The 123,825-nt window shown below is 42.1% G+C and overlaps 4 protein-coding genes and 1 long non-coding RNA gene across 10 annotated transcripts; 3 read left to right on the top strand and 2 right to left on the bottom strand.

Annotated features, from left to right (window-relative positions):
• Positions 1-12,697: 12,697 nt before the first annotated feature.
• Positions 12,698-56,722, bottom strand: LOC138945320 (uncharacterized). 2 transcript variants are annotated; one of them, XM_070316740.1, is made up of 7 exons: positions 56,446-56,722; positions 52,416-52,637; positions 45,765-45,966; positions 45,005-45,237; positions 44,231-44,376; positions 40,005-40,237; positions 12,698-14,289 (listed from the first exon to the last, which is right to left on the bottom strand). In XM_070316740.1, the coding sequence occupies exons 1-7, from the start codon at positions 56,567-56,569 to the stop codon at positions 14,142-14,144; spliced, it is 1,308 nt and encodes a 435-aa protein (XP_070172841.1). In that variant the 5' UTR covers positions 56,570-56,722; the 3' UTR covers positions 12,698-14,141. The 2 variants fall into 2 exon arrangements, with proteins under 2 accessions (XP_070172841.1, XP_070172842.1); XM_070316741.1 differs by lacking the exon at positions 56,446-56,722 and adding an exon at positions 55,924-56,210.
• On the top strand, positions 32,070-36,858 carry LOC138945321 (uncharacterized). The gene is made up of 5 exons (XR_011448956.1): positions 32,070-32,340; positions 32,874-32,952; positions 33,592-33,688; positions 34,300-34,346; positions 35,294-36,858. It is a non-coding gene; the product is annotated as an uncharacterized lncRNA (long non-coding RNA).
• Positions 56,723-71,285: 14,563 nt separating the features above from the next.
• Positions 71,286-75,532, top strand: LOC138945319 (uncharacterized). The gene is made up of 2 exons (XM_070316739.1): positions 71,286-72,939; positions 74,591-75,532. The coding sequence occupies exons 1-2, from the start codon at positions 71,296-71,298 to the stop codon at positions 75,128-75,130; spliced, it is 2,184 nt and encodes a 727-aa protein (XP_070172840.1). The 5' UTR covers positions 71,286-71,295; the 3' UTR covers positions 75,131-75,532.
• Positions 75,533-79,657: 4,125 nt separating this feature from the next.
• LOC138946195 (uncharacterized) lies at positions 79,658-81,547 on the top strand. The gene is made up of 2 exons (XM_070317707.1): positions 79,658-80,810; positions 81,027-81,547. Exons 1-2 carry the CDS (start codon positions 79,658-79,660, stop codon positions 81,545-81,547), a joined length of 1,674 nt encoding a protein of 557 aa, XP_070173808.1.
• Positions 81,548-84,163: 2,616 nt separating this feature from the next.
• Positions 84,164-103,206, bottom strand: LOC138945318 (metallo-beta-lactamase domain-containing protein 1-like). 5 transcript variants are annotated; one of them, XM_070316738.1, is made up of 8 exons: positions 103,014-103,199; positions 102,614-102,716; positions 101,055-101,153; positions 93,741-93,904; positions 89,193-89,307; positions 86,766-88,232; positions 86,133-86,168; positions 84,164-86,096 (listed from the first exon to the last, which is right to left on the bottom strand). In XM_070316738.1, the coding sequence occupies exons 2-6, from the start codon at positions 102,663-102,665 to the stop codon at positions 87,955-87,957; spliced, it is 708 nt and encodes a 235-aa protein (XP_070172839.1). In that variant the 5' UTR covers positions 102,666-102,716; positions 103,014-103,199; the 3' UTR covers positions 84,164-86,096; positions 86,133-86,168; positions 86,766-87,954. The 5 variants fall into 5 exon arrangements, with proteins under 5 accessions (XP_070172839.1, XP_070172836.1, XP_070172835.1 ...); XM_070316735.1 differs by lacking the exon at positions 93,741-93,904 and adding an exon at positions 91,686-91,849 and having other exon boundaries at positions 84,164-86,168; positions 103,014-103,206; XM_070316734.1 differs by having other exon boundaries at positions 84,164-86,168.
• Between the last annotated feature and the right edge of the window lie 20,619 nt (positions 103,207-123,825).

Below are 123,825 nucleotides of genomic sequence, written 5' to 3'. Positions count from 1 at the left end.
CTCTCTTAGTCTCTCTCTCTTAGTCTCTCTGTCTCTCTTTCTTAGTCTCTCTCTCTCTTTCTCTTTCTTAGTCTCTCTCTCTCTTTCTCTTTCTTAGTCTCTCTCTCTCTTCTTAGTCTCTCTCTCTCTTTCTTAGTCTCTCTCTCTCTCTTAGTCTCTCTCTCTCTCTTTCTTAGTCTCTCTCTCTCTCTTAGTCTCTCTCTATTTCTTAGTCTCTCTTTCTCTCTTTCTTAGTCTCTCTCTCTTTCTTAGTCTCTCTCTCTCTTTCTTAGTCTCTCTCTCTTTCTTAGTCTCTCTCTCTCTTTCTTAGTATCTCTCTCTCTATCTTTCTTAGTCTCTCTCTCTCTCTTTCTTTGTCTCTCTCTCTCTCTTTATTTGTCTCTCTCTCTCTCTTTCTTAGTCTCTCTCTGTCTTTCTTAGTCTCTCTCTCTTTCTTAGTCTCTCTCTCTCTCTCTCTCTCTCTCTTAGTCTCTCTCTCTCTCTTTCTTAGTCTCTCTCTCTCTTTCTTAGTCTCTCTCTCTCTCTCTCTTTCTTAGTCTCTCTCTCTTTCTTAGTCTCTCTCTCTCTCTTTCTTAGTCTCTCTCTCTTTCTTAGTTTCTCTCTCTCTTTCTTAGTCTCTCTCTCTTTCTTAGTCTCTCTCTCTCTTTCTTAGTCTCTCTCTCTCTCTTTCTTAGTCTCTCTCTCTCTCTCTTTCTTAGTCTCTCTCTCTCTTTATTTGTCTCTCTCTCTCTCTATCTTTCTTAGTCTCTCTCTCTCTCTTTCTTAGTCTCTCTCTCTCTTTCTTAGTCTCTCTCTCTTTCTTAGTCTCTCTCTCTCTCTTTCTTAGTCTCTCTCTCTTTCTTAGTTTCTCTCTCTCTTTCTTAGTCTCTCTCTCTCTATCTTTCTTAGTCTCTCTCTCTCTTTCTTAGTCTCTCTCTCTCTCTTTCTTAGTCTCTCTCTCTCTTTCTTAATCTCTCTCTCTCTTTCTTAGTCTCTCTCTCTCTTTCTTAGTCTCTCTCTCTCTCTTTCTTAGTCTCTCTCTCTCTCTCTCTCTTTCTTAGTCTCTCTCTCTCTCTCTCTCTTTGTCTCTCTCTCTTTTTATTTGTCTCTCTCTCTCTATCTTTCTTAGTCTCTCTCTCTCTTTCTTAGTCTCTCTCTCTTTCTTGGTCTCTCTCTCTCTCTTAGTCTCTCTCTCTTAGTCTCTCTCTCTGTCTCTCTTTCTTAGTCTCTCTCTCTCTCTTTCTTAGTCTCTCTCTCTCTCTCTTTCTTAGTCTCTCTCTCTCTTTCTTAGTCTCTCTCTCTCTTTCTTAGTCTCTCTCTCTCTTTCTTAGTCTCTCTCTCTTTCTTAGTCTCTCTCTCTCTCTCTCTCTTAGTCTTTCTCTCTCTTTCTTAGTCTCTCTCTCTCTTTATTTGTCTCTCTCTCTCTATCTTTCTTAGTCTCTCTCTCTCTCTTTCTTAGTCTCTCTCTCTCTCTCTCTTTCTTAGTCTCTCTCTCTTTCTTAGTCTCTCTCTCTTTCTTAGTCTCTCTCTCTTTCTTAGTTTCTCTCTCTCTTTCTTAGTCTCTCTCTCTCTCTCTTTCTTAGTCTCTCTCTCTCTTTCTTAGTCTCTCTCTCTCTCTCTTTCTTAGTCTCTCTCTCTCTTTATTTGTCTCTCTTTCTCTCTATCTTTCTTAGTCTCTCTCTCTCTCTTTCTTAGTCTCTCTCTCTCTCTTTCTTAGTCTCTCTCTCTTTCTTAGTCTCTCTCTCTCTTTCTTAGTCTCTCTCTCTTTCTTAGTTTCTCTCTCTCTTTCTTAGTCTCTCTCTCTCTCTCTTTCTTAGTCTCTCTCTCTCTTTCTTAGTCTCTCTCTCTCTTTCTTAGTCTCTCTCTCTCTTTCTTAATCTCTCTCTCTCTTTCTTAGTCTCTCTCTCTCTTTCTTAGTCTCTCTCTCTCTCTTTCTTAGTCTCTCTCTCTCTCTCTTTCTTAGTCTCTCTCTCTCTCTCTCTTTGTCTCTCTCTCTTTTTATTTGTCTCTCTCTCTCTATCTTTCTTAGTCTCTCTCTCTCTTTCTTAGTCTCTCTCTCTCTCTCTTTCTTAGTTTCTCTCTCTTTCTTAGTCTCTCTCTCTCTCTCTCTCTCTCTCTCTTAGTCTCTCTCTCTTAGTCTCTCTCTCTTAGTCTCTCTCTCTTAGTCTCTCTCTCTCTCTTTCTTAGTCTCTCTCTCTCTCTCTTTCTTAGTCTCTCTCTCTCTTTCTTAGTCTCTCTCTCTCTTTCTTAGTCTCTCTCTCTCTCTCTCTCTCTCTCTCTCTTTCTTAGTCTCTCTCTCTCTCTCTCTCTGTCTCTCTCTCTCTCTCTCTCTCTTACTTAGTCTCTCAGTCTCTCTCAGTCTCTCCCTCCCCCTCTCCCTCCCCTGCAAGAGGTCGGTGAAGGGAGAAATTCGATGCACCCACTGAAGTAGCGCTGTGGGTTTACCTGAACCCACCCCGTCTTTAGAGAAATAAACGGTAAAAACCCTCTTTCAAATGTATGGGTTCAGACAAACCCACATCGTCGTTAGAGGAATAAACGGTAAAAACCCTCTTTCAAATGTATGGGTTCAGACAAACCCGCATCGTCGGGAGTGTGTAGTCAAAAGCGGCATCCGGCAAAGGTTAACCTGTGAAGATCTCTTGAGAATCAGAACTCTATTACAACTGATGATTGTGTCGATACATTTTGTGAAGCCAAAAAACGCTCAGAGTTAAATCAGTTACTGATGATTCTGATCTGATACTGTGTCCGCTATTATCAAGTTGGGACTGTGTGAAAGCCCTCCATTCTCGTCACTCATCTTCGCGTGTCATTAATGTGACTACTGGTGTTTCAGTTATTCACTGTCGGGTCATTTTACTCGTGGAATTTGAGTTAATCTGCTCTGGTTAATTCTTGTTACTCTTAAGTCTACTTATTTCTCTTTGTGTAAAGTAGTGTAGATTTTTTCTCTCTTTGTTTTGTCTTTCGTTTGAGTTTGACACCAAGTGTTAAACTCCTTTGGTCGCATCTCTGTGTGTATCTGTGTATAGTATAATTTACTATTTTCTCCTTATCGATTATTGATTACGTTTGGTGTTTTAAGGTAATTTTGATTTCTTTCTTTTCATATTTAGTCAAGTTTTGACTAAATATTTTAACATCGAGGGGGAATCGAAACGAGGGTCGTGGTGTATGTGCGTGCGTGTGTGTGTGCGTGTGTGTGTGTGTGTCTGTGTGTGTGTGTAGAGCGATTCAGACTAAACTACCAGACCGATCTTTATGAAATTTGACATGAGAGTTCCTGGGTATGAAATCCCCGAACGTTTTTTTCATTTTTTTGATAAATGTCTTTGATGACGTCATATCCGGCTTTTCGTGAAAATTGAGGCGGCACTGTCACGCCCTCATTTTTCAACCAAATTGATTGAAATTTTGGTCAAGCAATCTTCGACGAAGTCCGGACTTCGGTATTGCATTTCAGCTTGGTGGCTTAAAAATTGATTAATGACTTTGGTCATTAAAAATCTGAAAATTGTAAAAAAAAAAAAAAATTTTATAAAACGATCCCAATTTACGTTTATCTTATTTTCCATCATTTGCTGATTCCAAAAACATATAAATATGTTATATTCAGATTAAAAAGAAGCTCTGAAAATTAAATATATAAAAATTATTATCAAAATTAAATTGTCCAAATCAATTTAAAATCATCTTATTCCTTGTCGGTTTCTGATTCCAAAAACATATAGATATGATATGTTTGGATTAAAAACACGCTCAGAAAGTTAAAACAAAGAGAGGTACAGAAAAGCGTGCTATCCTTCTTAGCGCAACTACTACCCCGCTCTTCTTGTCAATTTCACTGCCTTTGCCATGAGCGGTGGACTGACGATGCTACGAGTATACGGTCTTGCTGAAAAATGGCATTGCGTTCAGTTTCATTCTGTGAGTTGACTAAATATTGTATTTTCGCCTTACGCGACTTGTTTACATTTAGTCAAGTTTTGACTAAATGTTTTAACATAGAGGGGGGAATCGAGACGAGGGTCGTGGTGTATGTGTGTGGGTGTGTGTGTGTGTGTGTGTGTGTGTGTGTGTGTGTGTGTGTGTGTGTGTGTGTGTGTGTGTGTGTGTGTGTGTGTGTGTGTGTGTGCGTGTGTGTGTGTGTGTGTGTGTGTGTGTGTGTGTGTCTGTGTGTGTGTGTAGAGCGATTCAGACTAAACTACTGGGCCGATCTTTATGAAATTTGACATGAGAGTTCCTGGGTATGATATCCCCGGATGTTTTTTTTTCTTTTTTTCGATAAATACCTTTGATGACGTCATATCCGGCTTTTTGTAAAAGCTGAGGCGGCACTGTCACACCCTCATTTTTCAATTAAATTGATTGAAATTTTGGCAAATCAATCTTTGACGGAGGCCGGGGTTTGGTATTGCATTTCAGCTTGGTGGCTTAAAAACTAATGAGTGAGTTTGGTCATTAAAAATCGGAAACTTGTAATTAAAAATTGTTTTTATTAAACGATCCAAAAACAATGTCATCTTTTTTTTCGTCATTTTCTGATTCCAGAAACATATACATATGTTATATTTGGATTAAAAACAAGCTCTGAAAATTAAAAATATAAAAATTATGATCAAAATTAAATTTCCGAAATCGATTCAAAAACTATTTCATCTTATGCCTTGTCGGTTCCTGATTCCAAAAACATATAGATATGATATGTTTGGATTAAAAACACGCTCAGAAAGTTAAAACGAAGAGAGGTACAGTAAAGCGTGCTATGAAGCACAGCGCAACCGCTGCCGCGCCAAACAGGCTCGTCACTTTCACTGCCTTTTGCACTAGCGGCGGACTACGTTCAGTTTCATTCTGTGAGTTCCACAGCTTGACTAAATGTAGTAATTTCGCCTTACGCGACTTGTTTCTTCTTAAAACGTGAAAACACTGTTTTAAGATTTATCATGAGTAATTCTTCTACCTCATGGCCCACAAAAGAGGGTCTTCGTATTGGACACCTTAATATCAACCATGCAATTAATAAATTACACGAGGTTTCCACCATGCTTTTAAACTCAGGAACACATTTTCATGTTATGGGGTTTACAGAATCAAGACTATCTGACACGATTTCGGATTCTGAGGTTTGTGTTCCAGGTTACAGTGTTGTACGCAGAAACCCCCAACAATGTAAAGAAACTGGATTGCTTGTGTATATAAGTGAATCATTGACTTACACACGTTTAACACATATAGAACAGTTTGTGGAATCCGTCTGGATCGAGGTCAAATTAAAAAAGGCACCTCCAATGCTCATGATTGGTTTCTGCTATAGAAATCCAGCAGAACGTGTAAACTGGACGGACAAATGTTCAGATATGTTAGATGCTGCTTTGTTAGAATCAAAAGAAACCATTCTCTTAGGAGATTTTAATATTGATTTATTAAAACAAAATAAACCATGGTTAGATATGTTCAACCTTTATGATCTCAAACAAGTCGTGAGCACCCCTACTAGGGTTACTGCATCTACAAGCACTTTGATAGATCATGTCTATGTTTCTAACACCCGTAACGTTGCAGAAGTTTGTGTTCCAACCAGCGGCTGTAGTGATCATTTTCCTGTTTGTCGCACGTGGTCAAGAAAGGGTGTACAAATCCCCAAAGTTGGTCACAAGACAGTAAAGTACCGCTCCTTTACAAAATTTAACGAGAACGCCTTTCTTGTAGACTTAAGTAATTCTTCTCTCTCTGATGTTTATAATTATACGGATCCTGATGATGCAATAACACACTGGATAAATGTCTTTACAGAAATATACGATAAACACGCCCCGTGGAGAATTAAGAGAGTCAAGCAAATAGTAAAACCTAAATGGTTTGATACTGAATTACAAGATGCTATTGGCCATCGTGATTTCTTAAAATCAGTTGGCAAGGAAGCGGAGTATAGAGAACAGAGAAATAAAGTAAACTCACTTAAACGAACAAAAGAGATCAAGTACTTTCATGACCTAGCGTCATCAAAGCAAAATTCAAAGAATATATGTGACCCTCCACCACGGAATGAGTCGCATGTCACCTTTGCATGATTTTCATATTTTTACATTGTCCTAAAGAGTTTTTTATGCTCTATCCAGTGGTGAAAACCGTTTTAGAAAAGAGCAAAAACTGTTTGAGTTATAAGCCTGTGACTAAGGTGACCCTCACGCTGTTACCATACTCTCTCCGGACTTACATCAAGCCTAGCGCAGAACCGCGCGAGGTGACATGCGACTCGTTTCGTGGTGGAGGGTCACATATGGAAAGCAATAAATGAACTTACAAATAAAACGATTGCCAGTCATTCAAGTTGTGTTTAGGACATATCCCCTGATGATTTAAACACGCATTTTTCTTAAATAGCTGAAAAAGTTATTACAAATGACAAATCCAATTTGAACAATTTGAAAGTGTTAGAAGAATATTGTGAGTCGAAACAAGTTTCAAGTCAAGCGAATATTCCTCTACTTACAGTACCTGAAGTTTTTTACGCACTTAAACACCTTAAGCAAACAGGCTCCCGGGGAATCGACGGCCTCGATGGTAGGATTCTTAAATTGTCAGCCCCTGTAATTTCTGAAACACTCACTTACCTTTATAATCTTTGTTTAGAAAAAAAATATTTCCCAGTCGCCCTGAAACAGGCTAAAGTCATTCCTCTGTTTAAATCAGATGACAAAAAAGACCCATCAAAGTATAGGCCAATTTCAATATTGTCTGTTTTATCAAAACCACTTGAAAAACACATTAACAAACATATTCTAACGCATCTTAACCAAAACAATTTACTTCACCCTAAACAAACGGGATTTAGAGCTAACCATTCGTGCCATACTGCCTTAGTTTCTCTTGTTGATCAATGACTGGAGAAAATAAACGACAATGAATTCTGTGGTGCCATTTTTGTTGATTTTGCTAAAGCCTTTGACGTTATTGATCACACGTTATTACTGAGAAAATTCGCATTGTATGGCGTCGGAATCGAAACTGTCAAACTTATTAGTTCATTTCTCACCGGCAGACAACAAACTGTACTAACAAACGCCTCGGCGTCGAGCATGCAAGAAGTAAAATACGGTGTACCACAAGGATTGGTTTTAGGACCCCTCCTCTTCTCTGTATACATTAATGACCTCCCCCTACATATTCAAAATGTATGTGAACTTTTTGCAGATGACACCACAATTCACTCCAGCAACACAAATTTAACTCGCTTATCAGAATCACTTCAAAGGAGTTTAAACCAGTTGACAGAGTGGACTGAACTAAACCATAATTATGTCTCTTAACCCAAAGAAAACCAAATATATGGTCATAACAACAAGACAAAAACGCCAGAATATTTGTTCAGCTGGTCCTGCTTTATTGATAGATGGTGAAATAGTGGGAAAAGTCGACCATCACAAACTGCTGGGTGTTAATATCGATAACAACTTGTCTTGGTCAACCCACATAGAGCAACTTAGTAAAGTGGTGTCAAAGAAAGTGTATCTCTTATCTAGAATTAAACACTTCCTGAACTGCCACACCAGAAAGTTATTCTTCATTGCTCATATTCAATCTGTTATTGATTACGCTTCCACTCTATGGGACTCAGCAAGTGAAAATTCCTTAAAACCACTTAGCAGATTACATAAAAGAGCGCTAAAAGTAGTATTACTAAAGCACACTACCCTCACAGAGTTAGACTACATACATTTAGGGATCTTACCTCTAAAGTCAAGACTGCTTTTTAACAAAGGAATCTTTATGCATAAAATTAAATCCGAAACTCTACCCCAAACCATTTGTTCAAAGTTCTCTTTGAAGAATTCACATCACCTTATGAAATGTAACACTCCTCTTCCTAGGATAGACTTATTTAAGTCTAGTCTAGTTTATTCAGGTGGCCGTCTCTGGAACGCTCTTCCGAATGCCTTACGGGAAGCTACCAGCACAGATTCTTTCAAAAACAAATAAATATCCCATTTAATGAAAATTGTATATTCTTGATTGTTATGTCCTTTGGGACACAGTCACTCACTTTTGATTTATAGTTTTGTTCACGAAATTATGATGTTCTGCATACTATCCATTGTCTTGCAGAGTTGAAGTACTATTGCATAGTATTCTGACTCTAATTGACTTGCAAATTTTTGCTTTGCACCTTGTCATGAACATTTATAAACTACAATGTTTCATATAATGAACTTATGTACATAAACTTATACTGTTTTACTAATTATGTAAGTATGTAGTAGTAGTTATTATAGTAGATTTAGTCCCTCATTAGGGCGAGGGCCAGATGCAAAAAAGTAAACCAATGCTTATTCTGTTACCCTCGTAAAATAAAGAATTGTCATTGTCATTGTCATTCTCTCTCTCTCTCTCTCTCTCTCTCTCTCTCTCTCTCTCTCTCTCTCTCTCTCTCTCTCTCTCTCTCTCTCTCTCTCTCTCTCTCTCTCTCTCTCTCTCTCTCTCTCTCTCTCTCTGTAAAGTGCAGCAAGTTTACGCAATTTTTCTGTTTCTCTTTCATGCGCAGACATAGTAATGTGTTAGGTTTCGACGTTGAAAGGCATCTCTGACAATTAACAGACTTGCAAAAGCACAACATGGGCCTTCCGGTGTAACACGAAATTTTTACTCCACGAAAAATTTACTCCGGAGTAAATATTTCGTACGAAATTCTTACTCCGAGTACACTTTTCGTACGAGAAAAGAACTCCCCAAGGCACGAAAAAATTACTCCCTCCACGAAATTTTTACTCCCCATTTTTTTTACTTCCAGTAAAAATCTCGTAAGTAAAAATGGGATGCGGGCGAAGGGATAATGCCAATAAGTGATCTCGCGCACACGAATGTCGCGCTACCCTCCATCCACCCCTTCCACCACCAAGACTAACAGGGGACAAGGGAGTCAAAATTTCGTACACCTGGCATGGGAAGTTAAATTGCTCGTGTTGAGGTGAAGTAATTTATTCGTTATTTATTCGTCAGGGGAGTAACATTTTTGTACGAAATGTTTACTCGGAACTCACCTGTCTTGGGGATTAATTTTCTCGTGCAATGGGAGAGTGCTTTTTTCGTAAAGGGAGTAACTTTTTCGTACGAAATGCTTACTCCGGAGTAAAAATCTCGTGGGAGTAATTTTCTCGTGTTACACCGGCTTTCACGCAAGCCGGCTTTCAGACGCAGACTTTTGTTTGGATTCATTGACGTTAAAAAGTTATCATGGACACGACGGAAACATGAAGTGATTCTTGGTAACCAGATTGCACAAAGTCACTCAATATTGGCAGATTATCTGATAGATAGAGAATACTACATGGCTAGCTGTGTCGTACCAGATTTACACGAGGTTTTTTTTTTCAATATTCGCGAGCTGTTCACTATTTGAAAAAGCAACGAGTGTAAATCTGGTACGACACAGCAAGCCATGTTGTATTCTGTTTATCCTATACATACTGTACTTACTTGTATTTTACTGAAAACTTCCCGCAGTCGAGGCGGCAAAATTGAAGATGCTTCTTTTGAAACCTCGATCTTTTCCAAAGCCTCGTGCAGTCTCTTACGTCAAGGCATGGCACGCATTTTCATTAGAAGACATCAAGTATTTGCGTGTGTGCGTGCGTGCGTGCGTGTGTGTGTGTGTGTGTGTGTGTGTGTGTGTGTGTGTGTGTTCTTGCGCGCTTGAATGGGCGTGTCATTTTGTGTGTATGTTTGTGTGCACGCGTACGTGCGTGCATGCGTATGTGTCAGTGAGCGCGCTTGCGTGCGAGTGCGTGCATGCTGAGATGAATACGTGTGAGAGTGCGTGTGTGTGTGTGTGTGTGTGTGTGTGTGTGTGTGAAAGCGCGCCTCTTTGATTATTTGATTACAGGTAAAAATGGATCGAGAGCAAAAACGCACTGTCGTTTCGGCACCGATGAGCCAGCTGGGATCCAAAGTTAGCTCCCTTTGGTGAACGAGCTTAAAAAAGCAAGTCAGTCTGTGCAGCAGTTGTCTCCCCGAGCATGGGCTAATTGGCATCGCGAAAGCACGTTTGTTCGCCGAGGCATGTTGCGTGGAATGGCAGTTGACCCAATTCGTTTTAACTGTAACTGGAACTGCCTGGAGAAGAAAGGGGGCAAAAACATGGGCAAGACTCTCGGCACAGTTCTTAGGACATCGGAAGACGAGGTGCTAAGGAGCGTAAATAACGGTCCCTAGGTTTATTATGTGGGTTCTTTGTTCCTGGATCTCAGTTCTGCTCTCCCGTTGTTTTTTTTAATGTGTTTGATCTTTTTCATTTCGTTTTGTTTATTGTTATTTTCCTGCTTTGTGTGTGTCTGTGTGTTTATAAAGTTCCTTGGTTTTTGTTTTGTTTGTTTGTTTGAAAAATGCGGCTAAGTGGGGAATCGGGGTGTGTGCGTGCCTGAAGAATGAGGGGTGGGGTAGGGTGAGAGGGAGAAAGGAAGGGGGTGTGAGAGAGGATGGTGGGTGTGGGCAGAGGAGAATGGAAGGTTTCGCAAAGCTTTTTTTTTAATCATAATTTCTAATTCTGATAAAATAGCGAGTCCATTTCGCCTAGCATCAAAAATGATGTTTATTCTGCTCTAGTGTCTTCTTGCATTTCTTTGTTCCTTTCTTGTTTGTTGAATATGTCAATGACCTACATATTGCACAGGCCGTCGTGACATTCAAAGCTTTACCCGGTATTTAATTCCACTTTTGATTTTTGCTCAAAACGGATGAAAAACATGGAGTAGAAACCACACTATGATCGATTCATTATATTATATGAAGTCTTATATCGCGCGCGTATCTCCAGACTCGGACTCAAGGCACAGGGATCTATTTAGGCCGTGTGAGATGCAATTTTTTACACAATACATCACGCATTCACATCGACCAGCAGATCGCAGCCATTTCGGCGCATATTCTACTTTTCACGGCCTATTATTCCAAGTCACACGGGTATTTTGGTGGACATTTTTTATCTATGCCTATACAATTTTGCCAGGAAAGACCCTTTTGTCAATCGTGGGATCTTTAACGTGCACACCCGGGACCTCGGTTTTTCGTCTCATCCGATTATATCTTAGTGTTGAATTGTTGTGTGTAAATGCTGTTGTTTCATGGTAACTACAAAATAATCGGTATTATAAAGTTGATAATGTACCGCAACTTCTATGTCTCTGTCTCTGTCTCTGTCTCTGTCTCAAAAATATGATTATTTGCAAATAGAAGAATTTAACGATGATGACAAGTTCATAAAATAGGTTAGTAAATGGTCTATAATCACATCAAGTGGTTTCTTTGGGATTTTTGTTTGTTTGTTTAGGCCAAAAATCCTGGAACGCCGAAGAAGAAGAAGAAGTTTGTTTGTTCGGAATTTTTATTTTTTGTTGCCTTTTGGTACGATTGCAGTCATGATCATTTTTAACTCTAGCTCTCTTATAAAAATCTTACAACAAAGCACAGCAAAGCAACACACACACACACACACACACACACACACACACACACACACACACACACACACACACACACACACTTGTTTTCGAAATAAAAATATGTTTTATTGGCAGAGATATAGCACAGTTTCCTTTCTACATCATATCCAAATAAACTCATCTCAAATGCAGCAAAGCGCAATCATGGATATATACAGGAACATGCTTGGTCGCCATTATTCAGACAAAAAAAGATAACAAGGTTGTGAAACATAACACACGCCGGTTTATTCTGTTATTACATGATTATGTGAAAGGGCATATTTTGTTGGAAAAGGGAAGCACGAATCATTTAAGAGTTGCACTGCCAAAACCAGTAAGTGAAAGCCTTTTTTTAAATGACCTACTTAGGTATTGGAAATGGCACTAACTACTTCCGGTTATGAAAGGATACTTCAATCGCTGCTTTGGATCAAATACATAAATGGTACAGTTCATGCGGTTCAAAATAAGGCAGTATCTAGGTCGTAGCTGTTATTTCCATTCCGGAGGTGTTAAGATGTGTAGAAAAATGGACGCTGTTGCCTTTCAAAGGGAGGTTATCTTGCACATAGACGAATCAACAAAGGCCGTAAATACGGGAGAAAAGGGGGAGGCAATATCCTGCGTACGTGACCTGAAAGACCTGGCAGAAATTACTTTTAAAAAACACACACACACACTGAGAATTATCACAGAGTTTCGTAAAAAGAGGTCGTAAAAAAAGATACCCAATAAAAGTACACAAAAATTAATCTTCCGGGCAAAAACGACAAGAAAAACACAGGGCGCAATGAAAACTAATATCCCATGGATGTGTTTGTGTAACTTGATGTTCCTTACATATGGTAAGCGTTGCAATAACCAACTCATTCCAAAACCGGTTTGGCGTGAAAGACTTGGTAGTAGTTTGCAATACCTTATCTCATTGTGAAATTTCCACACAGTAAATTATGCTAGGATGACAAGAGATGACTATGTCTAAAAATAGAATGATGATACTTTAATGTCAACGTACGGCATATCACAGCTCTAATTTCTACTTTAAGTAAACGCGATAGTGAAGCCAAACCAAATACCACAATTCCTAAGAATAACAGAAACAAATCGAGAAAAATGGACACATTTGAAGACTCGCACGCTCGCTAGCAAAAACACATGTTCTCGCTTCCTCCCCCCCCCCCCCCCCCCCCCCCATGCCACTTCCCTCTCCCACTATCATCAAAGCAATCCTGACATTAAAGGAAGTGGGTTTATTTTTTTCATAATAGAAATATTGCACCATATTTGAAGCAAAAAACACCTCCCCTCACTCGACAAAATCACAGGCAATTTGTGAGAAAAAGTTAGGATTGCATATGGACAAATAGGTGTCCATGACTACAAAAATTCGTATCACAGTTCTTGGTTTTACTATTAAAAGAAATGTGTGCGGTGTTCCTTATTGTATGCACAACTGCAAGTACCTGAATTTTCCCTCACACGAGGCGAACGAAATGCAGCGCAAAGCCGCCATGTTTGAAATATCAAATCCCTTTTTTTGAATCCCTTGCAGTTGAGTGTGTGCATTTTTGTTCCCGCGCAAGATTCTTACTTCACTCTTGCGTTACAAAGTTTTTTTTCATTTAAAACAAAAATCAAACTTAGCATTCTCATCAAAAACAAAACTTCTCCACAATGTTTCGAAGCATACGCGCATAAAAAAAAAGTTTGACCGTGAACATAACACGATACTTTATTTTTATTTGTTCATTGAATTGTTCAACCATTTTCTGTGAAGTGCCTCCTCTTGCTTTCGGACATCCGTAAAACTGTCAGAAATCGGTGACCTGGGCTTCCGAAGCAGAAACGCGACGATTAGGTTATGACGTCATCAGACGTTGTGACGTAACATGAGACGACATCAACATGGAGATGACGTGGTGGTCCGGTTGGTATCCAACAATGTTGTGACGCTGTATATAATTTCAAAACGTACACGAATTACTTTGAATTTTTATCTTGTGGGACGACTCTCGTGACGTTTGTTCAGTACCGATAGTGTTACGATCTGATTAGTGTACTTTCTGGATTCTTGTGATTTCAATGTCGGACTGTTACACTGTTCGGGGCTCAGGAATCATGTGCTTACTTTGTCGAAAGGTACCTTTACTTTTTCGATTATCTACGAAATACAATATCGAAGATTTCATAATTTTAATCAAAAGATTATATAATGGCCTGTTCACCAATCTTGCTTGTCATAGATCCTTCCAGTGACGCGCCTGTCAAATGTGTAGATCCCGGTGACGTTCAATCCGATGATGTAAACGCGACTCCTCTTCTCGGTTGTCTGTTTCTGATGCTGTCGATGCATTTGTGATGCCATTTCCCTTGTCCTTGTAGGCTGTAGCAAACGAATTGATCTTGAGCAGTCAATTCGTAATTAGAGAATAATACAACATTCAGGCTTCCTAAATTTCATCTCTATTCTCGAATTATGGATCGAAACTGCTGGCGCACTGGATGCTTTTCAAAATTGTTACTGTGATTTTTTTTTTAACTTGAAAATGTTTCTCTGTCAATACATTATTGGATGCATCCCGTGTTTGTTTTGTGTTTTCTCGACAAAGTGTTATGTAGTCACTCGGGGAGGGGGGGTGTCTCTTACGTCACACATCGCTGACGTCAGAGGATATGACATTAGATACCGTATTCGGCCTTGAGCTGCCGCTCTCGGTCACCGTCGCAAACCTTCTGCGGATTTCGGACAAGATAGTAGTTTCCCAGCTGGACTTTTTCTTCCCTCTTCTCCATCCAACTGCTGTTCTTCAATCGGTTTAGCGTGTATCTGAAGACAGAATGCAGATGCCTGTTAAAACGGTATCAGAAATGAATTTTTGGATTTGGATCATAAATGAATATATACGTGCAGCCCTATAATACTTTAACCACACAGTAACACATGGGCACCAAAGCCACGCTATTCATGTGCACCGTTAGCCACGCTATTTAAAGCACCATAAACCCCGCTATTTATGGGCACCGTAAACCAAGCTATTTATGGGCACTGTTAGCCACGCTATTTATAGGTACAGTTAACCACGCTATTTAAAGCACCATAAACCACGCTATTTATGGGAACCGTAAACCACGCTATTTATGGGCACTGTTAGCCACGCTATTTATAGGTACAGTTAACCACGCTATTTAAAGCACCATAAACCACGCTATTTATGGGAACCGTAAACCACGCTATTTATGGGCACCGTTAGCCACGCTATTTATAGGCACCGTAAACCACGCTATTTATCGTTTTTTGTTTTTGTGTTTTTGTAAATAATGAACGAAAGAAACTTGGGTTTCGTGCAAACGTGTCCAAGTTTCCGTAAAAATAGTCACAGTCAAAGTTATCTGTCCAGGCTTTTATGTCACATTTTAATGTTGAGTCATTGGAATAAATTCTTGACTTTTCTACTGATCCCTTCTTTTTCCCAAACTGTAAGTTGATTGTTCCCGAACAATGTTAAGTGTTAAGTGTATTAATGTTAACAATGTTAAGTGTCAAGTGTAATATTAAGTGTCATTACACAATAAAACAAGAAGGGCAAAGCCCATACGACTCACATGCTTGACCTTGACATGACCTTGACCTTCAGGGTCAAGGTCAAATAACTAAACCTAGCAATGACATCATACACTAAGAACTGCTTTACACATTTTTCCTACCAAAATACATGTGACTTTGACCCAAGGTCAAGGTCATCCAAGGTCATGCAACACAAAGCTGTTAATTCAAGACATAGGAAGTACAATGGTGCTTATTGGCTCTTTCTACCATGAGATATGGTCACTTTTAGTGGTTCACTACCTTATTTTGGTCACATTTCATAAGGGTCAAAGTGACCTTGACCTTGATCATATGTGACCAAATGTGTCTCATGATGAAAGCATAACATGTGCCCCACATAATTTTTAAGTTTGAAACAGTTATCTTCCATAGTTCAAGGTCAAGGTCACTTCAAAATATGTATACAATCCAACTTTGAAGAGCTCCTGTGACCTTGACCTTGAAGCAAGGTAAACTAAACTGGTATCAAAAGATGGGGCTTACTTTGCCCTATATATCATATATAGGTGAGGTATTGAATCTCAAAAACTTCAGAGAAAATGTGAAAAATGTGAAAAATAGCTGTTTTTTAGACAACATTTATGGCCCCTGCGACCTTGACCTTGAAGCAAGGTCAAGATGCTATGTATGTTTTTTGGGGCCTTGTCATCATACACCATCTTGCCAAATTTGGTACTGATAGACTGAATAGTGTCCAAGAAATATCCAACGTTAAAGTTTTCCGGACGGCCGGCCGGCCGGCCGGACGGACGGACGGACGACTCGGGTGAGTACATAGACTCACTTTTGCTTCGCATGTGAGTCAAAAACAATTTCTCTCGTTAACATAACCTTGACTCCTTATCAGCGCAAGAAATTTCACCCGGATAACCAGAACCCCGAATTTTCAAAGAAAAGCGAAACTACAACAACCCCGTATATTTACTTAAAACACACACTACAAAAAAAACGTGTTTTCAAAGAAAAGCCAAACTACAACAACCCCATATTTTTACTAAAACCCACACAACAACAAAAACGTGTTTTCAAAGAAAAGCCAAACTACAACAACAACGTATTTTCTAAGGAAAGCTAAACTACAGCAACTGTATATTTTCAAAGAAAAGCCAAACTACAGCAACTTTATATTTTCAAAGAGAAGCTAAACTACAGCAACTTTATATTTTCAAAGAAAAGCCAAACTACAGCAACTGTATATTTTCAAAGAAAAGCCAAACTACAGCAACTCTATATTTTCAAAGAAAAGCTAAACTACAGCAACTTTATATTTTCAAAGAAAAGCCAAACTACAGCAACTGTATATTTTCAAAGAAAAGCCAAACTACAGCAACTTTATATTTTCAAAGAGAAGCTAAACTACAGCAACTCTATATTTTCAAAGAAAAGCCAAACTACAGCAACTCTATATTTTCAAAGAAAAGCCAAACTACAGCAACTCTATATTTTCAAAGAAAAGCCAAACTACAGCAACTCTATACTTTCAAAGAAAAGCCAAACTACAGCAATTCTATATTTTCAAAGAAAAGCTAAACTACAGCAACTCTATATTTTCAAAGAAAAGCCAAACTACAGCAACTCTATATTTTCAAAGAAAAGTTAAACTACAGCAACCCTATAGTTTCAAAGAAAAGCTAAACTACAGCAACCCTATAGTTTCAAAGAAAAGCTAAACTACAGCAACCCTATAGTTTCAAAGAAAAGCCAAACTACAGCAACTCTATATTTTCAAAGAAAAGCTAAACTACAGCAACTCTTTATTTTCAAAGAAAAGCTAAACTACAGCAACTCTATATTTTCAAAGAAAAGCTAAACTACAGCAACTCTTTATTTTCAAAGAAAAGCCAAACTACAGCAACCCTATAGTTTCAAAGAAAAGCTAAACTACAGCAACTCTATATTTTCAAAGAAAAGCCAAACTACAGCAACTCTATATTTTCAAAGAAAAGCTAAACTACAGCAACTCTATACTTTCAAAGAAAAGCCAAACTACAGCAACACTTTATTTTCAAAGAAAAGCTAAACTACAGCAACTTTATACTTTCAAAGAAAAGCTAAACTACAACAACTCTTTATTTAAAAAAAAAAAAAAAAGCTATTAAACTACAGCAACTCTATACTTTCAAAGAAAAGCTAAACTACAGCAACTCTATATTTTCAAAGAAAAGCTAAACTACAGCAACTCTATACTTTCAAAGAAAAGCCAAACTACAGCAACTCTTTATTTTCAAAGAAAAGCCAAACTACAGCAACTTTATACTTTCAAAGAAAAGCTAAACTACAACAACTCTTTATTTTCAAAAAAAAGCTATTAAACTACAGCAACTCTATACTTTCAAAGAAAAGCTAAACTACAGCAACTCTATATTTTCAAAGAAAAGCCAAACTACAGCAACTCTATATTTTCAAAGAAAAGCTAAACTACAGCAACTCTATACTTTCAAAGAAAAGCCAAACTACAGCAACACTTTATTTTCAAAGAAAAGCTAAACTACAGGAACTTTATACTTTCAAAGAAAAGCTAAACTACAACAACTCTTTATTTAAAAAAAAAAAAAAAAGCTATTAAACTACAGCAACTCTATACTTTCAAAGAAAAGCTAAACTACAGCAACTCTATATTTTCAAAGAAAAGCTAAACTACAGCAACTCTATACTTTCAAAGAAAAGCCAAACTACAGCAACTCTTTATTTTCAAAGAAAAGCCAAACTACAGCAACTTTATACTTTCAAAGAAAAGCTAAACTACAACAACTCTTTATTTTCAAAAAAAAGCTATTAAACTACAGCAACTCTATACTTTCAAAGAAAAGCTAAACTACAGCAACTCTATATTTTCAAAGAAAAGCTAAACTACAGCAACTCTATACTTTCAAAGAAAAGCCAAACTACAGCAACTCTTTATTTTCAAAGAAAAGCCAAACTACAGCAACTTTATACTTTCAAAGAAAAGCTAAACTACAACAACTCTTTATTTTCAAAAAAAAAGCTAAACTACAGCAACCCTATATTTTCCAAAAAAAGCCAAACTACAACAAGCCCGCCTATTTCAACCCCAACCTTCACAATCGTGCACAAAAGGCCGACCACACGCAGGAAAGAAAGAAATACTTTTATTTGTATTAAGTGGATGCGTAGGAAACCACAACATCCTTGATCAAATAACCCTCACGAGGCACAAAGTATTTCAATAACTGTCAACAACAACAAAAAGGCGTTCTACATTAAAGCTGCTTATCCGTCAAGAAAGGACAGCCGCCTTCTTTGCCACGGATGCAACAAGTATCGGATTGTTTCACGCTGTTCACACCTGATTGATACCACTAATTAGATTCAAGATTGAAACTGTCAAACAAGAAAAGACAAGAAGAGAAGTTTGAAATCGTAACTTTACAATGGACGTGGCCCTAATTACAGACTTCGACGCTTTTCTACACGTGCTATCGGAATTACGACCTTGTATCAAGGTCATGGACACGTCTCAGCACAACGGAGAAAACGAAAAAAACATACAAAAATACCCGCAAGCTTCGTTGTAACTACCTTCATGTTTGACTAATCACGAGAATCATTTAACCTACCAGGGGTAACGTACGCTCAGCTCCGACGCAAAACAGGCGTTTGCGTCGCACTTGAGGAATGTATTCGAAAGACCCATCTGCCAAATAGCGTTGTCATTTAAAGGTGGTCGTCTACATTTTTGCTTTTTTTTATATTTAGTCAAGTTTTGACTAAATATTTTAACATCGAGGGGGAATCGAAACGAGGGTCGTGGTGTATGTGCGTGTGTGTGTGTGTCTGTGTGTCTGTGTGTGTGTGTGTGTAGAGCGATTCAGACTAAACTACTGGACCGATCTTTATGAAATTTGACATGAGAGTTCCTGGGTATGAAATCCCCGAACGTTTTTTTCATTTTTTTGATAAATGTCTTTGATGACGTCATATCCGGCTTTTCGTGAAAGTTGAGGCGGCACTGTCACGCCCTCATTTTTCAACCAAATTGGTTCAAATTTTGGTCAAGTAATCTTCGACGAAGCCCGGACTTCGGTATTGCATTTCAGCTTGGTGGCTTAAAAATTAATTAATGACTTTGGTCATTAAAAATCTGAAAATTGTAAAAAAAAAATAAAAATTTATAAAACGATCCAAATTTACGTTTATCTTATTCTCCATCATTTGCTGATTCCAAAAACATATAAATATGTTATATTCGGATTAAAAACAAGCTCTGAAAATTAAATATATAAAAATTATTATCAAAATTAAATTGTCGAAATCAATTTAAAAACACTTTCATCTTATTCCTTGTCGGTTCCTGATTCCAAAAACATATAGATATGATATGTTTGGATTAAAAACACGCTCAGAAAGTTAAAACAAAGAGAGGTACAGAAAAGCGTGCTATCCTTCTTAGCGCAACTACTACCCCGCTCTTCTTGTCAATTTCACTGCCTTTGCCATGAGCGGTGGACTGACGATGCTACGAGTATACGGTCTTGCTGAAAAATGGCATTGCGTTCAGTTTCATTCTGTGAGTTCGACAGCTACTTGACTAAATATTGTATTTTCGCCTTACGCGACTTGTTCAATAATCTTATGGTTAGATTTCGCTAAAAAGTTATGTCAGATGATGAATGAACCATGGGGAAAAAAGTTATAGAAAAAAAAATATATGTAAAAAAAGATTTTATTTTTGGGTAGCGTGACTCACGCTTCCAATATTTTGTTTTCTGTTTGCTGAGAACATGTGCTTTGCCTAAAAATACTGACCAATCAAATTCATGTCACTATGCTTATAGCCACGCCCAAACAAGTGTATCAACAGTTTGACACTGGAGCGCTGTCCACGCTTTTTTTTAAACGCACGAAATGCACGGGATTTAAGAGGAGTTTTGCGCTTGGCGTTTTCCAAATAAGGATATCCTACTATGAGTACTACGCTGGAATACTACAATGAATTTTCAAACGGCTACATTGGCTTCGTCTTTCCTGATCGAAAGGGGGTGTATTGTTAATATTTGTAGATAATAGACTCTGCATTTTAATGGTCAAATGGCGATTTCGGTATAAAAATGTAGACAAGGACCTTTAATCGTTGTATGTCATTGTTCTGTTTTGACTGAGTGCACAATATGGTCTTAAGCGTTTTCTGAAAGGGAATTGAGCATAGGATTTTCTTGACAAGGCGTCAGCAAAGAAACTGAGGTTAAAAAGCGCAGGCGAAATAATATAAAGACACGATATCTCTCAAAACTGATACATTTCGTGGCTGTTCTCCTGTGCTGCCCAGTGTAACTTGCCCATAAAGACTTTGCCGTAAGGGTGTAAAACTACTTTTTCATCGCTGCTGTCTGAGTGCACGGTGTGGTCTGCCAAGTTTGATTGGAGGCTGGGAAGAAGCGCATTTTCTTTATAAAGGGTTGAGAAACAAGGCTGAAAAGCATGGGCGGGAAGAATTCGACAGGTTCTGTAAAACCGAATATTGAATACGCAAAATAGCAATGAATTTGTTTTGCAAAATATGTCAAAAGCGTGCATCGTTGTTGTTGTTTTTGTGTGGAGACTCTGGCAGTGATGTGTTGCATGTCCTTATAACACGCGGGGTGTGTGTGTGTGTGTGTGTGTGTGTGTGTGTGTGTGTGTGTGTGTGTGTGTGTGTGTGTGTGTGTGTGTGTGTGTGTGTGTGTGTGTGTGTGATTTTCCTGTATGCCTTTTTCGGTGTAGCTATCAACAGTTTTGACCTTGCTTTTATCGTAATGATCAGATGTTCAGATGCATGAATAAAATGAGCGCATCATGAATCAACAACAAGTCGCGTAAGGCGAAAATACAATATTTAGTCAAGTAGCTGTCGAACTCACAGAATGAAACTGAACGCAATGCCATTTTTCAGCAAGACCGTATACTCGTAGCATCGTCAGTCCACCGCTCATGGCAAAGGCAGTGAAATTGACAAGAAGAGCGGGGTAGTAGTTGCGCTAAGAAGGATAGCACGCTTTTCTGTACCTCTCTTTGTTTTAACTTTCTGAGCGTGTTTTTAATTCAAACATATCATATCTATATGTTTTTGGAATCAGGAACCAACAAGGAATAAGATGAAAGTGTTTTTAAATTGATTTGGACAATTTAATTTTGATAATAATTTTTATATATTTAATTTTCAGAGCTTGTTTTTAATCCGAATATAACATATTTATATGTTTTTGGAATCAGCAAATGATGGAGAATAAGATAAACGTAAATTTGGATCGTTTTATAAATTTGTATTTTTTGTTACAATTTTCAGATTTTTAATGACCAAAGTCATTAATTAATTTTTAAGCCACCAAGCTGAAATGCAATACCGAAGTCCGGGCTTCGTCGAAGATTACTTGACCAAAATTTGAACCAATTTGGTTGAAAAATGAGGGCGTGACAGTGCCGCCTCAACTTTCACGAAAAGCCGGATATGACGTCATCAAAGACATTTATCAAAAAAATGAAAAAAACGTTCGGGGATTTCATACCCAGGAACTCTCATGTCAAATTTCATAAAGATCGGTCCAGTAGTTTAGTCTGAATCGCTCTACACACACAGACACACACACACACAGACACACACACACACAGACACACACACGCACATACACCACGACCCTCGTTTCGATTCCCCCTCGATGTTAAAATATTACACCACGACCCTCGTTTCGATTCCCCCTCGATGTTAAAATATTTAGTCAAAACTTGACTAAATATAAAAACGAGTTGGCGAGCTCTTAAATCAAACAGTCATTTTCATGGAATATTAATCAAACTTGTTCGTGTTTGTGTATAAGTGTGTGTGCGTGCGTGCGCGTGTGTATGTTGTGTGTATATATCAGGCATGGGAATTGAAAATTGTAAAAAAGGCGGAAAATTTATAACTGAAGACGCGAAGCGTCAAGTCGACGGCGCGAAGCGCCTAGCCTTACTAGGGGGGTCCGGGGGCATGCCCCCCCGGAAAAAAATTTCTCCAAAGAACCCAGATGGTGCAATCTGGTGTCATCTGAGCTCCAAGTTTGCCATTAAATTCTGTTTTTAGAATCAGAGTTTTTAGTAAAAAAAATTTACCAATTTTTGCTTTTTTGAAGAAAAAAAATATATACATGTATTATATGGTTTAAATTTGTAAAAAAAAATTGATCTGTTGAGACAAACAGGAAAATGTAACTTGTAACACAATCTGTGCAATCTGGTTTACTTTCAAGCATAAAAGTTCAATAACTGAGGCGGGAGGTAGCAGTGCGTGAACAAAGTACGGAAAGTTTTCGCGGGCTTTTGCGCAAAGGCCAAAGTAACCGGTGCTTTTTTTGTGTGCCTCCCCCCTTTATTTTTTCGGCGGACACTTTTGCATTTTCGGCGGAACAACAAAAAAAATTCGGCGGAATTCCGCCGTTCGGCGGACAATTCCCATGCCTGATATATATATATATATATATATATATATATATATATATATATATATATATATATATATATATATAAAACATCAGAAATTGTGAAAGAAACAATTGAAAGTCAGCAGAGACTTTCTTCCGAGATTTGTTAAAATCTCTTAGCAGAGATAGAGAGAGAAGTAAGTATCCCTTCACAGACAGCCTATTGGGAGCATCAGACCCTCCTCAAGGGGGACCGAGATTTACAGAGCAAAGTCCCTTTATGGGGGACGTATCGCAAGGTAATCTAGTCCTGAGGAGGACCATAGTATTTGTACCTAGACCAGACACGTGTTTCGACACTATTGTGTCTCATCAGTGGTCAGGTGGTACTGATGGCGAGAGTTGTCAACCCATGGTATCCAACTAAGAAGCAAACCATTCTCTGAATGGTAGCTTCTGTTGGCATGGGAGACTACCCTCATCTGACAACCCCAATATATATATATATATGTGTGTGTGTGTGTGTGTGTGTGTGTGTGTGTGTGTACGTGCGTGCGTCCGTATGTGTGTGTGTGTGTATGTGCGTGTGTGTTTAGAGAGAGAGAGAGAGAGAGCGAGAGAGGTACGTGTGCTACAGACTGAGCGACATCATTTATTCTTTCCTGTATAAAACACAACAAGTCGCGTAAGGCGAAAATACAATATTTAGTCAAGTAGCTGTCGAACTCACAGAATGAAACTGAACGCAATGCCATTTTTCAGCAAGACCGTATACTCGTAGCATCGTCAGTCCACCGCTCATGGCAAAGGCAGTGAAATTGACAAGAAGAGCGGGGTAGTAGTCGCGCTAAGAAGGATAGCACGCTTTTCTGTACCTCTCTTTGTTTTAACTTTCTGAGCGTGTTTTTAATCCAAACATATCATATCTATATGTTTTTGGAATCAGGAACCGACAAGAAATAAGATGAAAGTGTTTTTAAATTGATTTGGACAATTTAATTTTGATAATAATTTTTATATATTTAATTTTCAGAGCTTGTTTTTAATCCGAATATAACATATTTATATGTTTTTGGAATCAGCAAATGATGGAGAATAAGATAAACGTAAATTTGGATCGTTTTATAAATTTGTATTTTTTGTTACAATTTTCAGATTTTTAATGACCAAAGTCATTAATTAATTTTTAAGCCACCAAGCTGAAATGCAATACCGAAGTCCGGGCTTCATCGAAGATTACTTGACCAAAATTTCAACCAATTTGGTTGAAAAATGAGGGCGTGACAGTGCCGCCTCAACTTTCACGAAAAGCCGGATATGACGTCATCAAAGACATTTATCAAAAAAATGAAAAACACGTTCGGGGATTTCATACCCAGGAACTCTCATGTCAAATTTCATAAAGATCGGTCCAGTAGTTTAGTCTGAATCGCTCTACACACACACACACACACACACACAGACACACAGACACACAGACACACGCACATACACCACGACCCTCGTTTCGATTCCCCCTCGATGTTAAAATATTTAGTCAAAACTTGACTAAATATAAAAAGATATTGGGTATCAATTCCCCTCAGTTGACCAAATTCACGTACGACGATCGTTCATGACAAAAGCCTCGCCACAAACCCCGAAATCCCATACTTTTTGCCAATGGAGCAAAACCGATGTTACTGGATGTCATTGACGCTTGAACAGCCTCATCAAGATCGAACTACCTCTCTCTCTCTTTTACAAAATAACATGGAAATGGTCTAATTCGGGCGGATTAAGTTTTCCATTCAAACCGTCGAAGCATCCCACGAGTTTGCATCCAATCTGTTTCCCGTTGTTTTTAGAAATCCCAGAAAGCAGCGTTTGCTATTAGATGCGGATGGGCTATTTATTCTCAATACCCTATTTGATCATGCGCGTTCTTGTGCTGTCATTGACGATTTGGCCATCGACCAGAGACTTGCACCTTGAAACAAATTAAATTAAGGACATTACCGCCTCCGCTTGCCAAATGTTGCCACACCATACGTTGGGTTTAGCTATTGTAAAGCCCTTCGCCCCCACACGCTAACACCCGCATGCCAAAGTAAATTGATGACGCAACCCCCCCCCCCCCCCCCCGACACACACACACACAAACACACACATGACTGTTCTCTCTCTCTCTCTCTCTCTCTCTCTCTCTCTCTCTCTCTCTCTCTCTCTCTCTCTCTCTCTCTCTCTCTCTCTCTATCTTTCTCACTCAACACCCTCTCTCTCTTAACCTTCACCTCTCTTTCTCCCTTTCACCCTCCCTCTCTCTCTCTGACACATACGCACACACATATACTCTCTCTCTCTCTCTCTCTCTCTCTCTCTCTCTCTCTCTCTCTCTCTCTCTCTCTCTCTCTCTCTCTCTCTCTCTCTCTCAATAAATTCTCATTAACTACATGACACAGAATTCATCCGAGCTCCGATTTCTGACCTCTGCTGTCCATTTCCTGTGCGCGGGCAACAAAAACAAGAAGAACAGCATTGTTTCGCTGAAGCAGACGGGGTCGAATTCGTATAAATGTCGCAGAAAATGTGCGACAATGAAACGAGACGAAATAGAGTTCACACAACATCCGCCGTAAACAAGTGTTCACTAATACAATACTAGATCCTCACAACCCATGGCAGCCCTAGCCCTATTAAGCGCACAATATTTTGGTACCATCTTTGTCTGGTTCACAGTTCCCCGACGCTTAGACAACAAGAACAAAATAAAGAACGCCTTGTTTCGTTGTTGTGGACGGAGTCAAAGTCGTACAACTGTCGCAGAAAATATGCCACGAGACCAACAAGAAATTCCTCCGAGGTAGGAAAAACACCCCCGTCCTTACCATTCTCACTGCCACCAAGGTTAATTCCCTTTGACCATTAATATGTCCCTCTATAAGTCCTTGTAGAATCTTAATCCACCAATAACTCCCTAACCGTGTGTTTGACTGGTCCCAATTTTTGTAAGGACCGTCTCAGGAATGTATAGAACCTGTTCACCAAGTTTGGTGACGATCGGTCCGTTCATTCTTGAGATCTATATGCGAACACAAACACACAAACAAACAAACAAACAAACACATCGACCGAATCCTATACACACCCCTATACCGGGGGTGTAATAAAAGAAGTCGAGTCCACACAATATCTGCCCTAAACAAATGTTCACATCTACAATATATGGGAACACCACAGCCCAGGGTGAGCCATAGACGCTCTGTATAACTATAACCCACGCTATTTTGGTACCATCTTAGTTTGGTCCGCCATTTCCCTGCACGTAGGCAACAGCAACAAAAATATGAATGCATTGTTTCGCTGTTATTGAAGGAGTCGAATTCGTACAACTTGTAACAGAAAATGTTCCTCAAGAGCACCACAAGAAATCGACTCCACACAGTATCTGCCGTAAACAAATGTTCACATTTACAATACGGGTATCCCACAGTGGGTCATGGACACCATAACCCACGCTATTTGGTACCTTCTCAGTTTGCCCACTATTCCCCTACACGTAGACAACAACATCAACAAACATAATTAATGCATTGTTTCACTGTTGTTGACGAAGTCGAATTCGTACAACTTGTAACAGAAAATTTTCCCCAAGAGCATCACATGAAATCGAGTCAACAAAGTATTTGCCGTAAACAAATGTGCACATCTTTAATATACGGGTACCCCACAGCCCACGGTGGACCATTGACGCCCTGTGTTACCCACGCTATTTGGTACCATCTTAGTTTAATCCGCCATTCCCCTACTCGTAGACAACAACAACAACAACAACACAAATAATGAACGCACTGTTTCGTTGTTATGGACGGAGACGTATTCGTACAACTTGGAACAGAAAATGTTCCTCAAAAACACCACAAGAAATCGAGTCCACATAGTATCTGCCGTAAACAGGTGCCAAGGACGACACCATAACTCACACTATTTGGTACCATCTCAGTTTGGCCTAACAATCCGCTACGAGTGTGCAACAACAATCAGACTGACATCATGGTTTTGCTGTAGTTGGCGGGACCGAATTCTTACAAATGTCGCAAAGACTGTGCCGCCAGAACGCTACAAGATATGGAGTCCACACAAAATTCGTCCTTAACGGGTCGTAATATGTCAATTCCGAGAAAATTGAAGAATGAGTGTCCCAAATTAAATTCTTTACATCAACAATCTGCTGTTAGGCATGCCCCTTGAACATTAACAAAAAGTTAACCGAATGAATCGAATTTCAAAGTAAGCCCACTACGATTTTGGCTCGGCGCTCACTATCTTCAAACTCCAACGGTTCTCTGCGTCTGCATAGTTTGTACCATGCTTCAGCGTGCCGTCATTGAATTTCTGACAATATTCTTGAAATGCAATGCCTACATTCCTTCCGAAGGTCTCTGTTCAAACTGCCTGATTAGCAGAACGTGTGTAGGGTTACCAGAAATCAAAAACAAAACTAGGAAAGTAATTAGAGAGCATTGATCAAGGAATTAAGCCCCCTCCTTTGAACCTTTATAAGACCAGTCTTGCTTTTTCGGGTACATCAGTTTGGAAATCACTTCCATCATCCCTTAAGCACCCCCCGCGGGTTAGGGGGAAGAATTTACCCGATGCTCCCCAGCATGTCGTAAGAGGCGACTAACGGATTCTGTTTCTCCTTTTACCCTTGTTAAGTGTTTCTTGTATTGAATATAATCAATGTTTGTACAGATTTTAGTCAAGCAGTATGTAAGAAATGTTAAGTCCTTTGTACTGGAAACTTGCATTCTCCCAGTAAGGTCATATATTGTATTACGTTGCAAGCCCCTGGAGCTATTTTTTTGATCAGTGCTTTTGTGATCAAGAAACAATTAACAAGTGGCTCTATCCCCCCCCCCCCCCCCCCTTTCCCCGTCGCGATATAACCTTGAACGGTTGAAAACGACGTTAAACACCGAATAAAGAAAGAAAGAATCCCTTAAGCACTTAAAGTCATTGAAAAGTTTGTAAAAATGTGTCAAAAAACACTTAATGTCTGAGTAATTTAACGCGTTTTGATTTACCACACTTAGTATTACGCCAAAGATATGCTGTGCATTGTATATTCTGAACATATTTTTGTTGTACTATTGCTACATGTTCGATTGCTACCAGCTTGTACTTATAATTACTTGCATAGTATGCATTTGATTTTATGAATAACCACATATGTATGCTCTTCATGCCTCATCTTCATCATCATCATCATCATCATCATCATCATCATCGTCATCGTCATCGTCATCTTTATCATCACGTGCTGAAGTTTTCTGACTTTTTAACTTTTTAATTTTTAATTTTTCAATTTTATCATTGTGTGTCTGTGCGTCCCAAGGACAGGTTGTAAGAAAAGGCGTAGCCTTAAATCTTAATCCTTGTTAAATAAAGTTCAATTCAATTCAATTCAATAAAGTTCAATTCAATTAAGCCAGTTGCTGCAGTAAGACTCAACTGGACGTCGTAGTTCGATAAAAAAAAAATGGAACAAAAATGACAGTTGTGAACCAGCTAATGAAGTCAGAAGAAACTATACAAACGATCACATTGCAGAATGTGCAGGACATCAAAAACGAGATTGAAATCAGCATCCTATTTTAATTCTTCTTCCTCCTCTTTCCCGTCGCCACACTGAACTACCAAGGTTGCCGAAATGACCAAGTCTTCAGACGGTTCGCCAAAGGGACTCCGCCCGACATCACAGTTTCTCCCCTTATGTCCCCCGTCTCCGACCAGAAGGTGCGTCTCAGGTCCGCAAAGGAAGCGAGGATATTGATACTTGGCGACAGGCGCAGTGGATAAGACATCGGCCTCCTAATCGGAAGGTCGTGAGTTCAAATCCTTGCCGCGGCCGCCTGGTGGGTTAAGGGTGAAGATATTTTCGATCTCCCAGTTCAACTTATGTGCAGACCTGGTAGTGCCTTATCCCCCTTCGTGTGTAGCCTACACACAAGCACAAGTCCAAGTGCGCACGAAAAATATCCTGTAATCCATATCAGAGTACGGTGGGTTATAGAAACACGAAAATACCAATTATTCATCCCCCAAAAACGGAGTATGGCTGCCGAAATGGCGGGCTAAAAACGGTCATACACGTAAAAATCCACTCGTGCAAAAACAAGAGTGAACGTGGCCGTTTTAGCCAATGAACGAAGAAAGAGAAGAAGAAGAAGAAGAAGAAGAAGAAGAAGAAGAAGAAGAAGAAGAAGAAGAAGAAGAAGAAGAAGAAGAAGAAGAAGAAGAAGAAGATACTCGGTATGTGTCCGCTTGGATGGGTGGTCTTACCCGATGCATCAGACTGGATAGATCTGAGATCGTGAGCAGAATCGATGTACACGAAAAGGACCGAGTCTTTCAGATTAGTTCATGAAGAGTGCAGAGCCGACCCTATTAAAGACCCCTAGAGATTGTGAAGCCAGGCTGGGGGCCCGGGTAGCTCAGGTGGTAGAGCACTGGACTTGTGATCGAAAGGTCGCTGGTTCGAATCCGGGACGGACACGGGTCAACTTTATGTGCAGACCCAGAGACGGTATCCATCTACCACCCCCGTGTCACCACAATGGCACGTTAAAGATCTTGGTCATTCTACCATAAATGCAGATGGTTGATACCACCTAAACACGCATACATCAAAAGCCGTGAGGGCGTAAAAACTCGAATCGTATTAACCAATTCATGTCCAATATAGGCAATTAAGACCTGACGGACAATAAGCCCCTTAAAATTTACTTTTTTTGAAGCCAGGCACGTTCTCTGCCTCCCTTTTTGGGGCTTGCCGACTCCCTTCTTGGCCAGGTCAACTCGACCTGTATCCTTTCTCAGCTACATGGCCAGAGGCAGCACTTTATAACAGGTTTGATTGGGTGAGAAAGGTTCAATGTCGGGTTCAATAATAGTTTTGTCTCCTGGTTTTTGCATTCGTAACTGGGAAATTGCGATCAACCTTAGGGTTTTTTCCCTCGCATCTCTCTCTCTCTCTCTCTCTCTCTCTCTCTCTCTCTCTCTCTCTCTCTCTCTCTCTCTCTCTCTCTCTCTCTCTCTCTCTCTCTCACACTCTCTCTCTCTCTCTCTCTTCGTTCATGTGTGCGTGAGTGTGTGTGTGTGTGTGTGTGTGTGTGTGTGTGTGTGTGTGTGTGCCTATTGTGTGTGCGTGTTGTGCGTGTGTGTGTGTGTGTGTGTGTGTGTGTGTGTGTGTGTGTGTGTGTGTGTGTGTGTGTGTGCGTGCGTGCGTGCGTGCGTGTGTGTGTGTGCGTGCGTCTGTGTGTGTGCGTCTGTGTGTTTGTGTGTGTGTGTTGTTTATCCATATACTTCTTCACTTGTTTTTGTAGAAAGAAGCTGATGTCCCCATTCTTTTCTTGTTTCGTTCTTCCAGCTATTAATCTTGTCGAAGTTTTTAATTGATCATGTCTCTCGTCTCTCCGTTCCCCTTCCTCTCTTTCATTCCCCTTCTCTTAATCCTCGTAGTTCTTCCTCTTCTCCTCTTTGTTCTTTTCTGAAGTCCATTATCTCCCTTTTCGGTTTGTTTCAGCAGAGGAAGATTATGTTTTGAAGAAAAGTTTCATTTTGTTCACAAACACAAGAGTGACTGACCTCTCTTTGCCAAAGCCAAGTAGGATATATTTCAATGACGTACACCATTCCGTCGAACGAGTAACCCGAACACAGCAAGACAGCAAGAATAGATTAGATATAATTTTATATTTAATCATTTTTGCTGCAGGAATATTGAATTAGTAAGTCTGCGTTAGTCATCATCTCCGCAAGAATAGATTAGATATATTTTTGTATTTAATCATTCTTGCTGCAGGAATATTGAATTAGTAAGTCTGCGTTAGTCATCATCTCCGCGACCAACCCCCCCCCCCCCCCCTCTCCCCTACCACCCCCCCCCCCCCCACCCCACCCCAACCTTCCCGATTACCATTACCAGCTATTGTGTTTTCAGCGTAGCAATAGGGCCCGATATTTAGACGAGACAAGTATAATGCCGACGAGTCGAAGACGAGTCGCATTATACTTGTTCGAGTCTAAATATCGGACCCTATTGCTACGATGAAAACACAATAGCGTTTATATAGCTATTCTGACATTAAATTCTGTGTTAAAATCATGTTTTTGTCAGCAACAAGTACCAGAATGGTCCATGTCGTTGATTGCAGACGACGGTTCCCTTTCCGCATGAAGCCACGGAAATAACCGAACATTGAAAAACCCACGGACATGTATTACGGAGAAAACTCGAGATAACCGGATGTTTAGCATTACGTCAATATGCTAGGAATCATATGACGTCATGACGTATCATGCTTGCCTACGTAGATTGTATGTTCGAAAGTCTGACTTCTGTTGGGAATTCGCGTGGTGAAGACTGCGGTAAATCTGTAGATGATAAGAGAACAAGGATTGTCTCAGAAGAAACGACTAAATGTTTCAGACCGGTAACTTCATTTCAACATTGCACTATTCACGACTTTTTTCCGTGACCTTTCGGATTTCATGGGGGCTGCCATTTTGGTTTTGATGCGCTTTCATTTCCGGTTTACGTATTTTCCGGTTTAACATAGCATTTGCGTTTTTTTGTCAGAAGAGTGATATTTGGTTATGAAGGAAGTCAAGTCCGCCATTACCTGCCACCTCAGTTGAGTGTTTACTTTGACCTTAAACTTGAACCGTAACAGTGTGTAGCCAGTTCACAAGACCTGTTCATCTTCCGACCAGTTCCAACTGTTGTTATCAATGGGTCGCGCAGCTGGAGGAAGTGTTTATTTCCATTCGGAGCCCAACTTCAGTTCAAAACCAGTCAAAAACTGGCCTTGACATTCCCACACCCTTGCATGACATTAGATCTACGTCGTTTCCGCTTGCCAAAATCCCACATGTTACATGTCTGCTCTTCGAGTTGTTTGGAACTTAGTTCGAGTATTTTCTCGAACGTAACTTTTGACCCAGCTGTCAGGTAGGCATCATGAATTAGACGTACACTGGCAGTTATAAATCATGTTGTGCAAAAGACTCTAAAGAAGTAGAACATTGTGGAAAATCGGGAATGCTTTCTCAGTTTGTGCACCCTGGCAACATTCAGCAGGAAAAAAAACTAAATATGCCTTCCTCTGCAAAAGTCGCGCGAAGAATGCTGAACGGGCAGCGACGACTAGCTGTTCTTCTTCAAAGTAATAAACTACCCCCCAAACCCTGCAAGTTTGTGCGATTTACTTTGTGGACATGAAGCCAGCAGAGGACTCAGGAATGCCCACTTAATTCCTTGATTGTACTTCCGTCACAAGAACTAAAAGAACATTCAATGTTCGTTAAATCTGTGGATCAAGTGACTCACGAAGCGGAGGAAAAGAAAATCACCGGCAGATCTGTACAAGATGTTGAATTCTGCCAGGGAAACGAAGCCGCCCTCACGGCAGAGAAGTCTCCGCCTACGAAAATCAGTAGATCTAGAGCAAAGTAAACATACGTTTTTCAAAGCTTGTTCACAAACACACACACACACACACACACACACACACACACACACACACACACACACACGTACACAAACACACACGTACACAAACACACACAAGCTCACACCATCACACACACACATGAAAGAGATGGAATAGCTGATCGAGTGATGACAATGTTGATTGATAAGTATTTTTTGGTGCGGTGAACTTGAGGCTATATTGTTCTATCAATCCATCGATATATTTTACACTTTCACCCCAGAAATGAAGCACGTGTACACATATTGAACACAAGAATCATTTTAAGCTTTCATTGGCATTGTTTCCTTTTTTTGCAGACATGTTGGCAGGAAGTGAGTGTTTCACCCCACTCTTGCAAGGTAGGTTGATCACTGATGACAAGTTCTGATTGTTTTTCCTTTTTAAACGGATGACAATCCGTACTCTGCAGATGGATCTAACCGAGATGGATCTAACCGATACACGGAAGCAACATTGGGAACAAACTGTTATTCAATCTGTGGATATTTCATGTGTGAGGGGTATAACTGCAAGTAGCCTACGTTCGCTAATGTAGAGAAATAATTTTTGACTCAAACTTCAAGTTAAATTGTTTCTGCTGTCAGAGCCATCTTTCTGAAGGAACAATATTTTACATGCCACTGGATTGTTGTATATTCCTTCTTATTTTGCAATGACAGGCTCAGCTTTCATTTGATTGTAATGTGTTTCTTATTTGAAGCTTTGTATCATAAAAGCTCTGTAGAAGTGTTGCACTTGTTTTGCAGACTGCATTAGGCGTGGTACCTATTGCACACACCCACACACCCCCCACCCTGCCTATTTATCTAAAACACCCACCCACACACATACACAGGGTGCTGACAAAGGATTTTTTTCCATTCTCCTTCAGGCCATCGCTTAATTTCTTGCAGACTGAGGAGCAATGGACGTTTGAGCAGCTCCTAAACCTGGGGCACACAAGCCACAAGGTAAATAAGGTATCAGTATATGAACAAATGTTTTCCCTTTGATTTTTATCGCATCATTTTTTCACAAAAAATTGTAAATTGTGGCAATTACACATTATGTCAATAACATTATTATGAAGAATGAAGATTTTCAACTTATCATTGAAGAAATGAAATCAAGCATTTTTGTTCATTCTGTATTTGATTATCATTTTCCAGTCTTTGGGTTGGCATAGTGGGTGAAATAAGGGTGAGGAGTATCGGTTGGTGTTATTTTTTAGGTCTTGGTGATGTAATATTTTCCCTACGGTATTATTCATGGTTATCAAAGTGCAGATTCCAGGGAAACGGTTTTTTGAACAGCCTCTTAAACTGAAAAGCTACAAGGTCAACAACATAAACAGTTTACTGGTGTCTCGGGCATTGATTTTTGTAAAAAGATTTGCACAGCAATTTTTGTGTGTGTAAAGAGATAATGAAAATAAAGCATAACAACTTTTATATTTTTGAAATGGAATTAAATGTTTTCATTTTTTTATTTTGAAGTGTTTTTGTATGCAGGTTTTATTGGATGGGTGGGGGGTGGTTTTGGTGGTTCTGATTTATTATGATGTAAGGGTGTTTTTTTTCCTTAATTATTTATTTAATTGGTTTATGCAGACTTCATGGCAGCCACTGACCTGACGATATGACAGCCATGAATATCGAACGCAGAAGAAGAAAAAGAAGAAGACAGTCTAACAGGAAAATAATTCTGGTATGCTCATAATGTCTATGCCAGTTAAAAAAAGTCATGAATTGAAGTTTACCCAGGTTAGACATTAGCATGTCGTAATTGTGACAATGAATGTATCCGTAAACGCACCAAGAGACTTACTTAGAAAAATTGAAGTCATGCATCGTCAATATGACTACAATCACAAACTGAATAAGGGGAAATCATGTCAATTTGGTGGTCTGGATCATCAGCTGTTGCTCATTCGCTATAATGGTCTACTTGACAAAGCCCGTCTTCATGTGCTTCTTTATACCTAGTGTAGACAACATGTAGGCGTTTGCAGACCGTTTATTGTATTGCTGTTGTTTGTTTGTGAGTAAAACTATGGTGTGACCTCAATTGTTTGAAATTTGTTGTGTATGTTCTACTTTGTGTAAGGTGTTTCTCCATGCCCCCAGAAGAACCGACATTATATTAAAACCTTCATACCCTGAAAATACTTGCATACTAGATGTTGTTTCTTATTGTAATGATTGGGGACAGGCAAGCTCTTAAATTGTGCAAGCCTTCAGAAAACTGTCAAGTCTGATTTGCTAGAACAAGCGATATTAACACGTTATTAAGATGAATATTTGATTAAATATGTGCAGGAACTACTTCAGCAGATTCATATGGCCAGTCTCACAATGCAAGGAAGGTGAGTAAATTGAATTATGTCTTTCCCACCTGTTCTGTGTTTAGTGTCAGCCGTGATTGCCTGATGAGAATTTGAAAACATGTTGCTAACTAACATGAACCCAACCATGAAACGTGATGTAGGTGAGTAGCCCATCTAGAAAAACGAACCTGTTCTAATTCCGAATTAGAACAGGTTCTTTTTTCTAGATGGGCTACTCACCTACATCACGTTCTATGGTTGGGTTCATGTTAGTTAGCAACATGTTTTCACATAGAAAATGGTGGGCACCTGAACAAATATCTGCACATTACAATGAAGTCTTACTTTGTGATCTGATAGTTTAATAACCCCACCCCCCCCCCCCCCCCCCCACCCCCCAAGACGAAGCTCACATAACTACCAACTACACAATTTCCTTACAGAATCAAACAATGGGAAGAATCAGGATTCAGCAGTGCTAGGTCGTTGAGGGGGATAGCTATCACTAGGCACTCAGCAATGAAAAGTTGAGGTTTTCACGGACATTAACAAAATCCGGTAACCTACGGACAGTAAATTTCACAGGGAAGGGAACAAGAACGTCAAAAATGGAAAAGTATGTTTTTTCTTTCAAACCATTGATAGAGCTCTGAAGCTTCACACAAGTTTTGCAGAGAGAGCACTCGGCCTATTCATTTTTGGCACTAAAACATGCGCACACACAAAAAGAAAGTTTTTAAAAGGTGGCGCCGATGTATTCTCTCACTCACAGCCTTAGAATATTGCAGTTTGTATGTTACCAAATTGAGGCATGATTTTACTCCATCTAATTACCTGACCAAATCTGCGACAGTCGGGCAAACTTCTTACAAGTCGGATTGGGCCTTCAATCAAATACTCAGAAACCAGCAGCTACTTTAAGTAATACTAGTTTTGTTGTTATTTTTTACAGCTTGTACTGAATGTGTTTTCTTTTATCTCCTCAGAATCGAGTCAGCCAGAGAAAGACCATTGAGAGGGAGAGCGCACAGTAAAGCATATATGGCATGCACTTCGGTGGACCAGTGCCATCATCTTCATAACAAGAGATGCAGATCATATTTTCTTATGTTTAAGTATAGCTGTTAGCAAAAGTATTTGACGATTCCTGGGTACGGCTTTCGTGTTTAATCCTATCAGCTTGTGCACAGCCCCAAAATCTGTTTTATTTTGATTTATCATTTATAGTTTGATTTTTTTTTTAATGGAATTAATCCAAATGTAAATACATCTAAGGTTGCAATATTGTTTTCTTGTATATATACCCTTAAAACTACCTCTTCGTGTAAACAAAATTTAATTGTAAAAAGAAGTGTTTGTTCAAGGGAGATAATTTGAAGCGATTTTTTTTTTTAATCAGTAAAACTGCGTAGTGACATCCTCAGTTAAATAAAAAGAATAAGGAATAAAGGTATACACACAGGTTGTACCCATTTTCTTGATTGCACTGCTTTTAAGTAGAAAGCTTTTTTTCTCAGAATTATTTTACAAATAAAATTCAAGGGAGGCAATTGATATGATAAAAAGGAAACATTTTTCTTTTCTTAGAATACTGTACACATTTAGTAAAGTATAATTTACAAGACAAAACACAGGGTTTTTTTTGGTTTTTTCTGTGCCTACTACTTGACAAGAGAACCACGAGATTTGTGCAGATTATTTAAAATTTTCTGTACAGTATATTTTACAAAGACAGATCCATACAATATATATAATTTTGTAATAGATGTTTACAATTTGTAGGTATGGTTTTTTAAATCAACAGTTCGGATAGCCACAACAAGTGTGTATGTCTTGTGATTTGAGAGCTTTAGCACTGGATGCTTAGAATCCTCTTGATCATTTACTTCAGTAGGTTAAGCCACCTTCTCCAAAATCTTCTCTCCTATTCTGTGCTTACTACAGTGGGTTTGACAAGAGAACCACGAGATTTGTTTTTGTACATATCTTGCTTTTATTCTGTACACTTTAATATTTTAATCATAATTATGTGCACATTTTTTTTTAACTGTGTTTTTGTTTTTGTTTTCCTGTATTCAAAGTGTGTATGGAAACCACAACCTGTCACAGCAGTATTATTAATCTGGATCTCCCTGCTAAGAACGTAATTAACAGAACGTGTGCATGTAGCTAAAGAACTTAAAAAGAATTTCTGCTACTTCACTCAAAATACGTCCATCCTCACACTCATATTTTCTTAAAATAATATTTGTTCATACAAACATGTTTGCGAATTATTCAATTTTGCGTAAAATATTCAATTACGATTTCTTTGTGTGTTGCAAAATTATGTAATAAAATTATGCAAGATCAAATTCAAAACAGCAATAAAGCTGCTGACGGCAGAATACCTCTGTTGACTTCTCTATCTGTTGGGTCAAACTATGCCACAGACATGTTTCTTCTAGTAGCTCAATATTACGTGATACAGTCTCAAAGACAGAACAACGCAATAACCTTTTTTTGTGTAGATTCGATTGACTTTTTCCTGAAATAAAATATTCATGAAGCCGGTTCTGACTGAGTTAATATATTTCTGGAAAGCTGAACAACGCAATGCGTCTGTGACTGGTGAAGAAGCAGAGCTGGAGCTTTTTGTATTGTTTGTCGTTGGTTTTATTACACACGCACTCACATACGGTCAACAAAATGTTGCATGTTCCTGCTTGACAAACATATGCCTGCATACATGCGTGCACGTACGAACGTACGAACATTCATACCTGTGCAAACAATCTGCCACTTCAAGTTCAACACCCAAACCCCACACATTCCTCCAAAAGGAGTCTGAAGTATAATACTGGCATTTGTGGTATTGAACGAGGACCTCAACTTCCATTGTCTAGTGCATGTGGGTCTCATGTTGTACGTGTGAAACCACTTACTTAAAAAAGAAAAAATCTTGTAAGCTTATCAACAAAAAACGAACAATTATATTCTTAAACAAACTGGTTAGAATAACAGATTTAGGAGAATGCAATGCAAGGAACATCATTATCTAATTCGGTCGATGCTTAGATCTAGAAAAGCATCCACTTATTCCAGTATAATAGAGAGAAAAAATCCAATTGAAAAAGTTCCAGATCTAGACAAGGCAGCACTAGCAGCAATTTTAGCTAGCAAACTCGAACTTGCCGGGGGTTTGGCGGGTAGAGGGCCGGTGCTGGCACACTCGGAGTGAAACGACATGTCACCTACTTCGATAGCTTCTCCGGATTTACGTGTACAAACAGCGTCCGGGTTTACCGCTTCGATTCTAAACCCTAGTTTCTCATGTTGGTAACAAACTGGCTATTTGTTTATCAGATGTGTCGTTGTTCCACATTAAATGATGCTAGAATTAATGCAAGATCGCAATCATTTGGTTATCAAACCAGGTTGTGCTCTTTTTTTCATCACCTTTTTCCGCGCAAACAGTTTTGCGCCATTTCTTTTGCGCAGACTGGGCGGGACAGGAAGCGGAAGCGCATCAAAATTTCTGATTGGACAATGATGCCGACGCCCACTTGACCCCCACTACAATGTCAAGGTCGGAAAGTCGTGAATACAATGGACGTTCTATGTGACAGGAGAGTTTGCTGATTTTGTGTTAAACATTGGAGAGATCGTCTGCTAGAATCAGAGATAGGTCGCTTCAGATTGCAGCTTCTGGAAATTTGCAAGGTTTGTTGCCTGTTAAAGAACTGGATTTTACACGTAATGTATGTCATGTACAGTAAGCAACAACAAAAACACACACAAAGCAAATGGCATCGTCTGTCGACTAGTCACAGAAACAAACCTGGCGAGGTATGCGTGTACTTTATACACGTGGAAGAAACCGGAACCATGCGTCTTTGTTATTGACAATATGCTTTTGGATATTGAGAAAAATGGCCGACTTCCGCAGCATTATGCTTTGATGATCGGAAGAGACCATCCAATCACAGCCCCCGAATTCCCCCACGTGTTCATCAGAATAGCTATACACGCCGATATTGTTGTAAGGCCTAAAAAAAAATAGTGTGGTTAGGGTAACCCGACCTCCCCTATTTTTAGGGGCCGACCCTATAACTTTTTATTGCATTTGTCAAAAAAAAACCACAAAAACCAAGAAAACGAGTGCAGAAAACGCAATGAAAGCGAAAGCGCCCGAGTCGCACACTTATTTCCCTGTCAAGTAGGTTTAATTTGTACACATTAGAAAAAAAAGTTTAAAAACAAAAAAGTGATTGCCTACCTTCCTACCCTATTTTTTTTTGGCTATGTTACCGTAACCACACCTTTTTTGGGGGGGGCCTAATCCAAAGACAAATCACTGTCCCGTCCTCGTTTACCTCCTTTGAGTCTGTTGTCATATTCTTTATTTTGTTTGACATTTCTAACAAGGATACTCTTTTGACATTTGACAACACATGAAAAATAATTCCTATCTGGATGTTAATATGTAACCACACTTAGTATAAGCTTAGCTTGCTGTGTGATCCCAATTGTTCCCGATGTGCAATATATGCAACCCCATGTTCTCGGAACAAAATCTTGTTTAAAGTAAGACAGCAGGAACGAGGCATAATATGTCAGTTTGAACAGATGAAGGACTTATTGGATGATGACTCATATTCTTAGATCTGCAGGCGTTTTCAAAGGGGATAAAACAGCACGATGAAACAAGAAACTCAAAACCAAATCCAGATTCCAGATTCTTTTGAAATTCTCTGGCAACTTCTCACGATCTTTCTAATTACCTTCATCCTGCGGCAGAATTTTAATTGTCAAGCCAAAAGGAGAACATTTTGTAGCTTGACAAAGGAAGGGGGAGGGGGTGAGAATGCTCTAAGGGATATATATAATTTATATAATTATGCAGTGAATGTTTTCACTTGATGTTTTTCTGCCTCGGGTGCCCAAACATTTAAGTTTCTTGATAGGAGGTGAATAAAGATTATTCCGCAATGTCGAATCCAGATGTACAAAAATGCGCTTTTAGCAATCCTCTCACATAATTTCCTCTTTTGTCTGTCATTCAAGTGTCATCCGCAAAACGTCGTGTTTGAGGGGTGTTTTACGTGAGCCACGTTTTTAAGTGTATACCGAGGCTTACCAAAGATTCTGCACGTGCCAAGTCGACTGTGGCTCTGGCTTATGAACCTCGCCCCTGTTTCTCACAAATCTGCCACCAAAAGCCCCCCGTCGCCCCCCCTCCCCCCCCACCCCACCCCACCCCCCAAAAAAAATCTACAACAACACCCGCACCTGCTCGTCGTGCGGAAGGACGAAAAGTTAACATGCCCTTCTGAAGTTCCTCGACAAATCTGCTAAACACCCCCCCCCCCCCCCCATGCCCTCCCACACCCCCCTTCACCTCATCCCCGTGTCTCTCCACAACTCATAGTCCTACCCCCAGCCTGGCTGCTCATCGTGCGGAAGGTACGTAAGCTAGCATGCCCCTCAGCAGTTCTTCAACAAATCTTCCACCCATTCCCTCCCACCAGCACACCCCCCTCCACCTCATTCCCGTTTTCCTTCCACTCCCCGCCTGGCTGCTCACCGTGCGGAAGGTACGTAAGCTAGCATGCCCCTCAGCAGTTCTTCAACAAATCTTCCACCCATCCCCTCCCACCAGCACACCCCCCTCCACCTCATTCCCGTTTTCCTTTCACTCCCATCCTGGCTACTCACCGTGCGGAAGGGACGTAAGCCAGCATGCCCCTCAGCAGTTCCTGGACCTCACGGCTCAGCACCAGCACGTGCGGCTCCGGGAACTGCAGAGGTCGCAGTGACCTCGCCTCCTGCTCGTCCTTGATGCGTCCGTGCGGCAGGCGACCCACCACCATGACGTAGAGCACCGAGCCCAGGCCCCACAGGTCCCCTCCGCGCGGGTCGTAAGGAGTCTTCATCACCAGCTCGGGGGCCTGCGGAGAGACGCCAGTACAGTTTACTCAACAAACAAGTAAATGGAGAGAATGGTTTCAACAAATCATATTTTGATGAAGCAGAGACTTATTTCCTTGATAGCTCAGTGGATATTTTTAGTAGTGATAGAACGTCTTCATCACCAGCTCGGGGGCCTGCGGAGAGATGCCAGTAAAATTACTCAACAAACAAGTAACTGGAGAATGGGTTCAATAAATAGCCTTATCCCATCATGATCATCAGCGCAGAGCCCTGGATGGAGGTGCACGAGAGAGTTACCACCCCCAACGGGAGCCAGCCGCGGGGTCAGACTGGTTGAAACTGAGGTGTGTGTGTGTGTGTGAGATTTCAACCAATCCTGCTCCGCGGCTGGCTCCCGTCGGGGTGGTAACTTTCTCGTGCCTCTCAGCTCAGGCCCGACAGGTCCCCTCCTCGAGGGTCGTTGGGCATCTTCATCACCAGGTCGGGGGCCTGCGGAGAGACGCCAGTTCAATAAGCAGAAGAACAATGTTGACTGTGCGTGAGAGCGAGAAATAAAAGACAAAAAACAAAAATACGATGAAACTTGCAATTTAAATCTATGTTCATGAAGAAGAGACAAAAGGGGAGAGAAAATATGGGAGGAGTGGAGGGGAGGGGAAGAGGGGGGGGGGGGGGGGTGGGAACTGCAAAAACCTACAGTGGGAGGATCTCGAAGAGAAGTCGAACGAAGTGATGTAGACATGCGGGTCAGAGACAAAGAAGATTTAGAACCGAGAAAAACAAGGAGGACATGCGGGGAAAGGAGACACGGGAGGGGAAGGTGGGTCGGGGGGGGGGGGGGGGTGTATTCTAAAGAAAGTTGTAAGGGAAGAGGGGCACAGGTTTTTGGATTAACAGAAAAGTCAGAGGGGCAAAGGAGAAGAAAATTAAACACAAAAATTCCTACGAGGTAGGAAAAACACCCCCGTCAAAGGGAAATAACCTTCTCAGTTGGTGGCAGTGACTGAGTGAGAATGGTTATTTCCCTTTGACCATGAAGATGTCCCTGTATAAGTCCTTGTATAATTTTAATCCACCAATAACTCCCTAACCGTGTGTTTGACTGGTCCCAATTTTTGTAAGGACCGTCTCAGGAATGTATAGAACCTGTTCACCAAGTTTGGTGACGATCGGTCCGTTCATTCTTGAGATCTATATGCGAACACAAACACACAAACAAACACATCGAGCGAAACCTATACACACCCCTATACCGGGGGTGTATAGAGAGAGAGAGAGAGAGAGAGAGAGAGAGAGAGAGAGAGAGAGAGAGAGAGAGAGAGAGAGAGAGAGAGAGAGATTAAGAGAGAGAAACACACACACACACACACACACACACACACACACCGACACTCCGACACAGACATGGAACCACACACAGGTAGAAACAGACCGAAAAACACAGACAGAGATAGGGGAAGGCGGTAACAGAGAGAAAGACACAGACACAGAAACAGAAAAACTGAGAAACAAACCGGGATACAAAAAGAACAAGAAATTCCTCGGAGGTAGGAAAAACACCCCCGTTGGTCAAAGGGAAATAACCATTCTCACTGCCACCAACTGAGAAGGTTATTTCCCTTTGACCATTATTATGTCCCTCTATAAGTCCTTGTAGAATCTTAATCCACCAATAACTCCCTAACCGTGTGTTTGACTGGTCCCAATTTTTGTAAGGACCGTCTCAGGAATGTATAGAACCTGTTCACCAAGTTTGGTGACGATCGGTCCGTTCATTCTTGAGATCTATATGCGAACACAAACACACAAACACACAACAACAACAAAAACAAAAAAAACAAAAAAACACATCGACCGAATCCTATACACACCCCTATACCGGGGGTGTAAAAAGACAGATGATGGATAGAGAAGGAAAGAGTGCATCACAGGACACGCGAGCATTCAATAAAGGGCCTAAAAGAGTCTTTGCAAAAAGAGGAGGTGCAGTGGCCTCTGGGTGCCGCTGATTGCAAAAAACTCTAATGAAGACAAATGATCGCCCGTCCTTTTGCTCATTATCGACTCCCATACTTTATCTTGCGCGTGTGTGTGTGTGCGTGTGTGTGTGTGTGTGTCTGCGTGTGTGTTGTCGGGCTTTGCCTGTTGGGAAAACACAGGTTGCCCGGTGTCAATTGCTCTCGTTTGCCGCTGTGCATGATAGTTGCTCGCCGAGTGCAACAGTCTCGTTAACTACATTGTACCATCTCTCTCTCTCTCTCTCTCTCTCTCTCTCTCTCTCTCTCTCTCTCTCTCTCTCTCTCTCTCTCGTGTGTATGTGTGTATGTGTGTGTGTGTGTGTGTGTATGTGTGAGTGTGTGTGCGTGCGTGCGTGCGTGCGTGCGTGCGTGTTTGCGCGCGTGTGTTCGTACATGAAAGAGTGTGTGCGTGCGTGCGTGTGTGTCTGTGTGTGAGAGTGTGCGTGTGCTACGGATAGATCGACAGAGTTTATTCTTTAACTGTATAAAACACAAAAGACATTGGGTGTTAATTCCTCTCATTTGATCGAGTTCGCGTATAGGACGCTCGTTCACGGCCAAAGCCTATAAACCCTGAAATCCTATCACTTTTCCCAATGGAGAAAACAGAGGTTAGTGGGTGACGTTTTCTCTTGTAAGCTAGTTTGTTTCAACGACGCTCGTAGATGCAACAGCCTCATCAAGATCGAACTACCACCACCCCCCCCCCCCCACCCCTCTCTGTCTGTCTGTCTGTCTGTCTGTAGGTGTGTGTGTGTGTGTGTGTGTGTGTGTGTGTGTGTGTGTGCGTCAGTGAGTGCCTGCCTGCCTGCCTGCCTGCCTGCATGCCTGTCTGTCTGTCTTTACTAGCGCGGGTTATTTTGCAGGAGGGGGAATGAGCACGGACTGTGAATGCAAACAAAATTGTTTCGGTAATAAAATATCAAAACAATGTCTTTGTTCCGCGCTTCCGCGACATGCAGACATAACAGACAGGTAAAGGTTTCATTTGCTCACAAAACTGTGCGCTCGCTCGTGTGTAGGCCTATTTTGTCTTCTTCTTCCTTTCACATTTTCTTGAATTACCAGGTTTATTTGACAATAATAATGGCAGAACGCGCTTGTTCGAACACAACGAGCAGACACACACAGCTAGAGCTTGAAAGCAGGCCTGCCTTTCTGCCTGTTTGCCCAATTGTCGCTGTGTTTCTAGATGTGTTTTCGTGCGTGAGATGGTATTTGCGAGTTTACCTCCGAGAAAGGAAGGATATCTTCACATGAAATTCGGGTAATTGGAGATTAACATGTTTTTGTTCCCATGTCAGGGCATGACGGAACATGCGAGTCGCTCGTCCAATTCGAGAGACAGTTACGGCTCGTATTTCCCTCGTTATCCGTTCGTGCGTGTGTGCATCTCTCTCTCTCTATCTCTGTCTATCTCTGTCTCTCTCTGTCTCTGTCTGTCTCTCTCTGTCTCTGTCTCTGTCTCTGTCTCTCTCTCTCTGTCTCTTTGTGTCTCTGTCTCTCTCTCTCCCTCTCTCTCTTTTCGATTCCCACTCAGCGCACGAGTGTCGATCCGGCCAACCACCTTTGTCCCATTTTGGGGTAATCCTAGACATCAGCGCCTTATCCCCCCCCCCCTCCTCCCCCCTCCCCCCCCTCCCCCCTGTCATTTAGTAGATGGGGTGACTCCCCTCTCCACCACCACCCCCCCCCCCCACACCACCACCAACCTACACACACACACACTTACTTGGGGCGGGGATATAGCTCTGCTACAAATTCCATTGGCCATCGCGTTAGTACTGTCTTAGCTGAGTAAGCGTTATTTCGCTGGCTAAGCAACAAGCAGCATTCAGATATTAGTGCACAGCAGAGTGTGTATAGTAAGCGCATTTCCAAATAGCCAATAGCCGTACAGCCGTACACCTAGCAATCGGTGGATGCTGGACCCTGTGAAGTCGATAGTAACTGACCTCACAGGACTATATGACATCGTCTCCTTATCCTTACCTGATAGCCTGGCGTGCCGCAGCAATAGTCCTCCGAGAGGGGGTCCCCTGTCCTGTAGTAGGCGGCGTGACCAAAGTCGGCCAGCTTGAGGGTGTTGTCCGCGCTGACCAGGATGTTGGCTGGACACAGGTCACGGTGGGCCACTCCTGTAGTTGGCATAACAGAGGACAGTAGCATGTGCACGCGCGCGCACAAAAACACGCTCACACACACAAACCCGCGTACGGACGCACACACACACACACACACACACACACACACACACACATACACACTTACGCTCATGCGCGCGAGCACACACACACACACACACACACACACACACACACACACGCGCGCGCGCGCGCGCGCGTGCTCACGCGCACGCACGTACACACACACGCGCACACACACACACACGCACAAACACACACACACACACACACACACACACACACACACACACACGCCATAGAACACAAACCGTCCCACCTGACAGGTGAACGTACTCCAGCGCAGAGTGCAGGTGAGACTCCTGGGCTAAGATGCACGAAGCTAAAGTGGGTGCCACCCAAACAGGAGAGAACAGAACCGCGGCGTCTGATTCGTTGAAATCACAGCAAATCTCAATGTCAACCAATTCAACAACGCGGCTGGCTTCCACCCGGTTGATAACTTTCTCATGTACCTCAGCCCGTGCCACACGCACACCCACACCCACTTTTTTTTTCTCTCCTTCTCTCCCCCTCCCTCCCCCCCCCCCCCCCCCACCACCCAGTCTCCCTCCTTCCTTACCTGACAGGTGGACATACTCCAGCGCGGCGTGCAGGTGAGACAGGTACCTCCTGGCCACGGACTCGGGGATGAAGCAAGCGGAGTGGGCACGGAGGAGTTGCTCCAGGTTACCGCTGTCGCAGAACTCCAGCACCAGTCCCAGACGACCCTGGTAGCTGATGGTGGTCAGTAGACTGACCACGCTGCTGTGCTGCAGGCGTTGGTGGATCAGCATCTCCTCCGTAATGTCCTTCCTGACACCAGTTGGGAGAGGTTTCATTTGAATACATTAGGATCGACAAGAGTCGTCACGATGCTTGAAGATAAACCATGGCCACGTCTGTATTTCACTGTCTGTGTGTTAGTGTGTTTGACTGTGTGTGTGTGTTCGTGTGTGTGTGTGTGTCTCTCTCTCTCTCTCTCTCTCTCTCTCTCTCTCTCTCTCTCTCTCTCTCTCTCTCTCTCTCTCTCTCTCTCCCTCTCTCTCTCTCTCTCTCTCTCTCTCTCTCAACAATATATCCACGCTTTCCCATTGCAGTTCTTGACTCCTTACATGAAAGTCAATGAAAGTTGGTATTTTCTCAAACGGACAGCTGCCAGAGGGGCTCCGTGCACCTGAACGTGACAAGTTCAGTAACTTTAAACCCTGCTCAGAGCGGTTGGCAAACCTTCTCTGTCCGTGTAAACGATCAAGTAAACTATCAACAATCTATCCACGCTTTCCCATGAGCTTTGTAAACAAATATTTTCTGGCAGCGAACAGGTTAAAGCCTTTGGTTACCTGAGGTTGGCGGGCTGCTTGCGCTTCCTGCCAGACTGGAGCTTGATGGCGACGGGCTTGCACTCGGAGTCCCGACGACACGTGCTCTCCCTGATGTCCTGGGCTAGCAGCAGTGTGCCCGACCGTCCCTTGGCGATCAGGTTCAGAGGCCGGTAGCCTAGGGCAGGCAGGTCAGGGAGAATGGCGTCGTAAGACTTGTTACCTGCAAGGGACAAAGATAGAAACGTGAAGGGAGAAACCTGTTATGCCCGTGTGACCGATCATGTCAACTATTAACAACCTGTCCAGGCCAAGACAGAAAACCAGCATCACATCGTGGTCTCGCATGTATAGATCATCAGCACAAATTTGCACAGAATGTCCTGTGGTGTTGAAGTGTAGATGCCCTGAGGAGTCTCATGTAGCCAGGTCTGAGAAAAAGGTGTCGTAAGACTTGTTGCCTGCAAGGGACAAAGACAGAAAACCTGCATCACATCGTGGTGTCGCCTGTACAGATCGCCAGCACAAATTTGCACAGAATGTCCTGTGGTGTTAGTTCAGATGCCCTGAGGAGTCTCGGGTAGCCAGGTCTGAGAGAAAGACATTTACCTGCAAGGGACAAAGACAGAAAACCTGCATCACATCGTGGTGTCGCCTGTACAGATCGCCAGCACAAATTTGCACAGAATGTCCTGTGGTGTTAGTTCAGATGCCCTGAGGAGTCTCGGGTAGCCAGGTCTGAGAGAAAGACATTTACCTGCAAGGGACAAAGACAGAAAACCTGCATCACATCGTGGTATCGGCAATGCAAACTGGCGGGAATAAAAGATCATTCTGGGCCGTCCCGTCCCGCCTTGGAATCAGGTTCAGGGGCCGTTAAGCTAGAGCAGGCAGGTCGGGGAGAATAGTGTCGTAAGACTTGTTACCTGTAATAAAGACAAGACCCATACACTTACAGTGGCCAGTATTGTACATTATTCCCCCCTCTGCTTCTTTACCTCTGTAAACTTGTAGAGCTAGTTATTTTTCGATAATGACCCAGCAACCAAACAAATAACGAGCCAGCAACAGCCTGAATCCTCGATAGTGCAATGGGTTGAGAAGCTGTTCTGTTTTGGTACTACTTTTGCGACTGAAAAGTTCCGAACGCTCTATACGTACGAAATATACATCTCTGGAGCAAACAATACAAACATACCGCATTTAAATTAACAACTACAGGCCTGAACACATGAATCTCCATATAAAATCCATGAGTTAGGTTGTTTTCTGAATCTAGATCTGCCGTGCACACACCGTTCATCACAAGCAGATTCCCAAGGCAAGTAACTCATACTCTTGCCGACAAGAGTAGTTCCCCTTCTTTTAACGCAGTTTCTTCGACAACACTGACTGCAATCCGACGGTCAGTTTTCAACAATATTTCATTTTATAAACAGATCACACGCAACCAAATGCACACATCTCATCAATTTAAACAACATAAAGCGGTTTCATACACTATTTTCCCCAGAAAACTGAACTTCATACAGTAATTAACGTTGGAACACGGGTGCAAAAGTTCGTCTGCTAGTCCCATTTGACGAAAGAACATTATCCGAAACGATACTAAAACATAAACAGAACACACAATATCTGCCTTTACCGCCACAGCAGAATAACAGCATATCTGTGTACTTGATTTTAGTCTAAAACAGGGAAACTGACAAGAAGTGTTAACAGAATGGAATGATTTGCACGGAACTATACAACCGCGCATTAATCGATCGCCTGCGCAGGTTGACTGGTTGAGTGATTCGGATTCGATCAAACTTTCGCACAAAAACTCCTGTTTTCTTTGAATAACTGAAGAAAGGAGGAATAAAGAGGTTACACACCTCGTCTCAGTGATTATTAAAAATAATGGTCTCAGTTCGCGGTCATGAAAAAGCTCGCTGAAGCTCGCATTTTTCATGATCCGCCAACTTCGACCATTATTTTTAATAATCACTGAGACTCGGCATGTAACCTCTACGTAGGCGGCCAAAGAAACGCGCCACGGTCGCACAAACTGTTGCAAGTGATTTTTTTTTCAGAATTTTCTTGACCAAATTATTTTTGGCTGGCCAAGACACAGCAGGTGAGGTGTACTCTGACAATTGCGTGACCTCATTTCTGACACTATGACATCATAACATGCTGTCATCACCAATAGTCTAGCCAAGACTAAAAATAAAACCTTGTAGAACAGCACTTATTATAATTGATGGTATGTTGTATTGAATATAGAGAATACTACATGGCTTGTTGTGTCGTACCAGATTTACACGAGCTGTTTTTTTTAAATATTGAACTGCGAGCGAAAGCGAGCTGTTCACTATTTGAAAAAGCAACGAGTGTAAATCTGGTACGACACAGCAAGCCATGTAGTATTCTGTTTATCCTACATACTGTACTTGCGTGTATTTTACTGAAAATGTCTTGCAGACGAGGCAGCTAAACTTGAAGACGCTTGTTTTGGAACCTCGATCTCTTCTAAAGCCTCGTGCAATCTATTACGTCAAAGCAAAGAAACGTCACTCTGAAAGTGTGGCGTGACGTGTTAGTTCTAAATATTCATCGAGGGTAATTAGCGAGCGCAATTTTTGTTTCTATAATGACGTTTGTCTCGGTGACTTTGGCATCATAAGCAGTGGAAAAACGAGTCCCTGCCAGACTTGCTTGACATGACCTCAATTACATGATATACACACGTGTGATTTGAACGATTATTATCTCACGGGTGTCTCTCTCACGTATGTAGGATAAATGTTTTTATCCGTCATATCCACTCTATTATTATATATGACTTCTATGCATTGCATGACAAATTGTAAAATTGCACATCTTTGAAGAAAAAAACAGAGAAAAAAAAACAGACACTAAGCTGTGACCAAATAGTGACATCATAGCTTGATGAGGTCAAGACTTATTTTCTTTACAGCTCAGGGGATATTTTCAGTGGTGAAAATCTTTTCCAGCAAACATTTTTACTCTGAAATTTGACAAAACAAGCCAAATGTTGGTCATGTCTGCTGACTATCAACACCTACAATTATGTGAAATGTTGAGGCTTTTGCTCCCAAAATATCTGAGAAAACCTCAACTTTATTTTGTTACGACCATGACCCTACTGTGACCCCAACTTGTGACCGGGGTCAACCAAACTAGGGTCATGTCGGCAGATTATCAAGCCCTTAAAGTGTTCAAAGTTTCAAAGCTCTAGCTTAAAAAACACCTGAGATAAAATTAACGTCAACGTTTTTTTTTTTTTTTTTTTTTTTTTTTTTTTTTTTTTTTTTTTGCCAAGCACATCATTGTGGGGCTTTTAATGAATAACATGCATCCGTCCACTCACAATATATTTTCTTTCATCCTTCAACATTTACCACTCAAAAAGTATATAGTATCAAAATTAATGAAAAACTTTTTTCTTACTTGTACCCTTAGACAATTTTCCTTGGTTGCCCCAAGATTGTGTTACTATTTGCTTAGACCATAGCTTTTTTTCTTTTTTTTCCGTTGAAATATGTATTTAAAATGCATATCATTATAATTATACACACACAAAAAACACAGTATGACATCCACTATATACATCTTGGTGTAACTTTGGGTCCGTCGTTCACGTCCTGAATCAGAATTTTCTTGACCAAGAAAATTAACGTCAACATTTAAGTTTTTACGAATCGACACAAAGACCCCCCCCCCCCCCCCCCCCCCGCGTGACCCCAAAACTTGACGAGGGTCAATCACACTTGGGTCAAGTCCGGAGATTATTAATCCCTAGAGGTGTGCAAAGTTTCAAAGGTCTAGCTTCAAAAACATCCGGGACAACCTCAACGTTCAGGGTTTTTTTGTTTTTTTTTATAAATTTTGAGGCTTTTGCTCCGAAAATATCTGAGAAAACCTCGACCTTATTTTCTTACGACCATGACCCTACTGTAACCCCAAATTGTGACCGGGGTCAACCAAACTAGGGTCATGTCGGTAGATTATCAAGCCCTTGAAGTGTTCAAAGTTTCAAAGCTCTACCTTAAACAAGAAGGGCAAAGCCCATACGACTCACATGCTTTACACATTTTTCCTACCAAAATACATGTGACCTTGACCCAAGGTCAAGGTCATCCAAGGTCATGCAACACAAAGCTGTTAATTCAAGACATAGGAAGTACAATGGTGCTTATTGGCTCTTTCTACCATGAGATATGGTCACTTTTAGTGGTTCACTACCTTATTTTGGTCACATTTCATAAGGGTCAAAGTGACCTTGACCTTGATCATATGTGACCGAATGTGTCTCATGATGAAAGCATAACATGTGCCCCACATAATTTTTAAGTTTGAAACAGTTATCTTCCATAGTTCAGGGTCAAGGTCACTTCAAAATATGCATACAATCCAACTTTGAAGAGCTCCTGTGACCTTGACCTTGAAGCAAGGTAAACCAAACTGGTATCAAAAGATGGGGCTTACTTTGCCCTATATATCATATATAGGTGAGGTATTGAATCTCAAAAACTTCAGAGAAAATGGGAAAAATATGAAAAATAGCTGTTTTTTAGGCAACATTTATGGCCCCTGCGACCTTGACCTTGAAGCAAGGTCAAGATGCTATGTATGTTTTTTGGGGCCTTGTCATCATACACCATCTTGCCAAATTTGGTACTGATAGACTGAATAGTGTCCAAGAAATATCCAACGTTAAAGTTTTCCGGACGGACGGACGGACGTCCGGACGGACGGACGGACGGACGGACGGACGACTCGGGTGAGTACATAGACTCACTTTTGCTTCGCATGTGAGTCAAAAACGCCTGAGCTAACATTAACCTCAACGTGGCGACCCGGACTTTGACAACGGTGACAACAGTGACGAAGGTGGTGACGCAGAGTGTGCAGCTAATGATGATGACAGCAGCGAATCAACAATGACACCCACCCCTCCCCCCCCCCCCTCCCCCCCTCTCCTTCATAAATAATGTTCAAGAGCACGATCACGTCCTGAATCAGAATTTTCTTGACCAAGAAAATTAACGTCAACGTTTAAGTTTTCACGAATCGACAATGACCCCCCCCCCCCCCCCACCCCCTTCTCCTTCATAAATAATGTTCAAGAGCACGTTCACGTCCTGAATCAGAATTTTCTTGACCAAGAAAATTAACGTCAACGTTTAAGTTTTTACGAATCGACAATGACCCCCCCCCACCCCCCCCCCCCCCCTTGTGACCCCAAATCTTGACGAGGGTCAATCACACCTGGGTCAAGTCCGGAGATTTTTTAATCCCTAGAAGTGTGCAAAGTTTCAAAGGTCTAGCTTCAAAAACATCCGAGACAACCTCAACGTTAAGTTTTTGTATAAATCGAACATGACCCCGCTGTGACCCCAAAATTTGACGAGGGTCAACCAAGCTAAGGTCACGTCGGGACATCATCAAACCCTAAAAGTGTGCACAGTTTCAAAGGTCCAGCTTGAAAAACATCCGAGATAACCTCAACGTCAAGTTTGTTGTCCACGGACGGATACGGATGAGAACTAAGACTCACCAATTACCCAAATGAGTCAAAAATCACTTGTAACTGTAGTCTCTGTACACTATTGTCCTTGGCCAAAGGTTCAAAGGTCCCGATGGCCTTGGGATATGTCGAGGGGAATGGTGTCAAAAGCAGTATCCAAGGCCGTCCCTTGGCGGTGAGGTAAAGAGGCAAAACCTTGAATCACCATGCAAACGCACTCAAAGGAGTTTAGAATAAGAAAGTGAAAGTGAGAGTAATGCATAAGAGTTAGCATAAGAATGAACAAGAAGAGCAAACGCTCGATCGAGTCACTTTCGCAGTTCTGAATATTATATGAGGCATCAGATGGACAGGAAGAAATTGCTATTCACAACACAATGAGTCACGTTCACATAAAATTTGAGCCCGGTCACTTTTATAGTTTCCGAGAAAAGCCCAACGTTAAGTTGTGTGTTGAACAGAAAAGGCTAGTTATCTCCCTTGTTTTTCTGATAACGTTCGTAAAAGGCTACAGATGTAAATACTTTGATGTAAAGAATAATCCTACAAAGTTTCAATCACATCCGATGAACTTTGTCAAAGATATAAAATGTCTAATTTTTCCTTTGACGCTGACCTGTGACCTTGAAAAAGGTCAAAGGTCAACGAAACCATCGTTAAAGTGTAGAGGTCATTGGAGGTCACGACTAAACAAAATATGAGCCCGATCGCTTTGATAGTTTCCGAGAAAAGTCCAACGTTAAGGTGGTGTCTACGGACGGACGGCCGGACGGCCGGCCGGCCGGCCGGACAGACGGCCGGCCGGCCGGACAGACTAACACTGACCGATTACATAGAGTCACTTTTTCTCAAGTGACTCAAAAATGGTTTCACGAGCAGACACGGTAGGACGCCACGTTTGATACTACCTTTATTTACGAGTTTTTGTCGAGTTTTGCGGGAGAAACCCTTCATAAGTACATTTAGTATCAAACGGTGCGACACAACTGTAGAGTTTGTGAAAACCTGCCTGAAGTGCGCTTCAAGGGAGTTTTTTTGGAAGTATACCGTACTCCAGTCGAGTTTTAGGGAAAGTGCTGTTATTTTTGTGCCAATTTTGGATGGTGAGCTGGATTTGCTGTTCCCGTAGCCCCTACCTGTTTTGATAGGTTTGCTGGGCAGGGACGATAGGGGCGGTGGGTATTGCTGACTCCACACGTCGTCCAGGTCACAGAGGAGGGAGTGGACCTCGGGGGGAGGCCCCTCCCCCTCCGGACAGCTAGTCTTCTCCCCGTCCCCGTCACGCGGCTCCAGGTCGCGGACCAGGGTGACGAACTTGTGCACAGCGCCGATCTGTGAGTCGCCGGACGCCGTGCCAGCTGCAACAAAGTCAAGCACACACTCAGGGATGCGAAAATACAGCAGCCCGCTCGCTTCTCAAGTACAGTGCAACACCCCTTTTCAGATCTCCCAATTTAATGAGATCCGACACCGATACATGCTCAGCCTGCCGGTGACCTTACTATTTTCTGCTTCTGCTATGACGAAGTCACCGAGACAGACTTCTTTTTTCTAAATTCTTTGTCAGTGCCTGGGAGATGTAATGGAAGAGCGCTGGTTCTGAGCGACGCTTAGTTCTCGAGATAGGTGTGACCACATGACGTCATTTATACTTTCGTCATCGAAGATCTTTCGTATTCCCATCAGTGTCATTTCCCAGTTCTGTGTTCTGCGGTCGTTTTGACTGACTTGACAAGTTGAGAAAAAGAATGACATTTTATTTTTTGCGAAGCAACTGATTATGAAAAGAAAAGAAAGCGTGGAGAAGTATGTTTGGGTCATGCAAGATTTTATGACCAACGATTTCTCCCCAGGAAGAAAATGAAGATGTCTGCTTTTCGTCTGCTTTGAAGGTAGGGAGATTTTACAGCGCACACAGCAAAATGCAAGTCGTAAGTTATTGGACAAGAATGTTGTCGTTCTTCTTTCTTCGAAGTACTGTAGATTTGTTCTTGGCCATATTTTCGAGCTGTGCATTGTTATAATTATTATAGGAAAAACACGTTTAAACGCAAATTCGCTAAGAAAGGTTGATCCTTTGCTCCGGAACTGCCATATCGTCGATATGGCAAAACAAAACATTCGGGATCAATTTGCGAGGACAGGCTGTTAGTGTTAGTGTCACGTTTTATATATGGGTTTGGAAGAACTGCTCATAATTTACATAGCACTCGGTCCTGTTCTTTTTTTTTTGTCACGCCCAAACCCGTTCTTTCTTTCTTTTGAGAGACGCAGCATTATCAGGGATGCGGAAATACACCAGCCCGCTCGATTCTCAAGCACAGTGGAACATCCCTTTTTGGTACCCCCCCCCCCCCCCCCCCCCCCCAATTTAATGAGATCCGACACCGATTATTGCTCAGCCTGGCGGTGACCTTACGATTTTTTGCTTCTGGTATGACGACAGACTTTTTTTTTCTAAATTCTTTGTCAGTGCCTGGGAGATGTGTGACTCAATGTTTTACGTGACGTGATGCTTCGCGTTATGACGTCTTCTCTACCTTATGGCGTCAGAGATGTCACTTTGGGATGTATAGGGTCAAGAAGAGAAGTCTTGGTTTGTTGAGTCGACGTCGTTTGTCATTAACTTGATTAAGACTCCCTCCATTTTAGGACTCTTGAGATTTTCTGTTCATAACCTTTGTAAATTTACCCCCATTTTCAGAATCCCTCCTTTTTTAAATCCTGATTATTTTCTGTTTTACCCAGATTGTTGGAGGCCTTAAAGGTGGTGGGTGGGTGGGGGTGGGGGGGTGTGGTTCCATTGTAGCAGTTTCTAGTTTTTAGTTACACTGTGCATTTGTTTTCAAATTTCAATATTATTTTTGTGTAGGTAATGCCTTCTCTGATTTGACTAACTATTAAATTGGTTTGACTGAAAGCTTTTTTGTTTAATTTTTGAAATGTGTGTTTCTACTATAGAAAGACTATTTTTCTAATGGGAAATATCAACACGTTTTGGGCCCGTGGACGTTTCTGTTAATTGGCTTGCAAATTTGAAAAGTTACTAGGCCGTCGGGAAAAATGGACCCCTGCACACTAAATCAAGATTAGGTTAATAATCTCTTCCCTCCTTGACTAAAATTAAAACGACACCTACAAGGCTACATGTCCCTTGACAAGTGCTGAAACTTAGCCCTGCTTTCCTGAACTCTGAATCACATAGCAACAAAAGCTCTACCTTTCTCAGTTTCTGAACAAGAATTCAACGTTGTAGCCTAGCAATGTGCATCTGGCACGTAGCCTACTCGTGTTGATCCTGGTGTAGTTAATGTGAATTGGTCCAAGCGATTAGATTAAAAATGAAAGTCGCTTGTTCATTTCAATGCTTGATGATATTCTCTCAGGTGCCAGGAGATTGGTTCTGCATTACTCTCACTTAGGCCTAAAAAAAAAAATAGGTGTGGTTACGGTAACCCGACCTACCCTAATTTTAGGGGCCGAACCTATAACTTTTTATTGCATTTGTCACAAAAAATTTTTTAAAAAAACGAGTGCAAAAAACGCAATGAAAGCGAAAGCGCCCGAGTCGCACACTTATTTCCCTGTCAAGTAGGTTTAATTTGTACACATTAGAAAAAAAAGTTTTAAAAAAAAAGTGATTGCCTACCTTCCTACCCTATTTTTTTTTGGCTATGTTACCGTAACCACACCTTCTTTTTTTTTTTTTTTGCCTTACTCATAATTGCACATGTCATATAATGCATTTAAAGCGCTTACTTTCCTTTGTTTCTCAGGTCCAAACGATTGTAACGGCTAGAAGGCGAACCCTGTCAACTGATATTTGTGACCCTCCACCACGGAATGAGTCGCATGTCACCTTTGCATGATTTTCATATTTTTACATTTTCCTAAAGAGTATGTTATGCTCTATCCAGTGGTGAAAACCGTTTTAGAAAAGAGCAAAAACTGTTTGAGTTATGAGCCTGTGACTAAGGTGACTCTCACACTGTTACAAGACACTCCCCGGACTTATATTAAGCCTAGCGCAGAACCGCGCGAGATGACATGCGACTCATTTCGTGGTGGAGGGTCACATTTTCTCCGGAGCCATTTCTCGGCACTGGCCAGTCACAAGCATTGTGTCCAAATAGTGACAGCGGCGCCATATGTTCTGAAATAATCCTAAAAAATAAACTGCATTATTATCGGGTCAAAATGTTGACAACAATTTGAATCGAAACAACAGTCAGTTTTGGCTGTATCTTTCTGGAACTGCAGGGCACGGTCACAAACGATTTCTGGAACTGCCTATGCCGTCTTCTTCTTCGTTCATGGGCTGAAACTCCCACGTTCACTCATGTTTTTGCACGAGTGGGTTTTTACGTGTTTGTACCCCGCCATTCAGGCAGCCATACGCCACTTTTGGGGGAAACTGCCTATGCCTAAAGTTCACCTTCTGGAGTGTTTTACTTCAATTAACATGAGTATGAGCACACAGTAAAGTGGTTTCCAAGGAAATCACACACTGATAATGAGCGACACATTCGCCATAGACTGCACGGAAGCTCGTGTGACTGAATAGCAATGAACCCAAACCGCCTGCCCTTTGGAAGATCGCTGTTGAAACTTTTCTGATACCGTGTAGTCTAGCGCCCAACCTACCTTGAGACAAGAGGCATGGCGCTTTGGCGGTGGATGGGCAGCTGTCATGGGCTGTGGAGTTGTCACCGCCTATCAGCGCATCCATTTTGCGTTTCTTTCCTCGTTTTGCAGGCCTCATAGTGGGTCATACTAATCTACACGGTTGAAGCTGTGTGGGTGAAAAGTTATGTCTCGACATGACACGTCTCTGCTCGCTTCAAAGGCTTCTCTATTTACCACGTTCTGTGTCTCCACTTCTGAGCGTTATGGCGGCCCAGATCTGAATGTATTACGTTTACTGTGTCTAGGAAGAGGCGTCACTGCTCTTGACGTCATTCCACATCTTCGTATCAGATATGACGTCATTTATTGAGCTTCTTGTGTTTGGGCTGACGTCACTGATTCTAATCTAATGGAGGAAAATGAGAACGAATAGATGTTGCCGTAGATTTTAATAATCGGGTGCAAATAAGAGATACCCTGCACTTTCAAATGCTATAGTTTAGACCCGACATGCTGCGTTTCACAAGTAGCGGGACTTACCTTTGTGTAAAGACACCTTTGGGTTCGAACATCCTGGTTCTGATTTCGTCAAACTGTGTCTCCGATCCCAGTCTTTTCTGCGATCCGAGTCTTTTCTTGGGGGTGACTTATCGCCCATAAACATGCAGTAGCCGGACCGCTTTTCCACTCCGCCGACAGGAAAGAAACGTAACACATAATCAGCAAACTAAACTCAGGAACGAAACGAGAACGAGATAAAATGGCTGGAGGTTTTCGGCCCAGAACAGGGGGCTCGGAGCTCCAGTATGACGTAGCTTCCTGGTTCGAAACTGTGTCGTCGAACGACGCAAGTACCGATTAACAGTTCCGCGGCTATTTTAGATTCGCACATGCGCACATCTTTTTTTACGAGCACTTTTGCTTCTTTTTCCTCTTCCGGTTTCCTTTTTAGAGAAAATGCGCATCCGCAGATCGTTTTTTCGAGAGTTTTTTTTTTTCTTCTTCCTGTTCCGGTTGATTTGAGAAAGCGTAGATTCAGTCGGCAGAAAGTGCAATGTTGTAGTCTCCCAGCCCTGAAGTTGCTTTTGAGTGTTCGAAGAAAGAGTGTAAAGGTTCTAAGGATTACATCGGGCACACAAACACGCGATTTTCCTCTTTTTTTTCCACTTTGATTTGAACGCGTGCGGCTGATCGTTTTTGCGAGTGAGTTTGCGTACTTCTTCCTCTTCCGCTTTCCTTCTTTGTTCCATGTAAACGCCGAAACAGGTGTATATGTTCTGCGCGAACTTAGAATCCGGTTTCATTCTAGAATGGACCGGGTCCAGGTTGGAATTCTAACCCTGCGCAAGTACAGGGGTGCCATTCTAGAATGAAACCCTTGTTGCTGGTCCATTCTAGAATCGGCCGTGCGCAAGGTTGGAATTTGGGTCCAAGTTGGAATAGTCATTTCAGTTAGACTATCACACAGCCAAAGCCACAAATGTGGATTTTCTGTTTGTTTTTGGTTTTTGTGTGTTTGGTTGGGTTTTTTTCGGGTTTTTTACACTTTACTCAAAGACATCGTGAATTGGGATTGTGATGTTCTGAAAGTGATTACGATTTTGAGAGACACTCAGCACTGATCGCTACGAACGGAAATTTCCGGACTGACAGTGTTTTGCCGATCTCGCTGCGCTTGTAACTTTTAATCTTATTCATATACATGAAGTTGGTCTTCTGAATTGTGAAGATATAATGTCAACTTTTTTTTAAACCTGTGACAACAGCTCTATAACTCACTCTGTCCTTCTGTTGGTCTGTCTGTCGGTTAGTCGGTCTGACCGTCTGTCTGTCTGTCTGTCAAAAAAACGGACATTTCCGAGAGGGAGACAGCGCTGACATTGCAAGCGGCCGCAACCGGCTCTCATCACAAAAACAACTGCCCTGCAAACAATACCGCCCTGGTAGTCCCCCTTGCTATGGTCTGCCTTTGTTTATTGCGTACTCAGGAGTGTCAACTTTCTTGACATGACATGACATCGCAAGATCGCCAAAGGATTTTTTTCAGGGGTAGACAAATCAGCCCCATTTTATCAAAGGGAAGGTGCAGGTGGAGATAATTCAAGGGAAGACAACTCTGTCTTACCTACAAACATTACGGCCCCCTTTATTCAAGGGTTTCATTCTAGAATGGCACCCCTGTACTTGCGCAGGGTTAGAATTCCAACCTGGACCCGGTCCATTCTAGAATGAAACCGGATTCTAAGTTCGCGCAGAACATATACACCGTAATTACCAGTATTTTACCGGTTGAAATGAGAAAATACCGGGAAAAATACGGCTGCCGGTATGACCTACCGGTTGATTTTTAGAACTACCGAGTTTATTTTCGCTGCCTGGTAAAACAACAAAACCAGTACTCTGAGTTGGACTCTTAGTCTTACTGGTTCCAATGACCAGCCTACAGTGTTTTTTCTGGACAGTTTGCATCATAAAAGTTTGTGTACCGGTTTGAACAAATACTAGCGCCATCACTGGAATACACTCGCATTCTCTATCACCATGCTTTGCCGTGCAGACGATGCAAAAGTTGTTAGGTGTCACGTGGGTTTCCTTTTTTCTTCCATGTAGCGCTGGAACTACGGTTAACTGGTACGTGTATTGCCGCTTCTTAAAATTGGATTCAAACGGGTTATAGAAACATAATACATAAACTTATAGGCAGAAAACTAATGTTTTAGACTAAACTCAAGAAGAAAGAGAGATAAGTATATTAAATAGATGGTAGTCTTGCCCTAAACAGGGCCAGCAGCGCGCCAGTATGACGTAGCTTCCTGGTTCGAAAATGTGTGGAACCAGAGACGGTAAGTGTAGAGCACAGGAGATTGTATCCAACCGCCGGTCGATCATTATTTACTCCTGCATGCTTACCCTTACTGTACACCAGTTAACAGTTTCGGCGTTTACATGGAACGAAGAAGGAAAGCGGAAGAGGAAGAAGTACAAAGCGGAAGAGGAAGAAGTACAAACACACTCGCAAAAACGATCTACGCACGCGTTGGCAAATCAAAGGGGGAAAAAAAAGGAAAATCGCGTGTTTGTGTGCCCGATGTAATCCTTAGAACCTTTACACTCTTTCTTCGAACACTCAAAAGCAACTTCAGGGCTGGAAGACTACAAAATTGCACTTTCTGTCGACTGAATCTACGCTTTCTCAAATCAACCGGAACAGGAAGAAGAAAAAACTTGAACTCTCGAAAAAACGATCTGCGGATGCGCATTTTCTCAACAACAACAAAGGAAATCGGAAGAGGAAGAAGAAGCAAAAGTGCTCGTAAAAAAAGATGTGCGCATGTGCGAATCTAAAATGGCCGCGGAACTGTAAATCGGTGTTATAGTAGTAAAGAGACTATAGGGATGAAGGAGAAAATAATGATCGACCGGCGCTTTGATACAGTTACAAGCTTCTGTGGTGTAGAGTACGGGAGATGCGCCTGGTGGTGATAGTGGTGTGCTGTTGTTGTTTTTGTTGTTGTTGAGCATTTGCTTATATTATATTTGATCATGATAATAATCATCTATAAAAAGTCGCCTTCGGTTGAATGGTAAACAAAACTAGTTTCTAAAATGTGTTCATTTCTGTCTCGATTTTTTGTCTCGATCCCCCACCCCCCTCCCCTCTTATCTCTCTCTCTCTCTCTCTCTCTCTCTCTCTCTCTCTCTCTCTCTCTCTCTCTCTCTCTCTCTCTCTCTCTCTCTCTCTCTCTCTCTCTCTCTCTCTCTCCCACCATGCTTTTAAACTCAGGAACACATTTTCATGTTATGGGGTTTACAGAATCAAGACTATCTGACACGATTTCGGATTCTGAGGTTTGTGTTCCAGGTTACAGTGTTGTACGCAGAAACCCCCAACAATGTAAAGAAACGGGATTGCTTGTGTATATAAGTGAATCATTGACCTACACACGTTTAACACATTTAGAACAGTTTGTGGAATCCGTCTGGATCGAGGTCAAATTAAAAAAGGCACCTCCAATGCTTATTGGTTTCTGCTATAGAAATCCAGCAGAACGTGTAAACTGGACGGACAAATGTTCACATATGTTAGATGCTGCTTTGTTAGAATCAAAAGAAACTATTCTCTTAGGAGATTTTAAAGGCACAGTAAGCCTCCCGTAAACCATCACAGAGCTCCCCGAGCGTCTAAATACAGTACAAGCATACTTCCATTTGAACGCTCACCGAACGGGAACATCCTGGCTGCTTTCTGTCGAGCGTGAGACATTTTCAAAGAATTTATTTTCGTAGACTTGTTCCGTTAACAACAACGGCGCCTCGTTTTTGCGCTAGACCTAACTTTTAAAATCTAAATAATAAATTGACAGCTTGTTACACAAACATTCTTTAATCATAAAAGAATTCGTTTTTCATCAAGACAAGATCAGAACAATTCGAAGTTGTGAAAGTTTAAAAAAAAAGAAAAGCCCGGAAGCAGGGTCACGCAAGGGTCGTAGCAGACGACGGCCGGTTTATCAGTGCAAATCGCCGTTCCTCTCAACAGTCAAAAGCCATCGCTAGAGTTCTTGTGAACCACAGCCGTTGTTTCGTGCATAAAAAAAAACGTGCTATTGTAGATAAGCTCACGTCGAGTCGCATTCAAATGACTAACTATGACGACTGCATTGTGAAAAGGGAAAACTGGATCACACGGGTTCACGATGGCTCAGGGGTAAGATAAACCACGCAAAAATAAATTCTTTGAAAATTGTTCGCTCTTTACGGAGGGCACCTAGGATGTTCTCAATTGGTGAGTGTTTAAATGAAATGGTGTTTGTACTGTGTGTAAAAGTCTGACCGTATCTGTGATGGTTTACGGGAGGCTTACTCTGCCTTTAATATTGATTTATTAAAACAAAATAAACCATGGTTAGATATGTTCAACCTTTATGATCTCAAACAAGTCGTGAACACCCCTACTAGGGTTACTGCATCTACAAGCACTTTGATAGATCATGTCTATGTTTCTAACACCCGTAACGTTGCAGAAGTTTGTGTTCCAACTAGCGGCTGTAGTGATCATTTTCCTGTTTGTCTCACGTGGTCAAGAAAGGGTGTAAAAATCCCCAAAGTTGGTCACAAGACAGTAAAGTACCGCTCCTTTACTAAATTTAACGAGAACGCCTTTCTTGTAGACTTAAGTAATTCTTCTCTCTCTGATGTTTATAATTATACGGATCCTGATGATGCAATAACACACTGGATAAATGTCTTCACAGAAATATATGATAAACATGCCCCGTGGAGAATTAAAAGAGTCAAGCAAATAGTAAAACCTAAATGGTTTGATACCGAATTACAAGATGCTATTGGCCATCGTGATTTCTTAAAATCAGTTGGCAAGGAAGCGGAGTATAGAGAACAGAGAAATAAAGTAAACTCACTTAAACGAACAAAAAAGATCAAGTACTTTCATGACCTAGCGTCATCAAAGCAAAATTCAAAGAATATATGGAAAGCAATAAATGAACTTACAAATAAAACGATTGCCAGTCATTCAAGTTGTGTTAAGGACATATCCCCTGATGATTTAAACACGCATTTTTCTAACATAGCTGAAAAAGTTATTACAAATGACAAATCCAAGTTGAACAATTTGAAAGTGTTAGAAGAATATTGTGAGTCGAAACAAGTTTCAAGTCAAGCGAATATTCCTCTACTTACAGTACCTGAAGTTTTTTACGCACTTACACACCTTAAGCAAACAGGCTCCCGGGGAATCGACGGCCTCGATGGTAGGATTCTTAAATTGTCAGCCCCTGTAATTTCTGAAACACTCACTTACCTTTATAATCTTTGTTTAGGAAAAAATTATTTCCCAGTCTCCCTGAAACAGGCTAAAGTCATTCCTCTGTTTAAATCAGGTGACAAAAAAGACCCATCAAACTATAGGCCAATTTCAATATTGTCTGTTTTATCAAAACCACTTGAAAAACACATTAACAAACATATTCTAACGCATCTTAACCAAAACAATTTACTTCACCCTAAACAATCGGGTTTTAGAGCTAACCATTCCTGCCATACTGCCTTAGTTTCTCTTGTTGATCAATGGCTGGAGAAAATCAACGACAATGAATTCTGTGGTGCCATTTTTGTTGATTTTGCTAAAGCCTTTGACGTTATTGATCACACGTTATTACTGAGAAAATTCGCATTGTATGGCGTCGGAATCGAAACTGTCAAACTTATTAGTTCATTTCTCACCGGCAGACAACAAACTGTACTAACAAACGCCTCGGCGTCGAGCATGCAAGAAGTAAAATACGGTGTACCACAAGGATCGGTTTTAGGACCCCTCCTCTTCTCTATATACATTAATGACCTCCCCCTATATATTCAAAATGTATGTGAACTTTTTGCAGATGACACCACAATTCACTCCAGCAACACAAATCGCTTATCAGAATCACTTCAAAGAAGTTTAAACCAGTTGACAGCGTGGACTGAACTAAACCATATGTCTCTTAACCCAAAGAAAACCAAATATATGGTCATAACAACAAGACAAAAACGCCAGAATATTTATTCAGCTGGTCCTGCTTTAATGATAGATGGTGAAATAGTGGAAAAAGTCGACCATCACAAACTGCTGGGTGTTAATATCGATAACAACTTGTCTTGGTCAACCCACATTGAGCAACTTAGTAAAGTGGTGTCAAAGAAAGTGTACCTCTTATCTAGAATTAAACACTTCCTGAACTGCCACACCAGAAAATTATTCTTCATTGCTCATATTCAATCTGTTATTGATTACGCATCCACTCTATGGGACTCAGCAAGTGAAAATTCCTTAAAACCACTTAGCAGATTACATAAAAGAGCGCTAAAAGTAGTATTACTAAAGCACACTACCCTCACAGAGTTAGACTACATACATTTAGGGATCTTACCTCTAAAGTCAAGACTGCTTTTTAACAAAGGAATCTTTATGCATAAAATTATATCCGAAACTTTACCCCAAACCATTTGTTCAAAGTTCTCTTTGAAGAATTCACACCACCTTATGAAATTTAACACTCCTCTTCCTAGGATAGACTTATTTAAGTCTAGTCTAGTTTATTCAGGTGGCCGTCTCTGGAACGCTCTTCCGAATGCCTTACGGGAAGCTACCAGCACAGATTCTTTCAAAAACAAATATATATCCCATTTAATGAAAATAGTATATTCTTGATTGTTATGTCCTTTGAGACACAGTCACTCACTTTTGATTTATTGTTTTGTTTATGAAATTATGATGTTCTGCATAATATCCATTGTCTTGCAGAGTTGATGTACTATTGCATAGTATTCTTACTCTAATTGACTTGCAAATTTTTGCTTTGCACCTTGTCATGAACATGTATAAACTACAATGTTTCATATAATGCACGTATGTACATAAACTTATCCTGTTTTACTAATTATGTAAGTATTGTAGTAGTAGTAGTAGTAGTAGTTTTTATAGTAGATTTAGTCCCTCTTTAGGGCGAGGGCCAGATGCAAAAAAGTATACCAATGCTTATTCTGTTACCCTCGTAAAATAAAGAATTGTCATTGTCATTGTCATTGTCATTGTCTCTCTCTCTCTCTCTCTCTCTCTCTCTCTCTCTCTCTCTCTCTCTCTCTCTCTCTCTCTCTCTCTCTCTCTCTCTCTCTCTCTCTCTCTCTCTTCGGGGATGAACCTTTGCTCTCCATCAAGCAATCAGAAATTCCTGATTAGGATAATCATTTCCTGATTGGTTTCTTGAATTGCCAAAGCTCCAAGATGGGAAAATTGCACAAAAACCTTAACCTGGTTGAGTTGGCTAAATCCCAAGCCAATTTGTCTTAATTTAAAAAGATGCACTCCTCTCTCTCTCTCTCTCTCTCTCTCTCTCTCTCTCTCTCTCTCTCTCTCTCTCTCTCTCTCTCTCTCTCTCTCTCTCTCTCTCTCTCTCTCTCTCTCTTTCTATCGCCCTCCCTCCTTCCCCCTCTATCTGAGCGTGTGCGTGCGTGCAGTGAGTCAATGTGTGTCTGTGAGTGTGGATTTGTTTGTTTGTTTGCTTCGCCCAGCCGACCACGAAGGGCCATATTAGTGCGGTGCTGCTTTGACATATAACGTGCGCCACACACAAGACAGAAGTCGCAGCACAGGCTTCATGTCTCACCCAGCCTCACATTATTCTGACACCGGACCAACCAGTCCTAGCACAAACCCCATAATGCCAGACGCCAGGCGGAGCAGCCACTAGATTGCCAATTTTAAAGTCTTAGGTATGACCCAGCCGGGGTTCGAACCCACGACCTCCCGATCACGGGACGGACGCCTTACCACTAGGCCAACCGTGCCGGTCGTGAGTGTGGGTGGTTTGGTGGGCTAGTGTCAGTGTGGTTTTATGTGGTATGTGCGTGTGTGTTACAGTACGTGTGCGCGCGCGAGTGCGTCCGAGCGTCCTCGCCTGTGTCATTCCGTAAATCGCTCTGCCTAATGCAAAGTGTTTGTAAAAGTATGATTTTTAGTAGTTTACCAAAGAATTATTTCTTTCCCTTTGGTCTGTCTGACGTCATATTCATAACTGAAGACACATTTCCGTTGCATACAATATTCACATGATAAAGTTGCATTGTAGGCCTATTGTATTGTATTGTGGGCGGGGATGTAGCTCAGTCGGTAGCGAGCTGGATTTGTATCCAGTTGGCCGCTGTCAGCGTCAGTTCGTCCCCACGTTCGGCGAGAGATTTATTTCTCAGAGTCAACTTTGTGTGCAGACTCTCCTCGGTGTCCGAACACCCCCGTGTGTACACGCAAGCACAAGACCAAGTGCGCACGAAAAAGACCCTGTAATCCATGTCAGAGTTCGGTGGGTTATAGAAACACGAAAATACCCAGCATGCTTCCTCCGAAAACGGCGTATGGCTGCCTAAATGGCGGGGTAAAAAACGGTTATACACGTAAAATTCCACGAGTGTAAAAAACACGAGTGTACGTGGGAGTTTCAGCCCACGAACGCAGAAGAAGAAGAAGAAGTATTGTATTGTATTGTATTGTATTGTATAGTATTGTATTGTGTTGTATTGTGTTGTATTGCATTGTGTTGTATTGTGTTGTATTGCGTTGTGTTGTATTGTTTTGTGTTATATTGTAATATATTGCATTGTATTGTGTATCAGTCTGTCTGGCCGATTCTGTCAGCCTGTCTGTGTCTCAGTCTGTCAGTGTTTTAGTCAATGTTAATTGTTTTCTGAGTACTGCCCCAGCTAGCAAGCTTTCGTCGGCCGACTGACGATTTCAGTCGGGTGACGTCGTCAAATGTCGTGTGTCGACGTCCGTTGTCGCGCCGATATCGTTTTGACTGTGTGTAAAACTCAGCAAATGTACGTAATAAACCCCGACATCGGCCCGACGCAATGTTGCTGTCGATAAAAATATGCAGAGTTACGGGAGATAACAACTTGAATTTATTATCATTATTTTAGCATTTGTTACGTCCCCTGTTCAAGCGTCGGGAACGGCGTGACATGACTCTGCAAATGCGAAACTAAATTATTCATATTTGTTGACTTTTTCACATAGGAGTAGGATAATTAATTGTAAGTTTTGTTTGTATATTTGCAATCAAATACAGCATGAGCTCAAACCATGAGTTTTACATTTTAAAAATACGCCATCATATATACTTGAAATACTCTAATAGCTTTCCTTACGGTACAAACAAGATTGAGTGTGAACATGGCCGGCTAGCTGCTACTTTCCCGCGTGAGCGAAGTTTATTTGTTTTCTTAGTTCAAGTTAATATCGAAAGAAGAGACATTCTTGCGAATGTTGCACAGCACATTGATGATATGTTATCCGAGACGAATGTCGCCTCGGGATCTCAATCTGAGTGCTGGTCCCAGTGCCACGTGGTGGCGGTGATAGTTGACAAGTTAAAATTGTGGAGCCAAGGACGGATGGAAACCTACAGGTGTGTTCAAGCTGTTAACGTCAACTCGAGGACAACCGACGGATCCAGCGAGTAAGTGATTTTGTTTTTTTTTTCTTTAATGTTAGTTTTGCTGTTATACAGTGGGGGGGGGGGGGGGGGAGTACATACTGCTGTATCTGTAGATGTAGATGTAGGTGTTTTGTCCTGTACAGTGGGGGGGGGGGGGGGGGTGGAGTACATACTCATGATACTGCTGAATCTGTAGCTTTAAGTGTGGTTTGCACTGTTACACTTGGGGGGTGGGGTGTATGTATACTGATGTATCTGTAGCTGTAGGTGTGTGTATTGCATTGTAACACTTGGGGGGGGGGGGGGGGTACATACTGATCTATCTGTAGCTGGTGGTGTGTTTTGCACTGATGCACACCAATCTTACATGGTCCAATCTTACATGGTCCAACCTTACATGGTCCAAACCTACATGGTCCAATCTTACATGGTCCAATCTTACATGGTCCAACCTTACATGGTCCAATCTTGCATGGTCCAATCTTGCATGGTCCAATCTTACATGGTCCAACCTTACATGGTCCAATCTTACATGGTCCAACCTTACATGGTCCAATCTTACATGGTCCAATCTTACATGGTCCAACCTTACATGGTCCAATCTTGCATGGTCCAATCTTGCATGGTCCAATCTTACATGGTCCAACCTTACATGGTCCAATCTTACATGGTCCAACCTTACATGGTCCAAACCTACATGGTCCAATCTTACATGGTCCAATCTTACATGGTCCAACCTTACATGGTCCAATCTTGCATGGTCCAATCTTGCATGGTCCAATCTTACATGGTCCAACCTTACATGGTCCAACCTTACATGGTCCAATCTTACATGGTCCAACCTTACATGGTCCAATCTTACATGGTCCAATCTTACATGGTCCAACCTTACATGGTCCAATCTTGCATGGTCCAATCTTGCATGGTCCAATCTTACATGGTCCAACCTTACATGGTCCAACCTTACATGGTCCAATCTTACATGGTCCAACCTTACATGGTCCAACCTTACATGGTCCAATCTTGCATGGTCCAATCTTGCATGGTCCAATCTTGCATGGTCCAACCTTACATGGTCCAACCTTACATGGTCCAACCTTACATGGTCCAACCTTACATGGTCCAACCTTACATGGTCCAATCTTACATGGTCCAATCTTACATGGTCCAACCTTGCATGGTCCAATCTTACATGGTCCAATCTTACATGGTCCAATATTACATGGTCCAACCTTACATGGGCCAATCTTACATGGTCCAATATTACATGGTCCAATCTTACATGGTCCAATCTTACATGGTCCAATCTTACATGGTCCATATATATATTATTGGACCATGTAATATTGGACCATGTAATATTGGACCATGTAAGATTGGACCATGTAAGGTTGGACCATGTAATATTGGACCATGTAAGATTGGACCATGTAAGGTTGGACCATGTAATATTGGACCATGTAAGATTGGTCCAATCTTACATGGTCCAACCTTACATGGTCCAACCATACATGGTCCAATCTTACATGGTCCAATCTTGCATGGTCCAACCTTACATGGTCCAACCTTACATGGTCCAACCTTACATGGTCCAATCTTACATGGTCCAACCTTACATGGTCCAACCTTACATGGTCCAATCTTACATGGTCCATATATATATTATTGGACCATGTAATATTGGACCATGTAAGATTGGACCATGTAAGGTTGGACCATGTAAGGTTGGACCATGTAAGATTGGACCATGTAAGATTGGACCATGCGTGACCCAACATGGTTTAAAATCGTCACCACGAGTTTTCGTCACACCCAACAATTCAAAGTGTGGTGCAACACACGAACACTATCCAATGTTTTAGCCATTGGTTTGGATGAGCACGACAAACATTTCGTCTGCTTCTAAAGGTGCTACCGCCTCAGAACCGCAGGCGCGAAGAAAAGTTCGCAGGGATTTCCCGATTGCATAACCGGAAACGAAAGGGATCGCTACGAACTAAGTTTCGTTGGTCAATCTAAAGCTCGCTAATAAGCACCATTGTACTTCCTATGTCTTGAATTAACAGCTTTGTGTTGCATGACCTTGGATGACCTTGACCTTGGGTCAAGGTCACATGTATTTTGGTAGGAAAAATGTGTAAAGCAGTTCTTAGTGTATGATGTCATTGCTAGGTTTAGTTATTTGACCTTGACCCTGAAGGCCAAGGTCATGTAAAGGTCAAGGTCAAGCATGTGAGTCGTATGGGCTTTGCCCTTCTTGTTTATACTGCTGTAGCTGTACGGGGAGGGGGGTATACTGCTGTAGCTGTTAGTGATTTTTGCACTGTTACACGGGGGGGGGGGGGGGGGGGGGGTGGAGTACATACTGCTGAATCTGTAGCTGTAAGTGTGGTTTGCACTGTTACACTTGGGGGGTGGGGTGTACATACTGATGTATCTGTAGCTGTAGGTATTGCATTGTAACACTTGGGGGGGGGGGGGTGTACATACTGATCTATCTGTAGCTGTAGGCGTGTTTTGTACTGTTACACTTGGGGGGGGGGGGGGCGGTTTGTACATACTGATGTAGCTGTAGGTGTGTTATGTACTGTTACAGTAGGCGGGGAGGGGGGGGGGGGTTGAACATACTGCTGTATATGTAGCTGTAGGTGTGTTTTGCACACAGGGGGGGGGGGGGTGGGGGGGGTTGTACATACTGCTGTATCTGTAGGTCTAGGTGTGTTTTGCACTCTACACGGGGGAAGGCGGTTGAGTGTTGTACATACTGCTGTATCTGAAGCTGTAGGTATGTTTGGTACTGTTACAGTGGTGGCAGCGGGGGGAGGGGGATGTACATAATTCTGAATCTGTAGCTGTAAATGAGTTTTGTACTGTTACAGTGGTGGGGGGGGGGGGGGGTTGGGGGTTGTACATACTGCTGTAGCTGTAGGTGTGTTTTGCACTGTTACTAAGGGGGAGGGGAGGTGTACATACTGCTGTAGCTGTAGCTGTAAGTAATTTGTGCACTGTTACACTTGGGGGGTTGTATATACTGCTAGGGGCGGGGATGTAGCTCAGTCGGTAGCGCGCTGGATTTGTATCCAGTTGGCCGCTGTCAGCGTGAGTTCGTCCCCACGTTCGGCGAGAGATTTATTTCTCAGAGTCAACTTTGTGTGCAGACTCTGCTCGGTGTCCGAACACCCCCGTGTGTACACGCAAGCACAAGACCAAGTGCGCACGAAAAAGATCCTGTAATCCATGTCAGAGTTCGGTGGGTTGTAGAAACACGAAAATACCCTGCACGCTTCCTCCGAAAACGGCGTATGGCTGCCTATATGGCGGGGTAAAAAACGGTCATACACGTAAAATTCCACTCGTGCAAAAAACACGAGTGTACGTGGGAGTTTCAGCCCACAAACGCAGAAGAAGAAGAAGAAGTATATACTGCTGAATCTGTTGCTGTAGGTGTGTTTTATACTGTAATACTGAGGGGGGGGGGGGTGTATACGGCTGTATCTGTAGCTGTAGGTGTGTTTTGTACTGTTACAGTGAGGGCGGTAGGGGCGGGGGGTTCTACATACTGCTGTATCTCTAGCTGGTGATTTGTTTTGCACTGTTACACTGGGGGGGGGGGGGGGGGTTGTACACACTGCTGTATCTGTAGGTTTGTTTTCCACTGTAACACTGGGGGGAGGGGGGGTTATACTGCTGTAGCTGTAGCTGTAAGTGAATTTTGCACTGTTACACTTGGGGGGGGGGGGGGGTGGTGGTGGTACATACTGCTGTATCTGTAGCTGCACCCAGCCAGCAAGACATTAGCGGCCGATAGTCGGCCGAACACCCTTCAAAAAGTCGGGCAGGTGACGTCAAAAGATACGACGCGGGTGTTGGCCCGACTAACTTTTGCAAAGAGGCAACGAGGCGGCCGACAGGCGGCCGAACACCTGTACTATGGCGGCACGCATCCGGTCCGATGTTAATCGGCCCGATGGCTTGTTGGACCTGCGGCCCGACACCTTATGCCGACATCGTCCCGATGTCTTCCCGCTGAAATCGATATCTTCCCGATGTCGGCATAAGGTGTCGGACCGCAGGTCAAACAAGTCATCGGGCCGATTAACATCGGACCGGATGCGTGCCGCCATAGTGCAGGTGTTCGGCCGCCTATCGGCCGCATCGTTGCCTCTTTGCAAAAGTTAGTCGGGCCAACACCCGCGTCGTATGTTTTGACGTCACCGGCCCGACTTTTTGAAGGGTGTTCGGCCGATTATCGGCCGCTAATGTCTTGCTGGCTGGGGCCACACTTTCTGTAAGTCTGTCAGTTAGCCGCTGTGAATCGAGGTCTGGAGATGCGCCTGGTGCTGATAGTGGTGTGCTCGGTGTTGTTGTTGTTGTTGGTTTTGTCAAGTTGTTGCAGTTGTTGTTGATGGTGGTGGTGGTGGTGTTTTTGTTGTGTGTGTGTGTGTGTGTGTGTGTGTGTGTGTGTGTGTGTGTGTGTGTGTGCGCCGGTTTTTTGTCTGTTTTTATTTTTATGTCTTCACTTATTTTGTAGAGAGAAGCTGATCGATGTCCCCATTCTTTTCTTGTTTCGTTCTTTCCGCTATTTGTCTTGGTTTCTAATTGATCATGTCTCCCCTTTCCCCTTCCCCTTTATCATATGCTTTCTCTTAATCAGCCACGTCGGGCGGAGTGGCGTGGTGGTAAGACGTCGGCCTCTTAATCGGAAGGTCGTGAGTTCGAATCACCGGCCGCGGCCGCCTGGCAGGTTAAGGGTGGAGATTTTTCCGATCTCCCAGGTCAACTTATGTGCAGACCTGCTAGTGCCTTATCCTTCTTCGTGTGTACACGCAAGCACAAGACCAAGGCAGTGCGCACGGAAAAGAGTCAGAGTTCGGTGGGTTTATAGAAACACGAAAATACCCAGCATGCTTCCCCCGAAATCGACGTAAAAACATGAGTGACCGTGGGAGTTTCAGCCCATGAACGAAGAAAAAGAAGAATCGGCCACGTCCTTCTTCTTCTCCCCTTGTACAAGTTCGGCTTCTCAGTCTGAAGTGGTAAAGCCGAAAAATGTCTTTTTTTGGTGGTATTTGTTTGTTTTGTGTGTTGTTGTTTTTTTTTTTTTTTTTTTTTTTTTTTGGGGGGGGGGTGGGGGGTGGTGTTGTTGTTGTTTTTCTAGTTTTCGGGGGGGGGGGGGGGGGTTCTGTCATCATGACACAGCGTAAATGTGTCAGTCCGTCTATGTTGCTGTGACAGTGTTCGTGTCTGGAATTTTAAACCATGTGATGATAGCAGAAACCGTCATATAATAATAGTACCGTTGTTTATTGCGACCAGCAATATGTCGCACCACGGTGCAGGGGAGGCAACCATGTTGCACTTGGTTCAGTTCCAGGGACAGCACTCTTATTGAATCAAAATGGCGATGCGCACGCTGCAAGGTCGTCAAGGGGCCCTGAGCCTCTTGCGTTATCCCTGGTCCTCTCCAACCTACAAGGCGTCCGTACGACATGCAACAGGTGCCTACTATGTTCTTCTTCCCGAAACACCGCCTGACACGTCTGACGACAACGCAGTGATGCAATTTCACGAGACGCCGCGCTTCTCTGCCATCACTCCTGAACGTTGTGTAACTGGCTGTGCCAAGCTCGCGATTCAGTTCGAAACACAGCTAGGAAACCACATCGAGACCCTCAAAGACATATCTGAAGAGAAAACTTTCAGCAGGGTGTTCGACCCCATCGAGACGGTGTCTGTGCCGCTGAACACCGCGTGGAGAACGGCGAAGAACCTCAACTATGTCGCCGGGTCTGACCATTTCAGACAAGCCTTCACCAGGATCCATCCCCAGGTAGAAAGAGCCAAGAACGAAAGGTGGATCAGCGAGACTCTGTACTACGCCAGCCAAGAGGTGAACGCTCACAGTCAGAATCATACAGAGTTCCAACAGCGGTTAGTGTCTCTGTATTTGCTTGAAGGACGTCTGAACGGTATAGAGCTTCGTGGGGCGGAGAAACGTCGTTTCATTGACACTCTCAAAGTGTTGGCACTGGAGAGAAACAATTTTCGCAACAGAGTCATGCTGTGTCAAGGCATGTTTTCACATAGGATTGATGACTTCTCCGCCGTCGCGGAAATGCCCCGGAACATTCTTACTCACATGGCGGAGGATCACTTGAACCCTAGTCGTGGACCTTGGCGTGTCACACTCCAACAAAATGTGTACCTGCCCTTCCTCGATAACTGCCGTGACCGCTCTTTACGCTGGAACGCATGGAACGCTTACAACAGCAGAGCTTCAGTTCACTTCAACGACCGCAACCTCGGCAACCACAAACTGATCGAGCAGCTGCGAGAGTATCGCAAAGACATTGCCCAGATGTTGGGTTACGAAAACTTTGCCGAAATGTCCATGGAGACCAAAATGGCAGGTACTGTCGAAAACGTAGTCAACATGATAGAGACGCTGAAGGGAAAGTTCAAACCTGTAGCTCAGGAAGAGATGATAGAGCTGCAGAAATTCGCCGGCAGTGAAGGTTTCAAGGAACCGCTGCAAGTGTGGGATGTGGGGTATTGGCGGAGAAAGTACCGAGAACACCTGTTCAGGTATGACGAAGACCTCGTGGCAGAACACTTCCCACTAGAAAAAGTTCTGCAAGGACTCTTCGACCACTGCACCGCCATGTTTGGGATCACGATCAGGGAAAGCACAGGGAGCGTGGAAACGTGGCACCCGGACGTCCGCTATTTTGAACTCTTTGACGATCAGGGACAATGTATCAGCTCATTCTTCTTCGACCCTTTCACCCGCCCCGCTGACAAACTGGGGGGAGCTTGGATGGAGATGGGGAGGGAGCAGAGCGAGCTAATGGGAACCAAGCCCTACTCCTACCTCACATTGAACCTGCACAAGCCAGTGTTGCAGTCGTCGCCTGTGCTGATGTACTTTGGTGACGTCTTGTCGCTGTTCCACGAGTTTGGTCACGGCCTGCAACAACTGCTGACCAAGGTTCCCTACAGCGAGCTGGCTGGACAGAAGAATGTGGAGTGGGATGCTGTGCAGGTGTGACATCATTTCCTATTTTGCCCTGTTCGTTTTGCTGTTGTGTTTTCTTTTTGTTTTGAGGTTTGTAGACTGAGTGTTTTGAAAAAGAGAGCCTTATGTAGCTGTACTGTACACGCAAGTGTGTGGGTGTGCATGTCTGTGTGGGTTCCCCATCCACTGGTAAGCTTAGGCCACAAAAACCAAGTTGTATGTTTCTGGTCACCCAACCCTACCTAGTTTTTTCCCGCCGAGCCTAGACTTTTTTTTTATTGCATTTGTAAAAAAAAAAAAAGTTACAAAAAGTGTCAAAACGAAAGTAACAGACGGCAGACAACACAAGGGGGATAACCCCGCATCCCTTTTGTCTCATTTGTTTTGTAATGTGTTGTCTTTCTCTGTGTATAGTAAGTCCAGTCTCTTTGCGTCACTGTATAGTTATTTTCTACCCTGACCAAAAAAACAAAACTGAAAAAATCCCTACCTACCTACCCTATTTTGTGCAGCCATGTTACCAGAAACATACAACTTTTTTTTTTGGCCTTAAGCCCTTGACTGCCCGAAGAATTAAGTTAAACAATTATTTTTTTTAATCCTTACATACGTCAGTTAGACCAAAACTAAGAAAATAGTCTCCGGGGGAGGCAATCTTCTTGCTGCAATTCAAAGGGCAATTAATACACTGCACTTGCTTCCCTTGTCAGAGTATTGATTTTTTCATATACAGACCTGTTTATCCATACGATTTCGCCGTATTATGTACGCAAAGTTGCCAAGAATACGACTAATACGTTTGGAGAGAAAAAAATACGACGATCGTTAAAAAAATTAAGTTTGATCGTGATCACTAAATGGAAGAAGAAGAAGAAGAAATGGAAAGTAGGTTGCCAGACACGTTCTCGTGATAGCCCACTGGATATAATCCAGCTTTGACGATTAGTCAATGTAATCACGTGAGACGTGAGATATGACTAGATTTTACCTGCCGCCAGTGATGTCGTCGAGTCCAGCACGTTGACGAAAATGTTCAAGCGAAAAGCAGTAACGCCTAAAAGTTCCACTTCTGAAAACGGACAATGTTATTGCTGCCCTTGAAGCAATAGCTCATGAATGCTTCTTGTGAGTTGCAAAAATACTCTCAATATTTTGAAAATATGCTGAATCTCGGTGAAAAGTATACCAAAGTCAAAGTGTGGGTAAACAGGTCTGCATAGCAAAATTGTTTTAACCTGATACTATTGTGGCAGTCAATGAGGTCAATTCAAAGCTTTTTGTAAATTGGGAAAATAGAATCAGTTTGTACTTGTAAAGCTTTGTAGGCTGAGACTTTTGAGAGTACCATCCACACCGTCCAATGCTAACATGTATGTGCGACCGAAAGCATGAACATGTTGGCGTAAACATGTATGAATACATGTATGAATTTTGCAAATTATGGAAGTCGATTTTCAAAGTTCTACTGTTAATCTGCAACTCCTTGGTGGATTCTGAAAATTTTAACTTTTTATCTGGTGTTCCTTAGTGGATTCTGAAAGTTTTGATTTGTTATCTGGTGTTCTTTAGTGGATTCTGAAAGTTTTAACTTTTTTATCTGGTGTTCTGTAATGGAAACTAAATATTTAGCTTTTATAAGAAGGCTTTATTTAACTTTTCCTGACTGTTTATTTCCCAGGTGTGCGCTCGCTTCATGCAGCACTGGCTGCTGGAGCCGTCCTTCCTGCGCAAGCTGTCCTCGCACCACCAGACGGGCGATAAGCTGCCCGACGACCTCCTGACCCTGGTCCTCAAGGCCCACAACCACTTCGCCGCCTACGACATGATGCGTCAGCTCTACCTCTCGGCCTACGACATGGAGATCTACATCTCCAACAACCACTGGCACGACGCCATGACGCGCGTGTGGGACGAGTACATGCTTCTGCCGTTGAGTCAGGATGACAACCACCCCTGTTCCTTCACCCATATTTTCTCGGACCAGTACCCCGCAGCCTACTACTCCTACAAGTGGTCGGAGATGATCGCGGCGGACGTCTTTGCTGCGTTCAAAGAAGCTGGCTTGGAGGATCCACAGAAAGTGAGAGCTGTCGGTTCGCGATTCGCCGAGACGTTCTTGGCGCTCGGGGGTGGGGTTCCAGCCAGCGAGGTCTTCCGCCGGTTCCGGGGTCGTGACCCTTCCCTACATGCTTTGCAGGAGCATTTAGGTGTGAAGTGATTGGTTCTGTGGATGATTGGAAAGGAATAGGCTGTGCTTGATGTTTGTTTGTGTGTTTGGTGAACTAGTTAGTGAATACATGCCGACTTTGTAATTTGTATGCATGCGTAGGTATACTCTGATGATGCACTGTCACTGAGTTTTCTGTCTTCGCTGTGAATCTGTCGGCAAAGACTCTGCTAGTAAATGCTATACTTTCTTTCAAACGTGATAGACTTTTGTATGTGGCAGTAAATAAATCTAGCACATGGGGGCCTGTGGACTACTGTCTTGGAATCTCCCCACAATGAAAATCATTTTTACAACACCAAAACTTTGAAGAAGTTTTTTTGCGAAGATGTGCGTCTTGGAACTCATATTGGGCCACAAAAAAAATAGTCTGTTTGCAGTAACATAGGCCAAAAAAATAGTCGGTAGGTCGGGTTCTTTTTTTCCCCAAAAAACATATTTTTAAGTTATTTTGCCAAAAAACAGACTCTTTTTTTTTTCCCCCCAAATGCCAACAAAAGTCTAGGGTCGCGCGAAAAAGTAGGGTCGGTCGGGATACCGTAAACAGACTGTTTTTTTGGTGTTTTTTTGCCTTGTATTTATGCATGTTATGTGATACATGTGTCAGCCTAGAAGTAGAACTAGAAGTAGAACCTCTGGTCCTGAAGAGACTCTGAAGTATTGCTGTGTGTGTGAGTGCATGAATGCACATGTATGTAAGAATGGTGAAACTGAAAAAAGGTATTGTGGAGGGTAGTTGAATTTTGACATTTAATTTATTAAATTCATCAAAACATGATTAACTTTGCCTGTCTTTAACTGTCTGGTTAGTTAGTGCAACTGATTACATTATGGCAGGGCTCCCCACAGACACTCCACTTGGAGAGTCCCAAGACCCTTAACTTTAACCTTCGCCCGTCCGGGTTATCGACTACACACGTTTGTCAATGTTGAGAAACGTGGATCACGGCCCCATGATGTTTGTAGTCTAAATATGACCTTTTTTTTTTAATTACTTCTCGCTGAAATTTTAGGACATGAGCTTTTTAGGTGCCTGAGGCATTCTTAAAAGCTCATTAAAAAATTCCAGCTAGTTTAAGAGATATTTGCAATTAAATTAAACACCCTTCTGGGTCCACACGGACCCACGACCACCAGCGAAGATTAACGTATAGGGTCTTTGGACCTCCTCAGCGGAACTGTGTTTGTACTGGAAACTTGCATTCTCCCAGTAAGGTCATATATCGGACTACGTTGCAAGCCCCTGGAGCAAATTTTTGATTAGTGCTTTTGTGAACAAGAAACACTTAACAAGTGGCTCTATCCTATCTCCCCCCCTTTCCCCTATCCCATCTCCCCCCTTTCCCTCGTCGCGATATAACCTTCGTGGTTGAAAACGACGTTAAACACCAAATAAAGAAAGAAAGAAAGTGGAACTGTGGAGGGTCAGCAGTCCAGGAGGTTCATTTTCTTGCTTTCGGAGGGCTGCGATTCCTCACTGACTGATGATTCCTGAACGCTCATGTCAGTATAATGCTGACCTTTGTTAGTTCAGAAAACATTAGGCCAAAAAAAAAATTGTCTGTTTCTGGTAACATGGCTAAAAAAAATAGGGTCGGTAGGTAGGGATTTTTATTTCTTCTTTTTTTTTTACCCCAAATGTAGACCAATAAAACTAACTTTAAAAATCGCGCAAAGAGACTGGATTCACTATACATAGAGACAAGACACTCAACACATTTACAAATCGTCAGCGGACTTTCGTTTTCACACGTTTTTGTTGTTCATTAAATTACATATTCCTACTCCGAATCACATGTGGCAGTTGACTCAGTCTAAAGTGCTAGGTCTGAAAAGGCTACCCGTCTAAGGGGAGCAACCCCAACTAAAAAAGTGTAAACGTAGCTATGGTAATGACGACGCACCCAGGGAGTTACCTCCCTTCCTGCGTACTACGTCACTACTGCTACTGACCACGTGACCCCTATCATTCGACACTTCAGCTTTCTAGGGAGCAGGTCGTGAATTTTTTGGCTCTAGTGGAAGTTCGCTGTTTGGTGTTTGCTTAGACACCCACCGGCACCCACACCCGTCTCTTCACCCGCTGCACTGGTAGTTGGTGAGCTCGTTCCTTTACTTGTATCGAACGTAATTTTTCAGTTGCTACTTGAAATTTTCGGCCACGTGTTGGTCACGTATTTTGTGGTAGCCATTTTGGAATTTTGTGTCTCCATTTTGTTGTCAGCATGTCTGACGGAGACAAAAAGCGCGAGCGCAGCAAGGCTGATGTGAAAGGGAAAATTAAACCCAAGTCTTCCACTTCTGTCCCTAAGCCTATTTTGGTTGTTGTTTCTGACGCGGCTAACAATGCTGTTATGACGGTCCCTATTTCTGCCCCAAATGACCAGCCGGTTGGGGGGCAGTCTAATCAACCTACGCGTACCGTTGTTTCTCGCTCGTCTTCTCTGCCGCTTGCAGATTCGACGTCGCTGGTTTCATCGTTGCTTTCTTCGCTGGTTCCCGAGCTTCGCACGTTGGTGAGAGAGGAGATGGTGCGTTCTCAGCCTTCGACTTCCGTTGTCCCGTCGATGGCTTCCTTTCCGCTTCCGGCTGTGACGCTGTCCTTGACCGAGGCGGTTGCTTCTGTGCCTTCTACCGCTGTGGTTGGCGACGCAAGTAAGTTGGGCTGGTCCGTAGGTCCTCGTGAGGCCGCTGGACGCTCCCTGCTGGGAAGCAGCCCTTTTCGGCGGGTTCACGACCCGCAAACCCCTGTTCGTTCTCACTTTGGCTTCACGGAAGACCATCGTGTCGATGAGCAATGGCGGCATTTGGTTCAGGCTTCGACGCTTCCGGCACTCGCCGGAAGCGTAGGTCCTCCGACGTACGCACCCGCTGGGGTCGTTTCCGGAGTCGACCAGCCGGTTCCGTCTGCTGCGCTTCCGGCACTCGCCGGAAGCATAGGTCCCCCGATGTACGCACCCGCTGGGGTCGTTTCCGGGGTTGACCGGACGTGGCCCTCTGGGCATTCGGCCTTCCGGCCGCCGTCCACAGTGTCTGCGCTTCCGCCTTTCGCGGTCGCGTCAGATACTTTTCCGGCTCAGACCGGATCTGCTGCTTCTTCCGCTTCCGCTTCCTCTCGGGTGGCGGTCGCGGGGGGGGCATCACCAGCCCTTTGGGCAGGTGTCTCAGCCCTGGCCGGGGCAGTCAGCGCTTCCGTCTTCGGTTGTTGCTTCGACTGCGGTTCCGGTTCCGGCGGCTGCGGGCATGCCGTCCTCTTACTCTTTCCCTAGTCAGGGCATGAGTTCGGATGGTATTGGAGTGGACGGGTTTCCGGTTTCCGGTTACGGTGTTCACCGCCCTTCTACCAGCAACGTGGACTTCGGTCCTTCGCCGGATGTTTCGGATATTCAGTCCGTCGCCAGCGAGGCTGCACGTGTTGGTTATCCGGAGAGACTCAAAGTGGCTCTTGAGGCCGCTGCTGAGGTCACTTCGAGATATTTCGCGGAAGGGGCTTCGGTCTCTTCGGCTGCCGCTTCGACGGCACCGTCCGCGATGGCTGATTTTCGCTCTGGGAAGGAGGATGACTCATACTTCCGGTTTTTGGAGTCTCCATCCATAGCCTTTCAGCTTTCTCAAGTTTTGGCCAAGCCATCTCCTTCCGGAAGCGGAATTCCTTCACTTCCGGTTCCGCTGCTCGTGCCTCACGGCTCAGTTCCGGAGCTGGCTCAGCAGTGGATGGCTTCGCCTTCTCAGGCTTCTGCATTCGCTCTGTCGTCTCACAGGCGGTTGGTTTTGCAGAAGTCTCCTAGGAACTTGTTGGATGCTTTCGCTCTCCCGCGTTCATCTTTGACAGTTCCTCCGGAGATGCTTGCCTTGTTGGCCAAGCCTATCAAGAAGGATGACGGCGTGCTCTTTTCTGAGAACACGCTGATTGCTTCTGAAGAGGCAGGGCGTCAGCAGCTGGAGCTTGCCTCCATTGCTGAGACTCTCATTCGGGCCCTCTCTCGTGCCCTCACTGATTCGCTGAATCCGTTCTCTCTCAGCGAGGATCAGGATGCGGATGACGTCTCCACTTTGTTGGCCGCTCTTGCGAGGGTCAATGAAGAACAGATGAGACTTTCTGCTGTGCACTATGCGCACTCTGTTATGTGTCGTCGGGATCTCTTCCTGTCACACTCTCAGTTTTCGGATCAGGCGACCAAGGACACTTTGCGTGCCTCACCGGTCTTGGAGGGTTCCCTCTTTGGGCATCTCGTTTTTGATGCCCGAAGACAGGAAATTCAGGCTAACAGGGACCAGCAGTTCTCTGACTTTTCCCTGCACAGCCTTAAGCAGTCCAAGCAGTCTCAGCCTTCTCAGCCGAAGCAGGCTAAGGTTGCTGGCCCTCCCAAACCGGCAGACAAGGGTCGTGGACGTTCCTCTTCTCGGGGCTCGAGAAGACGACCGTCTTCCGGCAGGGGGAGAGGCGGCTCTGGAAGCAAGCCTCACCCCCAATGAAGTGCTCCCGATCTCCCCCCCACCCCGCCCTCCACTCTGGTGATGGCGGGGGGCCCTTCCCGGGCACTTTCCCATTGGCTCGTGTCTGTACAGAGTCAATGGATCGTGGGGGTCGTGAGGTCGGGCTTCCGTCTTCTCTGGAAAGATGGCAAGGCACCTCTGGTCAGGCGTCCGCCGGCGTTCAGGCCTCCCTCCTCGCAGGAAGCCATTTCCGTCCTTCGGTCGGAAATAGACTCCCTGGTGCAGAAGGGCGCAGTGGAGAAAGTCCTCGACCACAGTTCCCCTGGGTTTTACGGACGGCTTTTCGCCGTCCCCAAAGCCTCAGGGGCATGGCGTCCTGTCTTGGACCTGTCGTTCCTCAATACCTTTTTGAGGGAGATAAGGTTCAAGATGGAGACGCCAGCGTCGGTCAGGGACTCTCTCCGCCCGGGAGATTGGGCGACTTCCATCGACCTGACGGATGCATACTTCCATATTCTTATGCATCCAGCCGACCGGAAATGGCTTCGTTTCCGGTGGGCAAGTCAGGTTTACCAGTTTCGCGCCCTTCCTTTTGGCCTGTCTCTCGCCCCTTGGGTCTTCACCATGGTCGTGAGACAGGTCTGCGCGCTGGTGAGGTCGCGGGGTGTCCGGCTACGTGCCTACCTGGACGATTGGCTCATCCTGAGTCAGAGTCAGGTGGGGTGCGAGCAGGATACCCAATCGGTTCTTCGGGAGGCCAACATGTTTGGCTTCTCGATCAACCGATCAAAGTCGGAGCTGACACCGTGTCAGACGTTCACCTACTTGGGAATGTCTTTCGACACGGTGGCTTGGACTGTTCAGCCCTCTCAGAAGAGGGTGGACAAGCTCCAGGCGTGCATACGCTCCACTTTGCCTCTCCCGAGGGCCTCCCTGCGGACTTTGGCCTCCATCTTAGGGCAGATGGAGTCCATGGCTCTCCTGGTCCCCTTGGGGAGGGTCCACAAACGTCCCTTTCAGCTGGCGCTGAAGCCGTTCGTGGACTCTCCCACGGTGGATTGGAATGCCCTCATCCCTCTCCAGGGATGGTTCCAATCCGCTACCCTTCCGTGGCTGGACACGGAGTGGGTGTGCAGGGGCGTGCCGATAGCCCTTCCTGCCCCAGATTTGGACCTGTTCACGGACGCGTCCTTGGTGGGGTGGGGGGCTCACACAGACCAGCTGACTGCGTCAGGTCTGTGGTCGGCAGATCAGAGGATGCAGCACATCAACTTGCTGGAGCTAGAAGCCGTGGCTCTAGCTCTGGACAAGTTCCGGCCCTCCCTTCAGGCCAAGCATGTTCGTCTGTTTACAGACAACACGACAGTGGCAGCTTACATCAACAAGCAGGGAGGGTCGCGGTCTCCGTCGCTTTCGGTCAGGGCCTGCGAGATCCTGATTTGGTGTTCAGAGCATCAAATCAGGCTTTCGGCCAGGTACCTGCCCGGAAGCTTGAACACGCTGGCGGACGCGCTCAGCCGCTCCGACAGAGTGCTTCAAACAGAGTGGACCATCACTCACGGAGCGCTGGATCGTCTCTGGTCTCTTGTGCAGAAACCTCAGGTGGACCTTTTTGCCACCAGGTTCTCGAAGAGACTACCAGTGTTCGTCTCACCATTCCCGGATCCCGAGGCGTGGGAGACGAACGCGATGGACATTTCCTGGTCAGGCCTGGAGGCTTACGCGTTCCCGCCATTCCAGTTGCTCACGCGAGTTCTCAGGAAGGCGGAGCAGGAGGGCCCGTCCCTCCTGCTGATCGCTCCTCTTTGGCCGTCTCAGCCGTGGTTCCCGGACCTGCTGAGACTCGCCCAGGGCCCTCCCATTCCTCTCGCTCTCACGCGAGGAGAACTGGTACAGCCTCACACCGGCAGCCTCCACGCAGAGCCTCAGATGCTGAATCTTCACGCGTGGAGGTTGTGCGGTCTTCTCTGAGGCGCAAAGGGGCATCAGATCTGACCATGGACCTGGTAGGACGCTCGCACAGAGCATCTACCTCGTCCGTTTATGAGTCACATTGGAGGGCCTGGGTTACCTGGTGTCACGAGCATCGGCTGGATGCTACGGCGCCCCGCACGATGCATGTGGCGAACCATCTTGCTTTCATGTCCTCTCAGGGAGCTTCTGCTGCCTCGTTGAAAGTAAGAAGATCGGCCATCTCGGCGACCCTACGCCAGATAGGTCGCTCTATAGATGTTAGCGGCGTGATCGCTGGAGTCATCAAGGGCGCTTCCCTTTCTGACGTCAAGTCTCGTACGCCCGTTCCTAAGTGGGATCTCTTATTGGTCATGGAGTTTCTGCGTTCAGCGGATTTTGAACCTCTCAGAGATGCCAGTTTTGCGAATCTTACACGCAAGTCCCTTTTCCTTTTGCTGCTAGCATCGGCACGAAGGGGCAGTGAGATCCACGCTCTTTCCGGTAATTCGGACGACATTTCCTTTGAATCAGATGGGTCCGTTACTTTGCGGTTTCGACCTGAGTTTCTTGCGAAAAACCAGGCTCCCGAGCGAGCTTCTCCTTTGGTTCATGTCAGGCCGTTGTCCACTATTCTGGCTCCGAATGATCCAGACTTAGTAAATTGCCCTGTTAGAGCCCTTCACATCTACCTTGCCCGTGCTCAGTCTCTTAGATCCGCAGCTCAAAAGCTTTTGTTTATTTCTCTCAATACGGAGAGACATAAGGATATTACTAAGACGACTCTGGCCCGGTGGGTGTCGGCGCTCATTAAGCATGCTTACGAGTGGAGCCGCCGCAATGAAGGGGGGACACAGCCTGTCCTTCCTCTGGAATCAGCTCGGGCTCACGAGACGCGAGCTTGGGCTTCCTCCTTGGCCGTGTTACGGTCACGAAGACTGGAGGAGGTGCTACACACCGCATACTGGCGTTCCGAGGATGTCTTCATGAATTTTTACCTGCGTGACATCTCGGCTCTTCGCCAGGATGGATCTAGAGCTTTGCCTGCCATGGTGGCAGGGGGTCAGCTCTTGACAAGGATTTGAGAGTGAGTTTGAACTTTTTCTTTCCCACCGCCTTGTTGTTTCAATCTGCTACATGTGATTCGGAGTAGGAATATGTAATTTAATCGAAAATTTTATTGTAAATTTTCATTTAATAAATATACCTACCCGAATCACATATCGTAGTCCCTCCCACCTACCCCGCTTATGATTTGGAGATTTTATTCTTCGAGTCAAATGATAGGGGTCACGTGGTCAGTAGCAGTAGTGACGTAGTACGCAGGAAGGGAGGTAACTCCCTGGGTGCGTCGTCATTACCATAGCTACGTTTACACTTTTTTAGTTGGGGTTGCTCCCCTTAGACGGGTAGCCTTTTCAGACCTAGCACTTTAGACTGAGTCAACTGCCACATGTGATTCGGGTAGGTATATTTATTAAATGAAAATTTACAATAAAATTTTCGATTTTCTCACCCTGTCCTTTACCACAAAACAAAACAAAACAATTTTGAGTTTGGAAAAAAAAAAGTTTAGGGTCGGCGCCGAAATTTAGGGTCGGTCGGGTGATCAGAAACAGACAATTTTTTTTGTGGCCTTACTGTCATATATTTTGGTTGGATTAACTTTGTTAAGTTGCCTCGGTAGAGATCTGGCAGAATTTTTTTTCTGAAAACAGCACATAAGATATTTAGCGAGTCTCGGAATCTGCTCATTTCAGGTTTAATGTGTCGTGGGATCCCCCTCTGTGAATATTAGGTATGTTGTTTTTTTCCGCTTCTAGTGTGTACAGGATGTATGTATGCCTATATATAGGCACACAAGTTTGGAAGCCCTATAATGTTAAGATTCCTTAAGTGTTGTTTTGTTGTCAAAAAAGAAAAAGAAAAAAGATAGCATTCATGAAAAAAGTGAGTATACTTTTACCAGTCATGCTCAAGAAAAGAAAGACGACTTGACCAAGCTATTGTTCATAATATTTTGATGTTGAAAGATTGTGAATGTGTGCATTTCATTTAAAACTGATGGCAATACAGAAAAAATGAATTTGTCAGTGCAGTATTTGCTGTCAATAAATTGTTACTTCTTTGTGCATATATATATACATTATACAGAAGTTACTGAGATGTTCACAGTAAATCCGATTCTGAGGAAAATATGTATGTTTTAAGACTGATGCTGTACATGTTATTGTAAGAGTGGCCGAGTTTGAACATATCTAAGAAAAAAGTTCACATTGATCAGACTCTTGTGTTCCTATGAGTATGAGCAAACTGAAATAAAATACTTCAAAATTGTTTTTAATGTGTGAATTAATGTTATCACTATGTTTCTTTGCTTATCAAGACGCAATAATGCAGATTCATAGAGCACAAGAAACGATGGTTCCTCCAATCTAAAATTAGTTTAAAAAAAACTAATTTCATAGACAGATCAAAGCTTTGTTTGGATAAAATCTATGTACTAGAATGTTTGTATCTGTGACTGTTGATCATGCATGTGAACGTGATAATTATGCTTGTTTACGTACGTGTGTGTAAGTGTGCGAGAGAGAGAGCGATGACTAACTTAAATAAAAATATAACAGAGCCCAACAATCAAATCGTGTATTTCATGGTTGTATTTTTCATGAGCAATATAACAGAACAATTTCACATTACATGGCATCGATTCCACTGCAGAACAAATATTTACTGGTAAAAAAAACTTCAAACGCATTCTTAATCAAATGCCATTTCAAACATTGTCCAATGCTTATTAACCCTTACATTACACTGGTGCAATTCTGTAACACATTACAACTGGTGAATTAACAGAGAGAAAAATAAAGAACAAGTCGCGTAAGGCGAAAATACAATATTTAGTCAAGTAGCTGTCGAACTCACAGAATGAAATTGAACGCAATGCCATTTTTCAGCAAGACCGTATACTCGTAGCATCGTCAGTCCACCGCTCATGGCAAAGGCAGTGAAATTGACAAGAAGAGCGGGGTAGTAGTTGCGCTAAGAAGGATAGCACGCTTTTCTGTACCTCTCTTTGTTTTAACTTTCTGAGCGTGTTTTTAATCCAAACATATCATATCTATATGTTTTTGGAATCAGGAACCGACAAGGAATAAGATGAAAGTGTTTTTAAATTGATTTGGACAATTTAATTTTGATAATAATCTTTATATATTTAATTTTCAGAGCTTGTTTTTAATCCGAATATAACATATTTATATGTTTTTGGAATCAGCAAATGATGGAGAATAAGATAAACGTAAATTTGGATTGTTTGATAAATTTTTATTTTTTTTTTACAATTTTCCGATTTTTAATGACCAAAGTCAATAATTAATTTTTAAGCCACCACGCTGAAATGCAATACCGAAGTCCGGGCTTCGTCGAAGATTACTTGACCAAAATTTGAACCAATTTGGTTGAAAAATGAGGGCGTGACAGTGCCGCCTCAACTTTCACGAAAAGCCGGATATGACGTCATCAAAGACATTTATCAAAAAAATGAAAAAAACGTTCGGGGATTTCATACCCAGGAACTCTCATGTCAAATTTCATAAAGATCGGTCCAGTAGTTTAGTCTGAATCGCTCTACACACACACACGCACATACACCACGACCCTCGTTTCGATTCCCCCTCGATGTTAAAATATTTAGTCAAAACTTGACTAAATATAAAAACGGTCATAATAGTTTTCGCATCCATGGGAGGTAATCGGAACCGACCAAACAGACTGAGCCAGTTGCGCGACATATGTCGTGACAACCAGGTGACAGTATACGTAAAGTAGCCTGACATATGTCACGACAACCAGCCTAAGGGTTTATGTCATTTATGGCCTTTATTCTATTTGAATGTTTGAATTTCAATATTTAAGGACAACACTATCAGAAAACACCATTCAAAGGAAAATCTAGAGATTCATTTTATAACCAAGTGCCAACCTTGTTGCTAGTTTTTTTATGAAAAACAAAAAAATTACAACAAAGGGAAAAGGAAATACAACAGTACATGTACAATAAACAAAGCCATTAACAAAACAAATACCATATCTCAAACAAGTATAACAAATTACACACAAACGTATTGCATTCACTTTTGACTACATACAGTATTAATTATTAGTGTAAGCAGTGACGATACACAGACATGTTATCTTTTATGGGCCTTAAAATTGACAAAACATTTAAAACAGCAGGAGCGAAAGGACCTTGCTAGCATTTCTCAATTTTCAACTCGCAAAAAAATGCATCAGCAGTATTATTAACTTAAAGTTGAACTGACTTTTGTGCAAAAACAACCACAGGAGCTTGTATCAAACCGCCTAGGGGTCAGTCGGTTGAAATATCATAGCGGTTACCTTATCCTTCTCCTGTTGTGATACAGTCGAGCCCGGTGACCACCTTCTGACGACCACCTGCCCTGTGCATGCAACCACCTTTTTCTATATAATTCACCTTTCCATAGCAACCACCTTTTTCTATATAATTCACCTTTCCATAGCAACCACCTTTTTCTATATAATTCACCTTTCCAGAGTAACCACCTTTTTCTATATAATTCACCTTTCCATAGCAACCACCTTTTTCTATATAATTCACCTTTCCATAGTATGGTGGGGTGGGGTGGGAGGGTACGATGTAATTTAATGAACGATGATGTACTTGGTGTTTGATAGTGTATGATTGTTCGTTAGTTGTAGATATAGCAATGTCTGATGTTGTAATGTTTGTGCGTGTGTTATAATGCAATATGTTATGATGTAATGTATGATGATGTATTCGGTGCATGATAGTGGAGGTATGCTTGTTAGTTGTAGATCTAGTACGATGTTTGAGGTTGTAATGTTTGTGCGGGTGTTATAATGCAATATGTAGCCGTATGAGGGTTCCAGTGTGTGAGTTGTACATGGCCGGGTGCTAGAGTGCTGCATGAATGAGTAAGTGCATGTGGAGCTGTATGACTGGGTGAATTGTGGGTTGCGTACGTCCGAGGGGCACATGTAGCCTGTGTGTCTGAAGTAGTGGGTATGTTGCGTAAGGGTGTGCTGATATTGAACTTCAGTTGTGTTTTGTAAATGTCTATGTATCAGTGTATCATGTCTTGCCACACACATGCCAAATTTCCTTGTATTGATGAGGACAATAAAACTTCTTGTATCTTATATTGTAGCAACCACCTTTTTCTACATAATTCACCTTTCCATAGCAACCGCCTATCTATAGCAACCATTTTCAGTCGGTCTTTTCGGTGGTTGTTCATAACAGACAGTGTCAATTGTATTATTTACTACAGTAGAAGGTTAAGAGCATGATACAGTGAAAGGCCCTCTTTCTCTTCAAGACCTCCTTTCACCATAGTTTTAGCTATTTCTTGTTAATAACATATCTTTTTATGACCTGATTTTGATCGACCCCCTGGCACTTTGACACAAGCTAGTTCCTGTGGAATCAACCAATTTAAGTCGGGCACACTTTTTATATCCACCTGTACCCAGGACATTTTACCTGAAAAGTTCTCTGATCTTTTCTTCTCAAACCGGTTCCTAACTCTTCTAGCTACTTCACAACACTTACATGAACAGTCTTGGCAAGATCATTGTGCTATGCAACGTCGTTTGCTACTGTAGCAATTGAGGTTTGTCAGTGAGCTTGCATCAGTATGTAAAAGGAAAACCTGCCTACAAAATGTAAGCAGCAGAGCGTGAAACCATAAGTACTCATATCTGTAGTAATAATACAGTGTCACTCCTTCTACCCTGAGTCTATGTGTGTGCACAAATATTGTATATTGAAACATTAATCATCAAATATGTACTTCCTGCGCTGCTTTAGAGCTGGAGACTGTCTTTAAAAAATACTAACATTAAAGTACCAAATTAAATAGTTTTGGCATTGTAATCCTGACATCCGTTTGAAGTCTTTATGGCACAAACTTTTTTTCTATATCATGTGTTTATATAGCAGTATGCAGGCACACACTACAAATACTGTTGGCTACTCACCCATGAGACTGAGAATGTTTTTATTTTATTTTATATATGTATATAATAGATACCAGATAATAGACATAAATTAAAAACCTACACTTTCTTCATCTGGCAACTATTTAAACTACACATTGGAACATGCAAGGTTATGGATTATACATTTGAAAATACAAATGTTGTTTTAACATGTAAATCAAGCTGAGCTAAAGAAAGCACACCGCAATGAACACTACAGAAGTTGAACGCAATTTGTCCATCATCAAAATTCAAACACGTGCTGTCTCCAAGCACAGACATGTACATCATAGTAAAGAGCACCAAAAAATTATCCTTTTTCCCACACAACTAACATTTACTTTAACACCCCCCCCCCCCCCCCCCCCCCCCACACACAGCACTCAATCAGTTTCTACAATCACACACTCAGAACGAAAAGAAGCATGCACACTGGCCCCTTCCCCGCACTCTTCCATGTAGCGTTCCTCTTGCATCATCACCATACGCATCTGTTTGCGGTACTCCGCTGGAACCTGGAACATGGCTCCGTGCCCTGGAACGATGGCGTCGGCCACCCGGAGCACGTCAAATCGACTCTGTTGCTGCTGCTCCGGCTGCTCGCTGCTGTTCTGCCACAGCTCAGGCTCCTCCAGATCCTCAAAACACTCAAACAGGTCACCTGGAAGAGACAGTACAGAATCAGACATGAAAAATGAACATTTTCAAAAAGGAGAAAATAAGGTCTGGATCTTAAAAGAAGGGTTCTACTGTACTGTTTTTCGTGTGTGTGTTTTTGTACAGCAGACCTGAATAACAAAGGGACGTAAGCGCTCTAAATGCAATCCCATTTAATAATCAAGGTTTCAAGAGTGTGGAAAAGAAAGGCTTTGTAGAAAACAGACTCACTTAACTAAAGCAACAAGAGGCGAAGCCATCAAGGCTCACGTAAGAAATCGACAATCAGTAACACAAACTCAATCACTCCGTCACACACACACACACACACACACACACACACACACACACACACACACACACACACACACACACACACACACACACACACACACACACACACACACAGAAAGAGCATAGGTGAAACTGTGCAAGAAAGCGAGACACTAGATCTAGATCTGTCTGTCTGCATGTAGCCTACTTACAAGGACACGACTGCCAACTAGTCTCGGCGCGCTCAAAATAATAATGACCGAGACTGTCAGTACTTCCTTCGCGTGACGTCTAACCCTCTTACGTCATAATGTGACGTCAATGTAATGTGACGTCTTCAAATGTTAGAGTTTCTACCACAGACATACACACGCACAGACGCACGCACGCACGCACGCACAGACAGACAAAGTTACGATCGCATAGGCTACACTTACGTGAGCCAAAAATGATTTACATAAACTTGTGTCATTCAAAACAGAATAAAACTCACTCCAAAATAAATATTAAAAACACCTACAACTTATAAGCTCTTTTTATACCGAATTTTTTTTCTGCATTTATGGGCTGAAATTCCCGATGCGCTCGTCTTTTTGCACAAATGGGATTTTATGTGTTTGACATCTTTTTCCCCACCACTAAGTCAGCAATACTCCATTTTCGGGGGATTTTTACCTTAATAACACCTTACCTGCAACGGCCACTGTGCCGTGTTTGGTACCCCTAACAATCACGGAGACGTCGGCCCCAGTATGGCCCGGCGTCGGCCAGATTTCCACATTCTCATCGATCTCATACGGTATGCCCTGAAAAATATTGATTCAAAATGTCAAAACAGAACTCTCCCATATTCATAATAAAAAAACAAAAACAAGCAAGGCATCTTAGAGGAACGATAAATTGTGACAAAACATTACGATTTTGTCAAAATTAAACGTTTCTATGACATACCTTGCTTGGTTTTTTTATTATGAATTTTGGAATGTTGGCAGTGGTTTTGAATTTCACCCATATTCATAGGCATGTAAACAGACACATATATATATAGCATAGGAACTCCAAATCAATCAATCAATCAATCAATATGAGGCTTATATCGTGCGTATTCCGTGGGTACAGTTCTAAGCGCAGGTTTTTTTTAATTTTTTTTTTATTTTAATTTTATGCAATTTATATCGCGCACATATTCAAGGCGCAGGGATTTATTTATGCCGTGTGAGATGGATTTTTTTGACACAATACATCACGCATTCACATCGGCCAGCAGATCGCAGCCATTTCGGCGCATATCCTACTTTTCACGGCCTATTATTTCAAGTCACACGGGTATTTGCACATTCTTTCTTTATTTTATTTGCACATATTTGCAATTACATGTATGATATCAGATTGGGGGGGCAAACATTTATTCAAATCCTTTCAGCTTTAAAAATGACTGCCATTTGCATGCAGGAAATTGACAAATTCAAACCACCATTCTTATCAAAATCACAACATTATATCTAGGTTCATGTACCAAACAGATAAAAAAAAAAAGCTTCTTTTGAGATAAAATTAGATCTAACAGGTCATATATTCCCTTCCATACCATTAGAATTAATGGTACATATACACACTCACTCAAATTATCCTGTACTCTAGATATACACACTCACTCAAATTATCCTGTACTCTATGAATGCTATTGTGTGTACACTCAAATAAGCAGATGACTAAATACTAAGTCTGTTCAGTTGCTAACAGTATCTGACCTAGTTTTTCTCAGGTAACCTAATGGAGAGAAAAAAAAGATGGTGCTTTTCTAATTACTGTATTCTAATTTTTCTGCATAAAGGCATATGTATGCGCTCCCGTGTTTACAAAGTGTAGTTTGCCCACAATCGATGTCAAATGCATCATAAGGCCATATAATGACGATATGTCGCAATGCGCGGACCATATACATGCATTACAGCTTGTTCTAGCCTCTGAAAAAGTGAGGTCGAGGATGTCAACAAAGACGCGGAGTTATTTCCCTTGCGTCAACGTTCCCTCTGTTGGCAAATCTATAAATAGGACGATCTAGATCAAAATAAAAATTCAAATATCTCAACATTTAAGGGGTCCTAGACCACAATATTTAGCAGGGAACTTAATTTAGCATGTCTCCAGCTGTTGGTAAAGCAATTAGCGTGTATATTCATCGAGTTAATATGCCTTTAAACAATACGAAACACCTTTATCCAGTTTTACCCGACATAGGTTATGTGTCAGATCTTTTGGAAAACCGTATCTTGCCTTTCTATGGCCAGAGTCTGATTAAATAAGGTACCCGAGTTCGTTCCCCCATATATTGATGTCATAACAAAAAACAAGTCGCGTGAAGCGATATAAAAACATTTAGTTAAGTTGTCAGCATCAGAGTAACAGATTAACACCAACAAACAGTCATCACCAAGACTATATTTAAGATAGTCTCGACTAACCACAGCCAAAGACCGAGACGGGTCACGCTCGTCTCCGCGTAGCGTGCAAACGCAGTACTTAGGCCTATTGAACCTATTTTCTGTCATTCTGAGCACAGTTTTACAGTAAACATAACATATGTATATATTTTTGAATTCAGGAGAAATTGAGAAATACGATGCAATCATTTTTAAATCTGGTCATGAAAATTTTATTTTAATGACAACTTTAATGAGCAAACTAATTAACTAGTTTTTAAGCCTCAAAGCTGAAATGCAATACCAAAGTCCTGGCTTCCTCGAAGATTACTTGACCAAAATTTCAACCAATTTGGTTGAAAAATGAGGGCGTGACAGTGCTGCCTCAACTTTCACAAAAAGCCGGATACGACGTCATCAGAGACATTTATTGAAAAAATGAAAAAACATGTCTGGGGATATCATACCCACGAACTCTCATGTGAAATTTCATAAAGATCGGTCAAGTCGTTTTCTCTGAATCGCTCCCCACACACACACACACACACACACACACACACACACACACACACACACACACACACACACACACACACACACACACACACCACCACCACCCTCGTCTCGATTCCCCGTCTATGTATAAACATTTAGTCAAAACTTGAGTAAATGTAATAACTGCAGTGCATAGAAAAAGTGACCGGGTACGTGGAGAAAGCAAAAGACCAGCAATGTAAAGAAAAGGAAGATAATGCTGTCACCTCAATAAAATCATGCATGATGTATTGGTCTCCCTTGCAGATGTCGTACGACACTATGTGAACCGAGTTTTGAAAGAGGTTCAAGTTCCCTACGTGGTCGGAATGTCCGTGTGAGCAAATGACGTAGTTTATCAGATCGGGGCTTAACCCGTTGGCTTTCAGGCCTGCAACAGACCAAAAGTCCAACACAATCAGTCATCATTTTCTACTTCTTCCTTTTTGTTTTGATTTTTGTGCCTTTGAAAGAATCTTGATCGAACTATGGATGTCTTTTCTGATCACTGCAGTGAGATTCATCTGTCCAGAAATCACCAAAGGTAAACAGTATCAGTGATTTGGTTATTTTCTGCACAAGTGTATGATTCATTCATGCATATTTATTAGTTCAGTCACAGGTTGAACAGGTGTCTTCTGGCAGAAACCTATGTAACAAGATAATGTCAAGTGTAATACTGTACATGCAGCCGTTGATTCGTGCTTTTGTGGGGGTTTTTAAGCTCCAAACCATGCAATTAGTTTGAATATGCAGTTTAGTTTTAACAAACTAGCTGTGATGATGAGAAACATAATGAAATACCCCTCCAAATAAAACACATGTTGACATGTTCTTTTTCTCATTACAAATCACTGCTGCATACTTTTTTGTGTGTGTAGAAATCACGGATCAGCAGCTTGCACTGCCAATGTCCAGTCCTATACCTAAGCAAACAAAATGTACACAAAGTACAATTGTTGTTCCTTTCTGGAATGTCAAGATCAAGACATAACACGGTGAGATTAGAAACATGGTATTACTGGCTGAAGAACTTTCACACAGATGTACTGAGGGAATTGCTCTGCAAAAGAGACCGATCATGCAAGATGTTATTTTCCCCACAGAGCAGGGTGGGTGGGAAGGGGTAAGGAAAATGTGGTCAGACTAACAGAACCGACACTTATTCTCGATATATCTTTTCCAACCCAAAGCACATCACTGTTTTTATGGACTTTCACAAATTCGTCACTCAAACCAGAAACATTTTTATTTTTACTTTTTCCAATCCGAAAATAATGTTTTGAACTTTTTTTGAAACTAAAACGCACAAGCACAGATACTGTACAAAATTCCACCATGTATAGAACACCAGTCGCAACAACAACAAAAAGACACCAGATTTCACGTCAAGTACTTTCCTCAAATATTCAAGGGTTCTAAGCTACTGCAATTTCTTTTCCAATATCCTGTATTCAGGGGTCCTGCTGCATTCTGCTCAAGCATGTAGATATAGACAAAGCTATAGCAAAAAGCAACGAAACAATTCAAAGCAGATGAAAATCAAAGAATAAGAACAATAGATATAGACAAATTGCAGCGACAGTGGAACCTCCCTTTTAACCCCACACCTCCCACCCCCCAATTTAAGACTTCTTACTTTTTAAGATCTTCATTTTTCAGATTCCCTGTTCATAGCAGATGTAAGTTTACCGCCATTTCAACACTCCCTCCATTTTAAGACCCGATTTTCCTCCTTTTTAAGACCCGATTTTCCTCCTTTTTAAGACCCGATTTTCCTCCATTTTAAGACCCGATTTTCCTCCATTTTAGGAGGTCTTTTTTTCTTTATTTGGTGCTTAACGTCGTTTTCAACCACGAAGGTTATATCGCGACGGGGAAAGGGGGGAGAGGGGATAGAGACACTTGTTAATTGTTTCTTGTTCACAAAAGCACTAATCAAAAATTTGCTCCAGGGGCTTGCAACGTAGTACAATGTATTACCTTACTGGGAGAATGCAAGTTTCCAGAACAAAGGACTCAACATTTCTTACATACTGCTTGACTAAAATCTTTACAAACATTGACTATATTATAATGAGTATATTCGATACAAGAAACACTTAACAAGGGTAAAAGGAGAAACTGTCAAACAGAATTCGTTAGTCGCCTCTTACGACAAATTGTTCCTCCTAACCCGCGGGGGGCATTTTAGGAGGTCCCACAAGGGAGGTTCCACTGCATAACAAAAAGCAACAAAGCAATTCAAGCAGTCATGAAAAGCAAACAATGAGAACAAGAACCTCCTGAAAGCCATGCTGAAAGTAGGATCCTTGTCGACAAACTCCGCTGGCAACTATGTGCGTTGCCTCAGGAAACAGATTCAAATTTCCCACTTTGTCCGCCCCTCCGCTTGTGCAGACAGAAAAATTGACATCCTTTGCTTCCACACCCTGGCCTAGCAATGCTAAAGAGAATAAACAGCAAACCCAATGATTATATATATATTAGCTAACATTCTCATGGGTCAGCCAAAGCCTCACTGCAGTATGAGCAGAGACTTTAGTTTTGGGCACGTACTCTTCTCTAAAACAAGGAATCATGGCACTGTCAAAAATATCCAGTTAGATCACACAAACAGTTACACCTTCAAATTCTGAGTGACTAAACATCATGCTTAAAATCAAATAAGCTGTCACAGCAATCAGATGGGCCAAGTACACCTTTGTACATGTAATAGAAAATGTGTGTTTTACATTGTTTCCCTTTCAGGATGTAATAATAATAATGCATACTATTTATATAGTGCATGTATCCAGGGTTTAACCCTGCTCAAAATGCTGTACAATCAAAATATAACGACAACATAACATTATGTAACCCCTTCACTGCCACAGTATAACAGCATTTTGGTATTGCTGTGCGCCAGGGCAAATTTCGCTTTCTTCGGTAGGTTCACTAATCTGTTCACTGCTCAATCATTTATTGAGATAGCTCTTAGATCTTTGGCATGTGTTTTGCTTATACCCTTGGCTATTATAGGATGACATGATCATTGGACTTTGTTTGTGATAGTTATAGTAACAAGAAGGGCAAAGCCCATACGACTCACATGCTTTACACATTTTTCCTACCAAAATACATGTGACCTTGACCCAAGGTCAAGGTCATCCAAGGTCATGCAACACAAAGCTGTTAATTCAAGACATAGGAAGTACAATGGTGCTTATTGGCTCTTTCTACCATGAGATATGGTCACTTTTAGTGGTTCACTACCTTATTTTGGTCACATTTCATAAGGGTCACAGTGACCTTGACCTTGATCATATGTGACCAAATGTGTCTCATGATGAAAGCATAACATGTGCCCCACATAATTTTTAAGTTTGAAACAGTTATCTTCCATAGTTCAGGGTCAAGGTCACTTCAAAATATGTATACAATCCAACTTTGAAGAGCTCCTGTGACTTTGACCTTGAAGCAAGGTAAACCAAACTGGTATCAAAAGATGGGGCTTACTTTGCCCTATATATCATATATAGGTGAGGTATTAAATCTCAAAAACTTCAGAGAAAATGTGAAAAATGTGAAAAATAGCTGTTTTTTAGGCAACATTTATGGCCCCTGCGACCTTGACCTTGAAGCAAGGTCAAGATGCTATGTATGTTTTTTGGGGCCTTGTCATCATACACCATCTTGCCAAATTTGGTACTGATAGACTGAATAGTGTCCAAGAAATATCCAACGTTAAAGTTTTCCGGACGGACGGACGGACGGACGACTCGGGTGAGTACATAGACTCACTTTTGCTTCGCATGTGAGTCAAAAATCGATATAATGACCATTTTTGTCAAAAATTACAGTTTCCAAACTTTCACACACACACCTGCAGCATGTAAAACCGCAGAAAACACAGCTAAAACTGGTGTCAAACATCAGGTACTCACATTACAGCCCATAACAGTATTCTTCTGTGTGGTAATTCATAAATCACTTCTTGTAGAGCTTCCAGAACACTGTAGGCAGGTTTCACGGTCTTCAGAGTCGGGTATGTCCCTGACTTTGATATTAAATAAAACGTTTCGTTTTGCTTAGTCGTGAATTTTCACTGGTCTATGTCGAATGTCCTCGGAATTTACATATGAAAAATAAACTTTGATCGAATTCAAGTCAAGTTTGTATTCCCCACCTGCGAAAGAGGTAGGTCGGTCGTGAGAAATGAGACGGACACGATTTCCCTTTTTAGCCACATTGCAATAGACAAAGGCACCAGTACAAAAACACACAAAGAAATCCAGTTAAAAGTACATTAGAAACCAAAGAACAGAGATAGATGAACACACTTAGTTAAAAAAAAACAATGAATGTGTTTATATTTATTCGATACAATCGCATGCGAAGTAAACGGTCTTTTTTCTAAATGTGTCCGTCTCAAAAACATTAATTACAAATCTGTTCAGTTTGAATGGCTGTCAAAAGGTTTGGACGTAAAATGCTTTTAAATAAGTAGGAATTTCCATCAAATCACGACATGAAATGGTTTTGAAAGGCTAACTACGGCTTATTCTACTTGCGCTTGGTCATTTTGTCACTCGGGCAAGGTGTCCGTCTCATTTTTTCTCACGACCGCCCTGCAGACAAATCGTCTGTTATAACCGTCATACACAGCAAATTGTCATGATGCGACCAATTTTACACTTCCTATCCGTTGTCAGGCAGATGATCAACTGGCTGACTAAAGAATTTTTCGGCATGTGTTCATTTCAGAACACGTTATTTACTGTCTGTCTCTGAAAATCTTGAATTCTCACGACCGCCCGGCACTTCTAGATTGACGGTCATTTCTTACCAAATTTTAAGCAGATTCATGTGTAAAATAACAACATTCAATGACTGTCTGATCAATGCCCGTGTTTTTTTCAATCCTTGAATGCACGGCATTGTGAATGTTGTGGTCAAGTGAGAGTTTTATAGACATCGCCGTACGTTTTTCAACACTTTGATGACGTCAGACAGCAGATTGAAAACGTTCCAACTTGGAAAGACAGCCAGTCACGATCATATAGGACCGATCTTTTATGAAATTTTACATGAGAGTTCCTGGGAATGATATCCCCAGATACTTTTTTCATTTTTTCGATAAATGTCTTTGATGACGTCATATCCGGCTTTTTGTAAAAGTTGAGGCGGCACTGTCACACCCTCATTTTTCAATCAAAGTGATAGAAATTTGGGCCAAGCAATCTTCGACGAAGGTCGGACTTTGGTATTGCATTTTAGCTTGGAGGCTTAAAAATTGATTAATGACTTTGGTCATTAAAAATCTGAAAATTGTAATAAAATAATTTTTTTATAAAATGATCCTAAATTACGTTTATCTTATTCTTCATCATTTTCTGATTCCAAAAACATATAAATATGTTATATTTGGATTAAAAACAAGCTCTGAAAATTAAAAATATAAAAATTATGATTAAAATAAAATTTACGAAATCAAGTTAAAAACACTTTCATCTTATTTCTTGTCGGTTCCTGATTCCAAAAACATATAGATACTAGAGGATTACCCGCTTCGTCGGGTGAATCGCGAGACGGAGTATGCAGCGTTGCGGTTCGCACCTGCTTCGCCGGAATGATCGCGAGACGGAGTATGCAGGCGTGGCGGTTCGCCGGCTTAGCCAGCTTAGAGCACGTGTTGACGTGATTGACGCCACACGAAGGAAGGACGATAAACGCGCAAAACACTGGAGAAGATAAGGAAGAGTTACTGGAAATGGATCTACAGAAAAACCAAAATCGGTTCACCGCGCCGCGCTTAGAGCACGTGTTGAAAATTTTCATCGACCAGATTGTGTCCGGGGTCTGCCTGAATATGCCCACCAAATTTGAAGCAGATCCATCGAGAACTTTGGCCGTGCATCGCGAAGTGACGGACAGACAGACGGACAGACAGACAGACAGACAGACAGACAGACAGACAGACAGACAGACACAAGCCCTGTATAGATATAGATGATATGTTTGGATTAAAAACACGCTCAGAAAGTTAAAATGAAGCGTACAGAAAAGCGTGCTATGTAGCACAGCGCAACCACTACCGCACTAAACAGGCTCGTTAATTTCACTGCCTTTTGCACGAGCGGTGGACTACGGTCATTGTGAAATAATGCAGTGCGTTCAGTTTCATTCTGTGAGTTCCACAGCTTGACTAAATGTAGTAATTTCGCCTTACGCGACTTGTTTTAACTTTCCAAATGCCAAACTTTAGGGCAGTGGTTTTGACTCACCTATGTAATGGTGAGTATTAGGATTCACATGTATCCATCCCCATGTACGTAGACAAAAAACCTGAACGTTGGGGTTATCTCTGATGTTTTTCAAGCTAGACCTCTAAAACTGTGCACACTTTTAGGGTGTAATGATCTCATCTTGCTCTAAGTAGGGCCAACACTCTCGATGGTCTGCATCTCCTCAACTTGGATTTTAAAAAAAAGATCAAAGTGTGCGCTGATGTTCAAGTGGAAATGGCAAGACTCGAATCAGAGAACAGCCCTTGGTTGTTGTTAACCACTTTTTCACCATTGGCTAAGGTTACCTCTTCGTCTCTGATTCTTGTGCCAATTAAGGTTCAGTCTGCAGTGGGCTGGGACAGCGTCCAGGTACTATGCCACAGTTCAGTCTGTAGTAGATATACTGACACAGCGTCCAATTACTATGCCACAGTTCAGCCTGTAGTGGATATATACTGGGACAGCGTCCAGGTACTATATCACAGTTCAGTCTGTAGTGGATATACTGGGACAGCGTCCAGGTACTATGTCACAGTTCAGTTTGTAGTGGATATACTGGGACTGCGTCCAGGTACTATGCCACAGTTCAGTCTGTAGTGGATATACTAGGACTGCGTTAAGGTACTCTGCCACAGTCTTTGAGGACATCTTTTCTGTTTTTGTGATAGTTGGGGCGGAACTGTCAAGTAATCTTTGACTCAGTCGGGACTTTGATATTGCATTAGAGCTATGTAGCTTGAAAATAAGCGAATAAGTTCGCTCATTAAATTGTCATCAATAACAAATATTTCATTACAGATTCAAACATTACTGCATTGTACTTCTTATCTTTTTCTGATTTAAAATATATATACATATGTAATGTTTACTTTAAAAACGCGTTCAGAATTAAAGAAAACAGGTGGAGTATGCTTCGCGGAGACGAGTGTGACCCGTGACGGTTTTCGGGTATGGTTAACCAAGACTATCTGAATTTAGTCTCGCCGATGACTGTTTTTTTGAGTTTATCCTTCAATTTGATGCCTATAGATTGACTACAGGTTTATATATCGCTTCACGCGACTTGTTTTACATTTCGTCAAGTTATGTAAGTTCAGAATTGTATTATTAAATTTGTTACATAACATTCTAAAAATTGCAAATAATAATAACACTTTTGATTACAGATTCAAAAGTCATTGCATTGTATCCTTTCGATTTCCTGGATCCCAATGTATAAACAGATATGTCATGCTTAGTGTGAAAATCTGCTCAAATGAGAAAAATCGCCTTTTTTGTTCATATGCATCGCAGAGGCATACCTAGAGTCTCGGTCTTCTGCTTTTGGCTAGCCAAATCTCACTAGCATTGTTAATGACTCGTCCCTGGTTCCAATGTTGATCTTTTAGTTTCAAACCAACTTAATGTTTTATTATCGCTTCACATGACTTGTTCGGTATTTTTTTCGCTGTCATGATGTCACCATTTAGAGGGTAGGGTTACATTTTCAGGTATTTATTTCTAAGAATATGCAACTTTTTTTCCAAGATCGTTTTATTTTCATTGGTCAATGATTCTACTTTAAAAAAAAAAAAGAGAAATGGAGTGCAATTAACATTGTTACTTTTTGAAGGTATGCTCATGACGTGCATCACAGCGAAATAGCAGTTCAGAAGAACGGAATTCCCATAATTAGTCCTTATTTGCTGCTTTTTTCACTGAGCTCGGAAATGATATTTTGCTTGCATTGTTATTGCTTAATTTATTAAAGCCTCTGGACAATATTCTTTGAATAAATGGTTATCCAATTCTGTTTAAGTCTATCCCTTTGTTTGATAGAGTTCTGTAACAAGCTATCACATTATGTCGACAAGAATGCGTCTGCATACAAGTTTTTGTCTTGATTCCATCCAGGAGGATGTAAGGCTTTAATAAAAACATTATTTCAAAGGTCTCTGTCAAGATTGATTTTGTTGAAAAAAAAGGAAGTCTGTGATTGAAGATTGTGAAACCTGCCTGTATCATTTGAAAACAGGTCTATGAGTTGATGTCCGGCTTTCGGCCGCCATTTTTAATCTTGTAGATCGGAAAAAAATTCTAAAAATGTTTTTACCACGTGGTACTAACTTATCTGAACGGTCAATGGGAAAGAACTGTGTTTAAACCCCTACAAGAAGTTGGACAGTGATTACCTCCCATTTAGTTTTCACAAATGTCCTGAAAAGTGCTGATGTAAATGCCACGTACCTAGTACGTGTATGGGCGTATGACAAACCAAACATGACCACGTACCTAGTACGTGCTGGGCAGTGAAGGGGTTAAGTGCAATCACACACATCAATGAATAACACATTGCTATATAAAACATGTCCACTAACCAACTTCTTTTCATACTTCTGAGATTCAACAAAGGGCACTATGTTGTGCTCAATGAAAATGAAAATGAACAACAAAGATTTAAGTCCATTTCTTTCCACATTTTTTCAACTCTCTGTGTTTTGGAATGACATCAATTGAAGTATATCTTCTTCTTCTTCTTCTTCTGCGTTTGTGGGCTGAAACTCCCACATGCACTCGTGGTTTGCACGAGTGGAATTTTACGTGTATGACCGTTTTCACCCCGCCATTTAGGCAGCCATACGCCGCTTTCGGAGGAAGCATGCTGGGTATTTTCGTGTTTCTATAACCCACCAAACTCTGACATGGATTACAGGATCTTTTTCGTGCGCACTTGGTCTTGTGCTTGCGTGTATACACGGGGGTGTTTGGACACCAAGGAGAGTCTGCACACAAAGTTGACTCTGAGAAATAAATATCTCGCCGACGAACTCAAGCTGACAGCGGCCAACTGGATACAAATCCACCGCGCTACCGACTGAGCTACATCCCCGCCCCGAAGTATATCAATTTAGTTGATTACTTTTCATGAACAAAAAGAAGATAACACTAACAGTTCGTCGTCGTCCTGGAATTTTGGCGTAACTCGATTCTTGATGATGTTTAGGATTTTTGTGCTTTAGATTAAGTAAATCATTCTCCATGAGAAATAATTTCTCTAAAATATGATGGACAATAGTTGATTGAACATTCTTTTATCTTTCTATTCATTCCAGGTACAACTTTAAATATTATTTCATAATAAAAAGAACCAGTTTTAGCCTTCTGCTGAAAAGCTGTCTAAATGAGTAATGCCAAAATTCCATGACAACATCAAATTATTATGTTTCTGAGTTCTATAAGAAAGCCAGAGGTGGAGAATCTGCCTCCTTTTTCGAAGGTTGTACACGAAAGATTCACCACAACTACAGAACCATAAGCTTACAAAAGCCAAAACACCCCCAAACTTACCGTTAAGCAGCAGTTCTCTGTCCCAGGGGCTGCCGGTATCCACCACAATGTTTTGTGGACCTTTGAGCAGTGTCACGGAGCCCCCTGCCTTAAAATGGCCTGTAACCATCACAATCAAGTTCAGTTTTAGACATCAAAGATAAGCATGGTTGGAAATGGCAGCAAGTCAGAATACTAAAAGTTGGGGGTATGGGGACCATGCAGATAGATTCACCCTGTAAATGAGTGTTGGTATCGATTCAGTAGAACATATCTTAATGTCTTCGAAAACCAGCCAAGGGTATGTTTTAATTATCTCTCTGATGCAAATTTAGTTCGTCATGTGACCCGCTCTTTTCAGGTTTAGTGTGTTGCAGGATCCCCTCCATGAATTTCTGGTACTAGGGCTTTTTGGGGTTGTTTTTGTTTTTAGATGTTGTTGGTTTTTTTTGGGGGGGGGGGGGGGGGGTGAGGGGGTGCTTGTACATACCGAGTACGCAAGGAAGCACTGTCTAGAGAGCAGCTAGTGTTGTTCCCAAAGTAAGACTAAGAGGACAATAGCTGTCAGTTGGACCTGGACTAAAAATATGTTTAAGTCCAATATATTTTCTTGGTCACACAAAATTGTTAAAGGTCCTTGTGTACATTTTTATACCGAAATCACCATTTGAGTCTTGACCATTAAAATGCAGAGTGTATTATCTACAATTATCAACAATACACCCCCTTTCGATCAGGAAAGACGAAGCCAGTGTAGCCTTTTGAAAATTCATTGTAGTATTCCAGCATAGTACTCATAGTAGGATATCCTTATTTGGAAAATGCCAAGCGCAAAACTCCTCTCAAATCCCGTGCATTTCGTGCGTTTAAAAAAAAGTGTGGACAGCGCTACATTGTCAAACAGTTGCTGCACTTGTTTGGGCGTGGCTATTAGCATAGTGACATGAATTTGATTGGTCAGTATTTTTAGGCAAAGCACATGTTCTCAGCAAACAGAAAACAAAATACTGGAAGCGTGAGTCACGCTACTCAAAAATAAAATCTTTTTTTTACATATATATATATATATATTTTTTTTTTCTATAACTTTTTTCCCCATGGTTCATTCATCATTTGACATAATTTTGTATGGAAATCTAACCATAAGATTATTGAAAAAAAGCAAAAATGTAGACGACCACCTTTAAATCAGAAGAGTTCCTACATGATGTCAAAACTATTGGACAGTCAACCGGCCAAGGGTCGGAACAATGCGTCAGATCAAAATATGTATGCGTCAATGACCGACCAAAGACTGAGGCATGGGAACAAATGTGGGTTCCCTGCTTATAATTTTCCTTTGATAAAAATTAATGGCCAAGCAGAAAAACAAATTCAGACTCAACAAAACTGGAGCCAAAATGGGAGACACAAAGCAGTTTCAAACAAGGAAACAACTTGATTTTTCGAAGATGACTTTAGTTTTGGTGTTACCTCACATTTTGAATCTAAAACTAAAGATTTAAGTGCCCCTCCCCCTCGATCTCTCCACCTGAAATGTAAACTTGATAAAGAAGACAATATATTCAAACATCGCTTACCTTTCTGTACTGGCTTGGTGTAGCCTTCCTTCAGCACTATCACTTCGTACATCGTCAGAGGAAACTTGTTTTTTGCAGAAACAACGAAGACCTCACTTCAAACCTGCAGCATAAAAGTGGAAAACAGAAACTGAAACTGACATGTACTACTTGTCTCCGAAAACCTCCAAATGGCAAAAACCCCGAAAAACTACGACTGTCACTTCGATTTGCAAACAAATCACGTTCTTTCCGATTAGACATTTCTTAATGTATGAAATTCAAAACGGCGTTAGGCTAGACAAAAATTCATGAGAAACCGAAATTTGTCTTAATCAGCAAAAACAACAACTAAGCTTACTGATGGCGAGAAACAAAATGATAATGCCTGACAGAGAAGGGGAAGAACTCGTTCACAAACCTCACAAAAATGTCTGCTTCTGCTCGAAAAACGTGCTACTCAGTCGATATTGAACGCAGAAGTGCAACTTCGACTGTTAGTTTACACAGAATCTACTCGATAAACTCTTGCCAAGAACCACTCGCGTGTCGAATGTGCACAATGTGTGACACAGGCACATAAACAACACACCGTGCTTTCTAGAACTCACCGGAACGTTCCCGTAATTTCTGTCACCCTGTGAAAAATAGTTAACGGGTAATAGGCCATGACCTTATTATACTCGGCAGCGGCAGCGCGCTTGTCACTGTCTTGACTACGAAGTCGTCTCAGTTCTCGAAACTCTAGCCTTTGATGAATAGAAACTCTCAGATGCGTTTAAATAATTGGTGATATAGGGAAAATAACACAAGGGCAACTGAATTCAAACATAATCAGAGTCAGTACTAAGGCCAAAAAAAAAAAAATTGTCTGTTTCTGGTCACCCGACCGACCCTAAATTTCGGCGCCGACCCTAAACTTTTTTTTTCCAAACTCCAAAATTTTGGGTTTTTTGGTGGTGGTAAAGGACAGGGTGAGAAAATGAACAACAAAAACGTGTGAAAACGAAAGTCCGCTGACGATTTGTAAATGTGTTGAGTGTCTTGTCTCTATGTATAGTGAATCCAGTCTCTTTGCGCGATTTTTAAAGTTAGTTTTATTGGTCTACATTTGGGGGTAAAAAAAAAAAAAAAAAAAAAAAAAAAAAAAAAATCCCGACCTACCGACCCTATTTTTTTTAGCCATGTTACCAGAAACAGACAATTTTTTTTTTTTTGCCTAAAGTAAAATTGTTAAAACTTGACAAACAAGAGGCGAAGCCATCAAGGCTTACGTAAGAAATCGACAAACAGTAACACAAACTCAATCACTCCGTCACACATACACACACACACACACGTGACACACACACACACACACACAGAAAGAGCATAGATGAAACTGTGCAAGAAAGCGAGACTCTAGATCTGTCTGTCTGCGATGTAGCCTACCAAACACTGTACAAAAGGTTTCTTTGAGCCTACTTACAGGGACACGACTGCCACTTAGTCTCGGCCCGCTCAAAATAATAATGACCGAGACTTTCAGTACTTCCTTCGCGTGACGTCTAACCCTATACGTCATAATGTGACGTCAATGTAATGTGACGTCTTCAAATGTTAGAGTCTACCACAGACATACACACGCACGCACGCACATACGCACGCACAGACAGACAAAGTTACGATCGCATAGGCTACACTTACGTGAGCCAATAAAATGATACTATGAAGAAGGGGTAGGCCCATAAGTCGACCTAAACTGAGTGGGTGCATTCCTTGTAGGTGCAATTCCTGTAGGCGTTTTTCATGTATACAGGGAATGCACCCGGGTGCACTGGTTCCTGTGGCGGAAAAGTAGCGGGATACCGCTCAATCTCGCATCGGGCCAAGCGCGTGACTGGCCTTAGCGTTGCGGCTTCCCTCTGATGGCTGTCCAAAATGCATTTCCGAGGAGGACTCGATGGATTTACTCATTTTTTCAATCAAAAATGCAACACTGGATCGAATCTGTTTGAAAAATATGAAAAAGAGAATCGACAAATATCAAATTCTACCGATGTCCCCAGGCATCACATGGCTTTCAGCGAAATCGGCGAAACGCTACAGAAATTTCTACCGGTAGAAAGGAAAAACGCCTGCAGGAAGTGCATCTGCAGAGAATATGATGCACCCACTTTTGGTCGACTTAGACCCCTTCAGTGCCATTTAGTACGGCCTCCGGTTGACGGCAACGGCAGTCAATGAACAGCCGCAAGTCTTCACCGCTAACAGATGAATAAATAACTATTTTCCTGGACAAATGACTTAAAACTATACTCACTGAGTCACACTCACAGTCAGTTACTTGACTTTTTACTATCTAATTTGACAAAGACAGTAAAACGTCTGTTCGTAACCAATTCAGTCAGCGCGTATGTCACCGAATGCAGCACAACTCAGTTGATGCACTGATTAGCATAATTCAGTACCCTCCAAGAAAAGTCAAGTTGGTCCAGACAGTTTGAGCCGGTTTCAGAAAACACAATAATAATTCAGCTGCTCAGTTTACAAAAGATGACGTTTCTTCGAAATGTCATCAATAATTATGAATAGCCCGCTACACTGTCACATACCTGACAGTATATTCTCCTACGCATATTCTGTCACATACCTGACAGTAATATGTCCTCCCGTACGCATCCGATACGAAAATGATGCATCCTTTTAGAAAATGATGCATCCTTTTGATGCATCATTTTCGGTTTTGTATGCATGCGAAAGATCATTCATTTCCGGTCTTTCCGTAAGAAATGCCTGAGCACGAAAAACTTGAAATGACATGTTGACGAATACAAACAGATTGGTTAGATAAAACAAAAATAAACGTACAACATACCATTATTGTTTTGTTTGTGGTTTGTCTTTTGTGAACACGGAAGTTTTGACGCCTTTGACCTTCGACTCAAACTTTCGTTTTCCGACGTTTTTAACATAGCCGAAGAAGAATCGTTTTTGACTGGTGTTCGGCGAGAAAATTCGTGGTTTTGGATGAATCAATTTCCTGCATCAGTTGATAGAAATAGTTCGTTTCGGTTCGTATTCCGGTTCAAATTTTGCTTTTTGTTCCGGGAAAACCCGAGAATTCTGATGCATCCAAACGATGCATCAAATTCTTGGTTTTGGATGCATCAATCTCCTGCATCAGTTGATACGATCCGCGTTCCGTATATTCTGTCAGCCTTCATTCGCAAAAATGGAACGCGGCCTGGTTTAATTGATAGCCGGGTCAAATACCTCTATGCAAAACTGTGTCAAGCTAACCGGGTCACACCGCTGGGCTCTCTAAAGCTCCGTTTATACAGAGCGCGAACGCGAACGCGTCCAACGCGAACACGAACGCGAACGCGACTTTTGAGCAGTTTTGCCATTCAAATAGAGCACGAACCCGAACGCAGAAAACCGTCGACGGCTTTCGAGGCGGCTCGTCTTTTTCTTGCTGTGAGAGATACAATTTGGTCATTTGGAATCATGGCGCAGGTAGAGTCAGACACGGAGGAGATCATAGTACTGTATTTGTACGCAATACAGCGGAGGAAGAGAAAGAGAAAGAGGCGTGTGTCAGTGCACGAAATTTTTACAGAGAATCATGGCTTCTGTCTTGTCCATTGTCTTGTCCATTCTTCTCCAAACTTCACAAGCAAAGTAGACTGACGCTAGTGCCTAGCTTTTTCTTGGAACGGTCAGGCGTACAAGTTTCTCAAATGGTTTTGATATGATTTGAGGAAATGATGGAAGGGAAGTACCTGCTGATTGGTTGATAGCAAAAATGCCGCGCGACCTTCTGAGAAAATTCGCTCTGGGGGCAATCTATTTGAACGGTTCCTCTACAAATGACTAAAAAAATATTCCAGGACGAAAAACCGCGTTCGCTTTCGCGTTCGCGTTCGCGTTCGCGCTCTGTATAAACGGAGCTTAGTAATTGTCGCATAGGACCGCGGCGTAAATCGATTGCACCAAAGTTAACAGAAATAGGTCGCATGCACCAAATGGCTTGCGCCGGATGTTTGGCCTTCAAGGTGTCAATGACCTTTACTTCGTGTACACTACATTGGGGTGTGCACGTTAAAGATCCCACGATTGACAAAAGGGTCTTTCCTGGCAAAATTGTATAGGCATAGATAAAAATGTTCACCAAAATACCCGTGTGACTTGGAATAATAGGCCGTGAAAAGTAGGACTGATATGCGCCGAAATGGCTGCGATCTGCTGGCCGATGTGAATGCGTGATGTATTGTGTAAAAAAATTCCATCTCACACGGCATAAATAAATCCCTGCGCCTTGAATATGTGCGCGATATAAATTGCATAAAATAAAATAAACATAAAAATAAAAAAAATCCCTACGCTTAGAACTGAACCCACAGAATACGCGCGATATAAGCCTCATATTGATTGATTGATTGATTGACTTTCGCGTTTCAGACAAAGTAACTTTTCAGTTCCTTTTCGTTCCAGTGTTTGCGCTTTTCAGATTGTTTTCCTTGCCGGTTTTTTTTTTTTCGTTCTTTCTTGTTCACTTGTTGTTTAAAAGCACATTCAATTTCTCATTATTTTCTATGGGGGACCATTTTACACGTGGTATGCAAAGTTCATTCTGCATCTGACCCGTACGAGGAAGGGAGATGACTCTCTACAACCATTAAGAAGTTATGTAACTGACTTTGCTATGATTGCGCAGTTTGCTTCGAACAACCTCACAGGTTATTCCGAGTTAAGTGATCTGCAAAACCAACAACCAACAAGAGATTCTGAAGTTCGAAAATTTAAACTCAATTTCATTCAAGTGTCGGTATTGCACAGTTTTATCCAATAATGATATAAATAAATTGAAGTTTTTGTGTTTGTGTGTGGGTTCAAGTTGTTTTTTAAACAATGGTCGGGTTTGGGAGGGGGGGGGGGGGGGGGGGGGGATATGGCTATCCTTTCAAGACTGACTAAGTCAATATTGTTTCGTTCCAAAATCGATCAACACTGGATTGATGTAATCAAGCAATTAGGCAGTGTACTCAAGTCAAGTCAGTGAACGTGTGCGTGTGCGCGCGCGTGTGTGTGTGTGTGTGTGTGTGTGTGTTTTAATTATTGATTTTTAAAATGATATTTTCTTAAAAATATATTTTTGTATAATATGACAATTTTTTTACATTAGAAACGGTATGAGTAAAAGAAGGAAATTGAATGCAGTGTGTTACGAATTTAACCTGACTGGATGCTGGTTGTGGTGAACAAGGAACTGACGAGCTGTTGTAAAGCTTATGTCGTGGCTGTTGCAAGTCAGTGTCCCATCGCAGTCTGTGGATGTAATGTATCGAGTTGTTGTATATTGTCCTATATTTGTACGTTTTTCACAGACTTTTAAACAAAAATGTGTGACACAAGTGAAAAAGAAAATATCAGCCTCATTACTTATCAAGAGTTATCTAACTCATCCGGGAAGATTAGTTTTTCTGTCAAACCAATGCTCTTGCAGGGAAGAAACTCTTGAATATTTGCTGTTTCCTCAATTTCTTTTATTTGCAGAGTTGTTTCCCTTGAATTCAAAACTCTATAATCATGTCCAATTCATTTTCATCGTTGGAGTTTGGCATTCACCGTTTTTGTATTAGCATACCAAATCTTGTGAGTGCCTTTCACGCATTATTTGAATGATAACGGTTGTTTGTGTTTGTTTGTGTGTGTGTGTGTATACGTGCGTGTGTGTGTGCACTCGCCAGTGTGTCAGGTGTGTGTGTGTGTACGTGTGTGTGTTTGTGTGCGTGTGTGTGTGCGTGCGTGCGTGTGTGTGAGTGCGTTAGTGTATGACGGTGTGTGTCTGTGTGTTTTCACGTGTCAGTGTCTATGAGTGTGTCTGAGTGTATGCACGTGTGTCTGAGTGTATGCACGTGTGTCTGTGTGTTTGCACGTGTGTCTGTGTGTTCTCATACTGAAAGCCAGCTGCCGGTTTAACGCTCTGAATGAGTGAATTTGTTACACGAAACGTACTGAAATGGCATGATGAGGTGGTCGACAGGACGTTATGCATCCCACGTCCAACTCTCTCACGCACTGATCAGAGCTTGTCAGTCATCCAGCCATCATGGCATAACGCAGCGGTGTACCCATGCATATGCTCACGTTTCGCCATCGGCTGTTCGCTAGGGACAAGGGTGTCAACTACTTGCTGCTTGGGCACTCTTTAAGACACCCAATTTAAGACTTCACCCTTCTTAAGACCTTGATTTTTTAGGTGTTTGGTCAATAACCTCTGTAAATTTAGCTCCATTTTAAGACTCCCTCCTTTTTAAGACCCGATTTTCCTACATTTTCAGAGGTCTTAAAAGGGGAATAGGTTATCGATGACAATGTCCATAGGATTCATGTTCATGCTGTTTATAAGAAAGCTCAGCAGCGACTTTTTCTTCTCAGGAAGCTTAAATATTTTAATGTCAATCAAAGTGTTATGGAACTTGTGTATCGCAGTTTGATTGAAAGCATACTGACTTTTAACATTGTGACATGGTATGGTACCACAAATGTTAAAAACAAAGCTAAACTCCACCGCATTGTTGCGACGGCTAGCAAGCTTGTTGGGCAACCCCAACGACAGCTGACCAGTCTCTACGAAGCTGCCATTAAGCGGAAAGCTCTCAAAATTGTCCGTGATCCGATCCATCCTCTCAACCCCTGTTTCGAAATTCTCCCTTCAGGTAAACGTTATAAGGTCCCTTTGGCACGCAAAAACCAGTTTAAAAAGTCATTCCTGCCTTCTGCAGTCACCATTTTAAATTCTTCTCGCATCACGTAGAGGCTGGTCGGCTGGGAAAAAACAAACAATGTGTACATGTGAAGGTGTGTGGGAAATATTTGTAATGTGATTACTCGGCTGTGAAACCCAACTCCTGTGATATGAGAGGGTAAATTTACATAGTGCAATATCATATTTGATTGTATCCCTTTTATGTTTTATGTTTTATGTGTGTCGTCCTATACAATTGTTGTTATAATCGTTTACAGGCAGACAGGGTGTGCCGAAGAAAAATTTCCATTTTTATGTAATATTTTAATGGACAATAAAGTGCTGTTATTGTTATTGTTATTATTTTCCAGCCTTCTAACATATTGTAAAGATGTAAAGATGCTCGACATTCGCAAAATCAACAGTAATTCCATGATTTAAAAACAAAATCATTTGTTTGTCTTTGTGTTCCGTATTAGGCATATGACGCCATTTCACCATTTTTCAAAATGTTATGCGTTTAGCGCCGAGGCACAGAAATTGAAAAACGGACTTACTTTCGGTTTTGCCTTGTGAGTGAATCAAACAGAAACTACAACTGTTGGTTGGGTTTTGCCCCCTGCTCCTAACTGGGGCCGGTTGATTAATACAACACCTTTACTTTTTTTCAAGAAGGCTAGGTAAATGAGTGTAATAAGGAGTTTCTTTTTTGCCTCACTAACAAAATATTAGAATGCAAGTTAAACGCCCCAGAATTGAAACATTTCTAACAACACCTTGTCATCATTTGACTTGCTTTATTAACAAAAGTATTGTTTTTATCAAAGAAATCACCCCTACCTTTCGGACAATATGAAACATTTCTAACAACACCTTGTCATCATTTGACTTGCTTTATTAACAAAAGTATTGTTTTTATCAAAGAAATCACCCCTACCTTTCGGACAATATCCCTTTAAGCACAGTCATTCCCGTGTCAACGATACCTACCCACCATTTCGATCTGGCCAGTCTTTCATAAAGGATAAGACCCCCCCCCCCCCCCCCCCCCGGGTAAGTTATATATATATATATATATATATATATATATATATATATATATATATATATAACTGCAGACTGATCGAATATTCCGCGATGACGTAGTGCGTTCACGTCGCCAGTAGCTGTACATATGGCGGTATTTCTCGCGGGACGAATTTGTCATCCACAGATTGAATTAGTCCAACAAGATTTTACGGAATTTCCTCTGTTCGGCACTGCAGAAGGATTGCTGCAAAATTGGCAGGATGTGTTGGCGGGTGGGGGGGGGGGGGGGGGGGTGGTGGTGGTGGGGGGGGGGGGGGGGTCGATCTGTCCAGGCTTTTACGTGGCTCACGAGTATCCTTTCACTTTCACACATACCAACTATCTCCAGCATGCCGGAGTGGGTATACTATTCTTATTTCAAATATTGTTTTAACTATTTAATTTTGTATGTCAATATGCAAAACTACTTCCGTACAAACAAAATCCACTCTGCAAAAAATAAGTCAAAAAAGATGCAAACGGTACCTAAAACTCCTCCCCCCCCCCCCCCCCCCAGCCAATACTACTATGATGCCGTCAAAACTCTATAAACTGATATTTAAGGTGCAGTATATGTGCAACCATAGGTATATGATCTTATATAATCATAATGTTCTTCATGGTGGGCTCATTCCTTGTCAGTGAGTGTTATAATTACAATTAATTGACTGTGGAAATAGCGCCTAGGTAGCTGGTGGAAATACACAATCTCTTCCTGTTCGCAGTCACAAATAGGAACAGAATGTGCAATTATGAGTAAGATGATATGATTATTACAACAGAACCAGAAATAACTATATAATTGTATGCATGTATGGCTGTTTGAGAATACGTTTGTTTGTTGGTGCTGAGGAGGTGCGTCTTTGAAGGAAATGATTGTCTATGACTCAAGAAGAAAAACAGGATCGCCATGCAGTGTTAGACAGCAACTGTCTGAGAGCAAGCAACATGATACGACTGACGATTGTACAATGCAAGATCTGTCACAAAGTATGTCCATAATTAGCCAGTGCTGCTACGGAGGATGTTAAGCCTAGATTTTATCATGGCGCAGACACATATTACACATGTCAATGATCATGGTAAAATGCAAGGAAGAGCTAGCTAGGGGACATATAGTGCACTAAATTATCCATACCTACGTGACACTAACTTACTGACGTAGGCAGAGGAATTTTGAAAGACCTGAGGATTGGTACAAGAGAACGGGGGAATATATACTAATTTTCTTTTCGATGGAGTGCATTCGACTGACATGCGTATTTAATATATACTTGGCATACGGTTCATTCAGGCAGAACAACAGAAACTTATTGTTTCCAAAAGCACTCAGTCGGGTGTGGACAATGCAGCTTTGAACCGTTACGTTTTCCGACAGTTGCAATATTTACAGGCTATTTTTTATTATTCTCGGATGGTTGAATTGATCACCAGGGTGAATCTATTTCAAAGATGAAATCGTCGTTTCCGGTCTCTTTTTTTATACCCTAGGTAGACCGAAACGCTTTCAATTAGTAACGCAGACACCGTAAACTGAATCGCACTATTTCTTCTTCACTGTCTGAGCATTCAACAGTCCCGTCTGAAAAAAAAACTTATGAATGAAACTGTGTTTCGTTGCAATCCTTACCGCCACAGTAACTATGGTTGACGGAGCCTGAAAGCATGTGGGCACATTCTATGTGATAAAGCTGAAAAACATGTGGGGACATTCTATATGATTGACTTTTTTCTTCCCACTCGTTTTGCATTCGAAAGCACCTCTTCTCTCCTTCCACCCCGGAGCGTTCCCGCGAAGGGGGATAACTGGCTTTATTGTCTCCCTTGCGAGTGTCCTTTCGCCGCACCCGCGAGGTGGTTGGAAGCAGTGTCTCCTTTGTCACCCAAGGCATTCCAGTCAAGCCATTTAGGACACTAATATGCGTGGAGCTCAACACATAAATTTTATGGCCTGGCTTTTCTCTGGCCCCCTTTTAAAGAGATCCGGGGGTTTGCCTGTAAGTGAAATGGCGGCTAATCGTAAAGGAGTTCGGGGGTCCATAAGAGGCGGACTTGAGGCCGCTCGGACGGGCTATGAATGGGGATCTTTGTGCGCTCAGCGGAGTGGAAGTGTTATGGTTATGTGTCGCAGGATACCACCACCTCTGCTCGTCCCCTCCTGGTCAGCCTTGGTCAACTAACTGGTCACCGGTGCGACGGCGTAGGTGGTCACTTTGACTGAGCTAATGGCAACTGGATGAAACGGCTGCCAGAAGAACGGCTAGCGGCACTGAGTTATATATATATATATAGATATATAATATATAACTCAGCACCGGACTTGTGATCCTAAGGACACTGGTTCGAACTTAGGGCCGGGACGAATGCGGGTCAACTTGATGCTCAGACTCAGAGACGGTATCCATGTCCCACCCCGTGTCACCACAGTGGTACGTACAAGACCTCTGTTATTCTGCCATAAGTGCAGGTGGCTGATTACACATAAAACACGCATACACCTATGTATCTCATCTAAAGACGGAATAACACCCGGGAACATGCCCGTAGTGGTTTCACCGTGAGGGCGTAAAACAACATTATCATTCAGTGGCTAGTGGACATACTCAGGGGTGTCGTTTGGCATCGGCAGTCCGGGGGCGAAACGGCTGAAACTGATTTCAACACGCCAAAAGCAGATTTTGCCGTCATTTTCAAGTGTCAGAACTAAATGACTTTTTCACGGTGTTCGACACGTGGCACCAGGGAATGCCTAAACTTCCAAAATTGCCGAAAGTCGTGTGGTCATTTCATCACATTTGTCGACAAAAATCAATCTTACCAACTTCCTAGCATAGAACTTAAAGACAGAGTAAGCCTCCCGTAAACCATCACAGATACGGTCAGGCTTTTACACACAGTACAAACACCCTTTCATTTAAACACTCACCAATTGAGAACATCCTAGGTGCCCTCCGTAAAGAGCAAACAATTTTCAAAGAATTTATTTTTGCGTGGTTTATCTTACCCCTGAGCCATCGTGAACCCGTGTGATCCAGTTTTCCCCCTTTTCACAATGCAGTCGTCATAGTTAGTCATTTGAATGCGACTCGACGTGAGCTTATCTACAATAGCACGTTTTTTTATGCACGAAACAACGGCTGTGGTTCACAAGAACTCTAGCGATGGCTTTTGACTGTTGAGAGGAACGGCGATTTGCACTGATAAACCGGGCCGTCGTCTGCTACGACCCTTGCGTGACCCTGCTTCCGGGCTTTTCTTTTTTTTAAAACTTTTACAACTTCGAATTGTTCTGATCTTGTCTTGATGAAAAACGAATTCTTTTATGATTAAAGAATGTTTGTGTAACAAGCTGTCAATTTATTATTTAGATTTTAAAAGTTAGGTCTAGCGCAAAAACGAGGCGCCATTGTTCTTCAGGGCCAAGTCCGTCCTTCTATCCAGTCCAATTCCACACATAGATCTGACTGCTTGTCTGTCTGTCTGTATTCATGCCTCTGTCCGTCTGTCTGTTGCTTACTTTAATTTTTCAGCTCTCTTCCGGTTTTGAATATTTGCATCTTCTGAAGTCCTCTTACCGCTGACGCTCTCCCCCCCCCCCCTCTCCTCCCCCCTCTCCATCCCACCCCCACGACCTCTTTTTGCTCGTTTTGTTTTTTGTTTGTTTGCTGTATCCTTCTAATATTCCGGGTCTTTTTCTCCTCGAATGTGTACCTTTTTCGTCTCTCTGAGTTTTGTGTATAGTTTGTTCAGTTTCCATAGTGAAGATGGCAGCCGGGCCAAACTGCTTGGTCCTAACGTACCCTCTCAACCACTTAACACGGCGGAATTAAGTTGTTACGCTAACAGAATTGTGAAGAAGACCCCACTTGACTCGAAAACGGGGGCCATTAAGAAAGAGAGTTTCTACGGCCCTTCTGTCAAACCTGGGCGGCTATGAGTATTTGTGATTATTCTCGCATATGCTTATAACACGCGACCTTTTGAACCTGTTGTCGTTAAAGGCACCATTCATCCTTCCCCCGTACACGATCACCTTCACTGCCACATATCTGGATAGGCTCATCCCTCTACTGTGACTTGGACACATACTGGATAGGCTCATCCCTCTACTGTGACTTGGACACATACTGGATAGGCTCATCCCTCTACTGTGACTTGGACACATACTGGATAGGCTCATCCCTCTACTGTGACTTGGACACATACTGGATAGGCTCATCCCTCTACTGTGTCTTGGACACATACTAAAACTCAACAGCCTGGCTGTTTTATGTGCAAAGTTTGAATTGTTTGACAAATTAAAATCTCAACAGGGTAATCTTGAACGTTAGTGTGTTAAATTCATGGCTTCGAATTCAGAGGCATGTAAGTCCCATCGTCGAACGCTGAAGAAGAAGAAGAAGAAGAGGCATGTTAGCCTCCAAATTTGCAGAACTTGCACTTGTAAGTAAAACAAGTCATTTTAGATCCCTTGAATTCACGGAATGAACTGTACCTTTGTGTACGATTGCATTTCGTTTACATGCGTCAAAGACGGAATTATCCGTGAATTGTGACAGGGGACGCAACTCTGTCGTGTAAATGATGTACCTTGGTTGAAAACGTAAGCTTTTTGGCGTCATTTTCGTCGATCAAACAACCAAATTAATTAATTATGCTTAACTTTGGAGCTCAATCCGTCAATTAATTTCACGACCAATGTTCTTTGGCTTGTTTACAGGGACTTGTATCAACACTGAATAAGTAAAGAATGCCACTGAATTCTGAGCTATGAAATGGTAGATTGACTCTGTTGAGGGTAATCTTGAACTTTAACACACTAAAGTTCAAGATTACCCTCAACAGAGTCAATCTACCATTTTAATTCAGACACAAATTCACACTCTGGACATGCAGTACGCAGCCAGAATGTTGATAAAAGGTATGTGTCCAACTGGAAGGATGCATTTAGTCCCATGTAAAAGTCATTACTTGTCGAATCTGTGATGATGATTCGGACTGGTTTTTTTTTGGAAGGACTGTGCCTATATATCAGTAAATGTACCAGAACACTTCTCCAAAACAGCATCTTACAAGATACAAGATACAAGATACAAGATATTTATTCACCAATTTTACAAAAGGATTTCATCTTGGCACGGCACGGTGAAAATAAAATAAAAACCAACCAGACACATATGCAGACACACATCACCATGCATGCATACATACGTACATTACACTGTCATGCACACACAGACACAACTCACACACACACACACACACACACACACACACAATTATTTGCATACTCACACATAACCAGCCACATATCTACATCACAAATTCACATCGTCGCCTTGTAAAGGTAAAAACCATATCAGTTTAAAAGGGATGCCAGTAATATCAATGCAACATTAGTGAATACTAGAACAATACCTAAAAATTATAATCCATTTAAAAGTAAGTAGTACACGTAATTATTATCATTTAGTCAGATCATCACATAAAATTATATAATCATAATCTAGCCAGTTAGACAGTTTAAAACAACAGTATTAACAGACTATCACAGATCTACTCAAGCACCTGAACCTAGAGTCACATTGCACAAAACTACTACCATCACAGAACTACTCAAGCACCTAAAAAATAAGGACCATTCCACATTGCACATACTTCACTTTTATCTTTAAAAGGCACACTCAATTCTCGTGCAAACACTTCAGCTTACCGTCTCAGATCTGGTCAGGCTTCTACATGGAATAAGACCACCCCTCCACTTGGTCTGATACCAAAAATCAAAAGCCTTGATTCTCTCTATGCACAGCGGGGTTTCTGATATGAATTAATTTTCGTTAAAAACACGACAGCAAGCAGTCATGGTGTTGATTTTCATCATGTTTCCGAGTGGAGAGACAGTCTTATCCCATGTAAAAGCCAAGGCAGATCTGAAATCGTGAGCCGAATAGTTACGGTTTTCGTGCTCAGGGATGTGCCTATAAATTCGGAAGCGAGAGGTTGCGAGTTCGACCCTGGGTCAGGGCGTTAGCAATTCTCCCCCCCCCCCCCCTTTCCTAACCTAGGTGGCGGTTTCAAGTGCTAGTCTTTCGGATGAGACGAAAAACCGAGGTCCCTTCGTGTACACTACATTGGGGTGTGCACGTTAAAGATCCCACGATTGACAAAAGGGTCTTTCCTGGCAAACTTGTATAGGCATAGATAAAAAATGTCCACCAAAATACCCGTGTGACTTGGAATAATAGGCCGTGAAAAGTAGGATATGCGCCGAAATGACTGCGATCTGCTGGCCGATGTGAATGCGTGATGTATTGTGTAAAAAACAAAAAAATTCCATCTCACACGGCATAAATAAATCCCTGCGCCTTGAATATGTGCGCGATATAAATTACATTAAAAATTTTTTTTTTTTTAAATCCCTGCGCTTAGAACTGTACCCACGGAATACGCGCGATATAAGCCTCATATTGATTGATTGATTGATATACATTCACTAGAAAAACGTCCCCGCGTGCACTAATATATCTTTAACCCCTGTCCGCTCTTCTCCGGTCCTGTCCCGAGGCGACAGAACGGACCGAGTCATGATATGTGAGGAAAACGACACTGGCGCATGGCCAATCCCTGAAGTCAAGTTTAGCAACTACTAGGTTTGTGTTCAATCGTCATGAAAGAGTAATACTGTTCAGTCTCCTTTTGCGCTTAGCTGTGTGTCGTGCTGTTGGCACTAAGCTGAAAATCGTCAGTCACTTGTCGTGATTTACAATTACTCATTACGAGAGAAAGTCAATGTGGGTGGTGGGTGGGAGAGAGGTACATATGTCTTTAGATCATTTTAATTTAAACCGTTTGACAAAAAAAGTTGTTAAAACATATAATCCTTCGAATCTAATGAACCAACACCAACAATTTGACTGGGTGGCCGAGTGGTAACGCACTTGCGCTCGGAATCGAGAGGTTGCGTGTTCGACCCTGGGTCAGGCCGCTATTTTCTCCCCCCCTTTCCTAACCTAGGTGGTGGGTTCAAGTGCTAGTCTTTCGGATGAGACGAAAAACCGAGGTCCCTTCGTGTACACTACATTGGGGGTGCACGTTAAAGATCGCACGATTGAGGGGGGAATGAGAGAGAGAGAGAGAGAGAGAGAGAAAGAAAGAAAGAGAGAGAGAGAGACCCATACACACGCGCAAACACACACAAACACACACACACACACACGCACGCACGCACGCACATACACACACACACATACACACACACACACACACACACACACACATACATACACACACACACACACACATGCACACTCAATATTATGGTCCTCAAACTAGCAGACTAATTTAACAGAAGTAATCAAATGTGTACGGATGCAATTATTGCATGTTTTGGTTACATGCGTGTATTATGTACACGTACATGCCAGAACAAAATGAAATTAGCCAATGGAAGAAAAAATTGGATCGTTATCCAGATGTGTGTCGAATGCCCGTTTTGGCAGCTTTTGGAAGCCATAGGCAGGTTCATATATACACTGATAATGGAGTTATGCAAAAAGGAAATTCCGAACAATAACACGCAACACACAAACACGAACACGTGTGTGTGTGTGTGTTTGTGTGTGTGTTTGTGTGTCATATGTGTGTGTGTGTGTGTGTGTGTGTGTGTGTGTGTTTGTCTGTGTTTGTCTGTGTTTGTGTGTGTGGGTGTGTGTGGGTGGGTGAGTGTGTGTGTGTGCCAGTGTGTAGGCCTAAGCGCGTGCGTGCGTGCGTGCGTGCGTGCGTGTGTGTGTGTGTGTGTGGGAGTGTGTGTGTGTGTGTGTGTGTGTGTGCCAGTGTGTAGGCCTAAGCGCGTGCGTGCGTGCGTGTGTGTGTGTGTGTTTGTGTGTGTGTGTGTGGGAGTGTGTGTTTGTGTGTGTGTGCCAGTGTGTAGGCCTAAGCGCGTGCGTGCGTGCGTGCGTGCGTGTGTGTGTTTGTGTGTATGTGTGTGTGTGTGTGTGTGTGTGTGTGTGTGTGTGTAGTTTTTGTGTGTGTGTGCTTGTTTGTGTGTATGTTAGAATAAAAGATAATGATCTACGAATTTTAGCGTTTTGCGGTAATGTCAGTTTCTGTAGTCCTCTGACCACTAACGCGGTAATGTCAGTTTTCAGGTTTTTGGAGTGTCAGGAAATAGGTGTTCAGACAAACGAAGAAAAAGAAGAGATGACAGGTAAGAAAACAAACAAGAAAGGAAAGAAACAAAGAAAAGAAGAAAAAAAAAGGAAAAAAACTGAAACAAAAGAAACAAAGAAAGAAACAATGAAAGAACGAAAAAAAGGAAGGAAAGAAGGAAGGAAGGAAGGAAGGAAGGAAGGAAGGAAGGAAGGAAGGAAGGAAGGAAGGAAGGAAGGAAGGAAGGAAGGAAGGAAAGAAGGAAGGAAGGATATATATAAGAATGGAAAGAAGGCGAGAAAACGTAGGTAAACAAAGAAAAGAAAAGAACATTTAAAACTGCGTTGACTTGGTTCGAGTTATGACAAAAACCAAAGGACAACTCAACAGTAGGACAACAAAAAAAGAAAAGCAAAGAAAACATCAACAACACTAAACAAGTTAAAAAAAGAAGATACATGAAACATGCACGAACAGCAGCGGATTGAGATCCCTCGGACTGAAACCACCTTCCTCTTCCTCTCCCTCCCTCGACTAAGCGGAGACGATTAGTTTGAATGCTGTGTCTCACTGATTTTGTGGTATTCTATAAAAAAAATATATATATAAAAAAAATCGAGCGTTTTTTGCGAGGGCCCACTGCGGATTTCAAACTTTAGCACTGAACAGAACTCAGTCGTGACGGCGGGTAAAACGCTAAATAAATAAAGGCCGATTTGCTGTTTTTGTGTGTATGTGTGTGTGTCACGGATAACCCATGTTCAATTGAAAAGAAAAGAACTCTTTTTGTGAGAATCAAAACAACACATTTTTCTGTCATTTTGCCGTTTGACTCAACACGACACATAATTTTTTTTCTACTTTTGTTTCCTTTTTTCAGAAGAAATTCAGAAGCGAATCATATACGCGTGTTATTGCTCTATGGAGTTTCATTATGCGGCATCTGCTGCCAAAATAAAATGATTTATTCCCAGAAATCGCGTTTTCACTTCAGCTTTTCTCACTTTGCGCAACTGTGACTCTACTGGGCCTGCCATACGGCAGGTGTAACACCGGAAATATTTCAGCCAATAGGATTGCGAGGTTGAGCGCGGCTGCGGGACGAGTATTCAGCGATGACTGCTACTTGACACAGTGCGAGAGAGTAGCGGTTTGGAAACACCGCCGAATGGACGGCTTGCGGATTTAAAGAGGGTTACTTTCTGTCTTCCGTCTGTTTATTTTATTTCACAGCAACTACAGCGTGATTCTAGTGTTTGTGGGATTGTGGTACTAGTGTGTGTCGCTCGGCGTTTCGGTGTGTGTGGATTGAGTGATTTTCTGTAGTGAATTTCTTGTGTCGTCTGCTCTTCATTCACAGACGATGGCTGCTTCACGGAGTGTACCGTGTACTTGGCTGTGTCTTCTGCTTGTGTTCGTCTCAAACAGTGTTCTTGCATCTTCGGGTGGCAGCGCCGCTGCAGGGTTTACTTGTGATCAAGTTCGGGAGTTATTCGAAGGGAATTTGGGATCCCCAGAATCTCTTCATTTACAGCCGCATCACGGTAAGTGAGATTTGGGTTCTATCGTCCGCTCGTGATTGAGTCGTATAGGGGCCCGCGTGCCAGCAGGTACCAGCTGGTTTGAGGGCGCCGTCAGGTCAGCCGTGTTACCCACTCACCTGAGCGCCAAACAGCCCAGGGAAGGCAGCCTCTGACCCCATAGAACACAAGCCATGATATGATTTTTATCTCTGGTAGTATTTTGCAATGATACTGGCAATGTGTTAGTCTAAATTGGCCCCGTCCTCTAGTTGAAGTTGGCGTTCTAGTGACTTTGAAGATACTTTTGAGAAACAAAAAGAAAAGACAACAGCAACCAGTTTAGGTAGATCTTTTTCAAATTTTCGTCAGACAGTCGCTGACTTCATCAGGATGGTAAGGCCAAAAAAGAAAATAGGTCTGTTTACGGTAACATAGGCCAAAAAAATAGGGTCGGTAGGTCGGGATTTTTTTTATCTTTTGTTTTTTTCCCAAATGCCAAAAAAAAGTCTAGGGTCGCACGAAAAAACTAGGGTCGGTCGGGTTACCGTAAACAGACCTATTTTTTTTGGCCTAAGGATAAGTTAGATGGCACGTGATGAAATACATGATACACGTGATACTTTTGAGAGAAAGATTGTATTACATGATACCCCCCGCGGGTTAGGGGGAAGAATTTACCGATGCTCCCCAGCATGTCGTAAGAGGCGACTAACGGATTCTGTTTCTCCTTTTACCCTTGTTAAGGGTTTCTTGTATAGAGTATAGTCAATTTTTGTAAAGAATTTAGTCAAGCAGTATGTAAGAAATGTTAAGTCCTTTGCACCGAAACTTGCATTCTCCCAGTAAGGTAATATATTGTACTACGTTGCAAGCCCCTGGAGCAAATTTTTGATTAGTGCTTTTGTGAACAAGAAACAATTAACAAGTGGCTCTATCCCATCTCCCCCCTTTCCCCGTCGCGATATAACCTTCAACGGTTGAAAACGACGTTAAACACCAAATAAAGAAAGAACTTCGGGTGATTCCTGACACTGGCAGACTGACGGTCACAGTAGACAAAGATAAAGAGGGGAAAGATATCACTTAAAGCATACAAATACACATGTTGATGTAACTCGATGTCACACTTAAAATTTCAATTTTAATTCGATACTTGCTGTTTGTGCATGGAGTAGGGCCTATGGATTGCAACCGAGAGTTTGGTTCTGTTTGCCCTTATGTGGTCAGATTAGGTACTGATAAAAAAAATCAGTATTTCGTAACTTTGTTTGGACATTTGGATTATTTCCTCATGTTTAAAGTAGCAACATTGACAGTGTAATGGACCTTTTAATGTTGCATTTTCTAAGTGCCGACAGTAAAAAAAAAGAAATTGAAAAGGACTGACTTCAAACCAAAATGATTGAGCAATAGCATTTTTTCTCTCCTTTTATGTTGTTTTGTACTTTCGACTTGACTGTATTAGAATAGTCAACCATGTCTGTTGGCATGTGATTAAAAAAGACGAAGAACATAGAAATTACAAATTTCAGTCCTTTATGCTTTGCGTTTATTATTGTTGTCAGTACCTCAGGCTTTGTTACTTTAGCTGGCACATGTGACTGGTTTTATGGAGGATCATATTTGGCACATTGTACCTGTGTTAAACTACTTGTCCAAGTTGACTTCAAACGTAGAATTTGCATGTTGTCAAACATGGGAACAGGTTGTCTTTCCTAAGATTTTAACGACAGCAGAGTCCTGCTGTTTATATTGGTCTTGTTTTGGCATGGTAACAAGTTGTAACTGTTAGACTAACACCACCACCCCCCCCCCCTACTCTCCCACAGGACACAGTCTCATAAAACACTGATGACGAAAACTTAAAACACTGATGACGAAAAATGTCCATGGATGTTAGGCTATAGAATGTATGGCCCAATATAGTGAGCATTTTGCTAACTTCAGCAGTTCATTTTGTGATTGGAAGGTATCTATTGTATACATGTGTGACTAGCTTTCGCTTAGGCTCCATTAGGCCAAAAAAAATAATAGGTGTGGTTACGGTAACATAGCCAAAAAAAATAGGATAGGTAGGTAGGCAATCACTTTTTTTTTTAACTTTTTTTTCTAATGTGTACAAATTAAACCTACTTGACAGGGAAATAAGTGTGCGACTCGGGCGCTTTCGCTTTCATTGCGTTTTCTGCACTCGTTTTTGTTGTTGTTGTGACAAATGTAATAAAAAGTTATAGGATCGGCCCCTAAAAATAGGGTAGGTCGGGTTACCGTAACCACACCTATTTTTTTTTTAGGCCTTACTCTTTATGGCTGCAGATGTTCAGCTGGTAACAACATCCTGGGCCATGTTATAACTTATAATTAACAGAGCTCTAATTTATGTATGTTAATTCTCAGGGTTTTTACAAAACATTTACTGACTTTTCCGAGTTTTCTCAGTCAGCTTAAATTGGTTTTATTGTACCTCCTATTTTGGTAAATCTTTTTGTTTTCTTTTTCATCTATCTTTTGTTGTGTGCATGTACTTGGCTGATTTATTGCACTGTGAATAACGTATACTCTTTGAGTTGCTCATTTTGTGTGTGTAAATATTCTTCCTGTCTTGGTTTCCTCAGTCTTCGTGTAGTTGTTTTTGAGTTATTTTTTCATCATATTTAACTTCATATGATGAAGATTGAGTGGCAGGAGTATGCACAACCTTTTGCCATAGTTGTGTTAAATTTTCATGCTTGATCAAGCTCATTGCCATTTCATCCAAAAACAGATCAGACTGCCAAAACTCCAAAATTCAGAATAAAAAAACAAGAATGGTAGGTAATTGGATACCCCCCGCGGGTTACTAGGGTTAGGGGGAGTCCCATATTGGTTGGGACGAGAAAGAATTTACCCGATGCTACCCAGCATGTCGTAAGAGGCGACTAACGGTTCTGTTTCTCCTTTTACCCTTGTTAAGTGTTTCTTGTATAGAATATAGTCAATGTTTGTAAAGATTTTAGTCAAGCAGTATGTAAGAAATGTTAAGTCCTTTGTACTGGAAACTTGCATTCTCCCAGTAAGGTCATATATTGTACTACGTTGCAAGCCCCTGGAGCAATTTTTTGATTAGTGCTTTTGTGAACAAGAAACAATTAACAAGTGGCTCTATCCCATCTCCCCCCTTTCCCCTATCCCATCTCCCCCCTTTCCCCGTCGCGATATAACCTTGAATGGTTGAAAACGACGTTAAACACCAAATAAAGAAAGAAAGAAAGAAAGAAAGGTAATTGGATCGTTTATTATTTACAAAATGTAACGCTTTGTTTTGTCAATAATAAACCTCCAATTACCTACCATTCTTGTTTATTGCCATTTAAACCTAGACACATCAACAGGTTCCACAATATCATTTTATTGAGGTTACTATACTTGTTTTCCCTGTCCGGCTGTCAAAATGACAGTGACCCCAAATGAACCATCTGTCACTTTGCTGATGTCATCTTTTTTCAGGGGGGGAGGGGGGGGGGGGGTTAGGGTTAGGAAGGGGGTCACCTGATGGATTAGGGAAACAGACAGAAGTGATGTTTGTATTTGCTATTCTGCCAGACCTGTCATTCTGTCAATCATTAACAGCTTGGGGCAACCCAGTGTGCTGCCAAGGTATAAAAAGCAAATAAGCTGTCCTGCTTATGTCAAACATGCATACAATAAGACATAAGATCATTTATTGTCCATACAATTCAACAATGGATGGAAAAGTGTGGTTCTTGTATGTGTGGAGGAGG

The sequence above is a fragment of the Littorina saxatilis genome, linkage group LG13 (genome assembly GCF_037325665.1).
Source record: "Littorina saxatilis isolate snail1 linkage group LG13, US_GU_Lsax_2.0, whole genome shotgun sequence".
Taxonomy (NCBI): Eukaryota; Metazoa; Mollusca; class Gastropoda; order Littorinimorpha; family Littorinidae; genus Littorina; species Littorina saxatilis.
Note: the sequence above shows the minus strand (reverse complement) of the source record. Positions and strands in the feature narration are given on the sequence as shown.

Bases quoted from the DNA above. Each gene is read 5' to 3' on its own strand.
- LOC138945318 (XM_070316735.1), bottom strand. From the start codon at position 102,665: ATGTACGAAGTGATAGTGCTGAAGGAAGGCTACACCAAGCCAGTACAG. The intron at 101,154-102,613 runs GTAAGCGATGTT...TGATGGTTACAG, and splicing joins CACCAAGCCAGTACAGAAAG to GCCATTTTAAGGCAGGGGGC. The intron at 89,308-91,685 runs GTGACAGCATTA...AATATTTTTCAG, and splicing joins TCATGCATGATTTTATTGAG to GGCATACCGTATGAGATCGA.
- LOC138946195 (XM_070317707.1), top strand. From the start codon at position 79,658: ATGGCGGGGGGCCCTTCCCGGGCACTTTCCCATTGGCTCGTGTCTGTA. The intron at 80,811-81,026 runs GTCTGTGGTCGG...TTTGGTGTTCAG, and splicing joins AGACCAGCTGACTGCGTCAG to AGCATCAAATCAGGCTTTCG.
- LOC138945319 (XM_070316739.1), top strand. From the start codon at position 71,296: ATGGCGATGCGCACGCTGCAAGGTCGTCAAGGGGCCCTGAGCCTCTTG. The intron at 72,940-74,590 runs GTGTGACATCAT...TTTATTTCCCAG, and splicing joins TGGAGTGGGATGCTGTGCAG to GTGTGCGCTCGCTTCATGCA.
- LOC138945320 (XM_070316740.1), bottom strand. From the start codon at position 56,569: ATGTTTATGGGCGATAAGTCACCCCCAAGAAAAGACTCGGATCGCAGA. The intron at 45,238-45,764 runs GTAACCAAAGGC...AACTGGTGTCAG, and splicing joins AAGCAGCCCGCCAACCTCAG to GAAGGACATTACGGAGGAGA. The intron at 44,377-45,004 runs GTAAGGAAGGAG...TGCCAACTACAG, and splicing joins GGAGTATGTCCACCTGTCAG to GAGTGGCCCACCGTGACCTG.